The sequence below is a fragment of the Protopterus annectens genome, chromosome 2.part0 (genome assembly GCF_019279795.1).
Source record: "Protopterus annectens isolate FY-2018-M chromosome 2.part0, PAN1.0, whole genome shotgun sequence".
Lineage (NCBI taxonomy): Eukaryota > Metazoa > Chordata > Ceratodontiformes > Protopteridae > Protopterus > Protopterus annectens.
The window spans coordinates 1,714,293,751-1,714,437,929 of NC_056728.1; the positions used below are offsets into that span (position 1 = coordinate 1,714,293,751).

At 40.4% G+C, this 144,179-nt stretch overlaps 1 protein-coding gene across 1 annotated transcript; it reads left to right on the top strand.

Annotated features, from left to right (window-relative positions):
- The first annotated feature begins 62,782 nt into the window (after positions 1 to 62,782).
- Positions 62,783 to 63,703, top strand: LOC122792875 (olfactory receptor class A-like protein 4). The gene has a single exon (XM_044060433.1). The coding sequence runs from the start codon at positions 62,783 to 62,785 to the stop codon at positions 63,701 to 63,703; it is 921 nt and encodes a 306-aa protein (XP_043916368.1).
- Positions 63,704 to 144,179: the final 80,476 nt, after the last annotated feature.

Below are 144,179 nucleotides of genomic sequence, written 5' to 3' on the forward strand. Positions count from 1 at the left end.
AATAAAATATAAGTGCATTCAAAAAGTAATGTCATTAACACATACAAACTGCATAACCTATGAATAAGTTGAAAATGCACATGGTATAAAGTACTATCTTAATACTTTAAAATATAAGTGCTTGCAAAAATTATTATCATTAATACTTCAAAGTCACATAAAACAGGATTAATATGAAAATACTCATGTGTATCTTTTCCAAGTTATTGTTTTTTTTTTAAATGGTGGATACTTCACCATATTCTAATAAAAAGTTACATTTTCATATGGTTAACACTGTCCATATGTTACAATATTAAAATAAACTTTGAACAATTATATTTAAGCATAAGTGCTTACAAAAAACTATCACTAGTAAAACTTCAGAGTCACTTATGATTATCATGAAAATGCTCAAAGTATTCAAACTACCTTGAATACTATTACAATTATATATAAGCACTCACTATTATAATTTCTCGTTATTTATTACATTGTCATATTTGAAATGAAAGTCAGAATTCCTATTTGTGTATGGTTAACCCTTATCATATGCTGCTATCTTCAAACCATTGGTATTAACATCTTGAAAATGCACAAGTCATGATTAAAGTGAAGATATTTAAATTTATTAAGACATATATGTTTAATAACATATTTACGCGACTTGGCAATACCTCTCATGCCTGCAAAATTACCACTGATAAAAAAAAAAGAATTGCTTGCCCAGTACATAGTCCAACCCTTCCTTTCACTGCTGTTTCTTAGTAAAGCTTATAACCTGCATTTTAAAACCATACCAACAGCACTACCCTGTGCATGCCATCATGTAGGACTTTTCAGTCTATCCAAGCACGTTGTTTCTGAAATTGCATGCACAGAAAAATATTTCACTTGAATATCTTTGATCTCTCTCCCCAAGCATCATCTGTTTCAGAAGTAATGTCAATACCTTGCAGTTTAACACTTTCTGCTTTTGTATCACCTATAGCTGAGCTAGTCTTAAGAGCAGTTATTTTTAGGTTTCCAGTTGCATTATCTGTTAAAAGCCAGTGCCTGACCATTTCAAAACACCTTCAGAATAGTTGGGAATGACGATTTAAATTTCATTTTTGTTTCTATTCCTTTAGCTCTTATACAAATTGCAAATAATGTGTCAGTATAACACTGGCATAATAATGTTCTATAAATACTGGTCTCCTGGCCATTGATAACTTATTTTGCCCAGTTTACACAATTTCTATAAACCTACATTTTTTCATTACATGCCAAAAATATTCTGTCAGTATTGGTCTATGTTTTCATGCTTAACTTCTGAATCTGGCAATGGTGAGTGGTATCTCCAATTAATCTTCTGCTAATCCAGTCCACTCTGCTATCTTGATGTTCACAAATGCCATCAAATCCATCCTTTCCTCACCTTCCAGAAACCAGTCTTACATTTTGTTTTCTTGACTTGTTCTTCCATCCCAGTTAAGTACTGTTGACTCTGCCTCATCCTAGATTTTGCACATTTGAAGTTTAACAGGCTTAATGGCTGTCTATTGGTTGTGCAAGACCTGCTTTATCTAATGGAACCAATCTTAAACATTTCATTTGTACTTCAAACAATTCTGACACCTACCACAATGCAATCTGCATGACTGCCAAATTATTTGCAACTTTCACATCATTGTTTTGTTGATGTCTCTACTCACTGATTGTGGAGTTTTATTGTGACCCTATTCAAGCTCCTGACTAACTTCTCTTTGAAATTATTCAGATTTTGCTACACAGGCCATTTTTTCCATCACCATAGATGGCACCTTCACTCATCAGTGTACCAATCTGCAATGAATGATTTACTTTAGTCACTGTTTAGAAGTTTTAACTTTTAAATAAATGAAGAGATCTTGGAAGGTGACTGACTTCAGCAAGCACTGTCCATGTATCTGTTGAATGTGTCTTAGTGTCCTTATGCCATGTCAAACAGTTCATATTTTGTAAATATTCACTTTCTTCTCTTCAGTGTATGGTAAATATTTATCTTAGTTTACACTAATAATGTAAAGCTGTTGTTGTTGTTTATACTAATTGCATGAAGATGTTATAAAATATATGTGTGTTAATGTAATGTAATGTAAATAAAGTTTCTACTAACAATGGCATCAGCTAAAACAGTTCTTTCATGATTCAGCCTGTTCTCAGGCCTTCATCTGTCTCTGATATATAATTGTTTACAGACCAGATGAGTACAAACATAACCAAAATCACATCAGCACTGCAGTTTTGTTTTACAAAATTCAGACACTAAATACTAAAATGTAGTACATAGGCATATGCATCTATTTTCAGATGGAGCAATTCAGTTTAGTAATGAATACATGAATACAGTGCCACCGAGGAAGTATACATAAATACAGTGCTACTGAGAGAGTGTACATGAATACAGTACCACCAAGGGAGTGTACATGAATACAGTGGCACTGAGGGAGTGTACATGAGTACAGTGCCACTGAGAGAGTATATATGAATACAGTGCCACCAAGGGAGTGTACATGAATACAGTGGCACTGGGGGAGTGTACATGAATACAGTGCCACCAGGAGAGTGTACATGAATGCAGTGCCACCAACAGAGTGAATACAGTGCCACCGAGAGACTGTACATGAATACAGTGCCACTGAGAGAGTGTACATGAATACAGTGCCACCAAGGGAGTGTACATGAATATAGTGCCACAGAGGGAGTGTACATGAATACAGTGGCACTGAGTGAGTGTACATGAATACAGTGCCACTGAGAGAGTGTACATGAATGCAGTGCCACCAAAAGAGTGAATACAGTGCCACCGAGGGACTGTATGTGAATACAGTGCCACTGAGGGAGTGTACATGAATACACTGCCACCGAGGGAGTGTACATGAACACAGTGCCACCGAGGGAGTGGCAAGTACATCATTACTCTGTTCTGCAACAGTTTCTACCACACCTTGGCGCTTGGGGAGATTATTTTATATTTTTTGTATCGCAAAAATAAGACAGCAACCCAGTGTCTCTCCTCATTTGGCAATGATTTGGCATGCTTAATGGGTCAACACAAAACAATGTACTTCATTAGCAATAAAGAATTGTAATTTATCTTGCAACAGACCAGCCTTCATGTAGCATTTTCTTTGTAGGAAATATAAATTCTTTGTCAGTTTATGTGCAAATTCTTTCTTAATCTTGAATGATACAATTCATTGATAAAGTTTGTAAGCAAATGTAGTTGCCTGCCTTGAGAACACCTCCACACACAAACTTTTTTTAACACAAAATACTTGTTGATACTCAGATTGAAAATTCATTCATCCATACAGCTTGCAGCAGATATTCAGTCCATAATATTTCTCATGCCTGCACTAAATGCCTTTCTGTATTTATTCTTTTTGACACTACCTAATTTCTAGCTACTCATACACAACCATTTCTATCAAATGTTAACAGAAAATCCTACTTCCTTTCTAGAACTGCTTTATCTGCTCCTTGTGGTGTCACTATCATCACACCCCACATTTACTGGTATCAAATGTGACATCTACAGCTGGTGAACTGTACCACAGTTGATACTGTCAATCATCCCTGGTGACACCTACAGCTGGTGCAATGTACCATGGTCAGTACTGTCAATCATCCCTGGTGACACATACAGCTGGTGCAATATACCATGGTCGATAATGTCAATCATCCCTGGTGACACCTACAGCAGGTGTAATGTATTACAGTCGATGCTGTCAATCATCCCTGTCTCACTGTAGCTAATATGTTGTCAAATCCCATTCCCTCTAACAGAGCTCTGGTGGTTTCTAATCTGTTTTCATGCCACTGCATCCTGACCAAACAAAGTTATATTGTCACAATTCAAATGAATGTTGATAGCTCTAGAGCCTAAGTGTTACTAAAGAAGTGTAAATTGCAAATTGTTGAGCATGAAGACATACCCCAGGATTCAATAAAGTCCACGTAGGCTCTGTGTAGAACCTACACAGAATGTATCCATGTACACAGCCAGGATTCCCCCTCAGCAGTGCACCACACATATTAATTATGGTGTGCACCTAAGGGAAGTCACAGCAACATCAGTGTAAGACTGATGGCACAGCCACATACCTTTCAGCCTGTTAACCTTGACTGAAAGGTCTACAAGACAAATTGGATTTATTTATTTTTTTTTACATTTATGTGCTTGTTTACATGGTGTTGCATGTTGTTTAGCTATCCTTAGCTTTGCACACATGTACATCAGACATCCGCTAGAAGTCTAAAAATAGAAACCAGATGCATTCAATTTAAATATTTTTTTCATTTTCATATGTTTTTGTGCGATGCTCCACATTATTTAGCTATGTTTAGCACTGCACACTTATGCATTAGATATCTGCTAGACATCTAAAAATAGAAACCAGATGCATTCAGTTGTTATAGTTCTGGAGTGCTTAGCAATGCACAAACCCATGCAGTGAAGCTGCACTATGCTTACAGTCACCTTATCAGTATATCTGAAGATATACGAGTTCTCATTATTGCCCCAGTGGCTAGATAGGCTGAGTCATGACCTACAGTCTAATAGGTCCTGGGTTTGAGTCCTTGGCAGTAATATGTTTTACATATAGTGCTGTGAAACTGTGTCAGGTGACTGAAACACCAGTTGAGTTTAAATTAAATAATTGTTACATTTAGAAAAGCTGCTCAATGCTAAACATGGCCAACTTTCTTTTCCAGTTTGTGCATTGCTAAGCTTCACTTAAGCATGGGTTGTGCAAATTTGCACAATGCTAAGCGACGCGGCGGGTTTTTGAAAGTTACATTATGATGTGCAAGGGCAGAAATGCAGCCTATTTAAAGGCCAGTAAGCAGGAATTCCACATTATTCCTTGGAGCCTGACCTTAACTGTGGGAATGGCTGCTGTCGTGGGGGAAGGTGTGCACTTTAGGGCACAAAGGTGGGATGTGCAGGAGTCCAGGGTTTTCATTAGACTCCTGTTAGACCGCTACAGATCCTGACTGTTGCAGGGTGACTGCCATGTCTCAGAATGTAAGTCTGAGGCCTGGGATAGCTTGGCCAGGGACCTAAGCAGTACAACTTGTATCTCCTGGACTGGTGAGCAGTGTCATCACCCCTATGATTACCTGTATCATAGAAAGAGGGGAACCTTGGAAACTGGATCCAAGAGGCAAGGGATAGGCACATGCCACAGATATGTAAGTATGTTTTCCAGTAATTTATAAGTATACAAGCTGAAACTGTGCAAAACTGGTATGGTTATTGTTTCTTTCTCTTACCACAGCTGCAGAATAGAGTGCTTGCAATATCAAGTCCCATGCAAGCCATTTGGCTAGGATGAGGCAAGCCCGTGGTATGTAAGAAAATCAATACAGTAATAACTTAATGCATAACTTAATATTAAAATAAAGTAAATACAGATATTCCAGTCTTAACAGTCATGTATGAAATACCTGGGACATCATACATTTTTTATTAATGTGTCAGTGTATATCTGAACTGGTAAAGCAAATTAAAGCATGTGAGCATGCAATACTGTGTAGCATAACTTCCAACCATCAGTTAACGTTGTGGTCTTCCCAGATTAAGATTTCAATGTTGTGGTCTGCTCATTGTCTGAAATATACTGTAGACTGCAGTCAGTAACTGAGTAGAGTAAACATGTGAGTTAACAGAAGTCCTAGACAGCTATCCATGTGTGTAAATGCCAGATTTGAAACAACGTGAATCAATAAAGTGTAAAAGGAGATAGTGGTCTAATAATTAATTTTTTCAAATAAAATATTCAGTATTCCTGTAGTCACTGTTAAAATGTTCAGTATTCCTGTAGTTACTGCTTGTGGGTTCTAATCTGACGCCAGCCAACTGAGAAATGTACAGTAGTCAATAATGTCTCACCATGTCATAAATAAATGCTGTGCAATACCCAGATTCAGAGTCAATGTTGTGCTCTTCTTATTTTGTATGATATATGCTGTAGGTTGCAGTGAATAAATTAATAGGTTAAACATGTAAGTTAACAGAACTCCTACACAGCTATGCATGTGTGTAAATCAAGATTTGAAACATTAAGTCAATAAAGTGTAAAAGGAGATGTTGCTCTGATAATTTAATTTTTTCAAATAAATCCACTATTATACCCCCTCTTCCCACCCACTATCTTGCTTCCTCTCACCTCTGTACCTTGCAGTTGATCCATAATCTCCCCATAAGGTACTTACATCTCTAGGATTCTGTACATTCCACTACTATCATACTTTGAACACTAAACTATTGTATGTTTGATATGTCTGCCAATATCAAGGATGATTGTACTATTCAACTGTAAACCTGTAAATCTTGTAGAATAATGTGTTTTCCTATGAATATTTGCATGTTATATATAAAATGTTTTCTTCAAAACTGAAACATGTGCAGTATTGTAAAATAATCCCCCGGATTTACTATTCTTCCGTGCAAGACTAGCTTAGTCCTGCACGGAAGCAGCCATTTAGGAGCAGGACGGCAGTGTACCATGCATATTAATGAAGACTTGCTGCCTGAGCTCCTAATCTTACACGGAGTGTGTAAGAGACCAGGAGCTGTGTCTGAGAGCAGAGCTCTCAGAATATACACGCCCCTGCAATGAAGAACAGCAGAAAGCCCTAAAAGAATGAGAGAGACTGCTCATAGGTGTCCGCATACCCTCAGTAACACCCCCCCCCCACATGAACAGGAGCAATAGTAAACACAAACAATATAAAGATACCTTTTTGTTTTTATGAAACAGATTAAATTTAACAGTAGGTGCATGGGTTTGCCCATTGCTTAGCTATAGTTAATGCAGCTTAAATGGCAGAAGAGGATAAAAAGGAAGATATATGCAAATGAAGCAGTATAGCAATAATGTAGTGGGCAGAGCATTATCCTTACTAGCAGTCACTCCCGGTTTGAGTCCCACTGCAGTACATTCCATTTTCCATGTCAAATCATGTTATGACCAATAGTTTTGGTTGCATAACCTACTAAATAACATATATTTGTGAACTGGACTACTGCATTAAATGCAGATGTGAGGTGTCAGTGTCATAATGTTGCAAAGTCCACAGATATTCACATGTGCCCCATACAGTATATGTACACAGGAATCATGGATACAAATGTAAGGTAAAATGTGTAATGAATGATAATGCCATACAGCTTCCAAATCCCCCACCTTCCCAGGAACCATTAGACATTACTGTCTAAATTAGTGCAGTGGTAAGCGGGAGTAAGCACTAGTAAGCAAGTGTAAGCACTATTAAGCAGTAGTAAGTGGGAGTAAGTATATGTAAGCACCAGTAAGCGGGATTAAGCCCCTTTGCACGGGGGTAAGCAATGCGCACACAGGTTAAGCAATATGGAAGCTAATTCTCCGTAAGCATATTTCACCGAAGGTTAGCATAGCTTACCCTTGCACAAACCCATGCACACCCACTTAAAAGTGACTTAATCACTCTGTATCCGACAGCTTCTGTTCTGCCCAGCAACAACATGAACAGCTTTGCAGGTCTTGAACCCAGGACCCTATACACTATACTCACAGTAGTTAACCACAAAGCCATCACAGCAGTACATAAGATTGAGGTATCACAAAACAAATCCTCACTATAGTAAAATCAATCTGAACATGTGAAAGGAATCAGTATATAGTCATATGTTCTATAGCCTACTAAATAACATAAATATGTGAATTGGAGTACTGAAGTAAGCCCAGATGTAAGGTGTAAATGTAATACAGTGTTGCAGTCCCCTATTAAACACAAGGACCCCATACAGTGTACGTGCACATGAATCATGGATGCCAGACATATATATAACATGTAATGAATAATAAATCAATGCCAAAAAGCAAATATAATGCAAAGTAAATATTAAGCAATGCTAAGCATTACACAGGCCAGCTTAGTAGGTGTAAGCAATGTGTAGGCTGGCTAACTCAATTTGCCCAGTGGTATACCCCTTTAAACAATGCCAACCTTAGGTAAGCAGGTTTGCCCATAGCTTAGCCTTTTTAAAACCATCCAATCATGGCAAAGTGCGGGAAACCGACCCTACTTAAACCCAACAGGTGGGAATACATCTCATAACTGATTGTAGCTTCCCCTTGCAGGCACCATATCAGGAAGGGGAGAGGCAGTGCACTTTCAGGCACAGCGCTGGGGCATCCAGGAGTCCAGATTCATGGCAGGACTCCTTGTCAAAGACCATGATCAGAGACTGCTGCAGGGTCAGTACCAGGGTTCCCATTATAAAGCGGAAGCCTGGGACTGTCTCGCCTGTGACCTACTTCAAACTGGTGAGCAGGTCAGGCATCACTATGCCGACCTGAAGTGGCAAAAGGGGGATCTCTTGGATCAGTGGATCCAAGAGGCTAGGACAGCAGGGATGGTCCCAGCTGTGTATAAGTATCACTTCACTACCTGTTTAATAATTGTCAGCTCATATATATTATGGATAGGTATGGCTAAATACTCCTCTTATGTCCTTCACAGCGGCAAGTGAGCAGGCCGCGAACCAGGAGTCCCATGGATGTTGCCTGGAGAGGTTGTGACGCGAGGCAGGTTAGTAATACTCTTGCATGTACTATTATAGGAAATAAATCTAAAAGTATTAGTAAGTTAATTGCCAGTATAAAACCTGTATTGTTTAATGCAAGTACTGCATACACCAGAGAATATGGCAGGAAGATTCTCATATAGGTTGTATGTAAATAAAAGCATAATAGCCTGACAGTAAAGGTCTAACTGCTGGACTGCATGTGCTTACTCTGGTATCATATGGTAATGTAGATTTGCAATCACTTAATAGTATTGCTGTATTAAGCACTGTTACCTACACTGTGCAACATAAGTAAAATGTGTAGGAATGTCTATATGAATGGTGTAATCCTCAGAGGTCATTTAGTACAACTGAGAGACACATAGACAGAAAACAGTGAAAAGACAGACAACAAAATCTGAATAGCACATGCAACTGAGATGTGAACTGTTGTATTTTCAGCACACACAGTCAAGGTTCGAATCCTGGGAGTGGTAGTAGTCTGCATACAGAATCATACGCCATAACTGTACAGATATGTCCAGAATGTCCAGTAAAGTGGCCCATATCTGCTGCCTGTCATTCTGTCCCTCTGGTAAATCAATGGGATGATCCCAGACATATAGGCAGCAAACAAGAAATACAACTGATTGTCACACATCTGTAAGAACAAACCTGTCACTCTAGCAACTCCCCAAACTGTTATGAGAGTAATAAGCCAAGTATGTCCCATCCGCACCTCCATGTTGTCAAGCTGTGACCATAGTGTGTACAGTAACAGAGTGAGATGTATGTGCATAATAGTAATGTGGAATCTGGTACTTTGTGTGGCAACATTCAGGTAGTGCTAACAAACATTGCTCCCACAGGTCCATCAGATACAAACACTGTGCCCAGAAATAAAAGAATGATACCCTGTACTGGTACTGTTCACTTTGGTATTGTATGGCATTGTGAGTGTTGCAGTAGCTCTGAATAATAAGGTATCACTGCTCACTGTCACCCACACTGTGCTACATAATATAACTGTCTAGGAAATCATGTATAAGAGTGTTTTAAGTCACTAAAGGTTGAAGAGGGCAGTAGTCTACATATGTCCCGGTTCACCTGCATGTGGTTAAGACGTGGCCAGAGTCTGTGCAAAAAGAGATGGACAGGTATGTGCATAACATCAAACTGGAATCTGAGAATATGTGTAAAAGCAGTTAGTGTTAACAAACAATTCCTCCACAGGTATACGAGGTAAGAGGTGTATACTACAGGTAAAACCAGTCCATGTATATAGTTGTTGACAGCCATACCACTGTCCAAACTAAGGCAATAGGGTAGTGTAGTAATACTTGTAAGGTACAGATAACAGCACTGACTAGGAAAGAACTACAGGAATATACTAGTTTTTAATTGACATCTTTCTCTCCCCCCCACCATATCTCCAACATTACACTAAATATCCACCTCAACTGGTACGTGATGACTCCACTGTAATGTTGGGCCATATGTCCTATTGCTTGATAATTATTTAAATCTGTTTCTATGCATGTGCTCTGTTGAAATACTCCAACACTGGTGGCATGGTGCCATCAATGTACCTGCATGCTGCTATCACCACTGTGGTCCCATATATGCATGTGTTCCATTTGCTATGCAAGTGTTCCATATCTGGTGTCTGGGTTAACGGGAATATCTATGCATGCTGTTATACCTAATCCTGGAATGTGTTGAGTATTACTAACCCAAATATGTTGATAAACCATAAACACCATAGCACATTTGGGAAGGCCGGTCCCAGAGGACCCACCTGTCCCACCTCAGCTGGCTGTGCCACCGGACACCAGCACGTCTGGAGCCCAATCCAGGACCTCCTCATCCGTTGGTCCTGCACCACCTTCAGGTGGAACTGCCTCAGGGGATGGGGCTCACCTCCCCCGAGAGCGGGCATGGACAGGAATCTGTCACCCATCGCCAGGTCCTGGTCATGGTGTGTAGTGAACTCAATCAGCAGTTTGGAGATCTGGTACACCAGCTCGAGGGCCGTGTGTCACGACTAGAGGGTTGGCCTGCCTCTCCGACTCAGCCCCAACATAGCCACCTTTGGGGCTGTGAAGGTGCAGTGCTGACTGCCCATGGGTGGGGACCTCAATCCCACTGTTTCCACTAGGAGGCTCATGGGCTTCCGATTTCCCAGCACCCCTTCCCATCAAGGTGTTTACCCCCCACACGTGTCATATACCACCCCTGTATGCATCTTGTTTGTCTTGTCTGTTAATCTACCCAACCTACCTCCCCAAGTATACCTACTATCCCTCCCCAATATCCCACTCTCATCTGAAAAAAAAGGGGAATCTGTCCCCCCCCAAAAAAAATTGCCTCATACATAGCTGTCCATTTCGCACATGTGTCCATTGGACATATGTAATCTGGTCTGATTGGCAATGCAGATGTATAGTCCAGCAACCTCTATGTACACTCTGTACACAATCCCTAGGGGGTAAAGACCTCAGTTGACACAATGGGATGTATCTGTTACATAACAAGGCATAACTGACACAATCACACTGACAAACAGAACAGTCTGTATGGCAGGAAGCAGTAGGCCTGCATTAACCCAAGGTGAACTGTATGGTAATGCACATCCAGATACCTTAAGGCAGCTTACCCCTGATACCCCCACATGTTGTAACAGCCTAGGTTAGTTATGGTGCCTCCCCCCATAGACTGAATAATACAGGACCATATACCACTGTTACATACACTGGCCTCTGAAGTGCATAAGGGCACACATGTATTGTGTAGGTGAAGCCCACACATATATGGACCCAACCACACAATATGTGTAGGGGCCACAACAGCAGTGGACTGATGGCAGGAATGGCAGTATGACATTGGCAGGAATGGCAGCATGACATACTCACAGCCCACTGCATAACCCCTGACAGCATGTCATATGTACAAAGCCTGGTATGTAGGTGAAGGACAGTGGCTAGAACACAGGCCCATATGTAAAACACTGTTGTTATACACTAAGCATGTCGCTGGTGTTACAGGGTAGTTTGCAACATACCCTTAGTCAGGAATATGAAGTTAGAAACAGAAATGGATGTAGCCATGTACTGATAGCACTCAACACACACTGCCAGTGATATATCTGACACAAGACCTGTGTAGTGGACAGACAAAACATAATAGGCACACCTCTGGCCATCAAGTGGATAGGCTCACAGTTGAGAGCTTTGCAGACAGACTGCATTCCAAGTTAAACTAGTATGTACACGCAAACCCTGTAACACCGGTGCAATGCAATGCATACAACAACATTACTCACACTATGTCTGTAGTTCTGAAACCTCCTACAAACATGTAGCTGGCCTGAGTGTGCAGGTTCTCCTGTAAGAGGTATTACTACCTGCTGTCTGTAACACTGCTGCCCACACACAGGAAGGATGTTCACCATACAAGAAAGGTAAATGAACCACGCCCACATGATGTAGGGATTTATAGTAGTTGGTTGCCATTACAGTGGAAGTACTACACAGCATGCTGCATGCAGGTAGAAAGTGGAGGACACTGATTGATGCAGAGGCCATCACCTGATCATGTGCATCGCCTACAAAATTCATGCTGCAATCTATCCAAAACAGCTGAATTTATTTACTGGAGAGAGACCGAGAGAGAGAGAGAGAGAGAGAAAGAGAGAGAGAGTGCATGTAAGGCACAAACAAACAAACAAAAAAATAAACCATCAAGCAAACTATCCAGAAGAGACTTCATTCCCAGAACAGGTTTGTGAAGTATATATGCATGTAACTGGCCATAGTACTGGGTCCATAATAATGGGGTAGATGATGTAGAATGATTTATATGTGCCTTCAGGTGTTGTTATAATGATGTTCAGATGAACAACTGGTAAGAACAATAGAGTCTGTCCCTGTGGGTAGTGGGCCATACCTGCCAACCATGCAGAGCAGCATTGGGTGTTATAATGTAAGCCATCATAGTGTGTGCTGTGCAATAGGAAGTATGTATATTACTGTGGCCAATAGCTGGTGGTGGAAGTAATGCCATAATGATGGACACATGGGTCCACAGCCCACCTCTTGCAGGATACTCAGGTTAACCTGTATTGTAGCATGCAGGAATGCCATAGGTGTGAAATAGGGTTACCTGCAATCTGGCCCTACATATACCCCCCTAATGCCAGGCTGTGTCCATATGTGGTACCTGTCTGTGTTGTAGCAAGGCAGAACAATGCAGCTGTGCGGGAAGGTGTTTTGAGATTGTGGACCTGATGTCTGAATGGAACCCATATATAGGTATGCATATGTGAACATATATGCATATATATATATATATATATATATATATATATATATATATATATATATACATACACACACACACACACACACACACACACACACACACACACACACACACACACACAAAATATACAGATACCCATGTGTAGACATATATCTATATATATATATATATATATATATATATATAAACACGTATATACATCATATACATCTACACATATATAGATATATACCTATATGCACATGTCTACATATATACAAACACACACACAAACATATATGCATGCAAATACATGCCCCCTATATTACCACCACAGTGCTGCATGCTATGTGTGAGGAAACAGCACACATAGTAATACACATAGATATTTACAGCTGTCAGTGTGTGCAACATGGACAGGTATGTCACATGTGAACCTCTTGTTGGGACCACATTGCCCTTGTTTGTGAAGTATGGAATGAGAATATGAGGAAGTATGGCAGGTATAGTTGTGGAGGTGGTCAGGGTCAGTAGATATAGAGGACAGCCTACAGGGGTGGTATGTGACACATGTGGTGGGTAAACACCCCAGATGGTGTGTGTGGTCTGTGATGTGGATGCCCCATGGGCCCCAATATGGACACAATGAGAACAAGCCTCCCACCCACTGCTACTCACAACAGCAGTCCACGTCCCGAATGTGCCTGGTCTGGAGGTTGAGCAGGAGAAAAGTGTGGGCCCTGTGAATGTGTACTGGGTGCCTCAAGGTGATGTAGCACATCCCACGTGTGTCTGTGGAGCCCGTTATGGAACAGACCCTGGACCTGACCTCAGTGGACAAGAACATGTCTGTGTGTGCCCCCAGCGGGGGGACATCCCCTGAGTTTGTTCCACTGAAGCTATTGCTGGGCCAGTCCATGAGGAGGCTCCAGGGTAAGTCACATATGTGATGTGGCCTGGTAACATGGGCAGATGAGTTTGGAGAGGTGTTTCTGCTGGCCAATAGTACATATACATGCTATTGTGGCACTGTTATAGAACATATGTCGGTAGTAATAGTCTACACAATCCCGGAACATGTGCAAAAACATGCATAGATAACGCCAATAACACAGAATGTCAGATGTGCAGCAACCACATAGCAAGCATACCACAGGCATATATGGAGCCATAGTGACCCTGACAATGGCATGCAGGTGAATAGTCTGTAGCAGGCCAGCAGTGATAATGTCCACACAGGGAACATGGCTACAAACACATTGCACAAAGTGTTGTACAATACGATATCTGCTCCACTGATAGGTATGCTGTAGCCATACTTACTGAGTTGTGTGTACAGTTTGTTGTTGCTGATATGGAGGGGGGGTGACAGTGATGTGTATTATGAACTGTGGTAACCTTGCTGCATGACTTGTCCACACCTGTGTCCATCTTTTGTCTTTTAGGCAAGATGTCCCATGGATGGCTTCCAGCGTACTCTGCAGCAGAGAATGACATTGTGGTGAACCACCTCATACAGCACTATCCTGTCTTTTTTGGCCAGGTCGCCCATGATCAGCAGGAGTGGACTGCCCTGTGGAATGACCTAGTCCACAGGGCCAATGATGTCAGACTGCACAACTGCAGGTATGAGCAGGTCCGGCATCATTGTTCTGACCTGCTTCTCAATGCCCACCGGCGTGCTGCTGCAGTCCGGGATGATCACCGGACTGCAGCAGCACGCTGATAGGCATTGAGAAGCAGGTCAGAACAATGCCCATCGGCTTGCTGCTGCAGTCTGGGGGGATCACCTCACCATGGGGGTCCATGCCATCCATCACCCCCCCGACACGTGTGGAGGAGCTCCTAGCCAGACTTGTGGCACCTGCCTGTCCGCATAGCCACCAACCACTGTACACCTTTGTGGAGGTGGGTGCTACCCACACACCGGCTGAGGAGCATGCAGGTAAGGCCACAGGGCACATCAGTAGACCATTGTTGCATATACATCCGCATCTGTACAGGTAGATCATGCATCTCTGACATGTCATAGATATAGTTTGTTGCTGCATAGTAGTGATAAACAGATGTGCATATGTGGTAGTATTGTGGACATGTACTGTTGATGTATTGTAATGCTGCACCCACCCTGTAGCAATGCCATAAGTGTGGCCACTGACTTTGCATCTCTCACCCTCTTATGTAGGTTCCTCTGGTATACCACCAAGGCAGCAGCCTGTAGTTGGTGAGTATGGTTTATGTAGATGCTTGCCAATACACCGGGCATGTAATGGCTATGGTATATTCCATGCACACATCTAACACACCTACCCAGAATACATGCTATACATGTGCATGTATTGTTGCTGTTAAATGCATGGCATCACAGTGGTGACCATGATGGGGTATTGGAAGGGTATGTCAGACACCTGCAAGATAACTAACATTATGTCATTGTGGAATGTGTCCACAGGGAGTAACATAATGGTGGGAGACATGGCCTACAGTAGGGACATGTTTGGAACAACACCCATATACAGTGCAACACCAGTGTATATACCTGTAGGCCAATGGCAACTGTTGCAGAGTTACACTATGGCATAAGGTATTACTGTGGTCCACATTATCAGCTGGGACTAGGCTGTAACATGTGGTGTTCAGTGTATGGGACACTGCAAAGTGACACACGTGTAGGCCTTACTTCTCAAGCATCTGCAAAAAGGCTGAAGGTGGGGGGGTGTCAGCATGACACACCAGTGCACTGCAGCAGGGATCCTAAGGATGCTAAGAATGGCTGTATCTGCACATAGTCAGGTTCAGGAACTGTGGCAGACATAACCCTACCCCCACAGCAATAGAGACGGCAGTGTGTGAACACCAAGGGATGTGCACATGAGTAGACCTTGCAATCATGCAGATTAGGGGGACATGTGTAGGGCAGACTGAACATACACTGGCAAATGCAGATGGCCCACGCTAGTATACCCCTGCCAGGAGTAGTGACTGCTGTAGTACACATAACAATAGGTGCAACAAACCGTCATGATAAGGGTGTGCACACATATGCCCACATGGAGTGTATGCATTGTGGTTAGCATCCGCTCACCTAACACATTCCGTAGACACTGCAGGTGAAAGTACAGGACATATGTCACATATCGGGCTCATGTAATGTTAAGATATGCGGTAATGTGGTCCCATGGCAGATCAAGGATGGGTGCATCATATCAATAAGGGTGTGTACACCCCCATAGCCATGGTATGCTCTGATGATTGTCAGTGTAATAGTATTGGATTGGTCATACATAGTCCGCTGATGTTGAGAGCTGTAAATCAGACATCAGACATTCACAAATTACATCTGTCCACATATCATCCCAGGTATCTGTTGCTGAAAAACATAGGGGCTGTGAGCATTAAAGCTGACATAACTGACACAGTACTACACATTCAGCAATGGGTTGTACACCTGTGAGGTGTGGTGTACAGTACATGGCAGGATGCAGAACAGGTGCACAGTGATAATGTGTATATGGGTGCAGTGGTATCCAGGGGAAGGGGCATCACCTAGTGACAGCACATGCAGTACACACATGTATACTGTTGCTAGCACGGATTGAGTATAGCTGCACTGGATGCTGTTGTGTACCATATGTTATGCATGTTGACAGATGGGTAATAGGAGGATTGTGTGTACTATCATTGTGCAACCTCACCTGTATGTCTGTGTGTGCATCCTGGTGGGTAGTTAGTTTCTCTGTAGGGTCACTCTGGTGAAGTGGATGGAGGTTGATGCATGTAGGATGCGTGTGTGCATGTGTGTGTTTGTGTGGGTGGCCATGTATGCACATGTGTGATTGTGGGGTTGTTCATGCAGCAGTACCTCCCTTTGGGATTGTGCAGTACATGGACATGGACTGCCATATTACACACCAGGAATACTTGTCATGTATGCAATCATAGGACAGCTGATAGTATAATAAGTTCTGTAGCATGGACTAGGCATTGAGAAGGAAGGTAGACACCAACTATACCCTTAATATCGCATTCAGCAGAGAGGTGACTGACAACCCACGTATGCAGCACTACAGATGCATTGGGGAAGTACTAGTCAACACCAGGGAATGTATCCATATATTACAGTTGTCACATGATAAGCTGATTGAGCAGCATATCTGTAATGTACTGAGCAATACATACACATGACACTCCAGTGCGTGATATTATGGAGTGAACATAGTAGCCCACACATATAGGGGGCTATGCTCATGATGTCCGGACATACACAGTGTGAACAGTGAATAACAGCAGTGAGGCCATCTAAAACCACTACACACAGGTCAGGGAGGAAATGTAGAAACAGGTCTTGTATTGTGATCACTTGTCTAGGCATTTAGAGAACTGATATGTTCATGAGTGGTATCAATGTGTGTATGTTAACAAGTGTGATGCAGGATGGGGAACACATGGAAATATAAGTGGGACTGTCTGGAAGGTCATGGACAGGTAGGTATACGGTGGTGTGTGTGTGTGTCTCTGTGTGTGTGTGTGTGTGTGCGTGTGTGCGTGTGTGCGTGTGTGCGTGTGTGTGTGTATGTACTTTTATGCAATGCTTTACAGGTTTTAAAGTGAGTTTATTGTTTTCCCCCACAGGTGGCGAGGTGGGTCAGGATCCCTCCTGCATGCAATCTGATGTTGGTGTCCATACAGACACCGAAGATGATGACAGTACTGTTGAGGCACAGGTGGAGTTGTCAGGGGCCGAAACAGCACCATCATTTGACATCCCCCTTTTAGCCACCCCAATCCCGCACACAATTTCAGTGCCTATACATACCCCATCACCAGTGGCCATAGTGGAGGGACAGCTGGCATTTGGTGGCAGTGCACAGGAAAGTGTGGTAACCATGCCTATTGTGTCTGGTCACAGCAGGCATAGTCAGATGTCTGGCAGGGCACCACATAGGCAGATGTCCCAGGGTGCTCGTGGTAGGGCCGCTGGTCATCATACCTGTGGCAGATGCGACACACCTGGTACCAGCAGGTGCATGTTTCAGGCTGTCATGGCGGTGCAGGTATGTATGGAACGTTACACCAGACAGGGCCTGAGGCTGCAGAGGGATGCTCTCACATCTGCAAGTGACAACACCCGTGAACTGGCTAGTGCCATCCATGCATTAACTGAGTTCATGGATAGATGGTCTAGTGAGATGATGGCCCTCATCGACCGTGGTCTGTCTGTGCTTGAACATGTGGTGGGAGTGCGGTGATGGTCACATGGATGTAGGCCAGCAATGCCAACAGCTGGCAGTCAACATGGACATGCTATGACACCAAAGGGTTCCCATAGTGGCAGTACCAGCCCTGGCACTGTTGGGGGGAGCTGTCCACACCACACCACAGCAGGCCAAGAGCACATGGTCCTGGCCAGTCCCAGGAGGGACCTGGCTCCAGTGGACATTTGTCATCATCAGGTGAGAGTAGCACATCGAGGCCTGTACCTGGATGTGCCCATGGATCTCCTGGCAGGCACAGTTCACGTGTCCATGGCCAGAGGCAGTGAACTGCACACTCTGCCAGGTATGGTCTGCAGCTGTCCATAAACACCTATGTAGGGCAGTCACATGGCAGAACTGTGTACATGCATACCCACACACTTTATGAATACACCTAAGGCAACCCCATACCTACACACACCACATCACCACGCCCAGTTCACCTCATCACACCCCTCACCCACACACATGGAGTCAAATGTATGGCCCACCCCCGGCCTCTGGCAACCCAACAACACACCCTGTGTATATTATGATACCTGTGCCACATCCCTGTCATCCATACCATCGATGCAGGGACGGGCTAATATGGTTCTGATGCACACAGTGACTGTACTACAGTGTATCACAGTACTGCAGTGTAACATGTTGTAAGGAGTAAAGTGTAATGCATATATGTCAGGAAGTGTAGCCATCCAGCAATGATACATTATAGCTGTTAGTAACACTGGTTGATTGTGCTCTCTATAATGATATCCATTTGTGTTGTAGGTGTACATGTGTCAGCATGAGGATGGTCAGCATTCATATTCCACAGTGGGGTATGGCACTGTGGTGACACCATGGCTGTGACATATCTGGGGTACAGTTGAACACGTCACAGGTTTGTATAACAGTTCTAGCCTGTGCCACATGGACAGGTGACCCACCGGGATGTGTATAATCTGCAACCTGATGTAGACCCATCCACATACACGCACACTCTTACTTGGAAACACTGGGACTCGACCCCTATCTAGGTATGTAGTGATACTGAAGTGTGTGGCTTTCATTGCACACACCACACAGTGTTTAGGGTGAGGTTTGTTCCAGGTTACATGTTACATGCAGAACATCCTGAGACATGTACAGTATGCTAATGGGGGATGTAATGGGTGTATATGGACAATACATAGTGTGACATACCTTCATATACACATTAACAGACACATACCAGGCAGACACATGTCTGAGAGACCTGGGTCTGTCACTACTAACTAACTTGACAGTGTGTCCAGTGTGCTACAGGTATGCTGCACACAGCACATGCATAACTGGCCTGGATTGTGGTATCAGTTACCTGTATGGCTGATGGTGACAGTGGTGACCATAACGTGGAACATGGGACAGATACCCTGTGTACCTTGGTGTAATGACAGTGTACACAGCACCCACATCCCCCAGTGGATATTGTACTCCCTGGAACCCATGATGACACTCTGATATACCCACCATTCCACATTGGTCATGACTGTGATACAATCCATTGTATATCACAACAATGGTACTACAGGGATATGCATCTAATGCATATGCCACACGCATAGTACGGTGTTGCATTGTCATGCCTCAACTATGGGCAGCAACAATACTATCTGTACTACTGTGTGGCAATGGGTATTGTAATAGGAGTATGTGGCCACAGAATGCTGTACCCTACAGATATATGGACATGCACAAATACACACACTTGCCAGAACACAATGGGTATCTCATGCCTATCAACCCATTTGTTCAACACTGTTGTGCTGGTACTGCAAGGCTTGTGTAGCTGGTATGGAGAGGAGTTTATCAGGGTACATGTAATGTCCCATACAGCAGCATCCACAACTTACTATGGCAATGGGTGTTGTGGTGGTTGTGAAGGTCCTCATGGAATTCCCAAGTACAGGTGTGGTAACACACAGACACTGCTATACTCAGTCATGCGCATGTACACATGTCAGTACTGGGGTGCATTGCTGCAGGTGGTCATAGCTGTGTACCTAGCTATTGTCCAAGGAAATATGGGTTGTGTAGGGGTTGTGTGTACAGTGGTATCCTGCCACCTGCCATTTTGTAGCAGGCAGTCTATCGACAAACACTACTGTGGTGACCATCAGTGTGAGAGTGACATGTATCAGCCAATCTTCCAGGTGCCTCCTGCACATGGCACTGAGGTGATCAAATTGACATGTATGCAACATGTATTACAACACATGGTTAGGGTCTGTGATGGAGACCTGTACCCAAGCATGTTATGTTGACTGTGGTAGTGTAGTGGAGGTACCAGTGGCATGTGGTGCATACAGGGTGTTATCTCCTATATGTGCCTGTTCTTACACAGCTAGGCAGACATGTCAGTGTCAATCAAGCTTAGGTTGCCTGTACATATCCCAGCTGGATATCTGCCATCTGCACATCTGTACAGGGACTGACAGTCAGCTTGCCAAGTAGCTATGCAGTAGGATGAATGTGTTGACAGATAGACATTTGACAACAATATGTATGCTATCACTACATATCAGAAGCCCTCACTAACATGTGCTGTACAGACGGTAGTCTACAGTTACATTCCACATGTCATATCATTACCCAGTACGGGTTATGTACTGTGACACAGCTCACACACCAGGGATACAACACGGAGGCCTGAGAGTCCAGCTATGCCTGCGGGTGTGTCTGTTGTCAGTCCTATATTTAGCACTCTACTCTTGCCTGGGTAAGCACTGCCAACAGTAGTACCGCCATGATACACTACATGCCAGTGTGACAGCACGTACCCTGGGCTACTACCCCTGTATGTAACATATTCACATGGATAACAGTGCTGTACAGGCTTCATATACGTCTGTGTCCCACACATGACACTCACGCCCCTTGCTACTGTAATGGCAGCACATAGGCACATGTATTGTACATGGCATTACATGCACTTGTTACAGATGTCATTACTCTATGTTATCAGACTGGGTGGTGTCAACTAGTTGCCAGTGCTAACTCCCGCAAATGTGCTTAAAGCTGCTCAAAACTGCCTTATCCACTCTGTATCCAACAGCCCTTGTTCTGCCCAGCAACAAAATGAACAGCCCTTGCAGGTCTTGAACCCAGAACCCTGTACACTATACTCATAACACTTAACCACTACACCATGACCTCTGTGAAGGCAACTGTTGTTTTTACAATATATCTGTCAATACACATATTGATTAGTATTGAACAATTGCCTTTAGTTCCACAATTGTGTAGTACTTGTCATTAATATGACTGTTGCATCACATATGTAGTTTTACCATAACGTACACATAACAGATACATACGGTGAGATACATCTGGGAGGGTATACACAACTGTGAGGTTTACACATGACAGGAATATGGGTATATACATATAATAGGTTGATATATGTCTATATGTACAAACACATGTATATTTATGCATATGTCTGTATACACATCTGTATAGTGCAACATATATATGACCATGTGTACATCTCTTCGTATGTATGTATATATATATATATATATATATATATATATATATATATATATATATATATATATATATATATATATATATATATATATATATATATATATATATAGCTAAATATGTATGCACATCATATATGTGCAGATATGCCTATGTATGTAGATATATATGTAGATATCTATAACTATACGTGCATACATATCTATTCTGATATACCTATTACTGACAATATATATGTAGATATTCATAAGCATATGTGCATATGTATCTCTATCTGTATATGTGTAGACATATATTGCTGTGTATGTGTATATATCTGAGTGTCTATATATATATATATATATATATATATATATATATATATATATATATATATGTACATATCCATCTATGTATGTCGATATGTATATGTGTATATATCTATATAGATATATGGATAATTGTATATACATATATATTCACCATATGTCCTGAACATGGAGTGGAGCCCTACCTCAACCCCAATAGTCCCAACCTCTAAGTGCAAGGGGATGTTAGGTATGTATAGCAGGTATATATGTAGACTATTGCCACTGTGATAGGGGTTGTCTTCCCAAACATGTTGTGTGTGGGAGGTCACATCTGCTTTTAACATGTGTGCCATTGGCTACTGACAGACATCCTAAGGACATCATAGTACAGTACCACTGCTAGCACAGTAATAATCCTGTGGACTACAGCAGAGATATGGCCAATAAATGTGGATAGTCTGACACACTCTGGCCAGTCCAGAGGTATACACAAAATCCCTTAGTGCAAGACATGTGGACCAAGCCTGACAATGTGGATGTTAGCCATGTAGATGGATATATCACGTAAATACTAGTATACATTTGCCTCCATAGGTTATGCATTCACACACCCCTGTCTGTCCTGACACATAACCACTGGTACAGAGGTACCATGGCCACATACTACCCACTAGTTAGTGACATACATCTGTACAGCATCCCACTGCTTTGTCTGACATGCATGACTGTTATAGTGGTCTGGAAGCAGTACATCTGGCAAGTATCTGGACATAACATCACACTGGGTAAGTACAATAAGCTGCTAGGCATGTAACAAAGCAATGTGCAGGCTATAGGCAGACTGCCACAACACTGGCCTACATTTCTTATGGGGGAATACACATGTACCTCCATATATAGTAGGCTCTACAGGCATGTCACAGCACAGAGTAACAGACACCTGACTCACAGAATCCCCAATCCATCTGTGATGCTGTTTGCCAAACACCAGATCTAGGTACTGCTCACAGTGAATGAAAAGGCCCAACACCAGCATGATGTTCCTAGATATTGGAGTGTGTTTCCATGCAATTGGCAATGGGAATGTTACCACAGGTGTTCCACATGCAATCAGCTAGAGGGGGCTGCAATTCATGCAGAGGCCATTAGCTGATCATGAGCATTACTTACAAAACACATGCTGCTGCCTAAGCAAAGCAGGTGTGGTTCTCCACATCCACCCTAGAGGGAGTGAGAGAGGCAGGCAGATGCAAAGATAAGTCAGGGAGAGGGTGGGAGAGTAAAACCGAAGCATGTTTATGTCACACACCTACCAGTACAGGGTACCAAACCCCTAACTGACTATGTATGGCTACCACATGTCTATGCAGTTATTGGATGTGCCACTTAGCTTACATGTTGAGGAGCTCTCCAAATGTATATGCGATGGTGAGTGACATCTGCAACAGTGATATGGTAGTGATACAGTAGGTGTAGTACACGTGCCTGTCCGCATGGACAGGTGTCAGCGTCAACACAGCCACACTCTCTCAGGGACTCACACACATTGACACACTTGGCAGGGTCAGGAATACACTTCCTCACTAGTTAGTTTGCCACAATACAGTACTGTGCAGGTATCACATGCACCACAGGGGTTATCCGAAGGTTATATGGCAAAGGGTATGTGAAGGTGTCTGACATCAGACAGCATGCTTCAGTATGCCAATGAGGTTTGTAGTAAGTGTAAATGTGGTCAAAAGCATCATAAACCACACACACAGACACAGGGTGCCAGTACTGACATGCATGCGTGTATTGCTTCATGGGTGTGTAGTGGTTGACTGTGCCAGAAGGCTATACAAGGCTAGCTGAAGGGTATACCTTGGCATCAGGGTACATGACAATGGTCTGCAGTGTGGCTCAGGGGTGTAGTGTCTGGATTGGCCCACACAGGTGGGTATTGTATTTACCATCCTGTCACCTGAGTAACAATTGTGTGTTGCCATTGCTGTTCGATACTTGCCATGTATGTGTTCTTTAGTCCATGACATGGATGCTGTCTGGGATGTGCACACATCCCACATGCATGTACAGTGACATGTGGAACTGTACCTGTGTTGTCTGGCCCATGTTGTGTACACAGATTGTTATAATCAGATGTGCCTGTCCTGGCCTCTTGTGCTGGGAACAGGTAATGGACAGCAGGTTGACCTTGCACCTACACTGATAGAATGACAGGTATTCCATGGTGTCAGTGGCATCTGTCCATACAGTGCATGTGTATAAGGCATGGTATATCCTTTGTGGGTCACATTTGATGGCACCACAGGTGTTGCAGGCATCCAGTGGGGAGCATAGTGAAGTCACACTGTCTGCATTGTACACGCATATGTTATTTATGGACAGGGTGCCATGCCCTCTGTCATCCACTGCAATCACACCATGGTTATCTGCGGGCAATATCCAGGGTACTACCAACATAACAGTTGTTGCCTAGGCAAGTGTGTTTGTGTATGAGACATGGGTTGAGAGTGTTCTCTGTATAATACAAGGGTTGCTAACATTGTTCACCAGACCTTGATGTCACATGTAGGGGTATGGATCACCACCCCAGCTTCTCGGCTATTTCACATCTGTTATCCTTGTAAGGTGGGCATTGTGACATATAATAGGGCCACCATATAAGAAATTAACAAAATCCACTCCACAATGAGCCCAGTTGTTACACACTCACCTCCACACGGGATACAAATGACAAACACAGACACCTGTCATGTCTAGGATTATAACTCCTACCTAACTAGTTTATTACACTACAGCACTATGCAGTTATAGGATGCACCATGGAGATTACTGGAGTATTTCTTTCCCAAAGGTGTATTTCACAGTGAATGACATCAGCAGGCTTGCCAAAGTAGGGCATTTGAATTGTAGTGAATGTGACTAGCCTAAAAAGCATTGCTTCCTGCACAGGCATATAAGCACACACACACAAACATCCACACTTGCCATGTGTGGGAATAGAACCTCTACCAAAGTACTATATCACACTACAGCATTACGCTGTTACAGGACATGCCACAGAGATTACTGGAGTGTACCTTGCCCAAAGGTGTATTTCACAGTGAATGACATCAGCAGCCTTGCCATAATAGGACATTTGAATTGTAGTGAGTGTGACTAGCATAAAAGACATAGCTCCCTACACAGACACAGAAACACACACACAAACATCCACATTTGCCATGTGTGGGAATAGAACCCCTACCAAAGTACTATATCACACTACAGCATTATGCTGTTATAGGATGCACCACAGAGATTATTGGGCTACATTTTTCCCAAAGGTATATTTCACAGTGAATGACATCAGCAGCCTTGTCAAAGTAGGGCATTTGAATTGTAGTGAGTGTGACTAGCCTAAAATGCATTGCTCCCTACACAGACAGAGACACACACTTGCCATATCTGGGATTAGAACTCCTACCTAACTAGTTTATCACACTGCAGCATTACGCAGTTATAGGACGCACCATGGAGATTACTGGGTTATACCTTTCCCAAAGGTATATTTCACAGTGAATGACATCAACAGCCTTGCCAAAGTAGGGCATTTGAATTGTAGTGAGTGTGACTAGCTTAAAAAGCATTGCTCTCTACACAGACAGAGACACACACACAGTTGCCATGTCTGGGATTAGAACTCCTACCTAACTAGTTTATCACACTACAGCATTACACAGTTATAGGACACGCCATGGAGATTACTGGACTACACTTTTCCCAAAGGTGTATTTCACAGTGAATGACATCAGCAACCTTGCTAAAGTGGGGCATTTGGATTGTAGTGAGTGTGACTAGCCTAAATAGCATTGCTCTCTACACAGACAGAGACACACACACAAGGTTGTCATATCTGGGATTAGAACTACTACCTAACTAGTTTATTACACTACAGTATTACCCAGTTATAGGACGCGCCACAGAGATTACTGGACTACACTTTTCCCAAAGGTGTATTTCACAGTGATTGACATCAGCAGCCTTGCTAAAGTGGGGCATTTGGATTGTAGTCAGTGTGACTAGCCTAAAAAGCATTGCTCCCTATATAGACAGAGACACACAGCTGCCATGTCTGGGATTAGAACTCCTACCTAACTAGTTTATCACACTACAGCATTATACAGTTATAGGATGCTCCACAGAGATTACTAGGCTACTCCATTCCCAAAGGTATATTTCAAAGTGGATGACATCAGCAAGCTTGTCATAGTAGGGCTATGGGGAGGGCAGTGTGTGTGTGCATGGACCATAACCCATTCATTTAAAGGTTGACACACCACATGCAGGCACTTGCAGGGTTATATTTCGCAGGTACGTGTATACAGCTGCTAGATAATTACTGCATTGTTCAGTCATGTTGCACAGTTAGCACTTGCACTACATTGTCTGTAATGCTGACATATACCAGTGGCTAATTTCTACAGTGAGTGATATTTACACATCATGTGGTTGTAGCCATTTGGCTGTGTGCTGGGTGGGACAGGCCTCATGATGGATGGCTCTTTGTCACAGTCACTCTCTTCCACACATCTATGTATGTCTACTTTTAGCATATTATACTGTGTTGTCCTTGGATGTATGTCTGTATTCCTATCCAATGTGTGTGCAAATCATGACTGGTGCATACTGTGGAGTATATGCACTAACATCTACAACTGTCAGATATGGGCTTCATTTGTTTAAGTGTGTGAGCATGCCCAGTATGACCTTTCTGTGTGTTGTCTGACATTGCCTTCATTTCTCTAAGTCTGTGAGCATGCCCAGTATGCCCTTCTGTATTGAATGTGTAGATCCATTCCAGGTAGTTTGTACTCCAGTGCAGACCTTTGTGTTGTACACCTACAGGTAGCAAACTGTTTCTGCAGGGTATCCATAGATCATTTGGCAATATGGGGTCAAACTGTAAAAAGGGGTCGTGTGTACTGTAGGTGATTGTGTCTGTGCTGCATTTGCTATATGGTACTGGTGTTAGCAGAGATATTCAGACATGTGTACTGTTATACACTGTGATGTTTTATGTCCTCAAGTACTGTCAGGTGGTCATTCTTGCTCACAGTGATGTCCTGGGGAACAAGGGTGAATGCAGCTGTGTCCGATATTGTGGGCAAACGCCTACATATTCATGGAAAGTTATACCATTCTGGAGGGGGAGGTGCAGACATTTACTGCTGGGTCTGTGTATCCTGTTCAGCACCTCGGTACAGTGCTGGCAGAGGATCCCATACTTGTACATCCATCGACATGACAGTATGGACTTATCCTGCTGTGACAATACCTCACAGCTGTACAGATTCACACAGGTTACCCAGACGCAGAGGCCATATGTCGGGACATTACCCCTATTGTGGTGTACGGGCAGATTTGTAGCCACCCATTTATGTGTTTGCAGCCGGGGATAGTGTGTGCACATGGCTGTATGTCAGACCTTACACATTCTATGCTGCCCATGCTCCCACCCCCCTCTATTATTCTATCCTCTTCCATACATTATGCATACATTCTCTGATACTTTCCCTAAGGTTATCACCTCATCACAGCTGTGTTTTGGTGTTGGTTCACAGTTCATGCAGTGGGACATGGTGGACATGTTACTGTGGTTTGTCCACATGGCCTTGCATATGGCTTATGTGGAGTGTGTTATGTTGTTATTTGGGTGTCCATGACATAACATGCATTGGCAGTATGTGTGAGACACAGACCTTTGACAGAGGCCTGTAGGCCATTTGCTGGTGATTCAGGCCAGCTGTGGCAGGCCCTTGAATTCTGTCAGTCCTACAGTCCCAGACCGCCATACAGTATATTCCCCTGTGACAGGGTAGGTGTGCTAGGTGTTCATGGCAATACTTTCTATCAGTATTGATCAGGTGGTGTGGATGCTGGCAGGGTGCTACCTACAGCTAGGGACACACCTGCATGGGATACCTGCACTCCATGCTGCATTCTTTCGCTATTGCCATATACAGGTGGGGATCATATTGTACCCATTCCCAACAGCAGGGATGCGACCAGAGAGGTACCTGTGGGTGGTGTTTGGGTGATCTGGGTGCATGTGTGCTATGGAAACTACTCACATCCGATGCACAGATATGCATGGGGCATTCCAATTATGCTGGCATGTGTAGGTACATCAGCTGTTTCCCAATACATCAGTCATATGACCTTTGTGATCTGCAAGTGTTCAGGCAGATGACAGTGGTATTCCCTGCCTGTATGTACAATTCCAAGCGTGTGTCCATTTCACAGTTACACATTATATACTGTATGTCTGGGGTACTTTCCCCTGTGTACTGCTTGTATGTCTAGCCCAACAGCCATGCCATGTCAATCTTTCAGACGGTGACACATATTAACACCATACATTTACATTGGCTTACCATTAGCATGTGTTATGCTGGTGGGAATTGTCTTTGGCACCGCAGTTGTGCAGACTTGGCCCTGTCATCAGCAGTAGTGGGCAATGGCCACCAGGTCATACCTCAACATGCATACATACTGACCACTCTCTCACAATATGAAACACAAACCAACCTAACACACACATACCTGCATATTGTGCAAATGCTACAATCTGTCCTGCTACCTTGGCCACCTCTGGGCATCTGTGCTCCACTGGTATTATACCTACACATACATGTTACTACATTTCTACATAGGATTGGGGGGGCACACCTGACTGTTACTACATGTCTACATAGGACATGGGGGGTACACCTGACTGTTTCTACATTGCTACACAGGATTGGGGGGTGGCACACCTGACTGTTACTACATTTCTAAATAGGATTGGGGGGGCACACCTGACTGTTACTGCATGTCTAAGTAGGGTTGGGGGGCACACCTGACTGTTCCTACATGTCTACATAGGATGGGGGGCACACCTGACTGTTACTACTGTCTAAATAGGATATGGGGGGGCACACCTGATGGTTTCTACATTGCTACACAGGATTGGGGGGGTACACCTGACTATTACTACCTGTCTACATAGGATGGGGGTGCACACCTGACTGTTACTACATTTCTACATAGGCTTTGGGGCACACCTGACTATTACTACATGTCTTCATAGGTTATGGGGGGCACACCTGACTGTTTCTACATTGCTACACAAGATTGGGGGGCATACCTGACAGTTGTACACATTTGCTATGACTGTATTGGTATATCAGGTACTCCATTTCATTTTGTTTTCTGACCTATCATGCTGACTAGAGGCATGTCAGTGTACTACAGGTCTTAGGTTTGATTGACCTACATATTAGTTTCTGACTTCCTGCCCATCCCACTGCCTGACCTGATGTAGTCTGTCTGTGTAGGCCTGGGGGGGGGTTACCCATAGGTATCATTCAGTGGCCTTAGCACAGCCTTTGTTTGTGTTTGTCTACACCTGTCCTGCTGGCTGTGACTGTTGTTGGGTATGTGAACCTCCCTGACTGGCATGTGTGTGTCATATGGACACACATGTGGCCCAGCACATTTCCTGCAGTGGGTTTTGTCACCATGTCTAGTACTGGCTAATATGGTGACACCCGTATTTGTTACACATCTCATGCTGCCACTATAGATGTCGACTGTCTGTTGGCATCCCATTCAGCCACCTGATTTCCTTGCATGCTCACAAACATACAGGTAACAACACATACTACTACATTCTGCAATTGGTAAGTTGAGTGACTTACCTTGAGGGTGTGCCAGCATTGAGGGTGGTGCTGAAGGGCTGCCTATGTTGCATGCACATAGTACACTCCCTACACATGGTTGAGCACAGGTAGTGTCATGTTTGGCATCCCTTTTACTGTATGTGCGAGTCAGAGAGAGGTGTCATTCCCTGGGTTCCTCCTGTGTCAGTGTGTATGTGCTATGCATTGCTTGTTTGCCAAGGCCAGGGCATACTGGGCATGCCTCCTTCTGCCTACTGTGGCAGGCTCAGGTTGTTCCTCCTCTGAGTCACTCTGTGCCTGTGCAGGCCTTGGCAATGGTGGGGGGCTGTGTGGCCCTGCCCTGTGCTGTTCCTGCTGCAGCTGTTTGATCATATTGTGTAGCATGGCACATATGATGAAAATTTGAGTACATTTAGCTGGTGAGTACTGCAAGGCTCCACCGGATGTGTCCAGGCACTGGAACTGTGACTTGAGCATTCCAAACAAATGCTGTATTATAATTCTGGTCTGTGCATGTGCCTCATTATGGATTTCTTGTTTGGGTGTATGTGCATTTCTGATGGGTGTTATCAGCCACGGCTCCAGTGCGTAACCAGTATCCCCCACTAGGTGACTGTAAGGGATGTCCCCATTGAAAAAATCTCTGGTACAGCAGCATCAGATGCCAGATGTGGGAATCGTGATAGCTTCCAGGGCAGCCAGCACACACACATTCATTAGTATGCCCTGGGCATCACACACGACCTGGCAGTTGATGGAGGGGAAGCCCTTGCAGTTGATGTAGACCCTACCCCACTCACTGGGTGGTGCTTTGATGTGTATGTGCATGCAGTCTATAGCACCCACTACCTCAGGGTATTCTGCTATTTGGTGGAATAGATGCATATTGCTGGCCAACGCCTCACGAGTGTTGGGGAAATATACATGCTCACCAGCATGTGCTGACATGGCATCCAGGAACTAGTGGAGTACCCTGGATGCTGATGCATGTGAGTTCCTCATGATATCCCCAGTTGGCCTTTGGAAGGTACCTGTAGTTAGTATTCTTAGGCCTACACATACCTTGGTATCCAGTGGGATGGGCTCCCCTTGGTTCTGTGTGTGAGGAGTGGCCAGCACAGCTTAACAATTTGCTGTAGGAGGTCCCTGTCCACTCTATAGCGCTCCACTATCTACAGCTTATGTAGCCCCTGGTATGTTACCCTGGGTCTGTACACTTTTCCCTGTATCCTCACTGTGGGTTGATCAACAACATTCACATCCTCACCACCCTCAGCCTCTTCCACATGTTGTTGTATGATGGCTATTGCAGCCCCTATCATTTTTGTTTATTTTGTTTGTTAAAAGTTCCCCACTTTTACACACTGGTGGTGTAGAGTATGTGGGAAAAAGCAGAGGGGAAGATGTTTGTATAGTTTATAGTAGTGTTCTGGGCTGGGCTGGTCTGCTGCCTGTGTAATTGGCTGATTCTGATACATTTCACCTGCCAGCTATGCTAGTTCTCCTAGATTACCTTCCTACTGCTCTTTTCTCTTCCTATTGCCTTCCATGCAAACACAGCGCTCAAATGTGCACAAAGCTGTTATTTTCTGGTTTACTTTTTTTTTTCCTTTAAAACCCGGTGCGTGGCATGCACACCCACTTAGGCAATGTAAAGAGTACTAGGCAGCCTCAGACACACACCCTTGCTTAGCTCTGCCACAGGGCTCCAATCTGCTTACAGTATGCCTGACACACCCCCTATGATGTCAGTTAACTCCTTAGGCTTGCACCAAGCTATTCCTGCTCTTACACTGTTGGGTGCTGACTAGCATGCAGGGGAAATCTGGGATTTGGTATCATTCCCCTCATTTGCATAGGATTGCCTGCTGATGCATAGTTACATGTCCCACACTGAGCCTCCCCCCTTAGCAACCACTATTCACTAGCCATTTTGTCTTCTGCCTGTCATTGAGTATAATGGAAAAAATAGTGATTTTGGTTAGAATGCTTTCTTTAGTTTTTTTTTCTTATTTTTCACCCGATCCCATTTGAGCGGCGCTGCCCACGGTTAAACACCCGAGATTGGCTAAAAAAAATATAAGTTGATTTGTTTATTTTTGCAGTTGTGTTCTATGCCAATGGACTTATACTTGGCCATTGGCATGCTTTCTACATAATATCCACCCTTTATTTGGAGTTGTCATGGCTCCGTTTTGTAGTTTGCAGAAATGTACTCAGTTACTGGCGGAGTACATTTCTGCAGATTACACTAGTCCTGCATGGCCAGCTTCCAGCTTAATGGATCTCAAATTCACCTCATTTGCATGGATTTCTCCTGCAAATGGGGTAATCTGCATACAGGGGCTGAGTCCGTGCAGGACTAGTGCAGGAGCACTCGTGCACATCCCTACAGCTTATTCCTGGACCACACGGCAGACATATTGCTTGCTGGGCTTGCTGAATCCGGGGGAAATGTGTTTTTTTTTCTTTTTTCTTTTTTCCTATGAAAATTTGCTTGCTATGTATAAACTTTTCCTATGAAAAGTTGCTTGTTATGTATACATTTCTTACTTGTTTGCTATTTACCTGTGGAGCTTTTCTCCCCGGGCATCCACTGAAAATGGACATGTATCCAGTCAGAATCTGCCGGTTAACAAATGTAAAATAATAAAATAAAATAAATAAATAAATAAATAAATGTTCAGTATTCCTGTAGTCACTGCTTGTGGGTTCTAATCCGACGCCAACCAACTTAGATATGTGCAGTAGGCAATACTGTTTTAGTACGTCAGAAATAAATGCTGTGTCATACCCAGATTAAGAGTCAATGTTGTGTTCTGCTCATTCTGTTTTATATATGCTGTAGGTTGCAGTCAATAAATGAAATGGGTAAATGTGTAGTGTAGTCATTGCTTGTGGGTTCTAATCCCATACCAGCCAACTGAGAAATGTCCAGTGGTCAAGTGTAATCAGTGTACACGAACATACCTCTCAACTGGCACAATTTTTGCTGAATGTACTGAATATTGCCCCATATGTCTGGTCCTCTGATTTGCAGATATATGACAACACTCAAAATGGAATTTAATGGCAAATCTGTTATCAGAACACCTTACTACTATTGTATGAGCACACTATGTAAGAATGTTCCTTGTCATTGTGCCTTTGTACCACCATTATGTATGGCTTGGCCCATAATGTCCCATGCAAAGAGGTTGACGGGTATGTATGTGGAACATCATGTATACAATATAAGCAGTCAGTGTTCTCACAAGTGAAATCTAACATATCTATACGTATGTAGTTGTAGTCTGTGTAGTTATATTATCTGTGAAGTTACTAATGTTCTTTTTTCTCTCATCCCACCCCTTCTCTTATTTTATTTATTAAATATATTTATTATTATCATTTGATATTATCATGTTGTTATTACCTCTTATGTTGGCCTTATGTATAATTTAATATTGCTTTGCTGTTAAAAAACATAATTTGCATTATTTATTGTTATGTTCCTCATTATATTATTTTTATTTTGTTTCCATTACTCATTATTGTTTTCTCTTATGTCACTAATTACATTTGTTTGGGTTATGTTTAATTTTCCTTTATGTTTATATTTCATTTACCACAGAGCGACAAGGTAGACTGGCTCCTGGTGATCCACCTACCTTGGCTCCCCCAGCCGAGGCATTGGGGCCCAGCATATCTGGGCTGCAGACTGGTGGTACCCCCTCTGCTGTTCCTGCACTACCTGCACTATTGGGTAGTTTCAACCCCACAGTCTGAGGATGGTCCCCCTCTGGGAGTGGAGGTAGAGGGATGCTTTTGTCACCCAAGACCAACTGCCAGGCATGGTGTGCAGGTTTGTGCACCAAACTGTTGGTGCATGCCTATGCCTTTGCTGTTCATCCTGGTGGGGCAATCTCATCCCAGGCACTGGTGTTGACCACTGCCTCCACAAGAGCAGTGAAGGTGCAGTGTTGACAGTCCCATGGGTGAGGGCTTGAGTCACACTGCTACCGTGTCTGACATCCATGGGACTGGGATTCCACAACACCCCCCCAACCAAGGTGTTCATCCCCCTCTTGTGTCCCACACCTACCCTGTCTGCTGTCTTGTCTGTCTGCAAAAGCTTCCTCACCTTCCCAACTTACCTTTCCCACACATACATATGTCCCTTCCCCAACATTCCACTCTTTCCTTAGAAAAAAACAAGGGCACTTGCTGCAAAAAAAAAAAAATCGTCACATACATAGCTCTCCATTTTGCACGTGTTCCCTGGACACACTTAATTTAGTCAAATAGCTTGACAACAGACTTATGTTGTCGTCACCCCTCTCTCTGGGGGTGACAGTCCAAATTCAGCTAAAAAACTTTTAAAGAGCACAGTTGTTGCCATTGAAGAAATGGATAGCTATGGTTCTTTCCTAAAATCTTCCTGCACATACCTACCTGCCTTTCAATATGTTCCCTCCCTACTTGCACCCCTTTTCACCACTGTCCTATCTCCCAATTTTTCTTTTCTTTAAAAAATTTTTGCATGATGCTGCACTATGCACAGCTTTGCTAAGCTATGCTAAATGGCGGTATATTGATATATGTATTTGAAAGAATAATAATCACATTCAAAAGTACATCTGCGCCCTACTAAGAACACAGTACCATTACACCTAAAGAACAGTGCATCAACCCGGCAAGCCACACACCCAGTTAATTAGTACAGGTATTTTAAGCAAAACATAGTAATTGTAATTTTCTCATCATTAAGCGTGTTTAAGTGATACTGTGCATCGCTCCACATCATGCAAATCTGCTAAAATATTAATAGAAAAATAGGAGTTTAACTGGGATTCTAGTAGAGAAATACATCACTATAAAGCCATACACATAATAATAGATGTAAGTGAAGTATACAACAGCAGGTAAGTGTGTAAATATATCTACAACATGTAAAAATACACCTGCTATAACAGTGACTCAAAAGCTCAATCTGTTTCATGCATTGAAAATATTAATTTTTGGTCCACATGGTCCTGGGTTCAAATACAGCTGTGTCTAGTTTTTAAAATACATGTATGTGTACATTACCATTATAAATTCTGATATTTATGACTGTCTCATCACCTATTTATCCAGTCAAAGCAGTACAGATGGAATGTCTGCTTCTAAATAATGAAAGTCAAAGGTCTACAGGTAGGACCCACATTAACTATTCATATTACAACACTAGGAAGTGTATAGAATGTAAGGTCATGCATTAGTATGTATTCCAAGAGAATTTTGAAGTATGTTATTCAAATGAGGCCTAGTAATATCAGACTGCATCCCACAATGATTTGCTAGTGATATTACAGACAGCTGCACAAGTAACATACATATATGGAGGTCGTGCTAGAAAAATGGGTTGCCAGCACACACATTCCAGATGACTACCATGACATAACACATGGCTTGGCAGTTATCTGACTGGTTGACATAATGGTTAATGTAACCTCTACCTTGTTCTAGGACACACCAAGCATGTGGGGTTTTACTCTGTTAATGATACCTTTGGCTAACATAATTACCTTAAACACGTACCTTAGTTTCTAGTGGGATGGGTTCCCTCAGTCTGGTTCTGGATGCACATCAAGGTTGCCAGAAGTCCCACAGTTCTGGTTAAGTGTTGTCCTGCACATTCTGCAGCCTCTCTTACTATAACTATTGCCTGCAGCAGCTTCAGTCTGTAGCACACATATCTGTATGTAAAAAGTAGCTGCTACAAACATTCTCTCTGTGCTGATGTAGTATCTTTACCCCAGTAATTTCCACTCCAACATATGAGAAATGGGATGAAATCTACATTGGGGCCTTGTATCTTGTTGAGTAGTTGCATGGGATTGGCTGATTATACTGCAAATCAGCTGTGTAGGCTGTATGTAGCATTTCTGACCCACAGATTGGTTCAGCGGCAATCACCTGTTAATGAGAACCATCATAAAAAGGCAAACTTCTAGCTAGGGGAACCATTGTGTATAAGAGTTAGTTTGCATGGTTAACCCATTGATACAGTACTTATATAGCTGTATCTTTCAACAGAGGAGTACTGTACTCCATCAGGTATGAAACCATTTTGTTTCCAACATGATGCATATGTTTGAATATATTTAGGGAGAATGGGGATTACATCAGCATGCTTTTCTTAGAACCGTACTGATGAAATGCCATAGATCTCCAGCTCTGTTACATCTACAGAGGATATAGAGTATAGCAAGGGTATAATGCTGTCTGATAAATAGGTACACAGGTCTACTAGATACTTCATTTGATAGCAGTTGTAATAGCACACTGCTATTTGCTTGGCACTGTTGTTTTTACATATTATACAGGGGGGGGTCCTGCTATGGGGCACACTACATTGGATTCCTGTGCTTGGTGTGTGATCATACGTGAGTATCTGTCATGGCAAAAACAGGAGTAGGTCACTATTCCTACTATCTAGTTGCATCCACACCCTTTGTATGTTTGGCACACTGTTGACTATGAAATGTGTAATCAAGCAGTGAATACTGATAACCTTCCTTTTTTGCTGCATCGCTACATACTGTACTCCCATGTATGTGATCCTCACGTGTTCTCATTTATTTGTATTGCAGGACATATCATGCATGCACAATGCAGAACACTATTTACTTAGGCAGAAAACGACCTGACCATTGAGGCTTTGAGCCAACACTACCAAGTCCTGCTGTCCAGAGGGAAGGCAAATAGGCAAAAGCATGTAGACTTGTGGGAAGATCTGGTGCATAACATTAATGCTGTGGGTCACCAGAATCAAACATCCTAGCAGGTGTGACACTGTGCCATGGATGATACATGCTGCATGCAGACATGCAGCTGATGTGGCCAGGGATCATCAAGTCACTGGTGGTGGAACTGCATCAGAACAATCTCTCTCAGCCACAGAAGATTTCCTGGAAAACCTTGCAACACAGGACAGCTGCCAGGCATCCACAAGCCAATATGTTGTGGACGTGGCTGCCACCCAGTCCTCTCAAGAAGAGAGTCCAGGTATGCTTAGTTAGATCATCATTGGAATACTGTTGTATTCAGTGTTTCAAAGTGTATATAGTTTTATGTGGATGTCAGGAGTTTTATTGTGGGGGGAAGGAGGTTAGCTGCAGTTTTAAGCTCATGCAGAGATTGTGACCCATGTCTGTTAACATAGCGGCTAGTGTAAATTTGAGATATTTGGACATATTACCCCTGTTATACTGCAACATGCGATGCTATTGCCATTACCTCTCCCTCAAATATTTTTCAGGACCATCTGGAAAGAGAAGAGGCTGTGCTCCTGTTGCTGGTAAGCACAAACCTGTTTTGTCAGAGATGTAGCTATAGTTCAAAGTATTTGCTAAAGTGTCATCCCAGGTCTGCTGGCTAGATTGGTGTACTGCTATGCAACACCAAACTATGTGTGCTTCAACACAAACGATACCACCAAAGCCAAAAAAGTATTTTATTTCTCTAACGCCTCGGCTACAAATAGCCTTCAAGGAGTAAAATACACAAAATGAACCACACTTTAAATAATACCAGCAGCTTCAATCAATAAACAATTAAACAATAAATTAAAACTGAAATTTTCAATTAAAACTTTTTTCAAAGCATTTTTAAAGCATCAGTGTCCCATTTCATATAACACTTTTCCAACAACATTCAGTATTTAATCCTTTTGGTACCAATGTACCATATTTTAAAATAAATATTGTTTCCTTTTTTAAAAGGTTATATCTATGTGTTTCCCTATCATTATTATGTAAACAAATCTGTTCTAAAATAGTAGATTCAAGTCCTTCAGGGTTTCCATCATGGCAATTTCTAAAATGCTGGGCCAAGGGACTTTCCATCCTACCTATCCTAATGTCCTCAAGTGTTCTAACAATCTAACTTTAAACATTCTTTTAGTTTGTCCAATATAGAACATATTACACGTACATCTAATGGCATATATTACCCCTTCTGTTCTACAATTATAAGTCCCATTCACAATGAAAGAGATATTATTAATGGTCTGAAAGGTATTTCTTATATATTTCTTATATAAGGACATCCCATACATTTGTTGCAGGGTCTCATCCCTTTATTCAAAATCTGCACCGACAAATTAATGTCTGGTCTATGAAATTTAGTATGTACCACCATATCTCTTATATTTCTACCTCTCTTATAAGAAAATATTATTTTTTTATTAGTCAGTCTACTTAATTCATCAAAACTTTTCAAAAATTCCCAATAATGGAGCATAACTTGTTTAATATTCTCACTCAACATGTTATATCCTAAATCGTTTGGATTGGTGTACTGTCTGCATGATTGCCAAATGGACAGATATTTTCTGAATGTACACAGTTTAGAGTCATACCTCTGCCTTGTAGGTGTGACCATAGTGATTGACTTGACAGTATTATCAGGACATTACAGATTGCCATAACTATCAACTATGCAGAGTTTTGCAGAATGTCAACAGTGTATATAATTTATGTTTTGCTCATGAAATTCTTGTTTACTGAAGAATTATTTCCAAATAATTACAGATTAGGTTTAGAAAATAATGTCCTGATGTACTACTATGTGAGGTTGGGGATTATACAAGTCTGTAGTAATGACAGCTATGTATACACCTTATCATATATTGCACCATATTACTGCAGAGCATAGAAGTGCAGGTATTATTGTACTGCTTTTTCCTTTTTATCACAGGTGTCCGGGGAGGTTGGTCTTTGTCCCCTTTACGACCTGATGTCAGTGTCTCTCCAGACTCTGATGATGATGGTGGTGGGAAAACTGAGGCACAGCTGGGGTTGCAAAGGCTGAATCCGACACAGAGGTTGAATCCCTCTTCCATCCTCATTATCGCCATACACAGCCAGCATGCCTACACATACCCATTCCCCTGAGGCCACAGATATTGGACAGTCAGAGGATGAGGACATTGAACAGGGAAGTGTGGCTATTGTGGTTTCAGTGACTGTTAACACTGGCCTAAGAGGCCTAGGAGGCCTTCTGCCCTCCACCACCTGTCACAGGTGTCTCAGAATGTGTCAATTGGCATATGTTTAGGGCCATCATGGAAGCACAGGCACATTCAGAAAGGAGCTACCAATGAATGACCAGAGTTATGGATTTAGCACAGTCTGATATCTGTGACTGCCTCCGCCATGTTGCTGATACCCTAGAATGGTTGACTGACACAGCGGAAAGAAGTAGGTCTGAGAGAGATCGTACACTATCTGTCTTGGAACACATGTTCTCTGGGCTCATGGTCCTGGGCTTTCCTGTGGAGGACACATTTCCGGCAGACATCAGTCACCCTCAGGTAGCAGCACAGCATTTGACCTTGGGCATGGAGGTGCCACTGCAACTCCTGGCAGAGCCAGTTCTCATGTTTTGGGGCAGAGACAATGAACTGTTAGCTCTACCATGCATGGCTCACAGCTGTCCAGCATACAGACATGTAGGGCTAGCACTAAGCTTGGCTGGGTTCATGCAGACAGTTTCACACGACTGTCACACTGAGGGCACCAACAGACACACACACAGCATTTCCATGATCCATCTTGCCAGCTTCCCTTAGGTCTCCAACACCACCGCACAACACCCTGTGCAAGTGATGATAACTGTTCCACATCGCTATCATCTTTCTCATGGATGCAGGGAAATAAAGCTATGTGTCTGATCCACAGGCTGACTATCTACATTAATATGAATTAGTTTCATCCATTGTTGCTGTAAACGTGCTACTTGTACTGGTCATTTACACGTATTGTACTTTGCCATTTAGAATGTGTATAGCATTATTTGTGTACATTACAATGGATGCTATTATAAGGCCTGTGGAGTCACACAATGAAATGTGTCTCATGGAAATGTTTAAGTTTCACTTTCAGGATTGTGTTGGAGACACTGATGGGTACACATCTACAATCAACCCATCAACGTCAGAGCACAAGACTGAATATCAGCACGGGAGAGAAATGTCATCAGAAAGGTAATACAGTATAGTTTCATGGGTTCACAGATTCATAGGTGTTTACTAGGCTAACAAACACAAAGGCTTCTTTAAGTCCAGCAATTTCCTAAATCACTGACAAGGTCTGATACCCTTGATAAGTGTAAGCAGGGTTTTGGGAGATGAAACACTTAACAAGCAGGGGCCTGGGAGATGAACCATTTACAGTTTCCCTGTGTTGATTACAGATATAGACCCCAAACCAGGGATGCTTGTCCTGCTCCCCATCTAATTGTGTGACTTGCACTTGATTTACATTAGGCAGAACTCTGCTTCACATGGTTGGGGAGCCTGTTCCACATAGGGTGTAGTCTCTGGGATACATACCTGTCTCTCCAGCATGTCCTATTTATACCACAGGCAAGGTGTAAGTCTGTAGAGCAGGTAATTCTGATGCTAGTTGTTTAGTGGATATGCAGATGGTCCACAGTGGGGTCTGGCAATGCCCTGTATCCTGTATAGTAGGCGTACATCTCCACTCCAAAAGCTGTAGGACATAGAGTACAGGGATAGGGCCTTGACACGGTCTGCATAGGACATTTTATGTATGCTCAGTATTGGTTTAGTCAGAAACCTGTGTGGATGTTCCAGTTGTTGCATATACCTGGCTAGTTACATACAGAAGGTGGCATTGCACTCAATGATAGGTCTGATGAATGCAGAATGCACTGGAACAATGACTTCCTTGGACTTACATGCCATACCTTTGTTAATAAGTTGTGCAATATAGAATGATTTCCCCAATACTGTACACACATGATAGTCAAAGACTAGATCACAATCTATGTGAGTTCCAAAGCCCCTGACTACTGGGTCAACTGTTAGAGGTGTGCTGTCAATATGATAGTTACCAGGGGTGGATGATTTCCCAAAGCATAGTATTGTGCATTTCTTGGCATTTAGTGTTACTGCATGCCTTTGATGCCAGTTGTATGTCTGTGCCAGCCCCTCCTGGAGAACATTTGTGTCAGTGTGGAATTCAATGTCAATTCCTAATTTGCAATCATCAGCAAATTTAATCAACCAGACATCACTGACAGTGGCGTTGACTTCAGACAAGTAAATGCCTAAGATGAGCACTCCGAGGAATGATTTCTGAGGGAGTCAACTTGTGACTGGCCTGTTTGTAGAGGTAGACACCCCCATGCTAACTACCTGGGTCCTGTCTGAGCCACTTGGCTATCCACCAGCTGACATACTAGTTTGTACCTAACCTCTTGAGTTTGTCAACAATGCCTGATGGGGGTATAGTGTCACATGCCTTGTCAGGCCATGGTAGGCAGTGTGAAACATTTTTCCCTCATCCATTGCTGTGGTTACCTTCTCAAATAGGTCCACCAGGTTGGGTAGGCATGATCTGCCCTTAACAAAACCAAACTGTGCTTGGTCCAGTGTCTGGAAGTGTACTACATCTCAATAGATCATTTCCATGATAATTCTTTCCATGGCTTTACATATCAGGCTAGTGAGACGTCTGGGTCTGTACTCCTCAGGGTCTGTAGATGGCCACCTTTGTGCATAGGGATGAGTGCTGCTGTTTTCCATTCCACAAAGCACAAAGCCTGTTTGGTGGCTACAGTGAAATAGTAATTCCAGAGGCCATGATAGATCATGTTTCATGCTATTTAGAAAGCATGCTGGGATATTGTCTGGGCTCACTGATGCATTGTACTTGTTCTTAGAGAGAGCACTAAGGACCTGTTCCCTTGTGATAGTGGGTCTATAATATGTACTCGAAAACTGAATTCGCTGAACTGCATCTACATTGGAAATGCAGTTCAGCAAATTGATAATAGTGAAATCATGGTACAGTGAGGATCGGAAAATTTGCCCTTTCCTCACTGTAGTGTGATCTTGGAGTTAGTATATATAATTAGCGGGGGAGGGCTTGTGGGGGGACACAGCCCCCCACAAGAGCAAATTCACTAAACTGCATTGTCCTGTTTGACCAGCCCTGATGTATCTTTAGTTTTGATGTACATATAGACACCTCCATCGTTAGCCCTTGACTGTGAATTAGGTGATCTAAATGTGTGGAAGGCATATTAACCTTGCACTGTTGGTGTGCTCTTTGGTCGTTTAAGTCACATGTCAATGACTGCACAGACATCTTCTGAGAGCTTAAATAAGTATCTCTAAGTATAATCTAGGGCGGTAAGTCCCAGGTTATATACTCCCACATGGATTGAGTCATATCATAGGAAGGTACTAGGCTAATGGCCCTAGGGCCTTTACAAGCCTAGCCAAGTTCTACCCTTATTTCCACAATCAGCAACACTTGCTCCAGTTGAAGAGGAACACAGGTGGAACCCCCAGTGTGAATTTATGGTTACACATCCAATCATCCACACTGGGTTTGAAGAGGGCCAATGAGGTGCTCTGCTTGACATGAAGTGGAAGTCCATTTCAAAGATATGCTAACCTCTTGGAGACAAATCTGACCCTCCAGCATGCTCTAATACTGTCACATACCAGGTTAAGGTCTTTAGGGTGAATAACCTGTGTACCATTTGATTTGCGGATATGCAGCATTTCAAATAAAGCAGGGTCAAAGATTGCCTCATATACAAGGCATAGATCGCCTATGAGCAGTCTTTATGAAACAGACTGAAGTGACAGTAATCTTAGATGATCCACATAGGACAGATACTGAAGATCTTGAATTATCCTTGTGAGGAACCTTTGTGGTCTCTCCAATTGCTGCAGGTGCTTGGAAAGGTGCGTACCAAAAGGGGAACTGTATTCCATTATTGGCCTGATGAGGAGAGAGTACAGAGAGGTTATAACTCCTTTCATTTTCTGAATGCAATGGCCTTATTTATGAGATGTGCAATATAGAATGCCCTGCTTACCACTGTGGAGACATGCTGATCAAAGGTAAGGTTACTGCCAAACTCTATGCCCAAGTCTCGCACACGTGAGTGCATACTTAGTGTTTTGTTATTGATATGGTAGCTAGCAGCAACATCACATGTACAGACAGGGATGATAATACATTTTTTGGCATTGAGCTTAAGGCCATGAGTTTGGTATTAATCAATGAAGAGATTATTTGGAGATTCTATGACTGCTCCCAGTTTGCAGGCATCAGCAAACTTTGTCAGCCAAAGATCCTTTAGTTTTAGCTTGCACTTTGGAGAACTAGGTTCCAAACAGTAGAGTTGCCAGGACAGATCCCTGGGGAACACCATTGGTTACAGGTATGTGCCCCATGTTGTCGGTAATTCTTGTTGGAGATCTTGATAGACTCCAGTAGATCCAAATAGGCAGAGTGGGTGTCCTGAGTCACAGATGGAGTCCTGTAGCTGGCAATGACTTGAATAGGTGTCCTACCAACAATTAATTTCATCTGAAGTATCTCCAGGGAATCCTAATGTTTAACCAATCTGGCATTGTATTTATATGTAATGAATATCAATACACCACCTCCTGAAGTTTTCACACCTTCAGTTTGTGGTCTAAACATGTGGAAGGAGGTGTAACCAGATATGGTTGGGGTGCTGTCTACAGCTGTGAACTAGGTCCCCTTGACTGCTCAAGTGTGTAAGTCTTCCAAGGTGAGGACTGCTTCCAGTGAGTTTTGTTTCACGTTAAGACACCTATCATTTAGCAGCATAACATTGAGGTTGTTTTTATATGGGATTTTCACATCTGGACTTTTGTCCTTCAGACATTGCCTAAATTGGGATTGGCAAGAGCCTTGGCCAGTAGCCAAAACCCAAGGGTGACAGATGAAGACCATTTCTTGCAAAGCAGCAAGGTCTGTTGGTCACGTCATTACAGTCAGACAGATACTGTAGCTCCTTAGAATGACAGCAGAAACTAAGGTAATTATTGAGGTCAATCATTTTCTGTTTGTATTGAGGCATCATCCTAGGTGAAGATAAAATGTTGCTTAAGGCTAGGGACATACCTGCCTGAGGCACATAGTCCGAGAGTTCAGTCAAATCTGTCTTCATATAGTCAACAGAGGTACGGCTCAAATCATTCACACCAAATTGTAATATGTCAGAGTCACAACAGTACCTGTTCTTAGGATATGTGAGTGCATGTGTGATATGGCAGATCCTGGCACCTGAGAGACAGCTGACTGTGACCTTCTTATCCAGTCTGGTGAAAGGGACATCTGTGTATCTCACACTGGAATTGCCTATATGTTGCTTTTAATGTCTTGCCATAAGGGCTTGACAGGTGAGTCACTGGTGCGAGAACTATTATGTGTGTTGTGTTCTGCACTGGACATATTATGTGTAGCATGCTTATGTTTGTGTTTGGGAGGTATCTGGTGTTTATATTTCTGGTGATGACTTCCGCATATGTAGATATGTGTGGTGTGGGTTTGGGTGAGGTGGGAGGTGAAGTGTGCAGGGTGACAACCTGCTCTTTGTCATATGTACTGACTAGTGTGGAAGACAGCATGTATTCCTGGGTGATGATATAGTTGCAACTCTGATATGTTGAATTTGTGTTACTTGTGGTCCAATGACATAAGTGTGTGCATAATGTGGCGGATCCTAGCCCCTGATAAGCAACCAAGTGCCTTTCTCCTTACTCAGCTTGGTGAGAGGGACATCAGTGTGTCTCACAATGGAGTCTACAATGACTAGAATATTGGATTGTGTGTTGTCATCCATAAGATGTAGCTCTATGTGTTGACATGTGTGTTGTTTTTACAGAGTGCATTTGGGGCTGCTGAGGGTATCTGTTATCAGCACTTTATCTATGAGGTCTTTGTGATTTATGACGCTTACATTTCACTGCCTCAGCATATGTCTGCTTTGAATTTTGTGTGATGGGTGTGGCAAGCATACTACTGACTACCTTATTGTCATTAGGAGTACTGTCATGTGAGAGCTTCGCCTACAGTGACATTGTGTAAATAGATCTCTCACATACCATATCAGTTTGTTTGCGAATGAACTGGTTGTCATTAAACATGAGGCGATTTCTGCATTGACTCAGGATGCCCATATCCACCAAGGTGGTAATGGGTACAGTGGAAAAGGTCATATCCATGGTAACAGACCCTTTTTTATTGATTAAACAGTTGCATTGAAAATATCAGTCAATGTCACGAGTATCTGTTTTGCAACTATGGGGACAGTACTTGTCACTGCAGGCTACTTGTCCTGTGTGCTACTCGATATTGTAGTAAGTTCCATCCTGCTTCCCAGGAGAAATGTCACTCAAGTTGTCTGAGTCTGTATAGAGCAATGCCAAACAATGGAGGGGAAACTGATACATACACCCTGACAATTTAAGGATGGAGTATTTAGGCAGTTATTCTCTAGTTAGACACAAATCAAACATTGCTTACTGAAAACAAAAAATTACATTGTTAAGAATACTGAAAAGAGGGGAGCTGCATGAATGGCTAATGCCTGGCTACAACTGCTGGTTTCACCATGGCCGCACTCTGCTGGGATACAATGTTGCTTTTCTTTTTGTCTCACAAGAAGCAAACTGTTACTACCACACCCAAGTTAAGAAGCTGGCCACAGCCTGTTTGTTGATCCACACACTTGTCCCAAATGTTGCAAAGGCCTGTAGGCTTGTTGTAGCCTTTTCCAGGTAGATGCCTTGAGTAGCAAACAGACCAATCAATTCTGTTTTGCATGTATTATGCCTTGGGTTCTGAGGTTTTTTGGATTTGACTCGGGTAGTGATGTGATGATGAAAAGGAGCATAGCTGCTGCATCACAATATAATATTAAATGTCAGGTGACAGATGTCCAAGACTGCTCAAGCAAGGTCAACAGTGGCAGTGATCCAAGTTAGGTAACAGTTTCACAGCAATTCATGCAGCCTGCCCTTCAACAGCATAATGGAGATGATCTGCATGACATGGATGTGAGGTCTACTGAAGACAAGTGGCCACCTCTGGGAGATGTTCCTGTCTATCCAGCATGTCCTACGTATGTCATACTGTACATTTAGATTCCCAGAACACCAAACTGTAGTCCCACATTATTTTACACAACATCCATTTGCTGTCTGGTTGTTTGACAGGCATTGTAGCCTTGCATGGCCAAAGTACTTACTGCAGAGCTGAGCAGGTTTTTTGTGCATGCACAAACATCCACATCTTCACTGCAAAGAGTGCCTACAGAGACTGTGTTTGAGTCTGTGAACCCCAAGGGTGTGGCAGCATGACCATTACTGTGTTGGAGTTGTAGATTGTCACATTTGTAAGTTAGCTATTGCGACCCTGCCTAATAACAGGGTTATGGCTCAAGAAAGTGCCATATGCCTGACAAAGCAGCATACTCAATCTGCCATGTTATCCCACACTGTCAGATAATGTTTTATCTTAGAATGACATCATGAAGGTAATACTATCTGATGTTTAAGCATCTGTCAGACCACTGCCTAACCTTGACCTGTTATGATGTTTACACAAGCAATAATCTATTGCTAATGGTATTAGCAATGTCTTGAAGAGATGTGGATAGCGTCACCAACACTCTACTCCTAGTCCACACAACACAACATGTGGGAGATGCAAGTCTATTAAGAACCTTGAATCCATGCTCTCTCATACACCAGTTACTACATATGACAATCAGTGGTTTGTCAGCATGCACACCTCACCTCCTACTCCACCCAAACCCACTTCACACATACCTCCATATGTAGAGGTCTTGCCAGAAACATAACTAAACACCAGAGACCTCCAAAACTCAAACACAAATGCTACACATAATACTTCATTTGCAGAACACATTACACATAATGGATCATGCAACAGTGTCTCCCTGGTTAAACACCTAAGGAAATACACAAAATCAAACATATTAGTCATAGGTTATTCCATCATGAAACACACTGATATCCCTCTCACCAGACTGAAGAAGAAAAAGGTCATGGTTGGCTGTCTGTCAGGTGCCACAATATGCCATATTACACATGCACTCAAGTCTCTCAACAGCAGGTACTGTTATGAGTTCGTCATAGTCCATGTTGGTGTGACTGACTTGAGACATACCTTTCTGGACTATATGGCAAGACACATGACTGAACTCTCAGACTATGTGCCTCAGGCAGGTATGTTCCTAGCCTTAGTCAGAATTTTACCTTCATCTAGAATGATGCCTCAATACAAACAGAAAATGATTGACCTCCATAATTAGTTTAGTGTCTGGTGTCATTCTAAGGGAGTACAGTATATGTCAGAGATAACATGATTGACAGACCTCAATCCTTTGCTAGAGATGGTCTTAATCTTTCACTCCTGGGATTTTAGCTACTGTCCAAGGCTCTTGCCACCCCCCATAGTGCCCTTTTTAGATGGTGTCTCAAGGACAAAATTCCCAATGTAAAAAAAACACATCCAAAAACAAACTCAAGGTTATGCAGCTAAACAGCAGGATTCCCATAATGAAACTGCACTCAGTGGAAGCTGTCTTCATCTTGGAAGACACAGACATTAGTGAAGTCACAGAGACCTGGATCAAGGATGTGGAGGCACCCCAGCCATACTAGAGTACACCTCCTTCCACATGTTCACACTTGACACTGACGGCGTGAAAAATAAAGGGGATGGTGTATCACGATTCTTTAAAGATAAATACACATTGATTGGTTAAGCAGTATGGCTCCCTGAAACACTTCAGGTGCAATTAACTGTTTGTAGGGCACCTACTCAAGTGATTGCCAGCAACAGGACCCCCTCCATGAATCAGGACATTACCTGTGCTTGTTTGTATGTACTTGATTCTATCAAGATACATCAGAAAACTATTGTTTTGTGCGACTTAACTACTCATTCATTGACTGGGTAGATTACATCATTTTCATGCTCACTTGCCCAAAGGTTCCTCGACTTCATTAACTGAAATGGCCTGGACCAGCTGGTTAACACCCCCATAAGGGGAGCCAACATCCTGGATATTATTGCTTAACAATATGGGGGACCACTGTAGCATCACTACTGTGAGGTCCTCCCTGGTAAGATCTGACCAGAAAGTGGTCTCATTGAAAGCAACTGTAGCACCTGTCCCCACCTAGCAGCAACTACACAAAAAGATTCTACAAAGTAGATTATAATCTCTTACGAGATGGTATAAATAGCTTCACTGCACCTCATCCCTCATATGGAACTGGCAACTATGGCGAGCTCTACATCAATGCTTTTTACAAACTCCTGTATAACTACATTGACTTTGCTGTACCTGATAGGACCAAAACAATCTCCTCAAGGAAGGGCAAACCTGCCTGGTGGACAGCTGCCATTAACAAGCTTTACAATAAGAGGAAGAAATTGCTGTCTAAGACTAAGAGGGAGGGAGCCCTCCTAAATTGGAAACACTCCCTCCTCAGCTTAAACAAGACAATAGGAAGTCTTGTGAAGACATCCAAAGCAAATTATGAGTCAAAATTAGTTTCCTCAACAAAGGACAACTGCAACATAACCTAAAAGGAAAGGCCCATATTTATGCCACACTGTTAGTTAATACTACTACATATACCGAGCCTGTGGACATAACTAATCTGTTGGCCAACAGGTTCTTTGACAACTTCACTCTCCTAACCCTACCACATGTACCATGTGACATCCATACCACCTTTCTCCTACCTTGTATCTCTAAAGAGCAAGTCATAAACACCCTTTGTAAGGCCAAAAACACAGCATCTATGGGACCTGTTATCCCAGGCTGCTTCCTACATGGGCTCCAACATAAATTAGCTGAGGCGCTAGAAAGAGTTTTTTATTAATGCTTTGCATTGGTGTGTGGATCCTAGTCTCATATTTTAGTCATTATTATCTGCTGTTTGCCTTTTGCCTGCTTTATTTTGTGGTTGCTGATAAATTAGTCACAACACTGGGGACTCTTTTCAGTGATAGTGGAAGCACTGGCTTCATGCCAGCTGAATGGAAAACAGCCACCATTGTTCCCTTGCACAAAGGTGGTGCATCCAGTGACCCTGGGAACTTTAGACCTATTAGCCTGACTAGCCTTATCTGCAAGGCCATGGAGCAAATCATCATGGACCTTATCATCAAAGACATAGGTAATCACCAAAAACTTCACCGTACTCCGTATGGATTTGTCAAAGGGAGATCATGCCTGTTAAACCTGGTGGTCTTCTTTCAGACAATCAGAAAGGCCCTGGATGTGATGAAATCTGAGCATACAGACTACCTGGATTTACCCAAGGCATCTGACAGTATTCCACACTCAGGCATCATAGACATCAACCATTTTATCATTAGATGGGTTGCTAACTGGCTTGCTGATAGAACTCCTATTGTCAAAATAGGGGAATCCTCCTCCAACAGCAGACCTATAACCAGTGATGTTCCACAGAGGTCAGTCCTGGGACCTGTACTATTTGGAATCTATTTCTCCAAAGTACAAGCAAAAACTGAAGGTCTGTGGCTGACAAAGCTTGCTGATGACTGCAAACTGGAAGTGGTCATAGAATCTTCAAATGATGTCACCATCTTCCAAGAGGGTCTGACTCAAACAAATGATTGGTGTGAAAGTCATGTCCCTAAACTCAGTTAAAAAAAACTGTATTATCATTCCTTTCAGTGAAAGCGATGTCCCTGCTAACTACCACATCAATAGCAACACCTTACATATGCACTCAATGGTGAGAGACCTGGGCACACAAGTTCACAGCTACTTTACCTTTGACCACCATGCATCCACAGTGGTAAGAAGGGCATTCTATCTTGCTCATGCCATAGGTAAGGACATTGTTTCCAGAAAGAAAAGTAGTTATAAACTCCCTGTTCTCTTCCCTCATCTGGTCAATGATTGAGTACAATTGCCCTTTTGGTATGTACCTTTCCAAGCAGCTGCAACAATTGGAGAGAACACAAAGGCCCCTCCCATGGAAAAAGCAGGGTCTCTAACATCTGTCCTATGTGGATCATCTGAAATGGCTGTCATTTTATTTTATTTCATACAGGCTACTCAAAGGTGATGTGTGCCTTGCACATGAGGCAATCTCTGACCCTGCTTTACTGGGAATGTTGCATATCCATAAGTTAAATGGTACACAGGTTACTCACTCTAAAGACCTTAACCTGGTATGTGACATTAATAAAACCTGCTGGAGGGACAGACTTTTCTCCTAGAGTTTAACACATCTTTGGAAGTGACTTCCACTTCATGTCAAACAGAACACCTCATTGGCCCTCTTCCAGTGCAATCTGAATGATTGCATGGGTGACCATCAATTTATCCCAGGGATTCAACCTGTGTCCCTCTTGGATAGGGGCAATAGGTGTTGATCATGGAAATAATGGTAAGAACTTGGCTAGGTTTATAAGGACACTAAGGCCATTAGCCTAGTAACTTTGTATGATCCTATCCCATAGGTTGACGTAAAATGTTCTGACTAACATCCACACACAACAAGTTGGCTGCAGTAACAATAGTACTACAACCTATCTACGTTTATAGAACACTGCATAGTGCACTCAAACCAGGTTGGCTGCAGTTAGACTGGAATGCCTGCCTATCTAAGTTTAGAGACTACAGAACACACAACATATTGCACATGCCACTGCTCAAGTCTGATATTAATGTGACTTTAGGTGATCTTATGGTAGATGACATCAGCAGGCCTTGTGGAGAACAAGAGTTTGGAGGCCTGCAGCACCTGTAAGGCCCAAAATAGCAGAACACCATGTCAGTATGGGATTCAGAATTATGCTATAAGGAGATGCGCACACACACACACACACACACACACACACACACACACACACACACACATATGCACACAGTGGGCTGGAATGAGATTAAAACCCCTACCTATCTAGTCTTACACACTACAGAGCACAGTACGTAACACATGCACCATGGCTGACGTTTGCTTTGTAAATGACTGCAGGTAAAGTAATCCTAGAGAACATAAACTATCCCTGTGTTGAATAGCTTGGGAAACCTGCAGAGTCACATTGCTTTTTACTGTCATCTGCAGCTAGCAGCCTAACAGTCAGAAAAATGTTTTGTAGCCTAGCTATGACAACAGTACCTGTATTGGGCATATGTGTCTGTTTGCATTTGGATGGGCAAATCTGTTGTAAAACTAAATTCCCCTGTCAATGAGTGTGCACACAACATAATACATTACAGAACTTATTCAGTTGTTGATGTATGTGTGGTGAAATCCAGCAGACACAGGGGGCTGTAGTAAATGTGAGTGTTGCTGCTGCTGTAGATACAAACATGTGGCTTCACAATATATGTACATATTCATACACTATGCCATACATTTTCATGGTTTCCACATGCTGTCTTAGGGAGATGTGGTATGACTCACTTGTTGTGTCTTTCGGCTTTTCCCGGTTAGGGGTCGCCACAGCAGAACTCCGGTCCGCTAATGATTGGTAGTTGATATTTACGTGCCGAGTTACCAGCCCTGACACACAACCTTCAACGAAGGTACGCCCATTCACGCATGTCTCCACGCAGAAGACGCTCTAGCTGAGAATCGAACCGGACAGTGTCTTACTGTGATGGCGACAATGCTACTGCAGCACCACCACCACGGGTTACGTGGTATGACTCACTACTGTCCAGATATTTGTAGCAAGTACACAGATTTGACTGATAGTTATGCGTGTTTCACCTAACTTGTGGTTTGCTATCAAATGTGGTATCATTTACATGTGGCGTAAGAGAAGACTGATAGAACTCTGAACTTCAGATGTCCCAACAGTCCTCCAATTGCAACACGTTATTCTATGCACTTCCACATTTTTGTAAATGCATTATCTAATGTTGAACCCTTCCTTTTGGTCTTTTGTCCAACATTATATGAGTTGTAGTGCAGCTTTACCCTCCATGATCTGGGTACGTAGGGCAATATAATCTACACACACACACACACACACATATATATATATATATATATATATATATATATATATATATATATATATATATATACATACATTTTTTAAATAAATTGTGAGAGGAGCAACAGATTTGCACTCTGCTTAACTAAGTGTATGGGCATGCGCAGTGGCATTTTTTTGGCTTGTTTGTGCATTGCGTGCAAATGGAAGGTGCATTGCTTACATCAGAGACTTATTGTTCCATAAACTGACTCCAGCTGATGCCTAGATGTACTCCAGGCCGGGATTATTTGTGTTACACTGTGTGACCTCTGAACCTTAATATGTGAAATAGGTTAATACTAGTATAACGCACACAGAGCCACATTCTGTAAAAAAATACTCATTACTACTTCACATGCCAAATATCTGGATATCTCAGGATTAGACCCCTGAACAATCTCATGCAAGCTACCTGCCTTAGTCCTTTGAGCTATAGAAGTTGCTTGACAGAAAGGGGATTATTCATCACACCATCACCTGCATAAATATGTATTTTGCTATTCTGTTAACTAACACATAAAATGTAAGTTCAAATTGTACCTTACTGTCCTGATACTGTGTGGCATACTAACTGTGTGAAATGCTCATATAGTATAGATGGTTTACTGTTATGGCATTTGCAAGGGGACACCACTGCTGTTTTGAGGGGTGGGAGAACAAAAGCCCATGTTCTGCTGGGACACACACTATTCTGACTATCATTTAACCTCACTTTCTAACATGTCCCTTGAATGATGTACCAGTAATCTGTTGCAATAGGACTGCATGAATATTCCATGCATGAGGCCTAACAATTACAAATGCTGACATGATAGTGGAATGGGTGTCTGTAGTCTGCTGTGGATGTAATTTCTGTCCAAATAGCCCAGTATAGTTGCTTGCATAAGTTACCAGGTCCATTTGGCTGGTATCAATTTTAATATATGTATGTGAGTAGGAGTAACGTGTTAGCCCCTAGGTCTCTAGGTTGTCAGTGAATGTGCTATGCATTGTCTTTTAGCCAAAGCCAGAGTGTACTGAGCATGCCTGTCATTCTAAGGGGATCCAGTGTTTGTCTGCTTGGGATGACATAGTCAACAGACTACCATGCTTTGCCGCAGATGGCCCGCATCTGTCACCCCTGGGATTCCGGATACTGGCTAAGGCTCTTGCCGCCCCTATAGTGCCTTTTTTAGGCAAGGTGCAAATAACAAATTCACCACCTTAACAGGAACAGGCAAGAAAAAACTGAGGGTAATGCTACTCAATGCTAGAAGTCTAAATCTCAAAATTCACTCACTCAAGGCGATCCCTAAAATGGAGAACATTGATATCTGTGCAGTGACTGAGACCTGGTTCAAGGCTCCAGAGAGCACCCCTGCACTACCAGGCTATAACTCATACCACACTTTTCAGCCATGTAACCTGGATCGAAACACCAAAGGCGGAGGTGTGTCAATATTCATTAAGGATATCCACACCTCCAGGCTAGTTGCTCAGCATAATGCATCCGAGGATATCCAAGTGCAACTAACTTTGGGCAAAACTGCAATCCAAATTGTAGCTTGCTACAGATCCCCCACTATGCCCCAGGATTCCCACTCCTCTTTTCTTGATTTATTGGAAAATATTAGGGTTCTACCAAACACCCTAATAATGAGTGACTTCAACTACCTCACCATTAACTGGGAGATCTACTCGTGTAAAAATTCCTTAGCTCAATTCTTTCTGGAATTCATAAACTCCAATGCCCTGGATCAACTTATCCACACCCCCACCAAGGGCAGCAATATCCTAGACCTACTCATTACCAACATGAGTGACCGGTGTTCCACACTTGAAGTCAACTCCTCGTTGGTCCAATCCGACCATAAGCTAATCACCCTTGATATCCACATCCCACCCCCACCCCCCCATTAGGGAAACCACGGTAAAAAATTTCTCCAAAGCCAACTTCATGCTTCTTAAGACAGAAGTGGTGAACTTCATGACACCCATGCAGATGGACAATACAGTTACAACTGCTGAATCCTACACAAATGCACTCTATAAGAACTTACATGAGTGCATGGATCATGCTATTCCAAACAGAACCGAGATGCTATCCTCCAAAAAGAGGAAGCCAATCTGGTGGTCCCTTGCCATAAACAAACTGTACAACAGAAGGAAGAAACTGTTGCAAAAGAGAGTAAAATCCCATGAGTGGAGGAGCTCCCTGGTCAGCCTCAGTAAGAAGCTGAGATCCCTTATAAGATCCTCCAAAGCTAGATACAAAAACAAAATTGCCACTAATTCTAAGGACAACCACAAAACATTCTATAGCTATGTCAAGAATCTCGATGGCAACACCCAGATCTGCTCTGAGTTACAGCATAACGGCATGAAAATTATAGAACCAACTGATATTGTCAAAATCCTGGCAGATAGGTTCAGTGCTAACTTTACCCCCCCTCACCCCCTAAAGGGCCCATATCTATACAGGAAGAATGCAGAGTCCCTGTGATCATAACTATGCAGGTAAAAGCTGCACTCTCTAAAGCCAAAAACACAGCATCCATGGGACTGGACAACATCCCAGGCTGCGTTTTACATGAACTTCAGAATGAACTGGCTCCCCACTTAAGCACCTTGTTCAATAATAGCCTCGCATCATGCTTTGTAACCACTGAATGGCACACAGCAACAGTTATCCAACTCCACAAAGGGGGAGCCACCACTGATCCTGGGAACTATTGACCTATTAGGCTGATGAGCCTGGTCTGCAAGGCCATGGAATGTATCATCATGGAACTCATAAACAAAGACATTGGTAACCTCCAAACTCTGGATCCCACCCAGTTTGGGTTTGTGAAAGGCATATCATGCCTCCTGAACCTGATTGACTTCTTTGAGGCAGTCACCAAAGCCATAGATGAGGGTAAGGTGGTTTACACAGCCTATCTTGACCTCGCCAACGCTTTCAACACCATCCCCCATTCCAGAATTATAGCTAAACTTACTAAACTAGGTATAAATTCCTATGTCACAAGATGGGTTGCCAACTGGCTCACTGACAGACCCCACACTGTAAATGTTGCAGGCTTCAAATCTGACCTCAAACCGGTGACAAGTGGAGTACCACAGGGTTTAGTCCTGGGACCTGTCCTATTTGGTATCTACTTCTCTGAAGTACAGGCTAACACAGAAGGCCTCTTGCTAATGAAGTTCACAGATGACTGCAAACTAGGAGCCATAGTCAAGTCCCCAAATGATGTGGACATCCTACAGAAAGACCTCGCTGAGACAGATGTCTGGTGTCAGAGCCATTTCCTCAAGCTCAATGCCAAAAAGTGCAGTGTCATCCCCTTTGGTAAAAACTCTGTAGCCATGAACTACCACATAGGCAGCAATCTACTTAACACAGAATGTGTGATAAGAGACTTTGGGACCCAGGTGGACAGTAGTCTCTCCTTTGATAGTCACATCACCACAGTAGTCAGGAAGCCCTTCTGTGTGGCACACCTCATCATAAAAGGGTTCTCATCCAGGAAAAAAGAGGTCATTGTTCCCCTCTACTCGACACTCATTAGACCCATTATAGAATACAACACCCCTTTTAGAATGTACATCACAAGACATCTGCAGCAGCTGGAAAGGCCACAGAAGTACCTCACAAAGTGGATTACTGGCCTCAAACAAATGCCCTACACTGACTGCCTCAAAAAACTCCAGCTTTATTCCGTAGCATATCGCCTACTCCGAGGTGATCTCTGCCTAACATATAAAGCTATGTCAAACCCAGAGCTGTTGGGCAAACTACACCTAAAGAAATCCCAATCCCTCTGAGCTACACGCTCTAGAGACCTAAACCTTGTCACCACAACAAACAGGACATGCTGAAAGGATAGATTCCTGTCCCAGAGACTTTCCATACTCTGGAACAGGATACCCATCTATGTCAAGCAAAGTTCTTCATTAGCACTCTTCAAGAAAAATCTTGATGAGTGGATGGGAAATAGGAAATACACCCCGGGGATCACTTCTGTGTCTCTGCTCGACAGTGGCACAGGAAAATAACTTTCTTGGGTGGCGTAAGCCAGGGAACCTTGTTGGCTAGGCTTACATAGGCCCTTGGGCCAATAGCCTAGTACCTACCTATGAACCTATGAACCTATAGCTACAAGGGCATAACAATCCACTATACTACTGTGTAGGTTATGGACTTACCTTGCAAATGCAGCAGTTCACACAACTGTAGTTCAGGGCTGCCTCTGTCTGATGTAAGCAGTACACAGCCAATACATGGATAGGTGCAGGATGCGTGATTTGGCTGGTATAAATTTTAATATATGTATGTGAGTAGGAGTAACGTGTTAGCCCCTAGGTCCCTAGGTTGTCAGTGAATGTGCTATGCATTGTCTTTTAGCCAAAGCCAGAGTGTACTGAGCATGCCTATGTCTGCTACAGGGACATCAGCAGTAGGTTCCTCATCTGAGTCCTCTTGTCACCGTGGCTGTGGTGACATAGGCACTGGTTGGGGCTGTGTATCACTTCCCTTTGCTGATGCTGCTGCAGCTGTTTCTGCAGAATCAGACTGTGTAGCATAGCAGATACTGTGAATATCTGTGCACATGTGGCTGGAGTATACTGCAAGCCTCCCCAAGATATATCAAGGCACAGGAACTGTGACTTCAGCAGCTCAAACGCATGCTGTATGATGTTCGTAGTTTGTGCATGTGCCTCATTATAGCATTCTTCCGTGGGTGTGTGAGCATTTCCTTTGGGCATCATCATCCAGGGTTCCAGGGCATTGCCAGCATTCCCCAGTAAATGGCCCTTTGGGATGCCTTCCCTAGCAAACATCCAGTACAGCTTTGATGTGTGCCAGATATGGCAGTTATGATAACTGCCAGAGTTGCAAGCACACACATTCTTGATAATCCCTTGGGTATTGCACACGACTTGGCAGTTGATGGAGTGGTATCTCTTGTGGTTAACATAGATTCTACCCTGCTCGACAGGTGGTGCCTTGATGTGCACATGAGTGCAATCTATGGCACCCAGTACTTCAGGGTAGTGTGCTACATTGTAAAAGTGTTGCATATTGCTGACCCTCACCTCAGGAGAAAGGGGAAAAGATATGTGCTCAATGGCAGGTGGGAGCATAGCATCCAGAAATTGGTGAAGTATCCTGGATGCAGATGCCTGTGATACCCCCATCATGTCCCCAGTTGGTCTTTGAAAAGTACCTGTAGCTAGTATCTTAAGGGTTACACATACCTTAGTTTCCACTGGGATGGGTTCCCCTCTGTTAGCTCTGGCAGAGTTGAGGGTGGCAGAGCTCACTACTCTCTTGTAATATGTCACTGTCCACCCTGTAGTGCTCTACAATCTCCAGCTCATGAAGCTCCTGGTAGTTTACCCTGGGCCTGAATACTCTTCTCCTTTTCGGCCAACGCCTATTGTCATCACCAGCAGCAGCACTGACGTCAGCATTTAGCACATACAGATGTAGAATAGCTGCAGCAGCCTCTAGCATTATCTCAGTTAAAATTTCCAACTCTCTACTCCAATGGTTCAGAGTGCTGAGGGAAAATCAGAGTGTAGGGTGTATGCATACTTTATACAGTTATGGTGTAGGTCCACCATGTGGGATTGGCTAATTATCATGCAGTTCACCTGCTTATGATATAATTGACATGATTTAAAAGCCTTACTTTATTGCATGACGCTGTGCATAGCGCCGCATCGCTCAGCATAGCTTTATTAATTGAATATATCTGGTTTTCATTCATGGCAGACTATGTCATAAGTGTCATGTGGGTGTTCTGCTCATGTGAACATGCTAATCTGTGCCCAAACTGTTTGCAGCAAGTGGCACACTGAGCAAACACGCACACTTAACATGAAAAATCCAGTGGGAATGTAAACATCGTGTAGGAGTCTACATGATGTGGATATGTAGACACGCTTACTCCCATTAGTGATTCAGCAAATGCATGCCATTTACCCCTCATTTGCATAAATATTTGTGCAGACAACCTGGAAACTACATGGTTCATAGCCATGTAAGCTGAGTAACAACATGAATCCACCATTGTACAAACCTGACGGAAGGCACTACAGTGCATTTGTGTAAAGTATAATATGTGTTATTTTTGCAATTTTTTTTTTCTGTTAAGCATGTTTGAGCACTGCTGTGCACAGGGCAAACATACAGAAATTAATAAAAAAATTATTAATTTCACATATTCCCTGCCTTTTTCAGACATCTACAATGTATGTTTTGCACATTTAATCCTGTGATCTAATCTTTTCAGGGGAGTTATGTCCATATTTGTGGACTTTTACATCATCCTTTTTCCGTGTAGACTCCTGTACAAGGAAAATTTCCATGTAGATTATTAACATGGCCACAGAGTGTACACAGATGTCTTCCAGCTTGTTGAATCACTCCACTTTGCTAATTTGAATTAAATTCACCTGCTTAAGCCTAAATTTGCATTGCACTGAAGTTTGGGGGCTGCTAAGTGGGATTTACTGAATCTAAAATGGTTTGCTCTCATGTGCGCATCGCGCTGCGATTTGTACTAAAAAAATAAATAGTGTAAGCTTTACTGAATTTTCCCTATAGTTAACAGTGGTAGCATTAATTAGATTCCAGGTCGTAAACCAGATATTCTAATCAAAATAAACACAGCAAATATTCATTGTACACAGCAAATATTCATTGTTATAATGTTTTGCAAATGACTTATAATACCTTAGTAACCACTCAAGATATATATGTGTGTGTGTGTGTGTATATATATATATATATATATATATATATATATATATATATATATATATATATACATATATATATATATATATATGTATATACACTGTTAGCAGCACTTTGTTCATCCAGCTGTGAGCTTTCATATGAAGCTAAAAGTTCTGCTTGTATTTTTGGTTGCTGAGATATTTAGAGAAATATGAAATTTCGAACAATATAAATAAACAGTATATAAACATTTATTATTTCTTCAGCTACACTAGTCAGAGGTCAAAAATCAATGCAACTGTCTTGCCCATAATGTAAGCTTTAAGTTGAAATCTTTCAGTAGCTACTGTGGTGGTGGTGCTGCTGTAGCATTGTCGCCTCACAGTAAGACGTTGTCCTGTTCAATTCTCAGCTAAAGCGTCTTCTGTGTGGAGACATGCGTGAATGGGCGTACCTTCATTGAAGGTTGTGCGTCAGGGCTAGCAACTCGGTATGTAAAAATCTACTGCCAATCATTAGCTGACCGGAGTTACGCTGTGGCGACCCCTAACCGGGAAAAAGCCGAAAGATACAACAACTATTAAGTATAAACAGGCAACATTAGATGTGTAGAGGTATCAGTGGGATGATCCTGGAGAAACACTTAGTAATGGAAGGGCTGATAGCATTTTAGCAGTAATCCATAAAGAATGACTGTTAAAATGATATTTGCAGCCATACAGATGATTGCTCTAGAATAAAGTGTAATGTGGAGCATTAGGTACTTCGAGTCCCTCTCCGTGCACAGTAAGTCTATCACTGGATGACTAAACAGATAGATCTGATACTCATTTTGCTGATGTGTTATACAATCAGACTGGTGAACACACCAGGCTATGGCAGCACTGATCATAGTGGGACATTTACATATAGGTGTCAGAAGACAGTAATAGAATAATGACTCATACTGCTCCGTGACAATTAGGTATGACATTCTTTTTTAATTCATTTCCATGCTTGTGGTTCAATAGCGGTCCTGATGTCAGTAGCTAGGCATGGGAAACAGAGTGAGGACATGCAAAATGAACATGACACCATTATTGTACTGACATGTCAGCTCCAGTACTGATATGCCAATACATTTTATTCTTTAAGAAACAATATTTAATATGACCAAACAAAACTTTTGTTTACAATGCAGTTTCACATGTCCTTATTTCATGTATACCAGGAAAAAATAGTTGTGTAGTTGGAGAGATGGGATATGGGTTAAGAAGACAGACTCATGATGTGCATGTATGTCGTATGCTAAACTGAACATTTAGCTTACAGAAACAGATGGGATAATGTCAATTTGCTCCCAGTGTTTGTGCACCGTTTGCAGTCTGTGCCATTAATCTGTGCTTCTAGCCATCTGTGTTTAGTCTGTGTCCTGAGCACGATTTAGTCTTTTTAAGCTAGACTGAGTAGTTTAGAGTTTGTCTTTGCCTTGATGGGTGTAAGCATGTTGCAAATGGATGTGTATTACAGGACTTCTGAAATAAGGATGCTATGCAGGAGATGCATTAATCTGCCATCACACAAGACTCTCCTGCCAATGTAAGGATCCACTTGAGTTTTACATTCCATTCTTTGCTCCTGCTGGCTGCCCTTAAAGCTAGGAGAATGCAGCTTTTGGTCTCTCTGTGATATGCCAATTTCATATCAACATAAGATGTGCAACAGTGCAAATCATGCTTGCAGTGGTATAGATTACCAGCAATAATATAATGTAGCCATTTTTCTCATGTTTGTAAGAAACACAAAGATTTTTGATTTTCTCTTGGCTTTTGTTCACTTGCTTCATATCATCAAAAAGTGTGTAAATCATGATAACAGTGGGATATAAATAATAGAATTTATTCATTTTGTCATGTTTTCAAGAAACATAGAGTCTATGATATTCTCCTGGCTTTTGTTGATTTGATTGATACAGCGGCATACTGACTTTATGACCCTCTATTTCATCTTTTGTCTTAGTTCTTCAAATTGTCAGGTTATCTTGGGCCGCTCTGCCTCATCCATAAAATGTGTCAAGCCTTGTTTTTCTAAATTCAATATGCTTTTCATCTGGTTCTCATTCCTTGGGAGCAGTGCAGGACAATGTGCTCAAAACTCACTGCACTTTTACTCACATTCACTGTCTCGATTCCTGGGGACCACTTGTATCACCCAAGACTGTTGATTTTTATGTACTCAAATGAAGCTTCCTTCTCCTCCCTGATGACCTCATTTCTTTTTCTCTCCTCAGAACTGGGATAATCAAGTGCTCTCTGTCCTCTGATTAGCTTGTTCTTACATACAGTGCTAAGATGGTCTGTTAATGACTCAACAGCTTAACCCACCATAGTGTCACATGGAGCACTGGCTCTGCCATTGTTTATTGTTTATATTACCATAGTCCGACATGGAGCACTGGCTCTGCCATTATTTATTGTTTATATTACCATAGTCTGATATGGAGCCGTGGGTCTGCCACTGTTTATTGTTTATATTACCATAGTCTGACATGGAGCACTGGCTCTGCCACTGTTTATTGTTTATATTACCATAGTCCGACATGGAGCACTGGCTCTGCCATCGTTTATTGCTTACATTACCATAGTATGACATAAAGCACTGGCTCTACCATTATTTATTGTTTATATTACCATAGTCTGACATGGAGCCCTGGCTCTGCCATTGTTTATTGTTTACATTACCATAGTCTGACATGGAACACTGGCTCCACCATTGTTTATTCTTTACATTATCATAGTATGACATGGAACACTGCCTCTGCCATTGTTTATTGTTTACATTACTATAATCTGACGTGAAGCATTGGCTTTGCCATTGTTTATTGTTTACATTATTATAATCTGACATGGAGCACCTACTCTGCAATTGTTTATTGTTTGCATTTCCATAGTCTGATATAGAGCGCTGGCTTGGCCATTGTTTATTGTTTACTTCATTCACACCTACAGCACTGATTGTGCTATTTACTGCTTCACTCCTGGTGCACTAGGTGTGTGGGCTGCCTTGTCTCATTCAAGCCTTCAGCACCTGAAAGACAAACTGCAGTTTGTGCTTTGGTTACAGTGTAACTTAATTTCAAATGTTGGTGTGGAGGTATGATTGCATACTTTGTAGTATATATTCCTCTTTAGTTAGAGGTTCAGTTCTCATAGGTTCCAGATGTATGACAGGTTGCTGATATTTAATAACATATATGCACCTTTAGGCACCTGCTCACAAGTTAATTACTAACCATATCAATTGCAATACTGACTTTGCTGTATTTAGTGTTGTATTTAAGCAGTTTAAATGTGAAAAATTACTTTAACTGAACATATAAGGCAAGAGGTTGCTTTACATATTTATCAATACTACCTTCCTATGTAGTGCTATTTTGTCAGTTGGTCTACCAGTACATTGTGCGACTCTTTCTCCTGCTTTGGATGCTTGCACTTCATTTAGGCATAGATGCTGCCATGCCTTCATTTTCAGAACATTCTGCACAGTTTATCTTATTTTTAGTGCTGTGAGTATGTGATCATCATCGAAAGGAGTAAGAGAATGTTTCCTGTACTCTGGCCAAATTTTTTTGAGTCAATATGAATACCACCTTGGGTCACCCCTGAAAACAGGCTAATGGCCTAGTGGGACTAACCTGGTCAACAAAGCAAAAATATACAAATCATCACTCACATTTCTCACTGCAGATGACAACGAAAATAATACTTCAGAGGAGATATCAAACAGCTATTCAAAAACAGCGCGTAAACTAGGAAAGCATTAGGAAAGGTTGTACTACAAACTCGTTAAATTTGTTATTAGTACATCTTGTTGTCTGTTATATTGATATTGGAACTGTGCCTGTCATCATATGTACTTCGCCTGCACTTACGGTATTGGTATGCGCTTAGTATGACGTATGATAATATTGTCTGTTAAGTATGATATAAAGTACTATTCTTTGGTCATGATCTATGTGCATTATGTCATTTTATATATATATATATATATATATATATATATATATATATATATATATGTGACATTAAATAAAATACAATTGATTTAACCCACATATTATTGAAATTATATAACATCAGTTATTTTTCTATGAACAAATGCAGCAATTTAAACCAGACACACAGAAATTCCCTATGGACAGTACCACCATATTTTATGTTCTGTTGTTAATAGTTTTGATCTGCAGAATGTTACTGCTTCCCTCGGTGAGAGGCCTGAGGTCCATGATGAACCAAGTATTGGTTGTGTACCATAAGCAGACCCACAGTAGTTTTCCAAGTCTATTATCTATTCCTCTCACATGAAGCACTTTAAATCTTTGTCAATAACAAAACAAAATATTAATTAGTAATAATTATAATAGTTTTAACATTCACATAAAGCAGTCCACTATGCATAACATAAAGTAAGTTATTGTAATGCACCCTTACATGTTCATTGATGCTGACAAAACTACATTTTCTCTCCCTTAGTGATGTGATCCCAGAAGATACCCAAGTAATGGACACTGCTACTGCACATGTTATTTTGTACGGCATCTTGGTGTTTTCTGGCATTTCTGGAAACATTGTAGTTCTTATGATGATTATTTCCTCAGCCATGGAGAACCACTATATCCCACCTTCAGATGTCATCCTTATGAACCTCTGTGCGATAAGTCTTCTTCTTTCATTTTTTCGAAACATCTGGCTGTTCATAGAAGACCTAGGCTTCTCCATCCGACTTTCTTACAATGGCTGCAAAGCCTTTATGTTGATTTGGGTGTGGTTAAGAACTGTTAATGTATGGGCCACCTTCTGTATGAGCTTTTTTCACTTTCTTAATATCAGGAGTCAGCATTTCAAGACAGCTCAAAAAAGAAAGAAAATTAATAATGTTGGACTTAGTATAACCATAATCTGGGCCTTTAATCTACTGTACGCCATTCCTGCCTATGTATACTCCAGCCATAATAGTGATAATGACACTGAGGTTCTGATGGTCATGAGTTCCAGCACCAGACCATTGCTGGGTTGTGTTTGGGATTTTCCCACACAAAAATCAGGTATTGCCTATGCCATGGCCACTCTTGTGATACATGAAATCACCCCCATCTTTCTGATGGGGGTCATTAACTTTAACAACATTGCCATCCTGAACCACCACATCAGAGCTGTACGAACTGAGAACATGGTTTCACAGTTTGCCGCTGAACGGAGGGCAACAAAGGTCATACTGGTCCTGGTGATGCTATTTGTGTTATGCTGGGGGTCAAATGTGTTTGCTGTCAACTACTACAACTACAACAGAGGACATTCTGCAATGCCAGCTTTAATTTTAGCAAACTTTGCTGCTTCTATTTTTATTGGTTTTAGTCCCCTAATCCTTGTAATGGGGCATACCAAGTTACGTAACAGACTTAAGAAAATGTTCTCTTTTTAGTTAGGGTGAATGCTGTTTGTTATGTATTAATTAATGTTTCATAGTTCCATACCCAAGGACACATTCATTCATTCATTAATTCGTTCATTCATTCATTCATTCATTCAGGTAATGCTGAACATTGCTGCAGACTGTGGAATAACAGAAAGGGTTGTATTAAACAAAACAGATAAATATACCCTGAATAAAACAGATTTTATCTTTCATTAAGAAAATATTTATAAGGTAAAAATCTCCAAGAGTTCACACTCCCTCAATTCCTGAAACTTCAACTACATAAGAGGATGTAAATGGTTAACGGAGGGACATCACATGTCGTAAACAGCTAATGCAGGGACATCAGAAGATTCAAATAGCTAATGCAGGAGCATTACAGGATGTAAATAGTAATTTTATTTAGGGTAAAGGTTAGCTGTTGAACAAGGTTCATGTTTCTAACTTCACTAATTATTTTGTTAGCCCTTCTGATTTTACTGATCCTGGCTAATCCCTCTGACTTCATTGTTCCTGTTGGGGACTCCTCAAACCCTAAAACTAGGTCTGCATGGATGCAATCAACTTGATGTAGACATACACAGAGAAGTTAGTGTTGTTAAATTAGCATAATCAGCCCATTAAGTCTTAGTTGGTTTAATGCCCGGGGTATCAACAGAAAAGTGTATGGCATAATGCTTATGGTGTGTACCTCATATACGAGAGGTACAGGGTTTGATTTACACCAAAGGAAATTGGCTAGGCTTAAAATGGTCCACAAGGGCAGTTAGTTTAGTACTTACCTAAAAACCTATATGTGATCTCATAGAGCCATGCATATGTGTTGTCTAAAGTTGCCTATGAAAAGGAATGGGGAAACAAAATGGCAACTGTTTAATGGGAACATAGATGGAATGAATGAACTCACTGGTATAGTTATGTGATAATCAGGCCCCCTGTTACAAGTATAAGACCTGAAATTATGTGTCTTCAATTCCAGAAAAATAGAAATGGTGATTGCAACAGAAAAAAAAACAATAGACAAAAGTACAGGTACACCATTAATGCATTTTTGCAGAGTAGAAGGTTGACCCCCTGCACATTTTCTAACATGAAGGGCTGTGTCCCTACCTATACCTCTGTTAATTAGCATTTATTTATTACCTGTGTTTATCGAGAAGTCCAGCTAGGCTGCACTATCCCCTTTTCAGCAGAGGCCGGGGGAAAAAGCTTCAACAAGATTATACAGTAGCATAGAAATAATAAATAAAGATTGTATATATATATTTTTACTTTGGAGAAACAGGAATATGCAGCCCCCTTTTGCACTTGTTCTGCTGTTTTGAGGATTTTACCTTATGGTTCTCAGAATTTAAAATGGGCACCTGTTAACTCATCACAGGAGTAGGTCACATGGGATATAGAACAGTATCTCAGTGGACTATGTTTACGTTTATAAACACTACACATTGTCTGCTCAGTTCTCTAGGACCTAAGGAAAAACAAAGCATCATGGAGCTCTGCCAACCATCCTGCTCTGTTGCCACCACCTTGCCCTGGTAACATTATTTTCATTTATTTATTATTTATTTATTTCACATTTGTTAACTGGATTAGTCCAACTGAGTTTGCAAACAAACCCATTTTCAGTGGAGACCCGAGGGGAAAAGCCCCAGGAAACATAAGTAAAGATATAGCGACAATATACAAATATTAAATAACAATCACAATACAAAATAATTGTAAAAAAGAAAAAGTTATTAACTATTTGCATTGCATTGGTAGTAAGCAACCCATTTTTAGTGGAGACCCAAGGAGAAAAAGCCCCAACAAACATAAACAAAAATAAACATACAGGACAAAAACTATTAAAAATAACAATGCAAATATGAAATTAATTATAAAGAGTAAAACAAAAGAAAAAAATGTGGACATTAAGGGTTGCACTGATAGCAGTGGTCTAAAAATTTACTACATATGAGAGCAAAAATGAAAAGTTAATCATTGTTCAAAAGAAGGAAAATGTACAGACATTGATAGGAAGTGGGGGGGGGATAAATAGTGTGGAGAATGGGAGGGGGAGAGAAAGGAGTGGTCTGTAGTAGGGCTATAGTAGTAGAGCTGAGGGTTTAGGAGGTTAGTTTAAGCAGAAGTTATAACAGAGAAAAAGTTAGGAGATGCAACAGGTTATACAGTAGGACAGACTAAGACTACATGTGGTCAAGGCAACAGCCTGTTGATGTTGTGATTCTACCAGGGTGGCTTTTTTGAAGTTAGTTCTGTAATTATTCATAGTAGGTACAGTTGCCTCTATGCAATTATTAACATATTTGCATACAGTTTCTATGAACAGTTATGTGTAGAGAGCTGTATTTTCAGGTTTTTTGGGGGGGATGGGCTTGACATTTTGCTAGATTATTATATAATAGTAGGAAGTTAGCCTTAAAGTAGTTCATGAACATTCCAGGGTTAGCTGGGGTTCTGGGTTTTATTTTACTTCAGAGGAGACTGTTTTGTGGTCTGACCTCACCATAGAGTACATTACACTAGAGGGTGTGCAGCACTCTCCCATATTAGTGAAGACCAGATCCAGTATGTTTGCACCCCTGGTCAGCGAATTGACAATCTGGTCCAGGAAGTACATGTTTACAAAATCCAGGTATCCCTGTGCCTACTACACATTTGGTCTCATATACGATTCCCAGTTAATAGTTGGGTAATTAAAGTTGCCTAGAGTAGGGCATTGGGTTACAGTACTACAATCAAAATACAAAAAACCTTAATAGACCACTTAGGCCCTCTGAACACCCCCACCTCTGTCTGAGGCATATTTACCTGTATCAGCCTGTGATGCTCCTCCAAAAATAGTCAAATATATGTTTACTTTGAAACTTTACTCCATTTTTCTCAGTTACCTTAACTGGATCTATGCAATAATAATCTTTCAGAAGCAAATCTATTTCATGCAGCAGTGGTGAGGCAGCTGATTTCCATCAATTAGAAATTGCCTTCTTTGCTAATTAGAGTCCCCTATCTGCTAGCAACCTGGGTAAGGAAAGCCTAATAAAACAGGAATAACTAGGTTTTATCACGCCATAACTCTTTTAAGAAGTTGCAACTGTGTATTATAAAACTTCATTTGTTTTGCACTCCCTGTAAATATGCTGCTGTTGGGATTTAAGGTATGGTGGAAGACTGTTAAGCAGCTAATAATAACCTTCCAGTTCAAGAAACTGGAAAAACACAGAAAAAGGTAAATGTGCGTTTTAAGTTAAATTGTTGCTTTTTTGTAATAGTGCATATGAGCGCAAAAACAGAGAACAAAGCAAAAACAGTAAAGAGAAAAAAACTAATGTAAAAGAAAATACAAAAGGAGCAGCCCCCAGAGGGCTGTGTGACATCACAGACTATTGAATCAGGCTTGCAAACAGTGACAGAGGAAATGGCTAGAATGTTATTGGAGGACATAAAATGTATACTGAGGTCTTTAAAAATAAGTGGGACTTTAGAAGAGTATTTCAGTACAAATAACCAAAAAAGACAGAGGAGTTTGAGCAAACACTGAGATGAGATCACTCAGATCCAGAAATTGGAGTTAGAAATGAAAGAGAAGGTAGCCAAATAAAAAGAAAATCTACAAGAGGAATTAGAATTGAAGCTTGTAGAACTAGAGGACCTCTCCAAAAGGGAGAATTTGAGATTTATAGCTGCACCAGAGAAAACCCTTAACCTGGATTGTATAAGTAAAAAGACAAATATCCCTGCTCAAGAAGTAATGACTAAAAAGTACAAAGAGTATATATCCCTATCTTTTTGTTGAAAAAAATGCCTAGATCAATTCTAATAAAATTCCAGGTTTACTAACAAAAGGAACAAGTACTGCCTATGCTAAGGTATAAGGAACCAATGTTGAAAATCGGCAATGGCAGGATCTTTGTAGATGATGACTACTCAGTGATAATGATAAACAATGCAATGAACACATACCAGCAATTAGAAGGTACAAAATGTTAACCATAAAGTGCAAGTAGTTGTTATAGCCAGCTACACTCTGGATAGTTTTCCTGTAGGACACATTGGTGGCAGAACTGGTTTGGCAGCGCTACAAAAAGTACAGGATGAGAGGGAAAGCAATGTGGCCACAATCGTGATGGTTCCAAGTCAGCTATCACTAATCAAGAAGCTTCTGGATCCAAATATGAGAGACCTTCATTCAAGCTTTCCCCTATTTATTAAAGTAATATGGGATTGAAAGACATGGCAAGGATAATAAAAAGGACAGAATTAAAAGACGGGATGAACTGGCTAAGAGGTTTAGATAGATGAATGCTTGGATTCCTTGATGGAGGGTGGGCTGGTAAGAACTTAAAAGAGAGACAGAGAAGACATTTTTAAATATAAATAGAGGGAGCTAAGGACTGAGAATGTTGCAAGGTAAGTACGACCCAGAAGGAATGCAACACATATCTATACATAGTTATAGATGTTTTGGTTGAAGTTATTCATTTGAAGTTAAAAGAGAGAGAGAGAGAGAGAGAGAGACAGAGGAAAAGGTTTTGTTTATTACAAAAAATGCAACGGCAGAATAAAGAAAAGCATGCAGACTCATAAATACATTAGGGAAAGCACAAACGAGACTAAAAACAAACAAGAAATTGAAGATGTAGGTAAGACACATTAAGGACAGCAAATTAGAGTAGAAGGAAAAATGAAGAGAAGACATGGTTAGACTGTCGGTTTTGACATGGAATGTCAATGGCTTAAGACAGCAGGATAAAAGGCAAAATGTGTTCATATATATTACTAAGAGTTTGGCACAATTTTTTATGTTACATGAGACACATTTAAATGAGAATGAACAGGGATCTGATAGAGATGAGTAGAAGATAAGGCTATAGTGCACAGCTGAGAAGAGAAAGGAAAAGTGAAATAGTGACACTGATAAAATGGAGAGAGGGTGACATTAAATTAAGACAAGATGTAGCAGATGCCCAGGGAAGGCATGTGATGTTGAGAAGGTACTTTTTTTTAAAGAGTCTGGCACTGGCAAGTGTATATTCCTTTCAAGAACAAGATGTTAAAAAGAAAATCTACAAGAGGAATTAGAACTTTTAGTGGAAATAGTAGCCCAGTAACAAGAAATAGTTTATTTATTTATTTGACATTTGTTTAATGGGAGAGTCCGACTGGGATAATATCCCATTTTCAGAAGAGTCCAGGGAAAAAGGCTCCACATTTACTCAATATCACTAAAAAAGTTATTACAAAGCCTAATATAGAAGAATGAACTATTAACTGAGTAAAAATTCAGCTTCAGTTCATAGAGTGTGAAGCTGTGCATAGATAGTGCTAATATTTGGACAGCTATGACAAGCTGCAAAACAGCACTGTCAACAGATAAGGTATTCACTAATTAAAGTTCATAAAGATGAAATTAAACATTGAGTACCCTCTTTGGTACAGAGATAACTAGATAATACAGCCTAATCAAAAATATATTTGTTCTTTGTGAAATAAATTATACACTCTGAACTTAGTCAAAGTTATGTTGTTGGTGGTGGAAGGAGGGCGGGACTAATATTAATAATGGGAGGAGCCTTGAATTTAATAACTGAAAAGTAGATGTAACAGGGGTACTAAACAGCTATAGAACAGTTAGGGAAAACAAATACCTAGAAAACGTCTTGAAGGTATTTGACATTAGGGATGTGATAAAGAAAAAAAGATGGAGGAGAGACTTTATTTTTTTTATTTTTTTTGTAATAGTAAAAAGTTGGGCAAGGCCGATGACTGTGAAACACAACCAATACCTTTATTAGACAATTCTTTTATAGTCATAAGACTGGACAGGGGAGAAGAAGGGGACAGTGCACAAATCTGGCAAATCTATGTATATCTAAAGAATAGAAAGCAGTTCAGTGAATGTGTAGCGATGGTGTTACAATTACTGATGTAAGTAGAGGACAGTGAAGGGACAGAGGAACGGGACAATACGAAAGTTATGTTTGCATGTTTAGCATATACCCAAGCAAAGAATGCGACCAAATCAAAAGGAAATATATATTAAGGTTAAATAAAGTTAAGTGTACGACAGAAAGCTAGGCAGAATGACAGAGCAGGACCAAGAGCAACTGAAGAAAGCCTAAGAAGAAATAGAAGATCACTTGGAAAATGTAAATATAGGAAAACCACATCTGTATAGATGTATTTTGATAATAACCCAAAAATATAAAACTGCTAGTGCAGAGGTTGATGCACCAGAAGATAGAGAGACTTCTAGTAATGTTGGGAATCCTGAAAAAGAGAAGACTAGAGACAGAACCAAATAGGATAGTGGGGAGTGAGAAGTTTTAATGAGGAGCTATACAGAGGGGAGTGTAGGATGGCAGTAAATGAAGTCTAGATGGATGTTTTTCTAGCAGAAATAGACATCCCAATAACAAATATTTGCTGCAGAAACTAAAGGAGGAAATTAGGATGACTATAAATCAACAGGCTAATGCAAAGATGCCTGGTGGATAAATACTAGTAGAAATCTTGAAAACTGGGTAACAGAATGATAATAAGCATTTGACACACACTATTTTATGAAATAATGGAAATAGAACCATACCAGAGTCTTGGAAGAAGGCAGTACAGTAGCAATCATATTGAAAGAAAATAAAGGCCCTGCTGATCTGGACTGCTATATGCCAACAGCAGTGTTAAGCCATCATTATGAGGATTTTATGATGAGTCTATATTATATCATCAAACGCTTAAAAAAAAGCGAACGATGAATAATCGACCCCATGTAAGTGAAAGACTACAATCTCGAAAGCTCAGAACAGCAATTTTTTTCCAAGGGGAAAAAAATTGCTGTTCCAAAAAAAAAAAAAAAAAAAAAAAATTGAAAGAATACATAAAGTGGGGAGCTTTGCCCCCCACAGCCCCCTACTTAAATATACCAACTCGAAGATCGCACTACAGTGCCAAAAACGGCAAAATAATGGAAGCGGCCAAGCAAATTCTTTCCCTGGGAAAGAATTCGCTTAAAAGCCGCTTCGCTATTTTGCCTTTTCGTTGTTTTAAGTTCGACCAAGACGCATTCGATAGAATGCGTCTTCAGTCATCTAATAGGAACCCAAAATGACTATACTGACAAAAAGATTAGCAAAGTATTTACCTAAAATAGATCTAGATCAATGTGGGTTTGTATAAAGAAAGCAAATATTTGATGAAATAAATAAAACATTAATGACAGAAAAATTAACAGAAAAAAAGATACTTTGATATTAATAAGATTGGATACTGAAAAGCCTTCAACATGGTCAGATGAGAGTTTTTAGGTAAAGCACTGCTGGTTTTTGGCTTTCCAGGTCCATGAGTAAGATTTATCACACAAATATATAATGAGGTAGAGGCATATGTGAATATGGCGGGCATATTATCAGATAAAGCTGATTTAACCAGAGACAGTAGGCAGGGTTGTACCCTCTGCCTGAGTTTGCATTGTATATTAAACCTTTAGCAATAAAGTAAAAGGATTCTGTATATGGGGGTATGGATGGTACAGGCATCTGGAAACAATAGCATTATTTGTAGATGATATATATATATATATATATATATATATATATATATATATATATATATATATATATATATATATATATATATTACTGAGCCTCTGAGGGAGGTCCATAAAGTATTTGATATCCTGAAACAATATAGAGAGATAGTAGGTTATAAAGTCAGTTAGAATAAAACTGAGACAGCAGTCCTCAGCTATGCAGCAACATGTGAACTTCTTCAAATTTACCCTTTTCTGTGGGGTCACCAAAAAGTGAAATACTTGGGAGTAGGACTACAAAGGGATGTGGATCAAGCAACAAGGGAAATGTGGCCATCAAACAAGGACCGAAACAATAAAGGTGGAGGAGTGCCCATATTCACCAAGGATATTCACACCACCAGGCTAGTTGCCCAATACAATGTGTCTGAAATTCTCCAGGTGTGACTAACACTAGGTAAGACTGCAATCCAAATTGTAGCTTGCTACAGATTCCCCCACCATGCCCCAAGATTCTTGCTACACTGTTCTAAACATACTGGAAAATATTAAGATACAACCAAACACCCTAATACTGGGTGATTTCAACTACCCTGCCATTCACTGGGAAAACCACTCATGTACCAACACCTTTGCCCAACGGTTTTTGGAATTCATAAATTCCAATGCCCTGGATCAACTAATCCATAGTCCCACCAGGGGCTCCTGTATCCTAGTCCAAACCAAAATAAACTCCGCACATAAAGCAGGTGCAAACAGCTAAAAAGCAAACACAAAGTCAAAAAATGAGGCCAGCACCAAAAGTGATAACTCGGTTTATTCCAAATAATGACAAATCAAACCGGTTTCAGCAGTTTTGCCTTCATCAGTGATTGCCATCTAAGTTGACAAACAGTCCATATATACATCCAGCACTTCATGTCAATCAAGCATTTAAAGGTGCAGCAATAACAAAAGCTGAAAAAAACCCTAATAATCCAAACATTATATATTATTTATTCTATATTATTCCCTCTAGAGGTGGTCATTAAGACCTGGGAGAAAAGAGCCCCTAACCTTACTATCCAACTTTTTTCTTTATCATTCAAAATACTGTGCCACCCTAACTTATTCAATCTGTCACCCCATATTTTGTCAATAATACAGAAATGAAATATTGCTGATTTATGATCACATACATGTTTATAGAGTGCATTAGTCATTTGTTTGTTACTGATGTCACTTAAATGTTCAGACATTCTTATTCTAAATGGCCTAGAAGTTTGCCCAATATAGAAGGATGGACAAGAACAGGTGGCCAAATAGACCACCCAGTCCATTCCACTGTTGGCAAAATGCTTAATCCTATAAACCATCTTGGTGTTTTTACTAGAAAACTCCTTAGATTTTGGCATGTACTTACAAAAGGAGCAATATCCACAGGAAAATGATCCAACTAACTTGTCCCCTGTGATAGTTAATTGTTCCATAGAGTAACTTTCATCCCTGGATTTATAATGGTTAAGATAGGACTCCAGCGTGTGTCCCCCCCCCTACGATATGAGAACTTACATCTATCCGTAAGGAGACTAGATAGTTCTTGATTTGCCATGCAAATGTTCCAATTTTTATTAACTGCATTTCTAATGGCATGGATGTTTCTACCATAGGTAACTAATGAATGACTAATGCACTCTATAGACATGTATGTGATCATAAATCAGCAACATTTCATTTCTGTATTATTGACAACATATGGGGTGACAGATTGAATAAGTTAGGGTGGCACAATATTAAGGATAATAAAGAAAAAAAGTTGGATAGTAAGGCTAGGGGCTCTTTTCTCCCAGGTCTTAATGACCACCTCTAGAGGGAATAATATAGAATAAATAATATATAATGTTTGGATTATTATGGTTTTTTTCAGCTTTTGTTATTGCTGCACCTTTAAATGCTTGATTGACATGAAGAGCTGGGTGTATATATGGACTGTTTGTCAACTTAGATGGCAATCACTGATGAAGGCAAAACTGCCAAAACCAGTCTGATTTGTCATTATTTGGAATAAACCAAGTTATCACTTTTGGTGCTGGCCTCCTTTTTTGACTTTGTGTTTGCTTTTTGGCTGTTTGCACCTGCCTTACGTGCAGAGTTCGTTTTGGTTTGGCTTAAGTTGGTTCACTTCACTGAAGGCCTCTGAGTGATTGGTTGTATACTGCAGTTGTGCACGCTATATTTTTTATTTTTCATTTCCAGTACTTCATTCTTGTTTATTTCCGCTAGTTACTCAAGTATTGTATCACCCTATTTGTGTTTACAAGCTACTGTGACTCGCGGGCAGAATGATTTCACCTATATCCTTCGGATTAATATTTTGGTGAGTGCTTTGACTACTGAAGGATTGGTGTTAGCAAGGTCTGGTGGGGCGTTTGAAAACATCGTATGTTTGAAACATCAGACCAAACTGGACTGAGATTGCAGGTTTATAAACAATATTCACTTTTGAAACCCAGGTTTTTGTTAGCCTGAACAGTTTTATGGGGTTGCGACAATAGGATCAAAGGATTGTTGTGGCTTATGGATTAGTTGGAGATTTGTCATGCTTCACATGCAAGCTTTTGGACCAGAACTTGCTATATTTTCCTGTATTGCAGTTGCAATAACAGGATCGAAGGATAGTTGTGTGCATATGGACTAATTTGGACTTTGGGACAGTTCTAACAGGTACTAATGGTGAACTGTTTATGTATCAGTGGCTTGTGATGTTTCATATGTGAGACTTTAGTTACAACTTGCTATGTTTGGTTGCGACAACAGGATCGAAGGGTCGTTGTGGCATATGGATCATTTGGGCTTTTGGGACATTTCGTAGAGGTATTAATGGTGAACTGTTTTTTGTACAATCCACTGTTCTGCGACAATAGGATCAAAGGATCTTTGTGGCATATGGATTAGTCGGAGATTTATTATGCTTCACATGCAAGTTTTTGGACCAAACCTTGCTATATTTTCCTGCATTTCAGTTGCGACAACAGGATCAAAGGGTAGTTGTATGCATATGGATTAATTTGAACTTCAGGACAGTTCTAACAGGTATTAATGGCAAACTGTTTATGTATCAGAGGTTTGTGATGTTTCATATTCGAGACTTTGGTTACAACTTGTTATGTCTGGTTGCGACAACAGGATCAAAAGATCATTGTGGCATATGAATCATTTGGGCCTTTGGGACAATTCATAGAGATATTAATGGTGAATTGTTTTTTTGTACAGTCTATGTTTCTGTGAGTCAAGAGACATTTTCTGGGATTGATTTATTCACATATTTGTGGAGCTTAACACTGGTGCATTGTGCAGAGGACTGGACATTTTGGACACTACTTATAATTGTCTAAATTCTAGACACTGTAGTTTGAATTGAAATTATGTCTTTTTCTTTTCACAGCATTCAATGCATAATGTTCTTTTTTGACATTCGTTTTCATTGAATAGAAGTGACAATGTGGATATTTATTTAGATATTCTAAACTAATCGGATTATGGTCTCCAATCATTACGGAGTTTATATGTCACAGGGGGACAGTATTTGAAACTGTATATATTGTGTTTTGGGGGCAAGTAAGGGTTTAGATGCATACTTTTTACCCTTTCAGGCAGTACTGTATGTCCTTAACCATTTTGACATATTGTATTCTTCTTGTGCTGTGTACTAATCATTATATTATTCTAATGTTTCTGAAAATTGTCTTTACAAATACTCCTAACAGGGAGAAAGTTATATAACCTTAGGAATGATTATTTGGGTGGTAGTCCTTATAAAATTGTGTTATATACTCTGGTAGTTCAACATACTTGACACATAACAGTGACTGATTGGGATAGATTTTTCCACCCTTTGAGTATTTCAGTTACCAAATTAGTAACTAGATTTCCTAGTTTGAGTCATAATTTTGATTTACCCTTTAGCTTGGGCCTACATATATAGAAGTTTTTTCCCCCTTGGACTATTAAATTGATTTTGGATAGCTTTTTAGTTACATTGAGATACATTCATTATGGATCTGATTACCATAATGCAAGGCTTATCTGCAGACAAAAATGGCCTTCAAGTGTTTGGTCTTCATGACAACAATGATAGTATCAATATGGGGGATATCAGGGACCCAAACGATTTATGTAAGAATATCTTTATAAAATTGACTAAAAGTATGATTAATCTACATAGTTCAGTCTAGCATCTCAAACTATTTAAGGCCTATGAGGCTACAAATATAACTCCAAGGGGCCTAAGAATCCAGTCGCAACCATATGTTAGCAATCCAGGTGACAAGTTATATGAGGAATGGGCACAAGCACAGTAAGATGCAACCATGTCATTTGTTAAAATACTGTCCTCCTTCTAGGAACGGTCAATTCAGACTAACATCACAGAAACCCAACACATTTGTAAGGAAATTAGGGCATATGAGGGTCAGACAATATATCAAGAATGTCTCCACAAACTATCCAAAGATTTATTAGTGATGGAGAAAAATTCAAGGAGCAAAAACTACATAAGTTCCAAAGGGATTTGATGGATTATGAACAAGGCAAACCCTTTGGCACCAAGAAGAATGTTACCTTTTCCTGATGGGGATTATAGGGTGGCTAGACCTAGGAGGAAGAGACCCAGATCTATTTTAAAGAAATCCAAAACTGACTATAGCAGCACCTCAGGGGAGGAATCCTCTGTTACTGAAACTGAGCATGGGCTCACTCAGGGGTCCCCAGCCCATAAAAAAAAACAGAAAAATGTAGACCACCCTTTAGATCTAGGACACACAGGGGCGAGAGAAAACATCGCAAATGTGGAAAATTTGGAAACATTGCTAAAAATGATAATTCCCAAATAGTGGAATATTCCAATGTACTCAACATCTCCATTGTAACATTATCTGAAACTGCTATTAAACTACTTAACAAGGGATTAACAAATGTTCTTGGTTTTTATGTCCATGAAGATAGTGTTGTGAAAGATGTTTTGTCATTTTGTCGGCTGTTGAATTTAAAACTATATTTTGATCAACAGGGTGACTCTCACATATCTACTGATTTTCATTTCAGAAAATCGTCTTTCAGCCTCCCATGGACAAATATGTCTCAGTATTTCAACAATCAATTCTCAAAGATCGACATTTTCATAGTGATGAATCTCGGATGCTGGGCCACAATTTGTCTGGGGCAGAACAACAAGCTCTTAGGGAACTTAGAAACAACCATAATATAGTCATTATTCTTGCTGACAAAAGAGGAGCAGTTGTAGTCATGGACATGGACTATTATCTATTTGAAGCCCATAGACAACTTAAGAATGCCATACATTATATGCCAATGCCTCTAGATCCTACCCGCCGCTTTAAAAAGGAAATTGATTCCTTCTTGGAGTTGGCTGTTGAGGAAGGTATCATTAGTACTTCAGTCTTACATCATCTGACAGTTGAAGATCCTCAGAGACAAATACTTCACCTAAGATTCATAAGAACTTGCAGAAACCACCTGGAAGACCAATAGTATCTGGCATGGGCTCGCTTACGGAACCCTTATCAGGATTCCTTACTAAATATTTACAGCCCCTTCTGACTATGGTCAGATCAAGGATTAAAGACACCACGGAATTCCTCAGGCTCTTAAGTGACACACAACTAGAATCAGATTGGATAATGTGTACACTGGATGTCACGGCCTTATATACTAACATTCCACATTGGGCTGGGCTTGAGGCTCGGAGTATTGGCTTAATAAAGCAAATCTTTATCCACCAGGCTTTAATACATTGTTAATCTGTATGGCAGAGCATGTCCTTATGAAAAACATTTTTTATTTTCAAAAGGAATGTTATTGGCAGGTCATAGGTACTGCTATTGGGGCATCCTTTGCCCCCATTTATACAGACCTTTTTATAGGATACTTGGAGGAATCCGTTATATATGATGACTCACATAAAATATTTCTGGGTGAGATGGACATCTGGCGGTGGTACCTGGATGACTGTTGGTTGGTTTGGCGGGCAGACACAGAATATCTTTTATAATTTGTTCAATACCTCAATAAAAACAAGTGGGGGATTGAATTTACTCTTAATATGCATCACAAAGAAATTAATTTTCTTGATGTTAAAATTGGCAGGAATGAGGATAATACCTTGTCGACCCAGGTTTTCCACAAGTATCCGGAATATAATAGTCTTTTACAGGCCACTAGTCTACACCCTGATCATATTATAAGGAATATTCCAAGTCCCAATTCCTTTGTATCAAAAGGATATGCTCCTCCCAGGATGACTATGAACATCATAAGAATGATTTGATACATAGATTTAAAGCTAGGGGGTACAAACCAGGACACATTTTTTCAGCTAGTAACTGGGCCACTGGACAGGATAGGTTAGAGCTATTGCAATATCAGAAAAAAAAAAAACATACCTCAGGGGATAGTATTAGATTTGTTACTACCTATGGTAGAAACATTCATGAAATTAGAAGTACAGTTAATAAAAATTGGAACATTCTCCTTGCAAATCAGGAACTATCTAGTCTCGTTACGGACAGATGTAAGTTCTCATATCGAAGGGGAAGCAGACTGGGGTCCTATCTTAACCATTATAAATCCAGGGGTGAAAATTACTCTATGGAACAACTAACTATCACAGGGGACAAGTTAGTTGGATCATTTTCCTGTGGACATTGCTCCTTTTGTAAGTACATGCCAAAATCTAAGGAGTTTTCTAGTAAAAACACCAAGATGATTTATAGGATTAAGCATTTTGCCAACTGTGGAATGGACTGGGTGATCTATTTGGCCACTTGTTCCTGTTCATCCTTCTATGTTGAGCAAACGTCTAGGCCAATTAGAATAAGAATGTCTGAACATTTAAGTGACATCAGAAACAAACGAATGACTAATGCACTCTATAGACATGTATGTGATCATAAATCAGCAATATTTCATTTCTGTATTATTGACAAACTATGGGGTGATAGACTGAATAAGTTAGGATGGCACAGTATTTTGAATGATAAAGAAAAAAGTTGGATAGTAAGGCTAGGGGCTCTTTCCTCCTCAGGTCTTAATGACCACCTCTAGAGGGAATAATATAGAATAAATAATATATAATGTTTGGATTATTAGGGATGTTTTCAGCTTTTGTTATTGTTGCACCTTTAAATGCTTGATTGACATGAAGTGCTGTGTGTATATATGGACTGTTTGTCAACTTAGATGGCAATCACTGATGAAGGCAAAGCAGCTGAAACCAGTTTGATTTGTCATTATTTGGAATAAACCGAGTTATCACTTTTGGTGCTGGCCTCCATTTTTGGCTCCAGTATCCTAGACCTAATCATTACCAACATGGGAAATCGATGCTCCACACCTATGGCCACCCCCTCGTTGGTCAGGTCTGACCATAAGCTAATCACCCTTGACATCCACACCCCTCCCCCTGCCCCCCAGTAAGGAAACCTCCGTAAAAAACTTCTCCAAAGCCAACTTCATGCTACTCAAGTCAGACGTTACAAACTTCATGACACCCAAGCAGATGGGAACTGAAAGTTTGACTGCTGAATCTTACACTAAGGCACTGTACAAGCACATCCACTCGTGCATGAATTGTGCCATCCCAAACAGAACCAACATGCTCTCCTCGAAAAAAAGGAAGCCAATCTGGTGGTCCCCTGCCATAAACAAACTTTACAAAAAAAGGAAGAAACTGTTGCAGGAATGAGGAAAATCCCATAGGTTTATAGGTTGGTACTAGGCTATCAGCCCTTGGGCCTATACAAGCCTAGCCATAACAATTCCCTGGCTATTTCTTCCCACATTATTTACTTTCCTGGACCCCTGTCTAGCAGGGTGACTGACGTGATCCCTGGGGTGAATTTCCTTTCTCCCATCCAATTGTCAAGGTTCCTCTTGAAGAGGTCCAAAGTGGCACTCTGCTTGACATGTATGGGCAATCTATTCCAGATTCTGGGGAGTTGCTGGGTCAGGAACCTATCCCTCCAGCATGTTTTGTTTATTGTGATGACAAGGTTTAGATCCCTGGAGCGTGTAGCTCTGAAGGATTGGGATTTCTTTAAGTGTAGCATGTCCAACAGCTCTGGGTTTGACATGGTCTTGTATGTTAAGCAGAGATTGCCTCTGAGTAGACAATATGCAACAGAGTATAGCTGGAGTTTTTTAAGGCGGTCAGTGTAGGGCATCTGCTTTAGGCCTGTGATTCTTTTAGTGAGGTATTTCTGAGGCCTTTCCAGTTGTTGCAGATGTCTTGAGAGGTACATACCAAATGGGGCGTTGTATTCTATAATGGGTCTAATGAGGGATGAGTACAGTGGGACAATGACCTCCTTTTTTCTGGATGAAAAGCCCTTCGTGATGAGGTGTGCCACATAGAAGGATTTCCTGACTGTTGTGGCAATGTGGTTATCGAAGGTGAGAACACTGTCCACCTGTGTCCCTAAGTCTCTTATCACACTTTCTGTGTTTAGTGTACTGCCACCTATATGGTAATTCATGGATACATGTTTTTCCCAAAGGGGATAACAATACATTTCTTGGCATTGAGCTTGAGCCCATGGCTCTGGCACCAAGCATCTGTTTCTGTAAGGCCCTTTTGTAGAGTATCCACATCATTTGGGGATTCAATAATGGCTCCCAGTTTGCAGTCATCTGCAAACTTTGTTAGCCAGAGTCCCTTAGTGTTGACCTGTACTTCAGAGAAGTAGATGCCAAACAAGAGTGGCCCCAGGACTGAACCCTGAGGTACTCCACTTGTCACTTGTCTGGAGCTGGATTTGGAGTCGGCTACTTTTACAGTGTGGGTTCTATCAGTAAGCCATTTAGCAACCCATTGGGTGACATAGGGATTAATGCCCAACTTAGTAAGTTTATCTATGATTCCAGAGTGGGGGATGGTATCAAAGGCCTTGGCAAGGTCTAGATAGGCTGTGTGGACCACCTTACCCTTGTCCATGGCTCTGGAGACTGATTCAAAGAAGTCAATCAGGTTCAGGAGACAAGATCGGCCCTTCACAAACCCAAACTGGGTGGGGTCCAGTGTTTGAAGGTTGCCAATGTCTTTGTTTATAAGTTCCATGATAATACGCTCCATGGCCTTGCAGATAAGGTTTGTCAGACTGATGGGACGGTAGTTTCCGGGATCCAAGGTGGATCACCCCTTGTGGATTGGGATAACTGTAGCTCTGCGCCACTCAGTGGGCATGAAACCTGAGGTGAGGCTATGATTAAACATGACACTTAGGTGAGGTGCCAGTTCATATTGTAGTTCATGTAGTACACAGCCCGGGATGTCATCTGGTCCCATGGATGCTGTATTCTTGGCTTTAGAGAGTGCGTTTTGTACCTGTGTGGCCGTTATTACTGGAATTTGGCAATCTTCCGGTATTGAGATGGGCCATTTAGGGGGTGAGAGGGGGTGAAGTTGGCACTGAATTGATCTGCCAGGATATTGGCAATATCCTTTGGATCAGTATATTTAATGCCATTCTGTTTTAACTCAGAGCAGATCTGAGCATTGCCATTTAGATTCTTGACATAGTTATAGAATGCTTTGTGGTTGTCTTTGGAATCTTTGGCAATTTTATTTTCGTAACTAGCTTTGGAGGATTTTATGAGGCATCTCAGTTTCTTACTGAGGGTAGTAAGGGAGTTTTTTGCATCCTGGGATTTTCCTCTTTTCTGCAAAAGTTTCTTCCTTTTGTTGCAAAGTTTGTTTATGGCAGGGGACCACCAGATTGGCTTCCTTTTTTTGGATGAGAGCATTTTGGTTCTATTTGGGATGGCACGATTCATGCATGAGTGGATGTGCTCGTACAGTGCCTTATTGTAGGATTCAGCAGTTGAACTTTCAGTTCCTGTCTGCATGGGTGTTATGAAGTTTGTCACTTCTGACTTGAGTAGCATGAAGTTGGCTTTGGAGAAGTTGTTTATGGTGGTTTCTTTACTGGGGGGTGGGGGTGGGATGTGGATGTTAAGGGTGATTAGCTTATGGTCAGACCTGACTAACGAGGGGGTGACCATAGGTATGGAGCATTGATTTCCCATGTTGGTAATGACCAGGTCTAGGATATTGGAGCCCTTGGTGGGACTATGGATTAGTTGATCCAGGGCATTGGAATTTATGAATTCCAAGAACCGCTGCGCAAAGGTGTTGGGACATGAGTAGTTTTCCCAGTTAATGGCAGGGTAGTTAAAATCACCCAGTATTAGGGTGTTTGGTTCTATCTTAATATTTTCCAGTATGTTTAGAAAGGTGTAGTGAGAATCTTGGGGTATGGTGGGGATCTGTAGCAAGCTGCAATTTGGATTGCAGTCTTACCTAGTGTTAGTTGCACTTGGAGAATTTCAGACACATTGTGTTGGCCAACTAGCCTGGTGGTGTGAATATCCTTGGTGAATATTGACACTCCTCCACCTTTAGTGTTTCGGTCCTGGTTTGGTGGCGAAAAGTGTGGTAAGAGTTGTAGCCTGGTATTGCAGGGGTGCTCTCTGGAGCCTTGAACCAGGTCTCAGTTACTGCACAGATATCGATGTTCTCCATTTTTAGGAGTGCCTCGAGAGAGTGCATTTTGAGGTTTAGACTTCTAGCATTGAGTAGCATTACCTTCAGATTTTGCATGCTTGTACCTGTTACAGTGGTGGTTTTGTCCTTTGAAGTTTGCCTAAAAAGGCACTATAGGGGTGGCAAGAGCCTTAGCCAGTAACCTGAATCCCAGGGGTGACAGGTGCAGACCATCTCTGGCAAAGCATTGTGGTCTGTCAATCATGTCATCCCAGGCAGACAGATACTGGATCCCCTTTGAATGACACCATAAGCTTAGCCAATTGTTGAAGTCAATCATTTTATCCTTATATTGTGGCATCATTCTGGGTGAAGGCAGGATGCTACTCAGGGCTAGGGTCATACCTGCCTGGGCCACATGATCCGAGAGCTCTTCCATGTCTCTTTTCATGTAGTCCAGGGAGGTGCGTCTCAAGTCATTCACTCCAACATGGACAATGACAGAGTCATATTTGTACTTGTTGTGGAGTGACTTGAGTGCATGCATTATGTGGCGGATCCTGACACCCGACAGGCAGCTGACTGTAATTTTCTTCTTATTCAACCTGGTGAGAGGGACATCAGTGTGCCGGACTATAGAGTCACCTATGACTAAAGTGTTAGGTACATTGTCTTGCCTTAGGGGCTGTTGCTGGGTAGCACACTGGTGTTGTGAACTATGTGACACATTGGTTGTGATTGGTGTTTGTTTGCGTTTCAGCTTCAGGGGTCTTTGCTGCTTGGGCAGGTTACAGTTAAGGGCCTCTGCATATGTGGATTTAGTGTTGCTATATATGGGTGTTGGTGGTGCGGGTTTAGAAGGGCTATGTGTTGCTTGAGATGTAGTGTGGGTGTTAACCTTCTCCTCTTGACTGTTTAGCACAATCTTGGGTGGAGAGAGCTTTGCTTCCATTTTGGCTATGTAAGTGCATCTCTCACAGGTTGTAGTGTTGGGTGGTAGGAGGAGAGGGTTGTCTGTGTACATGAGGCAATTGTTGCATTGCCCCAGTATGCCCAGATTCACCAGGTGGACAGGAGAAATCACCGGAAGCTGACCCTTGGACATGCTTGGTTTGAGGCTTTTTTTTTTTTCTTTGTAAAGTATAGGAGCTGTTTTCTTAGCAAGGTACTTTGCAATTATAGGCTGTTTAGTGCCTACTATTAATTTCTCCTTGTTAACAAGGAGAGTTCAGTGTTTGTATGAGTTTAAGGCTTCCTAGTGCTTTCCAGCAGGTATTAGAGAAAGTGCTAGTCACAGGGATGCTTAAAGGTAATATTGAAAAGAATGCACTCTGCAGTGTGCACTAGAGAAGTTAAATGTGAAAGTAGGTAACTTGAGTTTTATCTGTTTAAAAAGTTAAGGTTTAGTGGCGAGTTACTATTTTTAAAACAGCAAGATGGATTGAAAGGGGTGGTACTTTTGTATTTTGGTACTATGAGATACTGTGGGATGGCTAATAAATTTAAATAATTGAAGGGGTGGGATTTCAAAAATGATGATTTTGTGATTACTCACATAAGCCAGTGAAAGTAGAGAGAAATGAGATATATGGTCAGATTAACATAAGAGGCGGGCAACTAGAAAGACAGTGGTATTTAACAAGACAACTTAAATGGGTGGGAAAATTTCTGCCTGACTCAGAACAGAGAGAGCTGTGGTCTCTTTTGAAGTTTTAATATGCTGTTAAAACAGAATGCAAGCAAAACACAAAGTAAAGAAAACAAACTACAGTATTCAAAATATAGAAAGGCAATACAGTAATACAAAAAATAACAGCAAACTAGCCTTTCCTTCACAGCAAAGTGTAGCAGAGTCTGGATGAGCCTTTCTGGTAAAGGCAAAACACTCCCTTACCAGCCTCAGTAAGAAGCTGAGATCCCGCATAAAATCCTCAAAAGCTAGTTACGAAAATAAAATTGCCAATGATTCCAAAGACAACCACAAGGCATTCTATAATTATGTCAAGAATCTAAATGGCAATGCTCAGATCTGCTCTGAGCTACAACAGAATGGCATTAAATATACTGATCCCAAGAATATTGACAATATCCTGGCAGACTGATACAGTGCTAACTTCACCCGCCTCTCACCCCCTAAAGGGCCCATCTCATAGGTTCATAGGTTCATAGGTTCATACTAGGCTATCTGCCCTAGGGCATTTATAAGCCTAGCCAGAGTGTGTGTGGCTTTCACCACCCCTTAGGATGAGAATACTATACCCATTAGTTTGCTGTGCCTCTGTCCAGCAGTGATACAGAGATGATTCCCGGGGTAAACCTACGATCTCCCATCCACTCGTCAAGATTTCTCTTGAACAGAGTCAGTGAGGGGCTCTGCCTCACATGGACTGGGATTCTGTTCCATAGTGTAGGGAGTCTCTGGGTGATGAATCTGTCCCTCCAGCACATCCTATTTATATCTGTGTTGAGGTTTAAGTCTCTTGCTCTCGTGGCTCTGGTGGATTTGGATTTTTTGAGGTGGAGCATGTCCATTAATTCCGGGTTGGACATGGCCTTGTATGTCAGGCACAGATCACCTCTGAGCAGGCGGTATGCGACTGAATAGAGCTGGAGTTTCTTCAGTCGGGCATCGTATGACATATGTTTGAGCCCTTTATCCTTTTGGTGAGGAACATTTGGGGTCTTTCCAACTGCTGCAGGTGTCGGGTAAGGTACATTCGAATGGGGCATTGTACTCAATCATTGGTCTGATAAGTGAAGAGTACAGGGGTACAATGACCTCTCCTGATCTGGATGTGAATCCCTTCATGATCAGGTGGGCAATGTAGAAGGTCTTCCTAACCACTTTGGCAATGTGAGTGTCAAAAGAGAGGTTACTGTCAACTTGGGTCCCCAGGTCCCTGATAACTTCTTCCGTGTTTAATGGATTACCACCTATGTGGTAATTAGGGGTTACCTTGTTTTTCCCAAAGGGTATGACTATACATTTTTGGCATTTAGCTTAAGGCCATGGCTCTGGCACCAGTTATCCATTTCTATGAGACCTTTCTGGAGGATGTCTGTGTCTGATGGAGTGTCAATTATGGTGCCCAGTTTGCAGTCATCTGCAAATTTTGTCAGCCACAATCCCCTATGTTTGCCTGCACTTCAGAAAAATAAATGCCGAACAAGAGGGGCCCAGGACTGAGCCCTGTGGGACACCGCTCGTGACCGGCTTAGAGTCTGACATGGCACCAGCAACTCTAACCCTGTGTGTTCTGTCCTTGAGCCAGTTTGCAACCCATCTTGTGACATATGGGTTTACATCTAAGCTGGTGAGCTTTTCTATGATGCCCGAGTGGGGTATTGTGTCGAATGCTTTTGCTAGGTCAAGGTAGGCTGTGTGAACTGCCTTACCCTCATCAATGGCCTTAGTGACTGTTTGAAAAAGTCGACCAAGTTCAAGAGGCAGGATCTGCCCTTGACAAAGCCAAATTGGGTAGGATCCAGTGTCTGTAGGTCCCCAATGTCTTTATTTATGAGTTCCATTATGATCCTCTCCATAGCTTTGCAGACAAGGCTCGTCAAGCTTATGGGGCAGTAATTTCCAGGGTCCGTAGAAGCACCGCCTTTGTGGAGTGGGACCACAGTTGCCGTACACCATTCTTTGGGTACGTATCCTGTAGTAAGGCTAAGATTAAACAGCAGCCTTATGTGTGGGTTTAGTTCCTCATTGAGTTCGTGTAGCACACAGCCGGGGACACCGTCCGGTCCCATTGATGCTGTGTTTTTTGCTTTAGAGAGAGCAGCTCCCACCTGGGCATCTGAGATGTTTGGGAGGCTAGACTCTGGTGGGATAGATATTTCTCCTTTTGGGGGGGAGGGAGGGGAGAAATTTGCACTGAACCTGTCTGGCAGTATGTTGGCAATGTCTGTGGGTTCAGTGATTTTTTATCATTTTGGACTAATTCTGAGCATATCTGGGAGTTTCCACCCAGGTTTCTAACATAGCTAAAGAAGGCTTTATGATTGTCTTTTGTGTCATTAGCAATTTTTCTCTCAAAGTTGGCCTTGGATGATTTTATGAGTGATCGTAGTTTTTTGCTAGTATTGATCAGAGATGCCTTCCCATTTAGGGATTTTGCTCTGTCATGTAGTAGCTTTCTCCTCTTGTTGTAGAGTTTGTTTATGGCTGGAGTCCACCAGACCGGGCGCCTGCCTTTGGTGGAAAAGGTCTTGATTTTATTAGGGATTGCTTGATCCATACATTCCTGGAGGTGCTCGTAGAAGGCATTTGTAAAGGTTTCAGCAGTGTGGGTTGTGGTTTGCACTGGCTCGGGGGCCTTGAAGGGTACCACTCCAGTTTGCTTTTGAGAAGTTCTTCACTGTGGTCTTTTTTGCTGGGGGTGGGGGCGGGATGTGGATCTCCAGTGAGATTAATTTATGGTCTGATCTCACCAATGAGGGATATACTTCCGGTGTGGAGCATTTTGTCCCCATGTTTGTGATGATCAGGTCTAGTATATTTTCTCCTCTTGTGGGAATGGTGACTAGTTGTTCCATAGCATTTGAGTTTATGAACTCAAGGAACCTTTGGGCTAGGGTGTTGGGGCTTGAGTAATGTTCCCAGTCTATGTTTGGGTAGTTGAAGTCACCCAATATGATGGTGTTTGGAGAGACATTTATACTCTCCAGTGTCTTCAGGAAGGCTGTGTGGGTTTCCTGAGTTTGAGAAGGTGGTCTGTAGCATGTTACAAACTGTAGGGCAGTTTTACCTATGGTTAATTGCACCTGGATGGTCTCCAATGCTTCGTGCGTTGCCACTAACCTGGAGGTGTGGGTATCCTTTATGAATATGGATACTCCCCCTCCTTTTGTAGTTTGGTCCGGATTTTGGGGCCGGAACGCATGATATGAGGTATAACCTGATAGTGCTGGGGTGCTCTCAGGAGCCTTGAACCAGGTTTCAGTCACAGCACAAACATCGATGTTCTCCATACTGAGGAGGGCTTGAGGGCGTGCATCTTGAGGTTTAGACTTCTGGCATTGAGCAGTATTACCCTTAGTTTTTCTCCATTTTTGTTTTCTAGGGCGGTAGGTTTATCATTTGAGCCTTGCCTAAAAAGGCACTATGGGGGTGGCAAGAGCCTTTGCCAATATCCGGAAGCCCAGGGGTGACAGGTGCAAGCCATCCCTTGCAAAGCAGCGTGGATTGTCAAGCATGTCATCCCAGGCAGACAGACATTGGATCCCCTTAGAATGACACCAGTAATTAAGCCAATTATTAAAGCTGATAATTTTGTCTCTGTATTGTGGCATCATTCTTGGTGAGGGTAGGATACTGCTCAGGGTCAGGGTCATACCGGCCTGGGATACATAATCTGAGAGCTCCTCTATGTCTCTTTTCATGTAGTCCAGGGAGGTACGTCTCAGGTCGTTCACACCGGCATGGACAATGACTGAGTCATACTTGTACTTGCTGTGGAGTGACCTGAGTGCTTGTGTTATGTGGCGGATTCTAGCGCCTGACAGGCAGCTAACTGTGATCTTTTCCTTGTTCAGTCTGGTGAGTGGGACGTCAGTGTGTCTGACTATGGAGTCACCTATAACAAGTGTGTCTGGCATTGTGTTTGGCCTTAAGGGCTGTGACTGTTTAGCACACTGACTTTGAGAACTATGTGTTTCATGTCTTATGTCTTGAGGTGGCAGTTGCTTGGGTGTCTGCTTTGGAGGCCTCTGTAGTTTTGGTAGATTTTTGATCAGTGCCTCCGAGTATGTCTTTGTGTGTTTATGTGTTTGTTTTGCAGTTGTGATAGTTCTATGTGAAACTGGGTTTGTGGTGTGCGTGGTTTCCTTCTCCTCCTGTCTGGTCTTGCCAGTCCTGAGTTGAGAGAGCTCAGCCTCCAGTTTGGCTATATAGTTGCATCTCTCACATGTATTTGTGTTTTGTGGGAGAAAGAGTGGGTTGTCTGTGTACATGAGGCAATTGTAACATTGCCTCAAGATGCCCAGATTCACCAGCTGAACAGGAGAGGACGCTAGCAACTGACCCTTGACATGCTAGAAAAGTGAAAAAGTTTGCTGTGTAACTGAGTCAGAAGGGACCTATAGGGAAATGGGTACTCAAGGGGATTCTAGGCTAATGTAGTACTTTGTTTAGTATACAAGTACTTTACCTATATAAAAATGCTTTAGGAGCAAGTGCTGAGCTATTGAGATAGAGAATAGACTGTTTAGATTGCAAGTAGAGAAGTTCTAAGGGAAAAATTGAAGAGCAGACTTTACGGAGCCAGAAATAGTTTAACCTTGTTTAACCGGCGCTGCCCGATGGTGCTCTATGGGCAACTCCGCTCTAAATCACGCCAAAGCGCGCTAAAGCGGGCTTTATAGCAGGGGGTTGAAAAGACTTAGGAATTGACCCAAAATGGCCAATAGACTACAAGTTTCTGGCTGGAACCACTGCTCTAGGGACAAATAGGCTGCTCAGTGCTCCCCACTCCCACTGGTGAACAAAGAAGCTTCCCTTTATCCAAATAAGGATATGGAATAGCACAGGAACCAAGCCAAAGCCCAGAGATCAGCAAACTCTGAAGACTGGACTATTCTAGTTCAGTAAGGTGGGAAAACAAGATTTTTTTTTTTTTTTTTTTTTTGCAGAAAATAGAGGAAAAACAGACAGTAAATGCTATAAATGCTTTTAAACGGCTAGAGCACTTGAGTGTGTTAGCCTACAGGTAAAATTAAGCAACAAATAACTTTTTTAAAGTGCAAAACAGTTAATCAACACAAAAACAGTTTAAATAGAATGCAGAGCTGTATAAACAGGCGAAAATGCAATCGCTAAGCAGTAAATAATCAAAAAGCCAGAAAAAAATACTTAAATCAGGAAAAAGTCACTCTTTTGCTCTCTGATGCTTGTAGAACTCTGCAGGACACCACGAGGAGCTGTGCTGAGTTGAATACAAGCGAAAAAGCGCGGTAAAGCGGGCTTTATTACAGGGGGCTGAAAAGAGCTAGGAATTGACCCAAAATGGCCAATAGACTACAAGTTTCTGGCTGGAACCACTCCTCTAGGGACAAACAGGCCGCTCAGTGATCCCCACTCCCACTGGTGAACAAAGACGCTTCCTTTTATCCAAATAAGGATATGGAATAGCACAGGAACCAAGACAAAGCCCAGAGGTCAGCAAACTCTGAAGACTGGACTATTCTAGTTCAGTAAGGCGGGAAAACAAGATTTTTTTTTTGTTTTTTTCTTTTTTGCAGAAAACAGAAGAAAAACAGACAGTAAATGCTATAAATGCTTTTAAACGGCTAGCGCACTTGAGTGTGTTAGCCTACAAGTAAAATTAAGCAACAAATAACTTTTTTAAAAGTGCAAAACAGTTAATCAACACAAAAAACAGTTTAAATAGAATGCAGAGCTGTATAAACAGGCGAAAAAGCAGTCGTTAAGCAGTAAATAATCAAAAAGCCAGAAAAAAATACTTAAATCAGGAAAAAGTCACTCTTTTGCTCTCTGCTGCTTGTAGAACTCTGCAGTACACCACGAGGAGCTGTGCTGAGTTGAATACAAGCGAAAAAGCGCGCTAAAGCGGGCTTTATTACAGGGGGCTGAAAAGAGCTAGGAATTGACCCAAAATGGCCAATAGACTACAAGTTTCTGGCTGGAAACCACTCCTCTAGGGACAAATAGGCCGCTCAGTGCTCCCCACTCCCACTGGTGAACAAAGATGCTTCCTTTTATCCAAATAATGATATGGAATAGCACAGGAACCAAGACAAAGCCCAGAGATCAGCAAACTCTGAAGACTGGACTATTCTAGTTCAGTAAGGTGGGAAAACAAGATTTTTTTTTTTTTTTTTTTTCTTTTTTGCAGAAAACAGAGGAAAAACAGACAGTAAATGCTATAAATGCTTTTAAGCGGCTAGCGCACTTGAGTGTGTTAGCCTACAGGTAAAATTAAGCAACAACTAACTTTTTAAAAGTGCAAAACAGTTAATCAACACAAAAACAGTTTAAATAGAATGCAGAGCTGTATAAACAGGCTAAAATGCAGTCGCTAAGCAGTAAATAATCAAAGCCAGAAAAAATACTTAAATCAGTTATAGCAAATACAGTTATAACAAATGCTCTGAAATATACTGTATATTTCCAAAATGTTTGAGAAGGACAGTCAGAACACAAGAAGGTTCAGGCGAAAGAGAAAAAAAAAAGTTTTGTTTTACTTTTTGAAAGGGAAAAAGGAGGAACAGAAGGCCTTATCAAATGTTCTCTCTGTATTAAGCAGAATGAGCTAATGACACTAGACTGGGAGGTGTGTCACAGTAGGGCGGCAACTGCAAAGCCACCAAGTATAACAGCAAGACACCAACAGGGAGGGAGGGTGGGACAAAATAGCCTACAAGACAGCAAGCACTACAGAGACAAATTAAAGTTTTTAAACAGATAAGGATTTGTGAAGATACTGAACAGACAAAGTGCTTTATATATATTAAATTGTAAAAACAGTAATCTGTAAAAATAATCAAAAAAAAATCAAGATGATACTTATATTTTGTAGCTCAGTTGCAGTCACAACTTCTCTAGTCTGCACTGTGTGCAAAAGACAGAAACTTTTTTTTTTTTTTTTTACAAGAACACAAAAGAACCAGCCCCCACTAGCCAAGAGATAATTACACAGAGGAGATGTTTCAGTTTACACAATAGCCTACCAGACAGCAAGGACTAGAGACAAATGAAAGTTTTTAAACATATAAGAAATTGTGAAGATACTGAATAGACAAAGTGCTTTATATATATTAAATTGTAAAAACAGTAATCTGTAAAAATAATCAAAAAAATCAAGATGATACTTATATTTTGTAGCTCAGTTGCAGTCACAACTTCTCTAGTCTGCACTGTGTGCAAAAAGATTGCCAAATTCCGGTAATAATGGCAACACCGGTAAAAAACACACTCTCCAAAGCTAAGAATACAGCATATATGGGATGAGACAACATCCCGGGCTGTGTACTACATGAACTACAAAATGAACTGGCACCTCACCTAACTGTCATGTTTAATCATAGCCTCACCTCAGGCTTTGTGCCCACTGAGTGGCGCACAGCTACAGTTATCCCACTCCACAAGGGGGGATCCACCTTGGATCCTGGGAACTACCACCCCATCAGTCTGATGAGCTTGATCTGCAAGGCCTTGGAATGTATTATCATGGAACTTATAAACAAAGACATTGGCAACCTTCAAACACTGGACCCCACCCAGTTTGGGTTCATGAAGGGCCAATGTTGTCTCCTGAACCTGATCGACTTCTTCAAATCAGTCTCCAGAATTGTGGATGAGGGTAAGGTGGTCCACACAGCCTATCTGGACCCCTCCAAGGCCTTCCCCACTCTGGAATCATAGATAAACTTACTAAGCTGGGCATTAATCCCTACGTCATTCGATGGGTTGCCAACTGGCTTACTTACAGAACCCACACTGTAAAAGTAGCCGACTCCAAATCCAGCTCCAGACAAGTGACAAGTGGAGTACCTCAGGATTCAGTCTTGGGCAGACTCTTGTTTGGCATCTACTTCTCTGAAGTACAGGCAAATACTAAGGGAGTCTGGTTAACAAAGTTTGCAAACTGGGAGCCATTATTGGATCCCCAAATGATGTGGATATTCTACAAAAGGGCCTTACAGAAACAAATGCTTGGTACCAGAGTCATGGGCTCAAGCTCAATGCCAAGAAATGTATAGTTATCCCCTTTGGGAAAAAACATGCACCCATGAATTACCACATAGGTGGCAGTACACTAAACATTGAAAGTGTGATAAACGACTTAGGGACACAGGTGGACAGTGGTCTCACCTTTAATAACCACATTGCCACAACAGTCAGAAAATCCTTCTATGTGGCACACCTCATCACTAAGGGCTTTTCATACAGAAAAAAGGAGGTCATTGTCCCACTGTACATATCCCTCATTAGACTCATTTTAGAATACAGAGCCTCGTTTGGTATGTACCTCTCAAGACATCTGCAACAACTGGAAAGGCCGCAGAAATACCTCACTAAAAGAATCACAGGCCTAAAGCAGATGCCCTATGCTGACCTAAAAAAACTCCAGCTATACTCTGTCACATATTGTCTACTCAGAGGCGATCTCTGCTTAACATCCAAGGCCATGTCAAACCTAGAGCTGTTGGGCATGCTACACTTAAAGAAATCCCTATCCCTCAGAGCCACACTCTCCAAGGATCTAAACCCTGTAATTACAATGAACAAAACATGCTGGAGGGATAGGCTCCTGACCCAGAGACTCCCCAGACTCTGGAATAGACTGCCCATACATGTCAAGCGGAGCACCTCCTTGGCCCTCTTCAAAAGGAACCTTAACGATTGAATGGGAGATAGGAAATTCACCCTTGGGATCACGTCAGTCGCCCTGCTAGACAGGGGTCCAGGGAAGTAAATATTGTGGGAAGAAATAGCCAGGGAATTGTTATGGCTAGGCTTGTATAGGCCCAAGGGCTGATAGCTTAGTACCAGCCTATGAACCTATGAAGAAACTAAAACTGAAATAATTAATAAAAATAGAGAATGAGAGATTATGTTTATGGACATACATTGTAAAATGCAGGCACTAAAAGTATTACTGGTTGCCCATAATACTATATGTAAGCCAAGAGAATTTTATACAGCTGGAAAGTAAGTATTAGAAGTGAATGAATAAAGAAATAAGAGACCTTTTGTAGGAGAATAAAAACCCCAGGGCACAGAGGGAAAGACTAAATTTATCAGAAAGTCAAGGTGGATAAGGAGCACTAAATGGAAACAAACAGTGCTGTGGCAAGGGGGTATAGAGGAGGACAAGAGTCAGGTACATTTTTGAATACTAATAGAGAAAAAGGAAAGAAAAAAGATACAGAATATTTTATTTAAGACTCTGCAATAATTATGGTAAAATGACAATAGATGCTAGAACAGATAAAGGACTTAACACCAATAGATGTAGGGGGTGAGTAAAAATGGAGATTGGGGATGAAACAGTGGTGAAAATATGGGAAATAAAGAAATAACTTGGGTATTGAGAACAGATCAGGCAAGGAAGCGATATGATGGAATGGAAGAAAGTTAAGAAAGAATTTGGACTGAGCATCAAGGAAAGGTTTATGTACAAAGTTTTATTATGAGAATGTAGGCAACACAAAGATGGTTAAGAGGGAGGAAATACCAGAAGCAACTGAGCTACAAATTGAATCCAAGGCGACAGTGACTTCAAATAAAAAGATGATAGAGTATATAAAACACTGATAACGCTGGCAGATAACTATAAGGGACAAACTGAAAAGTTAAGGCAGGGTTGGAATGAAACTCTGGGAAAACAAATAACGTCAGCTCAATCAAGGGAGGTGTGTCTGGCCCCTTGGTATGCAACTAAATTGAGGATATTTAGGATTTTTGCTTGGAAATACCTTCACAAATATCTCTAAACACCTTGCTAGCTCCAAAGAATGTTCCCACTAATAGACGAAAAATGTTGGTGTTAAAGTACAGAAAGAAAGAGAGTTGAGAACATGATTTTTAGACATACACTGCACTTTTAGAGTTGAGAAGAGATTTGCAAGATATGGCAAGTGTGGGGATCAAAATACAACTGCTAAAGGAATTAATGCTACTGATCTGGTCCAGAAATAGTCAAGGATTACTTAGATGGATAATGATAGTAGCTAAGAAAACTATTACTAGAATGTAGAAAAAGAAAAAAAGTTATAGTATACAGAAGTAGTGAAAGTTTTTTTTTGCGTTATTAAAAAAGGAGGAAACACTATGGAGATGAACAATGGGTAAAATGCAGTTGAAATGTGGGAATTATGGAATAGATGTAAACTAAACTAAATAGAAAAACACTGTGAAGCAATTGTAAATCACTGTAATTACTAGGCCGAGATGAACCAGATTGCTTTTCTGATATGTATATCAATTATGGCAGTGGTACCAGATAAAGTACAGATAGTAGGGGGGGATCAGGCACCCCACCTTGCTATTCCACAAGGAGGAAACATAGCTGATAGTGTAGTATTAGCCACTGTAAATGACCCATCATAACATTTGAATAAAAAGGTGATCAAATTCTGATGGAAAGCCAAATGAGAGGAAAATATTAGCCAAAACAGTCTCAATTCACTCTATGAAAATATTTCTCTGCTTACCATCAAAAACTCACATCCAGTAATCCATTGCTTACCAGAAAAAAAACACATTGATCTAAATTTATTAATCTAAGAATAATGGGGGCATGCAGAGATACTAACAAACTCATAACAATTTTCTAATCTTGATTTAAGTTAGAAATTGGTTGATAGGATAGGAGTTACCTCTTTGTAAGACACAGGAAGTACCTGCATCCTTAACACCTCATTCATGACTTTAAGAACCCAGTCATAGATTTGCACTCCCCCTGGTGTTAAAACTCAGAGGAAATAGCATGCATCCCTGGATTATTCCCAGATGGCAAGATACTCTTTAACCTCTCAGTCTCTTCTTCTTTACCAGATCAAGCACATGTTTTTCTCTTCTGGATCTTTTTCTGATTGAGCTGAAATATTCCTTGATGGTTGCCTCTTTCTCTCTAGACATACCTCCCTCTTGTATAGTTTATTATAATTTGCTGTAAAGACCTACAATATAACAGGTAGATATCTGACAAGTTACTATCTTGCAGGTCCCACATTCCCCATAAATACCAGACCACTAAGTGTTTAGTGAACTATCACAAAATCTCTCCCATAAAAACATATTCCTGAATCACAGCCCTTCATAAAAACAACTTTAGAATTGTAACTTTCCTTATTTGCCATTTCCTCCTATAGATCCATAATTAATTTTCACTTGTAAGCCATGCAGATTTGCTATTCACTTCTGTGTAGGATCTAATTGAAATTTCCTACACACTGCTGTATTATTTTGTTAATTTGCAGTATAGCCATATGCAAAGTGCTTTTAAACATCTTCCATCATTCCAGCAAGCTCTTTTCCTTGGTTATAAGCACCTCATTTAACTGGTTTAACTGGTCATTAGAACAAGCAGGAAAGTAGTTAGAGTAACAGCAGTGAACATGGAAATGCCACTGTCTCTACAGCATGTAACTGTCTGTATTCAGTGCCAATATAATTAGAACATAGTCCAAAATAATTATAGAGAATTTACAGTCCTCTTTTAATATATGCATATGCTTCAGAGTAACTGTAACTCTACCATTTCTAGAATATGAAGTGAATCTATGAAAGTCAAAAGGAAATACCTGACCTTGCACTCTAGCTATACAAGTTATATCCTTAAAACCAACCAAACTAAATTATGTGGCAAAATATCTCCCAAACCTAAGAATTCTAACTCCTCTGAGGCCCTACCAGATAACATTCAGATCGATAATTAAATTACATTCACCAGCTAGCAACATAATTCCTTCCTTAAATCTTATCCCTTTTGTCAAGTGCAACCTACATTCAGCAACACAAAAGACCAGGGTCTGTACACACTTTTATGAAATGAGACAGCACACCTATTTTTCACTGTTATGCATCTCGTTAAGGAGTCAGCAACATGTGAAGTAATCTGTAGGGGACAATCTCTACTCAATAATTTTGCTTTTTCTCATTGTTTCACTCTTTATAAGAAAAAGAAAATATTATTTATTACCGAGCATCAGCAAAGTCAAGTGGTGCTGCTCAACTAAATGTGTTTTTCTTAAACATACTTGTTGAAGACATGCTTGTATTTGCATATACCCTGTCTCTTTATACAAGACTTACATTCCACAATAATATCTTCAAAGACATTCAAAAAAGTAGTAACAACATTGCTAGGACTAGAATGCATTTACCCAGAAGAATCCCAATAAAGGGAAACCATCAAAATATCCCTGTCAATTATCCAAAAGTCAATAAAACAAAAAGAACCAAGTACATTGATGAAAAGATGGAAACTGATTATATAAATGTAAAAATACTTTTAATAAAATACAGGTGTGTGTAAGTACTTTGAAATGTCACAAAAGTCACTAAAAATGGACAGAAGACTTCACAATAACAATTGATCATGTAATCAAAAGATGTGAGCAAACATTTTCTTTAACTTTTTAAGATAGCAAACAAAATTAACTACATTATTTAATACTTTGTTGTTGCAGGCATTTAACTTAAGCTGACATTTATATTCTAAAGAGTCTAAAACATCATGTTTACTACCACCTCAAGCATCTTCAAATGCATAATTAAGTACATGAAACAAATTTTTTTTAAAACCAGTGCATTCTTTTGCATGTTTATATAATGTTTACATAATGCATTGAAAACATTACCACATTTAATGGCATGCTGGTGTTCATACATTTTGTCCTTTAATCTGCAACTGGTTTTGCCAACATAAAATGATGCACCAAAAGTACAGATAGCAGTGTAAATCACAAAATTTGAATGACATGGAAAATATAAAGATGTACCATAAGTAATGCTGTTTGGACAACTTTTTGGTTATAAGTAGTGTTGGTGTTTACACAATAAACATTGTAGCCTGCATTAATAAACCTGCATATGTTACATTTACTGCAGTCTTATGTTCCCCATTTAAGTACCATTGATTTTGTAGTGGGAGCATTCATTTCTAAAATATTTTTTGCAATTAAACCCCCTCTTGTAAGCAAATTGAGGCTCATTCTTAACACTTCTAAATAATTTCTTCCTAAATTCTACTTTTGATTACTTTAAGTCTTTCTCTCTTTTTATCCGCCTCTCTTTCTTGCTCTTCTAACACTCCAATTTTCAGTTTATCAACAATCAGGTTCTTGTAACTATTCCTACTCAGGGTTTATCCTGTCGCTACTGTATTGGATTTTTTGAAACTTGTATATGACTATTTTGTCCTTGTTTATTTCATTTTATGTAAATGTTTCTTGTCAATATTACTATTGCAATTTTTAGTCTTTGTATTAATTACTGTTTTTTTTTTGTAATTGGAGCTTTTTTCCTCTGGTTGCCACTGAAAATGGGCCTTAGGCTCAGTTGGACCAACCAAGTTAACAAATGACAATAAATAAGTAAATCAATAATTACTGCTGGACAAAATTTTCCACCAGCCTTTAACCACTCTTTTTATGTTATCACTATCCACTCCACAAGTGATGCACATTGCAGTGTTCTAATTTCTTTTCTTTAATGGGTTCCTAAGTTTTACTGGTGTTGTTTGTTCCTTATAATAACTTTTCAGAGTATCCCTTGACTAATAACTTGTCAAATGACATTTTAAACCATTCTGAGGTGTTGTCATTTTCTGTAGATCCATTATCCACTCAATTAACATAAAAGCCAGTTTTTCATCAGTTGCAAATAAATTCTCCATAATCTTCTTTATGGAAGATGGTAGCTCTTCCTCTGCTTCATGAGTCATGAGAGAAACAGAACCATCCAGTACTTCATTAATTCAATCATCAGGCAATGCAGTTCACCTAGCATATGCTCAGTTTAGGTCTACAACACCAGAAGGTGTCTTTTTCTTTTTTGTCACAGTTCTCAATATTAAGAAAACTAAAGCTGCTTCTAGAGGTATGTGCACATTTTTTTTTACAAAAGAAGTACATTATTGACTGGAAGTCCTCTTTATGCAAGTTGGTTGGGTAGAGCCCAAGAACTCTTGATATCAGATGCTCTCCATAACTGGAAGTCCCCACAAATACTTGAATTTCTTTGCAAAACACAGTTGTCTTTCCTCTAATTAAGGTCAACTCCAGAGGTGATTATTATTTCAAAACAAAAGATATGGGAGGATGCAGACCCCTACACATGAGGTGTGGTGATTAGTGAAAACATAAAACATGGCTTTCTGGATAAAAAAAATCCATTAGTGATCTAACTGCACATTTTTGTATGCAGGGCCAACATGTCTGCTATTCTTGGGAGACTCAATTACTTTTATTTATTATGGAGGTTCTGTAAGTGCAATCACCTCCTTGAGGGGACTTTGCTCTCTATGGAAGATTTCAGTGTATGAATATACTACTGGTTTGGCAACACTACTTAACTTGGGGTTTGTTTTGTAATGCTTTGACTGCTACGTTATCCCTTAATTCACTTTTATTTTTGTGATTTAATTGAATCTAAGTTATTTCCTCTGTAACTTTTTGGTCTGTACTTGAAACAGGATACACATCCATCTAGAGGACTCAATGAGAGCAAAAACAAATAAATGTACACATTGAATTATTCTTTTCTGATGCTGTAAATACATAAATAGAAACAATACTTTAATGTCTAAATTTGTAAATCAGACTGTTGATGTGTAATGATACAAACTGTGCAAACACTGAAAACTAAAACAGAACAGATCAGAAGAATATATAAAAGCACATAAACTGCAATAAATTAAAGGTAATTAATAAAAAAAATGGCAATTCATCACTTAACATGACTTGGAACATTTATTTTATTTTTTATTTAACATTTGTTAACCGAGAAAGTCCGACTTGGAACAAAGCCAATTTTCAGTGGAGGCCCGGGAAGAAACACTGCATAGGTTCATAGGTAGGTACTAGGCTATTGGCCCTAGGGCCTATACAAGCCTAGCCAAAAAGGTACCCTGGCTTTCGCCACCCAAGAAAATTATTTTCCTGTGACCCTGTCAAGCAGAACCACAGAAGTGATCCCCAGGGTGAATTTTCTATTACCCATCCAGTCATCAAGATTTTTCTTGAAGAGTGCTAATGAGGAGCTCTGTTTGACATAGATCGGTAGTCTGTTCCAGAGTATGGGAAGTCTCTGGGACAGGAATTTATCCCTCCAGCATGTTCTGTTTATTGTGGTGACAAGGTTTAGGTCCCTAGAGCGTGTAGCTCGGAGGGATTGGGATTTCTTTAAGTGGAGCATGTCCAATAGTTCTGGGTTTGACATAGCTTTGCATGTTAGGCAGAGATTGCATCTGAGTAGGTGATATGTGATGGAGTAAAGCTGGAGTTTTTGAGTCGGTCTGTGTAAAGCATCTGTTTGAGGCCAGTAATCCTCTTTGTGAGGTATTTTTGTGGCCTTTCCAGTTGTTGTAGATGTCTTGTGAGGTACATACCAAAAGGGGCATTGTACTCTATAATGGGTACAATGAGTGATGAGTAGAGGGGAACAATGACCTCTTTTTTACTGGATGAGAAACCTTTTTTGATGAGGTGTGCCACATAGAAGGATTTCCTGACCACTGTGGCAATGTGATTATCAAAGGAGAGACTACTGTCCACCTGTGTCCCAAGGTCTCTTTTCACACTTTCGGTGTTAAGTAAACTACCGCCTATGTGGTAGTTCATGGGTACAGAGTTTTTACCAAAGGGGATGACAATGCACTTTTTGGCATTGAGCTTGAGACCATGACTTTGACACCAGGCATCTGTCTCAGTGAGGCCCTTTTGTAGGATATCCACATCATTAAGAGTTTCAGTTATGGCTCCTAGTTTGTAGTCATCTGTGAATTTAGTTAGCCAAAGACCTGCTGTGTTAGCCTGTACTTCAGAGAAGTAGATACCAAACAGGAGAGGACCCAGGACTGAACCCTGTGGTACTCCACTTGTCACTGGTCTGAAGTCTGATTTAGAGTCTGCTACTTTCACAGTGTGGGTTTTGTCATTAAGCCAGTTGGCAACCCATCTTGTGACATAGGGATTTATACCTAGTTTAGTGAGTTTGTCTATAATTCCAGTGTGGAGGATGGTGTTGAACGCCTTGGCGAGATCTAGATAGGCTGTGTGAACCATGTTACCCTCATCTATGGCTTTGGTGACTACTTCAAAGAAGTCTATCAAGTTTAGGAGACATGATCTGCCTTTTACAAACCCGAACTGTGTGGGGTCCAGAGTTTGCAGATCTCCAATGTCTTTGTTTATGAGTTCCATGATGATATGTTCCATGGCCTTGCAGACCAGGCTCATCAGGCTAATGGGGCAGTAGTTCCTGGGGTCTGTGGTGGCCCCCCCTTTGTGGAGTGGGATAACCATTGAGGTGTTCCATTCAATGGGCACAAAGCCTGAGGTGAGGCTATGATTGAACATGGTACTTAGGTGGGGTGCCAGTTCATTCTGTAGTTCATGTAGAAGGCAGCCTGGGATGTTGTCAGGTCCCATGGATGCTGTGTTCTTGGCTTTGGAGAGTGATTACAGGAACTTTGCATTCTTACGGTATAAAGATGGGCCCTTTAGGGGGTGAGAGCGGGTTAAGGTTAACACTGAACCTATCTGCCAGGATGTTGGCAATATCAGTTGGTTCTGTATATTTAGTGTCATTGTGCTGTAACTCAGAGCAGATTTGAGTGTTGCCATTGAGACTCTTGACATAGCTATAGAATGCTAAGGCTGAGATACAGACAGAGAACAACCCATCATAAGTTTGATAATCAGGAGATACTTGAGAGATTTGGAGTGGACAGGGACATTGTAAGGGTCTTAGTGCTAATGCTAAGCTATAGAATCCAGACGCATGTCTTTGTAACATGAATTTTAATTAGTCATATTGTACATATTGTATATGTGAAATGACAGTATGCATGCATACCTGACTTAATTTGTGCAGGGCTTGCTTAAACTTACTAGTTAGTGCAGGCAATTAAGGTGATGAGCTGTTATTGAGCTGTTTCTTTTTCAGGGTTTGATTCCTTTTTTCCCTTTTTGCCTACTATGTGACACTGAGCAAGTCACTTAAACAGACAGTGAAACTGGGGAATTTGGCTGGGGCACTTGATGTTTTCCGGGAGCACATGCCTAGTAACTAGTTATTAACATTTACAGTGGTGTTCATAGTCGTTATGCAAACACATAAAGTCAATGCATACTGTTTGTGTGTTTGTGCAGAGACCATTTATGCAAACACACAATGGCCACAAATAAACTTAAGTAAATGAACAAATAATGAGATGCTAATAAAGTCTTTCTCCCACTTGTTTGTGATTCATAGCCATATCCTTTCCAGGCTGTGCTCAGACTCCTTATAAAAGGCGAAATCTGCCATTTCTATCTACCTTGCAATTAGTGAAGCTGCTGTCCCTCGCTGCTAGCATTGCTCTTCCCAGTGCGAGCTGCTTGTTTAGGCTGAGCCACAACCGCAGGTGCCCACAGGAGCTCACCGACCAAGAAGGCTGAGATATAGACAGAGAACAACCCATCATAAGTTTGATAATCAGGAGATACTTGAGAGATTTGGAGTGGACAGGGACATTGTAAGGGTCTTAGTGAGCATGTATGGCCCCCAAAGGGGTCCTGCAGGAATGTGTGGCCTCTCTAGCCCTGTGAATTTTAAGATATGTATAGTCCTCACTATACTTGCCACAGGGACCTTACAGAAACAGACTGGGGACACACTGGGTATCTCACAGGCTTTTGCCTTAAGGATGCATCAACAGGTCATGGATGCATTCTTGGCACATTTGGATAAGTGCATTTATTTTTTAGTGTCACATCAGAATCGAGCCCGAACTATGCATGCTTTTTATGGGTGACATATTTCCCTGAAGTGTCTGGTGTGATAGATTGCACCCATGTTGCAATTAGGGCCCCATCTGGTCCATGGGAGGAATGATACAGTAATAGAAAAGGCTACCATTCCATCAACTGCCAGGTAGTGTGTGATGCATAGGGGTGCATCACTAATGTGTCTGCCAGCATCCTGGCAGTGCAAATGATTCCCATATTTGGCCCACTAGCTCACTTTACAGCCTCTTCCTACATGGTAGGATGCCCTGTAGTTATCTTGTTGGTAAGTGGAAGAATATATACTTTTTTATCATTTAAGTAGTTATTCATGGTAAAATGTTTTGTTTAATACTAAACAACTTTTTCTTTATTTTGTCTTCCCCCACTCTCACTTTTATATTTTGTTTTCATGTGATGCTGGGTATCCACTGGAGCCATGGTTCATGACATGAATGAGAAATGAGGTGGAGATGAGAAAGATAATTTTAATAAAGCCCTGTAACAGACTTATATTGTCATTAAGAGAGTGTTTGGTATGTTGAAAAGTAGATTCACATGCCAGGGCAAGTTTAAAGGTACCCTTCTGCATGACCCAGCTACTGCATGCAGGATGTTTATTGCATGTTGCATTTTGCACAACATGATCACGTGTCAGTCAAGTGGTGAAGTGACCCATGATGTCATTTCAGCTCCCAGATCCATTTCTAATATGACTAATGATGACCAGCTGACAGCAATAGTAAGCACAGCCAGATCTAGCACTACGATCCCCAGGCATCTACCTTGGGACCTGTGCTAGTTAAGAACTCCATACCACCAATGTTAAAACCCTTTCTGTGGTGGTTGCTACATCGGTTACTGATGTACAGTCATGATTTACTAAGTTTCATGTACTGTGCATCAGCAGTTGACTAAAAAAAAAACTAAAACAAAAAAACACAATGTTTCTCTGCCAGATATGCCAAGTCAAGTTAACTGTTCCTGATTCCTCTGAATGTATTGTAATTGTCTTGTTGGCTGCCCATGTGAACTCATGGTGTTACTGAGTTTGACCTTTGCATTCCATATATGCATTTTGGCATTGGCAGGCAGTATTATACTCCATTATTTACTTATTTTTTTTAATTGCATTGCTTTAAAATCTTTCTCGTTTTGCAGAGGTATTCTTTGTTCTGCTAAACCTCTACCAAAGGTTTTGAACTTCCCATTCCCCCCCCCCCCCCAGAACAAATCAAAACTGACAAACCTTTTTACATGGAAAATCCATTAGGAGGGTAGTTTATGCATTTCCATCAGAGATGGATTGTTTCAGTTTGTTAAATTAAATAGTAAAATCCGATTCATGTGGAGTTTAGAGACACATGTGGACCTGGACTGTAGCAGGCCACTGTTTGCTTTTACATAAAATTAGTAAGTTGGTCGGGGTACTTGAGCTATGTGCCTTAGAGCTCTTGTTTTGTTGGCTTGAGATAGCCACTTTACCACATACATATTATCAGACGTTTGTCAGTAATGGTGGTGTATAATTGGAGCATCTCTCTCACCTGACTCTAATTTTGCCTCTTATTTTTTCATGTCTCTTATAAAATATTCATTTTTATTTTCTGTTTTGTAAATCACTGAAGATTACAGTCAGTAATGCAGGACATTACTATTTTATTCTTCTTATTGCTCAGAAACTGCATGCTATTGCAACATTTTTCTTTCTGTTAATTTTTAAGTGACTTAAATGCATTATATTATATTTTTACATAATTTCTGCACTCCTTCCTACCTTTTCACTCATATAAGCTAAACTGGTGAGTTTTTGTATGTGCATGTTTGTGTGTGTGTCTATCTGTCTGTCTATGTGCACCACTGTATCTGACTGGCAACTATGTGCTACTGCTTATGGCTTCAGATAAGTAGTCTTGACACATAAGGATCAAATGTTCGATAATTTTGATTCACCAATAATTTTAGTTCAGCTGTTTAAAAGAGCACTTTAATAATCATAGAAGCAGAGTTGTTTCATTTACTGCTCATGTTTTCTGTTTTTTATTTTTATTTTTTTCACTTCTGGGCCACTCATGAGGAGTTCCATATCGGGCTGTTTGTTAGCAGAAAACATTTTTATTTGCATAATCCAGTTCTAAAGGTCAAAGTTAGCTCACTAACTAATATTTATTGTTTGCAGGACACAAATTAGTAGTGTATTTATGCTTGCAAAAGATGTTTTCCTCTTTTTTCCCTCATCAGCTGCCCCTGTTCCTCTCCTCATTCATTGGGTCTACTGGACCTACCTTAGCCTCCCAAGGCTCAGTTCAGCCCTAGTCCAGGACTACTGAGGAAATCACTGATAGTGTAGCATCATGCTGTCTGTCAGGAAATGTGACCTAACAACTGTGCTTCACAGCAGCCTTGTCAGCTTCCTGATTACTGCACCCAGGAGGTGCATACTCAACTTTCAAGCATGCACAACCTCCTGACTGTAACTCAAATTTCATGTAGCACAGAATTGGCCAGGCCTGTATGCTGCATATTAGGCTGAGCTTTTAGGCTGCCTCCCTCCCCCCAGAATGGGTGAGCTGACATTGGTCTTCCTCCTTACCTCCACCTGTGGCTCCCTCCAGCACCCATACTCAGACCGCTCAACTGTTCCTATTTTGTAGGGACACCCGAAATGTTTCTCAAAGTTTTGCTCCATTCCTCCTACAATTGTAAATAATTTTAAGAATTTCTAAGATAATAGTGCCAACATTTAAAATATATCCCTAATTCGAGGCCTTTTGCTTTGTTATTTTTTTACTTTGCTCCAAATTCTGTTGGTAAAAGTTGAGGGGTCTGCCCATACTGCTAATCCAACACAGGTCATCTGGGGCACAGAAAGGGCTTTACCCTTCAGTACCATGGGGACACTTGGGTTTGCTTTTTAATAATTATTAATAAGGTCTGCTCATCTCAGGCTCAAAGCAAACTAATTAAACTGCCATCTCTACCCTTCTGGCTCCAGCCCTCAGCAGCATTCACTTGTGCAGGTACCTCAGTCAGCCATGATCTGCTTTTACTGAGTTTCATTACATTTTCAAAACTTAAAATATTGCTTCAAAACTGACAAATAAAGAATATTTTTTTTTATGGATGTAGCACATTTAACCATTCCATCCTCATTTATTTTTATTTTATTTTTATTTTTATTTTATTTTACATTTCATTCAAATCTGTTAGTCAACCCAGATTATTAAATCTGTAAACTATTAACAAGCTGTTACCTGTACTCAAGGTGCAAGGCTTGAATCTTTCACCTCCTTTTGCCTACTGTCTGACTCTGAGCAAGCCTGTCAACCAAAGAGTGCTCCTGTGTTATCCCTGAAAGTGATATTTGTGTCCGGTGGGCTTACATGGTTAAAGATGTCCAAAATGAAAAAATAAAATTTGTTACAACATAGCTCTACATGTCAGCGCATTCTTAATTTTCTTTTTTTTTTTTGTACTTTGGGTTCTATATCACAAACAAATATTTGCAGTATCATAGTACAAGCTCTCAAGTTATACATAAATAAATGAACTTAAACAGTAAGCCTCTTTGTCTGATAAACAAACCATAGTTACTCCTTGCATTTACGAAGATGTTTTGGGGAGGGCCAATTCTCACTATCTGCATTATGGACTTTTGAGTCTGGTTTGGTTCAGTGTTAACCTTGTACATTTTCTTGTTATGGACTTTCCCTACTGCCATGATATGGCACTCTATATTTTTGTTTTTCTTTGATCAGTAGAAGTTGTAAATAATATGTTACATACACGATCTGAAACATACCTTGCACTTGAATGGAAAATGTGTCACATGCTTTCTTGTATTATGCAATACTTCCTCAATTTTAACTATTACATATTTGTTCTCTCTGAAAGTACTGCACATCAGATTATGTCATTCTGCCAAACACAGCAAGTTGTGTCCTCAGAAACAGCAATCCTCAGTTGTGCAGTGCTGATGGTGAAGTGGCAGCAGTGCTAGTGTAGAAGGCAGGGGTACTCGCGTAGTCTTTTTATTTTTTAAGGAGTGTTTCTCTCAGTAGTGTGTAATATTTGTTTCATGTTCTGGGTAATTTCCAGCTGTAACATTGCTGAATTCAAAGTCATCATAATGGATAAATCAGTAATGGTGTAAATCAGTGCAATTTGAATGCTATGACACAACTTTCTTTTCAGAAATTTCATTTAGTTGGAAATACCACCATTATTGATATGAAATGCATGCAAATGCAGTTTCTTAATACTGGGTTGCATTCTGCACTTAAACATGTACATCTCTGTGTAGAAGTCAGTTTGTAAGTACCTGAAATGTCTAGCCTTAATTACAGTAGGTCAAGGTTAAATGTGTCATAAATCTTTGATAATAGGGTAGGTACATGTGCACGTCAGCTTAAGGAGGAGCTGTTATGTGAGCCTGATGGTGACTTACTGTGATGCTCTGACCTACTTAATGTAGGTAATTGTACACACACTGATTTCAGTGCTGTGGGACTGGAACTTCAAATGAGAGGTTCTGCTACATGTAGATGAAAGCTTACATGGCCTGCATGAATTCTGTTGTGTTTGCTGCCCTCTACAACTGTCTTCTTGAGAAACACTTATAGTGTGATGTGACATGCCATCATGTGTCTTCCCCTTCCAATACTTGACTCCTATTTGAGTCTGGTAAGTCCTCACTAGTGTGTAAATAGTATAATATATAATTCTAATATATATAATAATGCTTGGTGTGCCACCATACTACAGATCAATGTGTTCATGGCATTGTCCCTACTGTTTGCAGTTTTCATGTTGTACTGGAAATCCTCATGCACATCCTAGAGGACTCTGACCATTTCTAGCTGATTCTCTGTGGCAGTGGCTTAACAATGTCACGGTACATTTGCTGCTAGGCAGACAATGCTTCACTTGCTTCCTGGGATAACTGTGATATATTCCAGCACCCAGCACCCCTTTGTCAAGGTGTTACCGTGGACACTGTTACCTCTGAATTTCTGCCATCATCCAAAGGTGTGACTGTGGTTTTGGAACCACTAGTACTGAGGTTCATGGGTTTTCTCCTTGTACAACCTGGAGTGTAATGTCACCATGTACTTGAATTTCTTATTCGGTATCACTTCCTTCAGAATTACTAACATGTTATAGGGTGTGAGATCCTGCCATTAAACTTGGTGACTGTGTGCCATTTTCCTCAGGCTGCCTCATAAATATAACTATGTCATCAACATCATCATTATCATCATCATCTTCAACAGCCATTCTGCTGCTGATATCATCTAAATTTATCTGTATAGTGGATCTGCTTGTTTCTGCTGCTGACCCTCTAAAATTTTAGAGAGGGTAATACACAAGCAACTAATGCAATACCGCCTAGAAAATAAACTACTAGCAACACAACAACATGGCTTTAGACCCTTCCACAGCACCACCACCATGCTTACAGCATTTACCAACATCATCAACAATCACAGAAATAATGGACTCTTTGTATCCGCCACATTCCTAGACTTATCCAAAGCATTTGATATGGTTAACCATGCAAAACTCCTTCACTCACTATCCACTCTAAACCTTACCATCCCTGCCATCTCCTGGTTTAAAAACTACCTAGAGGGAAGGCAACAAGCTGTAATGTGGCAAAACCAACTCTCTCCCTCCCTACCAGTCTCCCTAGGGGTACCCCAAGGCTCCATCCTGGGACCACTGCTTTTTACCCTCTTCACCAATCAGCTCCCAACCAATATTCCTAAAGCCTCAATAGTAAAATATGCAGATGATACCACCATAATATGCGCAGCCAAAACAATTGACCTCCTTCATTCCCTAACACAAGAATGCTTTTCCCTAGCAGAAACTTGAATCACCAAACAAAGCCTCATTCTGAACCCAGGTAAAACAAAACTACTACTCTTTAGCTCCCACAGAACCACACTTCCCTCCAATAGTTTCATCATCTCCTCTAATAACAATACTACTATCAAACCACCAATCATACCAAGCTGCCAGGGGTTGAAATAGATAATCACTTTAGATTTGACTTACATATTTCCGTAACCATAAAAAAAGTACATAAAAAACTTGGTCTACTCTATCGTAATAAAAAATTTCTCACCGACTGCTCCAAAATTACAATAGCCAGAACTCACCTATTATCCACCTTACTGTATGCCTCCCCCATGCTTACAAATCTCCGGAAATCTGACCTAAACAAACTTGACAGTTGTTATAATAAGATAGCCAAATTTGCTACAACCACTGCGACTGCCTAAAAAAACTCAACTGGCTAGAACTACCACTGCTACTTCAACTCAATCAACTATCATTAGCCCACAAAATAATACATTACTCTGATAACACAAAATCTTCTTCAACCCTATACTACTACCAGGACCTTAAGATCTAGCACACAAAACCAACTCAAAGTAATCAAATATAACAATGAGGCTGGTAAGTCTGTCTAAAGCCACTACATATCAAAAACCTGGAACTCCCTTCCTGTCCATATAACTGACAGCAAATCCTCGACCCAGTTCAAGAAACTAGTCAAAACTTACTTCATGAATAATAACCGGCTATACTCCTGCATCCCCCCTGGCTAATATCTCATTTCTGAAATTTCATCTTACTTAATTAAGACTGTCAAACTAACCAATTCCGAACTCTGTACCCACTTAAAACTGTTAAACAATTGCACATCCTGACTCTCTAGTGGTTATTGTAAACTATCCCAGGAATGTTGTGCTTTCCACTGTCTCCTAAAGTTAATACCATATAGTACCAGGAGTAAGTATCCTAACTTTTAAGACAATTTCTATATCATATTGATGTCCTTCACATCTATATCCAGAAACAATTGTTCTCATAGATCTTTTCTTCTTCTCTCTCTCTTTCCTTTGAAAGTAAATTATTCCAGAAATGTGCTTTGTAATATCGTCAAAAGTTAATATTATATAGTAACAAATGAATGTATCCTATCTTCTAAGAAATATTGTATGTCAAAGTCTTGTCCTTACATTTTTGTCTATAATAAATTGTTCTCTTGGAGCTTTTCTTCCCGGGCCTCCACTGAAAATGGACTTGTAACCTGTTGGACTCTCCCGGCAACAAATGTAAAATAAATAAATAAAGTATTAATTGAATACATTGCTACTCAAACACTGGAGTACACTACTGCATCCTGAGTAATGAGGTGTGGTGGATAGTTACAATGCATACTCTGCTCAATGTCATTACGTGCAGAAGTGGAGAGTCCCCTGTTAATAAGTAATTGCCATGTGTTACATGCAATCCTTCCATATGAACAGAAATTTCTCTATGTAAATGTGCTATAGTGGTCCAATCACCTTCCTGAGCAGATGGTTGTTGATGTGGATTCATGAGCAATAGCAAAAGTCCACACCATCTCAGATTATGTCAGTGCCATTGTCATCTGTTTCATACTCATCACCCCAAATGGAAAGGAGGTATTCTTCAACAGATGCTAACAGAATAAGTGTTTGAGCCCCCCCTCCCACCACCACCAGTGCTATGGGAAATTGCATATTGCCTTGCCTTTGTTCTTGCAGATCATTGGCCCTCTTCTTGCACTATGTTAATGTGCGGTTCCTTCCTCCATCATCATTTATATCCGTAACCACTTGGCTCCAAGTCTTTGAGTCCCCTTGTACAAAAAAGGTGTTTGCCATATGTTTTAAGAGATGCCATGAAATGCAATTCTTTTCATGGCTAAAGTTGTCCTTTCTGGATCCTTGCTTTTCTATAAAACAATATACCAAAGTCATATACTGAAACTTTAGATCCACTCTTCAGCAAAAGAATGCAGCAATGAAAGCATGCTCGTATTCATCACCAATAAATCAAAGATCTGAATATTAAGATATGTATGATGACACAACATCCATATTCATATATGCATAGTGCAAGCCCAAATTCAGCCAGTTAAACTTGTGTTGTATTGACCTCTACAGCTACATCAACAGATGCATAACAGTAATGTAAACACTTAACAATGCACTGCCATCTTATGACATTGCTCAGTACTGCAAGCATTTAACAATACACTGCCATTTTAAAACATAGCTACCAGACCTGTATCCCTCCCCTTCCACTTTATTATATTTACACTGCCATTTTGTATTCATGAGTGACAGTCAGAAATCCCAGAGTAAAGCATTATGGATTATGACAACACAAGACTTTGGAGAAAATTCAGTACATCAGACTTCAGTCATTTCAAAGTTTGTATGTATATCTTGTCACACACGGCTTTAGGCACCAGCAAACACTGCGGTCGCTGGGGGCCCCCTGTTCCTGGGGGGCCCCCAACCACAGCAAGTTATCTTATCTTAATATTTTGTAACATGTCTGTTGAACCAATAAAGACTAGTACAGCAATTCTATATACTTAATAGACCAAAGGAGTGGCAATAATAATTTCCCTTCAAAACTGAAAGATATATCTGGTTACAGTAACATTGTGTTTTATCAAGTAACAGGCTTTACAATTCCATTAGATGTTTTACCATTGACATAGTGCCCCAGGGTTAGTAGTCATTCTTCACTAAAACTAACAAAATAGCCAGTTTTAGGTACCTGCAATACCTGTGGCTGCAAGGGCCCCGCTTAATCATACCTGACTGTGTGGGGGGCCCCACAAAAGCTGCTGTTGGTTGTGGAAAAATGAGGGGAAAATGTACTAATTTCCTGATTATGCTCTTTAGCCTGAATAGGGCTGTAATATGACCCTGTTAGATTAAAGCTCATAATGAACATATACAAGGTAAGCAGTAGAGAGATCAGCAGCCCAGAGTGACTGATCTAAATGTGGGATGTTTTTTTCTTTCAGGGAGTTTTATAAATAGTATCAGAAAATCAAATACTGTAACTCTCAAACTTTTTTGCTGAAGAATTTTCTGCAATGCCAATAATAAAATCAGAATAAAGGCTCAAAATTAGGAACATGTTTTAAATATTCTAATTCAATTAAAAAGTTAATAGAATAACACTTTTTGCATCAACATGCATTTTTGGATAATAAGCATAACACTCTGGATTTATTGACTGTCTGTAATCCTGAGTGATTTGCTAACAATGCAAACTTTTTGTAAAGGACAGAGCAAAATTATGAGGCAAAATCAGGAAAGGCCATTGAAATCAGGGAAAGTGACAGGTATATATTACTCCACAATGAGGTAAATAGAAATGATTAAACCCAGCTGCTATTTGGTAATGTTAAACAGCAGTCACTGATCTGGTGTGGCAGTACCACTGCTGCACACTGTATTGCTATTTGCTTGCTGGAATAAGTACAAATCTAGTATTGCTATGGCATGTGTGTGTGTGTGTGTGTGTGTGTGTGTGTGTGTGTGTGTGTGTGTGTGTGTGTGTGTGTGTGTGTGTGTGTGTGTGTGTGTATCACAGATTTTTTATCTATGCACACATCCAATAATGCCAAAACACATGCATTATTCTTCTGGATAGCGATAAAAATGCAGCTAACAAGTAATTACATTTTAAAATTAAGGCATAAAATATATCACAGAACATTCAGATACTTACATCTAGAAGTCTAGTGGCCCCCACTTCCCAGACTGTACAAATGGATATAGCGAGGCTGCCTTAATTATCCTTGACTCGGTGGGGCTCCACTAAAGCTGTTGCTGGTTGTAGAAAAATAAGAAAAATGTATTAATATCCTGATTACGGTCTTTTGCCTGAACAGGGCTGAGATATAACCCTGTTAGGATAAAGCCAATAATGGCCTCTGCTGTCAACTGCATCCATTCTAAAACCAACCCAACTGCGATGTGTGTACAGAAAGTTGCTGTAGGTTATGTGTGTGGGGGGAGGGGTTGTGTGGTTATTGCTTCTTTAATTTTCATCACAGTCAAACCTTAGAGGTGTGCACAGAAGGTCATTATAACTTGTGTTTGGGCTGGGGACAGTGTGGTCATTTTTTTACTTGTCTTAAAGACCTCAGAGGTGTACAATGAAGGTTACTACAGCTTGTGTAGGGGCAGTGTACTGTCTAGCAGCAAAGTAGAATACATTACTGTAATTGTTATTTTCCCCTTTCCTCACAGTCATACATTAGGCACATATAAAAGCTGCTGCCTTAGGGGGTTACAGGGGAGGACTGAGGAGGCATGCTATTTATATCTATGTCAGCACTCATATGAAATACATAACTGTGGCAATTTGACACACTGCTTTCATCACAGTCTACCACCAGAGGGATGCATAGGCAGTGATTGTCTTTTTTGGGGCATCGGGGAGGCAGACAATATTCCCAGATAGGACCTGAGGCTATATATCCTCACAATTGTCTTGGTAGTTTATTGTGAGGTATATTTTGTCAGCCTTGAACATTAAGCCTTGACACAACATACTTCCCTGAAAGAAAAAACAATAAGACTGATTTTTGTTTAGGATTAAAAGGTTGGGAAACTGCTCTAAAATTCATCCCAGATCGTCTTTAACCCCTATGACTTCTGGAGCACCAGCTTAATTCAGTTATTTCCTAAATTATTACTGTGCTGTCTTGATCAGGAAAGTTGTGTTGAAAGGATGTAAGGAAAACTAAAGCTGAACAGCAGCGCTGAATATCTTTCCTTAATCATAATTTCTGTTCAAGCAATCATTGGAAATAAAATGATGTGCAAAAAGAAAACAAAAATTTAAAATGGACATCAGAGCATTCAGAAAGTTATGGCTTCTTGAAAAAGTTGAAGAGTAACACAAAATGTGAGGAAAAGGGAAAACAAGTAATGTGCATGGTGAGGGGAGCCCAAGATGGGGAAAACAGAGGGAAGCACTGGAGGATACGTGTGTGTGTGTGTGTGGGGGGGGGGCTGTAACATTAGGCAGTGCCTAGGGCACCATTTCACATAAGCCCAGCCCTGTTCACAGAGTTGTTTTAATGTATCATTGTTCCAACTAAATGCAAGTAACTGTGAATGTCCCTTTATAAGATTGGCCAACATAGTGTGGTATACAAGCCTGCTTTAATGTAAGAGCATTGAAGCTACAGGTCAGTCTGTGTGCACTAATCCTAAAAATCTGCAGTATGAAATAAAAGGTTGCTTAGGAAGGGTGGCGGTGACAGGGTGATACTTAGACTGAAAGTGCCTAGGGGGCCCCCAACTTGACATTTGCTGGGGGCCCCCAAAATGCTAACACCAGCCCTGTATCTTGTTTAGCATAATCTAATAAGTGCCATAAAAGAAAATTCAAAAATATCTTTCACATTGCCATTATTAATACATTTCTAGTGCTGTTGTCGTAATACCCATTTATAATTGACACTCGTGTTATCAATATTAACACTAATCATCTGCCTTTGACTGTCAGACCAAGGTAAGACACAGTTGTACTAATAACACATACTATCCAACAGTAATAAGAAGTGCTTTACAAAAGCTTCTAACATTTTTGCAATTGTTTTCTTACATAATTAAGTCTGCAGTTTCCTAAACTATTCCCCACCTATCTCAAATTATCACAACTTGATATGGTGGTCTTAAAGCTATCAGTGTAAATTCAAACTCATTTAAACACTTTGTATGTAAATTAGGCTTAGTTACATTTATCTCTATGAATCTTAGTAATACTAGCTCAACAAATCCACATAACTAGGCTTCAAGTGGCTGTGAATGACCTGTTCACAGTGGCGTTCAGCCAGTCTGTCCTTGTGAATTCATGAACAACCCTAACAGGTTCATAGGTGTATACCACTGGGACCTTTATAAGCCTAGCCATGCAACCCAAAAGTATCCCATGATTTATTGTGCCTTAGAGATTATTTTAAGGGGTGTATGTTAAGGCATGAGTTAATGGTTGCCTCTGTCCATTGTAGAAATAGAAGTCAGACCAGGGGTGAATTTCTGATTTCCCATGCACTGATCCAGGGTGAGCTTGAATAGGATTAAGCAAGGGTTCTTCTGCTTCATATGGATGGGAAGCTTATTCCAGAGAATGGGGATTCTCTGAGATATGTACCTGCTCATCCATTATGTCCTGTTTAATTCACAGGCAAAGTTGAAATCCTTAGATCTAATAGTTCTGGTGCTGTTCATTTTGCAGATATGCAAAAGGTCCATCAGAGTGGGACCAGGGGTGTCTTTTATGGCAAGCATATATCGCATCTCAGCAGTCTGTAGGAAACATAGTATAGAGATAGGGCTTTTAGGAGATCTGCATAGGATATTGTGCTTACACCCTGTATTCTTTTTGTGTGGAACCTCTTTGGATGTTCTAGTTGCTGCATGTGCCTGGTCAGGTACATACTGAAGGAAGTGTTATACTCAATGATGGATCTGATGAGGGCTGAGTACATTGGCACAATGACTTCCATAGACCATGAGGCTGTGCCCTTACTTATAAGTTGAGTGACACAGAATGATTTTCTTACAACCTTGTACACATATTGTTCAAAAGTCAAGTTGCTATCTACATGAGTCCCCAAATCCCTAACTACTGTGTCCAGATTTAGGCTTTTTTTAATCAATCAAGTAGTTTCTCTGAGTGGCTGACTTCCAAAAAGGTACTATTATGCATTTCTTGGCATTGAGTTTTAAGCTGTGGCTTTTGCACTAGTCATTTGTCTGTGTTAGACCTTCCTGTAAGATATTAGTAACTTGGGGGGTGTTCTACAATTGCTCCTATCTTCCAATCATCTGCAAACTGAAAAAGCAAGAGGCTCTTGGCAGACCTTGACTTGTGAAAATAGATGCAAAGAGGGGTGGACCCAGCACAGAGCCCTGTGGGCTCCACTGGTGACTGGCCTCATTCTGAAGGGGGTCTTTCCAATTCTAACTCCTCAGTCCTGGCTATCCAGCAAATTACATGGGTTTATTATTAATTTCATGAGTTTGTTTACAATGTCTGAGTGGAGTACTGTATCAGATGCCTTAGCTAGGTTAAGGTAGGCAGTGTGCACCGTTTTACAGCCATCCATTGCTGTGGTGACCTTCTCAAAGAAGTCTGCCAGGTTCAGTAGGCATGACCTGCCTTTGCCAAAACCAAACTAATTATTTTTGTGGCTTTACAAATGAGACTAGTCAAAGTAATGGGTTTGTAGATCCCTGGAACCATTGATGATCCACCATTGTGTAGAGGGACAACTGTTACATCTTCCATTCTCACTACACAAAGCCTATCCAGAGGCTATGGTTGAACAGTAATACCAGTGGCTCTGATAAGGCATATTTCAGTTGATTTAGGAGGCATTGTGGGATATTATTGGGGCCCATCAAAGCTGTATTCTTGGCCTTAAAGAGTGCATGTAAGACCTGCTCCCTACTGATACTGGAGGGATTATGTTATATGGCATTTCCTGGGAGACTAGGGGGATAGAGTTGTAGCTGAATTTGTCAGAAGACTTGCTATATCTCCTAGTTTTGTGAATGTGGCTCCATTTACCAACAGTTTGACACACTGTTCACTGTTGTATGCTGCCTTTAAGGTTTCAGACATATTTAAAGAAGGCCTTATAGATGTCCTTGGCTTGGGACACTATCTTTACCTCAGAAATTGCTTTATTAGACTTAATTAGTCTTCTTAGTTGTTTATTCAGTTTGATGAGAGAGTTTTTATCTTTTTTGTGTTACACTTCATAATTTTAGCTATGACTTCTTTTTTGTTTTGTTGTACAACTTGTTTAATTTTGGAATCTACTAGGGTGGTTTGTTTTTTGAGTTAGTTTTGAGCTTACGTCTGGTAGGTACAGCAACCTCTAAGCAATCATTAACATTGTTGTATAGAGCTTCTGTGATTAATTCTGCCAAGGATGCTGTGTTATCTGGTTTTGTAGGTGTTTGAAAGTTTGACAATATCACTTAGAAAAGGTATTTTGCCTTTGAGTACTTTCTAATTGTTACAGGGTTTGCTGGGGATACAGAATTGATTCTTATTTCGAAGGAGACTGCTTTGTGGTCTGACCTTAGCAGAGAGGACATGATATGGGGGGGGGGGGGGGCATGCAACATTCTATGATTTGTTCCACTTGTAGGCATATGGCTCAGGGTGTTTGTGTTTAAAAGTCTAGGAATCTCTGCACCTGTAAATCTGGGGTCATGTCAGACTCCCAATTTATAGAGGTATAAGTAAAGCCCCTATGAATATGGTATTTGGTTGAATGGTGATTCCAGTAGGTCTAACATTGAACTCTGGGTTTCCTGGGACATAGACGATGATTTGTAGCTTGCTAGGATACAGTATGGGACTTTGTCTATGGTAACCTGGACGTGGAGGAACTCCTGTGCATCATCCTGTTTAACTAACCTAAAGATATTCTTCTTACTGATGTAGATCAAGACACCTCCACCTTTATTCTCTGTATGAGCAGTTTCTGGTATAAATGTGTGGAAGGCATTGAAGCCTTGCATTGCCAGGGTACTCTCTGCAGCTTTAAATGATGTCCCTGTAACTGCACAGGTGCCTGCATTGTCCAAGATGAGGAGAACTTGGAGGTAGTGAAGCTTCTTGTTTAGACTCCTGGCACTGAGCAGTAACCCCTTTAGATTTCCTTGGGTAGATTTTGCTATGTTGGAAGGTTTGTTAATTTGGCATTGCCTAAAAAAGGCTCTTTTGGGGAAAACAATGTTTAGCCAATATTCAAAAGCCAAGAGATGACATGTGCAGACCATCCTTGGAAAACATCATGGATTGTTAACCATGTTTTTCCATGTTGACAGATATTGTATCCCTCTAGAATGACATCAAAACTTAAGCTAATTATTAAAGTCAATCAAGTTCTGTTTGTATTGTGGCATCATCATTGGTGAAGGCAGAATGCTGCTCAATGCAAGGCACATACCAGCTTTTGACATATAGTCTGAGAGCTCCATGATGCCTATCTTCATATAGTCAGGGAGGTAAGTCTCAGGTCATTTATACCCACATGAACTATAACTGAGTCATGCTGGTACCTGTGATGTAATGATTTGTGTGCATGCATAACTTGGTGGATCCTGGCCCCTGATAGACAACTGAAAATTATTTTCTCTTTGTGCAGCCCGCAGAGTGGGGCATCAGTGTGTCATACAATGATGTCCCTTATGACTGCTACAGATGAGTTTACTAATTAGACAGATTTGGGTTCCAAGCCCTTCAGAGCTTTCCTACCACCGAAGACTACACTCCTTTGAGGCTTTGGAGGCTGGATGGTCAGCTTGTGCTGTTCCTTTGCTGGGCAGGTAAGTTCCGTTCTGGAAAAAAAAAATAATTTAAAAAAAATATATTTATTTAATAACACTTTCCTCTTCAGGAAAGTTATTTTAAAGCTATGAGTTTGTGTTTTAATGGACTGTTATGAGACTGTATTGTACTTTTAAACAGGAGCACTCTTTTTTTCTTGTCACTTAAAAAGTTAAGTATTTAAAAAAACATTTTTTCTGCTGAGAAACTATATATTGTTTTTTGCTATGTTTTTTCTGTGAAAAGAGTGACTTTCAAAGACTTTAAAACTTACCAGCTTTTGCTGCTTATTTCCTTGTTAAAGAGGCACCATTTTTTGACTTGACCATGGAGCAAACTGTTGGTCCCACAGTCAGTCCTTCTTTCGGTCACAAAAAGAAAAAGTTAAGGAAACAGCCTTTGTCACCACAGCAGGCTAGCAGTTTGCCTCAGCTGCAGGTGGGCGATCCTACTGTAGCCAATAGTTGTACCTCACACCACTCATTTTTTACCCCTGATCCCTCTGGTATAGCACCTACAGCCACTATGGGCATGTGGTTAGCCATGTCCTCTGAGGCTGTTGGGGTCCCCTCTTGTTGGTTCTGGGAAAGGGAACAGAGAAGGCTTCCCTGTTTTGTCAGAATATTGTGCCAATCCTTGGGAAAGCTGCTGGTGCTATTAATAGTACTGTTGGCCTCATTTTCCCAAAAACTAAACATATATGTATTCACCCTCAACTTTCCTTGGACAGGAGTAATTTACTGGGTCTGGGATTAATTCAGGCTATTGACCCTTCATATAAAATAGTTTCTGGTAAAAGAAGGTACCTCTTTTCCTGAAGAGATTCAAGATTCTGAATCTGGACAGGAAGATGAAGGGAGAGAAACAAGGTTTTCTCCTCAGATTTCTGGTTCAGACTCACAGGAGAGCTCAGTTTCTGATTCCCCATGTGGAGGGGGAGGATCTCTTTCTCTGAGACTATTTCCAGAATGTCCCAGTGTTTTCAATTGAACACTGAAGTTTCTCTGTCCCTCAGAAAATGTTATGAGCTGTTACAGAAGGAATTTCCAGACTTGTCACCTACTCCTCCAGTTCTGTCAGCACAGGAGGATGTGTATGTTACCGCTTACAGTTTTCCTGATGGTTAGCTAGCTGCCTCTGAAAAGGCAGCTAGACTGTATAAAGTTCCTCAGTCTTTTATACTTTTATACACTCTTTCCAAACCCGAGCCAGCAGCTATAGCTTTAGTTAATCCTACTCCTGCTAAACATTTAGTTAATTCCAATCCTATTCTTTCTGATCAGGATGGGAAGATTATTGATAAGAATGGAAAAAGTATATACTTCTGCAACTCTGATTTTCAGAATTTTGATCTGTCAGGCTCATAGGTTAAAGTTTCTTCTAAGTAATTATGAAAGTATGAGGAATGTTTTGTCTGCAGTTTCTTCTTGTGAGAAAAAAAATCTGCTTTAAATAATTTAGTTTCTTCTACGTACAAGTCACTTTTCATTGTTTACAGTGTGTGTATGATTTCTTGAATAATTCCTCAAGGGCTGTGGCCAATATTACTCTACTAAAGAAGTTCACCTGGCTGTATTCTCAAAACCTGCCAGATGATGTTAAAAATGAGATTTTAAATTCTTCTTTGGATAGAGATTTTTTTGCCCTTCTGCTGCAGAAGTAATTAAAAAGTGTTATGAGAGGGGTAAGTTGATATAGGGAATCTGTTAGATTTTTCAACCCTCCTTTTCCAAATTTTCTATTCTGTAACCCCTTTTAATTTTGACAAAAATAAACAGTCTCAACAAAATGTAGGCAAACAGACTTTTAAGAAGAAATGGAAAGGGGGGACCAAAAAGAATTCAGTAACCGCCCAAAACCAAAAACAGTCCATCAGGTCAGAATGACTATTTAAGGGACCTTGTCTAACACCATCCAACCATGGCAGCGTTTTTTTTCCCTTCAAGAAAGTCTGAATCTCTACTTTTCCCTTTGGCAACAGACAATTTCAGACAGAATGTTTCTGAAAATTATTCATCAAGGTTATAGATGGCAGTGGGAGGAAATTCTTCCTTTCCAGGGTGTAATGCCTCATCTACCAGACTAGATTATTTTATTTCCACCTGTCTTTTATTACATGCTGTCCCACAGAATGAAAAAAACAGTTTTCTCACCAGGTGGGAAATTTTTTTTTATTTAAGGACGTTTTTAGCACCAGTGAGATAAAATGCTTAGAGACCAGCTTTGGATCTTTCTCTCCTAAACCTGTTTGTGATAGTGCCCAAGTTCAAATTGCTGTCTCTTCACAACCTGTTACCTCGTCTTCCTCATTCAAGTTTCCTAGCAACACTAGATTTAAAGGATGATTATCATCACATCCCTATTCATCCAGACTTCAAGTGTTTCTTAAGGTTTTGTACATTCATCCCATTATCAGTTCTCTGCCTTAGCCTTTAGACTATCCACTGCACCAAGAGTGTTCACAAAGTGTCTAGCTCCAGTTATAGCTCATTGCAGACTACAGGGTATCCATATTTTTTCATGTTTAGATGTCTTGCTTATCTTTGTAGATTTGTTTTCTAAGTGTCAGAAATCTCTCACTTGGGTGAAAGATCTCTTACACAAGCTGGGTTTTCAAGAGAGCATTCAAAAGTTTTTTTTTTACTCCTTCACACAGGATTGTGTTCCTGCAGTGTTAGCTAAAGAACTGAGTTCAAAGAGCTTTTTTTCCACAGGAAAAAAATAGATCTATATCTAGATTTATTTCTAAGGTTCCCCACGTACACTTTGGCGACTGAGAGGGAATACCTCAGGAGTTTGGGTCACATGGCATCTATGATTCTCATAATACCCCTGACAACATCCTTTGTCCTTTCAAATCCCAGTGCTGCGGTTTGTCAGAAGAGAAGTCATTTGGTGGAGACAGCAAATATATTTAAGTCCAGGTCTTGCCTTCTCCTTCCCTGTTTCAAAGCAGTCAGTCACTATAGATAGCTCCGACATTGATTGGGGAGCAGTTTCAGGATAGATAAAAGTGCAGGGTGTGTGGAAATACCAAGACAGATGCAAGCACATAAATATAAAAAGATGCTTGCTCTGATTAATGCACTCAACTCTCTAAATCATCCTTGGTCTCCAGGACCTCTTCAAGTTGTTACAGACAATACCACAGTCATGTGGTACATCACCAAGCAAAGGGGAGCCAGATTGTACTCCCTTTCCAGACTATGTTGGCTTGGCATATCACTTCACAGCACAATCTCACTCTACAGGCATCCTACATTCTGTCATGCAAGATAGTGTGGTAGTCAGGCTGAGCAGGGCAAGGGTAGTTCCTCAAAAATGGAAAGTAGATCAGAGGTCTCCCAAGATGTGGTCCATCTGTAGGGTGTTCCTGAAGAAGACCTATTTGCCTCCTCTCCAAACAATCACCTGGCAAGATTCTGCTCCAGAACTCCATGAGAGAAGGCCTGGAAGACAGACAGCTTTTCTTTTCCTTGGACAGGAATGCTTCTGTATCTGATATCCATGGTACCTCTGAAGTTTCAGAAGAAATCCCCCAATATCATTGTAGAGACTCTCATCTGGCCTAGGCATTAGTGGTTTTCCCTTATTTTGGAAATGCCCAGGGGCATTTACCACAAGCTTCCTCACAGACTGGATCTACTCACACAAGATCAGGGATGTTTGAAGCCCCCCACCGCCAATCATGTTCAACTGACTACCTGGATGATGGGGTCCTCATTCCTTTTAGGCATCTGTTTACGGAGGATGTGCAGCAGGTACTAATGGGGCAAGGAAGCCTGCTACTAGAAAACCTATATAAACAAATGGAAAAGGTTTTCCATTTCCTGCAAAGAAAACAACCAGGGCCCATTCAGGGTTAGTTGTTCTCTGCTTTTTTAATATTTGTTTGAGTTACGATCCTATGGCCTTTCTTACTCCTCGATCAAGGTTAATTTATTAGCCATTTCAGCATGTCAGCCCATGGATCATTGTCTTTCAATGTATTGTCATGTTAAAATGTTTTTAAATGGGGTTTTGCATAAGAGACCACCAAGAAAAATCATAGCCTCTCCCTGGGGTCTTAACTTTTTGTTAGAGAAGCTAACACTTGCTCCATTTGAACCAGCTAACCAGGCTGACTTAAGGCTTAACATGGAAAACAGTTTTTCTGATTGCTGTGACCTCTGCAAATCGAGTATCTGGGTTGCAAGCTCTTACGGTAAGTCAACCCTATCTCATTTTTCACTGGGATAGGATTTCTTTGAGAAATAGTCCTTCTTTTATGCCTAAAGTGGTATCCATGTTTGCTTTTAGCCATACTGTCTATCTCCCCATTTTCTTTCCTGAACCTAAAAATGAGAGAAGGGATTCTCCACAACTTGCATGTTCACAGGCAGCTCAAGTATTATTTTGACAGAACTACATCTTTCACATCTTCTGAGCAATTATTCATTTCTTATCAAGGTAAGAAGAAGAGACAAACTGTGTCAAAAAAAGAAGTTATGTACTCACCATAATGTTCCATCTATGTTGTCCATTTTCATTTATCCTTGACATACGGGATCAGTTCTGAGCTTCAAAATCTGACTCAGCCATTACTACAGCTCGTGAAAGCCAAAAACTCTCAAGCTTAACCCTTACCTACAATGCTCCTCTCCTAGTTACCTCAGATCAGGTTTGCTGAAAGATAGACAGAATGAAAAAACCCAAAAGCTTTCATAGAGACCATATCTGGGACCATATAACAATAGCAATAAGTGATATGTGTCCATTATCCATGCCACCAAAAATGTCAAGGGCAGGATGAAGGAGGGAATGGAGTTGAGGATAAATGAAAATGGACAACACGGATGGAACGTTATGATAAGTACATAACTTCTTTATCTGATGTTGTCAATTTTCATTTTATCCTCAATATATGGGACAGAGTCCCTAGCTACCTTAGACCATGGGATGACTCAATGAAGGATATTCCTGAGGACCTTAGAACCAAATGACGCTCTTCCCCTGGAGATCAGATCCCATTTGTAATGGGTAATAAAGGTATGAGGAGAAGCCCAAGTTGCTGCTGTACAAATATCATCCAAAGAAGCTCTAGACTGAAAAACTGCTGAAGTCGCTGCAGCTATTGTAGAATGTGCCTTTAAAGGCCTAGGCCCTAGGCAAACTAATTTTCTTTTTGTTATAGATGAAAGAAATACATTCTTTGAGCCATCTGGCTAGTATCATTTTGCTCACTGGCTGGCAAGTGTTGTAGATGAAAATGACACCGATAGTCGGTCAGATTTTCTCAAATCCTTAGTTCTGTGTAGATAGAAACATACTTGTCTGTGAGCATCTACTAAATGTAAGCAGTATTCACCTTTGTTAGCAAAGCTGGGGGAAAAATGGTAAATGAATAGTCTGATTAATGTTGGTCTCTGAGACTACCTTAGGCAAAAAGGAAGGATTGGTTCTTAGTGAAACCCTATCTTTGTGGAAAATCAGGTAAGGAGGTCTACATGATAAGGGTTGTCTTTCTTAAATTCTTCTGGCAGACGTTATTGTCACTAAAAATATAGTTTTCTAAGATAAAAACTTCAGATCACATTCAGCTGAGGGTTCAAAGGGAGGTTGAACAATGGCTTGCAGCATTAAGTTGAGATGCCAAGGTGGGGTAAGATCTTTGTAAGGGGGTTTTAGCAAGAGTATTCCTTTTAAGAAGGCCTTGCAAAATGTATGAGAAGCCAAAGAAGATTATAAAACCATTAAGGAAATTAGAAATTGCAGCTAATTGAATTTTGATGGTAGACTGGGAAGCACCTGCTTTAAAAAGTGAAGCTAAAAATTTTTGGTCTTTACCTATGGGCACTGAGAAAGGATCAGTATTGTTATCACAAGTCCAAAAAGTAAACCTCTTCCATTTACTAGCATAGAGTTTATGGGTAGCTGACTTATGAGAGGCTAAGAGAATATGATGTACTGGGGAGCCTGGCTATTAATGGAAGTGAAGAAACCAAGCTGTTAGCTTGAAGTTTACAATGTTCAAATGGATTAATCCCTCTGGATGGGATAGAAGGTCTGGAGCCGGGTCCAGAATCCAAGGCTGTTGAATAAGATAAGGACAAAGAATTGGGGAACCATTTCTGTCGAGGCCAATAAAGTTCAATGAGGATTACTTTGTTCTTCAGCCTGATTGCTTTCTGTAAGAATTTTGGGATTAGAGGAATTGGAGGAAAAGCATACAGCAGTCCGGAGGGCCAACTGTGGAGAAGAGCATCTCTTGGTGACTCTTACTCCCCTGAAGGGGGATCACGGCAAAGCAGTTGCTGCAGTTGTTGTTTAGGGGAGAGGCAAATAGCACACAGCAAGGCTGGTCCCATTGATGGAAAATCCTTTCTATCACCTTTGGACTGAGAGACCACTCCTAAGGTAGAAGAATACACCTGCTAAGTTTGTCTGCTATCCCACTGGAACTCCCTGGAATGTGCTTTGCTATCAGAAAGTGGTTGGAAGAGATTGCCCACTGCCACACTCTGAGAGCTTCTTGACAAAGGGGATAGGATTTGGTTCCTCCCTATTTGTTGATGTACCAAACCACTGACGTAGTGTCCGTTTGAATTGCAATTGTTCCCGAAGGAAGTGCAGTCTGAAAGGCTTGCAAAACTAAAAGCTCTGCCCTTAGCTCCAGTACATTGCTATGCAAGTTGGCATCTGTGAGGGCCAAGTGCCTTGGACAGTCTTGCCCAGATAATGCCCCCCCCCACTCCATCTGGGAGGCATCTGTTGTCACTATGACTTTGGCTTGTGATGGGACAAAGGAGCAGCCAAGAAGAAAGCCTTTGGAGTGCATCACCAAGCTAAATCTTTTCTCCAAAGATTTGTGATCAAAATTAGATCCAGCATGGGTTGGTGTAATATTGACCATTGAGATGCTAGCAACCATTGTAGTATCTTCATGCGATGTCTTGCCAAGGGAACTAGAGTTATAGCTGCAGGCTGCAGCCATGGAGCCCAGTGCTTGAAGGACTAGAAGAGCAGTTACTTTTCTGTTCTTGATTACTTTCTGTACCTGAACTCTGATTTTCTGTACTCTCACAGGGGGAGGAGAAGCTATGGAAGTTTGAGTATTTAGAAGGGCTCCTATGACTCTAAATTCTGAGTTGGGCTCATTTTCAATTTTTCATAATTTACAGTTATTCCCAGATAAGAGCAAATGTGAAGTACATGGTCTCTTGCTTCTAACAACTGATGCCTTTTCGAAGCGGTAATGAGCCAATTGTCTAGATACGGAAACACTCAGAATCTCTATAGTCTCAAGTGAGCTGCTACTACTGCCATACATTTGGTGAACATCCTGGGGGGAGGTGAGACCAAAGGGCAGAACTCTGAACTGAAAATGACTGGCTCCCAGCTGTAAGCAGAGGAGGCTTCTGTATTTTATATGGTAATACACATCCTGAAGATCTATTGAGCACATCCAATCATTTTTTTCCAAAAATGGAAGAATGGACTGTACCATAACCATCTGGAATTTGGTTTGATGAACTGATTTGTTCAGTACACTTATATCCAAAATTGGTGTCTAGTCCCCTGACTTTTTTGGCACTAAAAAGAATCTTGAGTAAATTTTGGACTCTGTCTGGTCTGGTGGGACTTCTTGGGTAATTCTTCTTTCTAACAGTTTTTGGACTTCTAGAACTGCTTGTTCTCTCTGGGTGGAATATCAGGGATTTTCTTGCATACAAGAGGAGGAAGGGAAAAAGGAATTGTATAGCCTCTGGATATAATCCTTTGCACCCAAGCATCTGATGTTATTTGTAGCCAGGCATTTCAGTGCAGGGATAAGCATCCCCTGACTGCCAACAGAAGATGACAATCGGGCCTCCTTTCAGGAGCGCTGGTAAGATTTACCAGAGAAAGAATCCCTGAAACCCTGGTTTTGTGGGCCACCTCTGTCACATGGGCAGCGTCTTCCATTAAAGTTCCCTCCTCTGCCCCTGAGGGAATTCCCTCCACGTGTTCCTGAAAAGGCCCTTGGGACTTCTTGAACCATATTTTCTCACTGCTTCTATGATTTCTAAAGACTGTTCTTTGAGGCGTGGGAAAACATATGCTCACAGCAGAAAGGGTCTTTCCATCTCACACCTGGATAAAGTTTTTCTAACTTTTGGACCAAACAGGGAAGATCTGTGAAAGAGTGCATTGATGAATGAAGGCTTAAATGCCTCCACAAAGTCACATAGGCACATCCAGGTGTGTCTACTATTGGCAACACCTGAACCCGCAGCTCTGGTGATCCCTTTGGCTGCATGAGCAATGAGCCTATTGGATGAATTTGACACAGACTCCATGGTAGCCAACTGGGAAGGCACATTTTTTGGACGTCCTCAGAAATGATTCCTGCAAGGGTGTCTGATAACTCCTTGACAAGATCCCTCTGAAGTCTGGTAAAATGTGCCAAGAAATTCAAGGACCTTAAAGCAAAGGTCAGCAATGCATAGACCTGCTTCACAAATCTATCCATCGCCCAAGACACTCTGTTGGGTGAATGGATGGAGGAACTTTTTTCAGACAGTTCCTTCTTCATGGCTGTCTCCATGACCATGGAATCAACAGCTAACTCTTGGCCCAGAACTGTTACTCTTCAGGGGCAGACCAAATTTTAACAGGCTTCCTGGGGATAGGATCAAGTATTAGGGGCTATCACACCCGCTGAGAGATCAACTGAATGAGCTCCCCAGTGGGTGAACTCACCCTAGAGGTAGAGGGTCGAGAGGTTTAGAACAATGGCATCAACAGGCCAGTTATACAACCCACATGCACAAAGGAAGAAAGGCTTTGCAAACAGGAACATTCACTATAATAAGAAAGGCTTTTTGGAAAGGGTTGGATTCTAGAAGTATTCTAGAAGCAGCATCTTAGTTCTCTGTACATACTTTTACAACGCAGTATATGCTTGATTCCTTCTCTATATCTAGATTATGTTTTGCTAGGATAATTTTCCAGGGGGCCGCTAGGCTCTTCTTCTTCCGCCTCCCAAATTATTTGAGCTATGGTAATCTAGCCATATAGCTTAGGCTAATGGAGCAGTGATCAGTATGAAGAACATAGTACAGTAAACTTACCATAACAGTAGATGCTCAGATGATCACTGCTGCAGTAGCTGGGTCCCTCCCTCCAGCCCCTGTGTTTCTTGATGTGTTTTTTTGCCAGGGTGTGGACTTTTATTTTTCTGCTACTAGCATTGTCCTTTCAGGGCTCAGCCTTCCTCTCTCTGTTGGCATGAAAGCTCTGAAGGGCTTGGCAGCCAAACCTGTTTTTTTTAGTAAGCTCAGCTAGAGCTGACTAATGGTTTGGGTGCGTAAAATGTGTCCTGAAGCTCTGGAAGCTGGAAAGTTGTTATATATTATGCAGGATATAACCCATATAGCTTAGGCTACCTCAGTGATCAATACGAAGAACACCTACAAGACTAAGGCTTCAAAAAGGGTCCAAAATCCAAACAGCTAGCTTTTGCAAGCATTTCTGCTTATGGAGATAGAAATGCAGTATAGTATAAGCACAATCTTCCCACAGCTGCAAATGAAACTAAAAGATGAAGGTCCAGAACAAACTACAAAAATGCAAGCAGATAACATTTTTGGCTAAAACATGAAAAAAGTAGAAAAGTACAAAGGTCACTATAAGTGCAACTTAAAATATTTAAGCTGAATTGAAATAAAATATTTATTTTCTTTCTTTTTATTTTAATGAAAATATTGTTTCTCACAGTTCAGGGCTTTCTATACCTAAGTCTTGCATATAAGACCACTGGTGGGTTTACTTCTGTACTGGATATAGCAGGCTTGCTAAATGGGGATCCAATCAAATAAAGCCAGTATTGGAACTTTAGTCATATGACTTTGAACTACAGGTCAATGATCTCTGGCAGGATAGAATTTCAGAAACTTTAGCTTAATGTCTCAGTAAGGATGGGGCAGACACAAAGAACCAGGGAACAAAAGGGCAGTGAAATGCATCTTTTAGCAGGTACATGATAAGCACAGTATAAGATTTTAGTAGCCAAGCTGTAATATAAACAAACTGTAAAAGCACTGACTCACCAATCCTGGAGAAGAATATACAATACTTACACTACTGTAATTCTATCACTGTCTAGTACCAGACTATGCAGCAATTTACCAGTAACACTATTTATGAAAAAAATTGTGGAACTAAATGACTAAATAAAGCTCAAATTTGGAAGTAGTTCACAGTTCTGCCACAATTGCGAATAAAACTATAAAACTAAAGCCCCAGATAGGGTTTAAAATACAAACAGCTAACCTTTACAAGCAATTCTATTTATGGAGATAAAACTGCAGTATAATGCATAAACACAATGTTTTCCACAACAGCAAATGAAGCTACAAGACTAAGGTTCCTAAACAAACTTAAAACATTGCAAACAGATATTTTTTGGCTAAAACATGAAAAGAAAAGCAGAAAAGTGCAAAAAAGTATGACTACACAGGTCACTATATGTGCAACTTAAAATATTTAAGCAGAATTTAAATAAAACCTTTTTTTCTTTTCCTTTTGATAAAAGGCTTGTTTCTCACAGTTCAGGTTTTTCCGTACTTCCCAGAGTCTGGCATAAAAGCCTAGATTAAAAAAATGTTACATAATAACAAACATTTTCTTATGTTTTACTTATTTTGTAACTATAAATACAGAATTGATTCATACACAAAGATAATAAAAGAAGTAAATTGCTTTTGGTGCGCTATTGCAGCACAATCCATATTAGCCAGAAATTTTGAAGGTATTATCATTTTTTTATGTTACACCAGCATATCTTATTAGTACCAGTAGACTGCAGGTGTATAAATCTCCAAAAGTTATACCAACACACTGATTCTTCTCATATTTATAGAAATATTTCCCAGAATGTTTTTTACTTGAATAAAATTTTAATAAAGTCTGCACTGCTGTATTTAATTATGAGTGAATTTATCTTCTCCATTTCTTGTTTTCTGTCTACCCTCCTCTCTTTATCTTATTTTAATTGTGCATTCCTCTTTCACTCTTTATTTTCTTTCTCTTCCATTTCTGTTCATTTTTCTACAGGTCCAGAATCCTTAGGAACAGCCCACTGGTGTTCCTCTCAGGTCAGGGATTGTTTGCCCTCTGCCCATTCAGGGATCTCCTCAGAGTCAGGGTGGTGGCACCAGTCATGTATGCATCATGGCAAGTTTCACAGACTGTGGGCTTTGGGACTTGGTTGACAATGTCGTACAGCAGGTAGTGCAGAGATAGTTTCAGCCAATCCATGACACTCTTTGGCAGGTTCAAGATCCATTGCTCAAGTCAGCACCAACCACTGTGCCTTCACAGGCCCCCACCCCTCAACATCCGGGTCCTCTACTACAACACCATCAGGCAGTGAAAATGTTTGAGGTCCTGTGGATTGGGGTCCCCCTGAGCTGAATTCCTCTTCATCCCCCTTCTTTCTTAATACTGTTTCCTACACTCTAAAACTTACTTCCTACTCAAACTACCCTCCTATATAACAACATTTGAAAAATGGAGGGGGGGTCTATCCCTAACCAAAAACCTCATAGTCCTTTTCTCCCACCTCCTCCATCAAAACCTTCTTGATGTGTTCCTTCTGTATTTCCCTATTTGTTCTGTCTCTCATTTTTCAGTTTGACCTAGCTTTCCCTTTCCACTCTTTAAAGAAACTAGCAGGGTGTCCACATAAGGATACCTTTAAACCTTTTTATCTTTAGTTACTAATAATAGCTGTGCTGCATACTGCTTGCCTTAAATATTTCAAATATGCTTATGCATGCCTGCATTCATTCATAACTGCTTAAAACGTCTGTAATCAAACAAGCACTTACGTTTTCACATAGTACTTTGCATATACTTTAACTTCAGCAAATTGACACATTTGATGAATGTGGGCATTTTTTTGAAAGCCTTCACATTTACTTACTCAGTATGAATAACCTGCAATTAGAGTATTTGCATATAGGCAAACTGGTGCTCTTTGTGAATAACCGCTACGTAAGTGCAAACCTCAGGACTATGAATATCATCCCAAGCAACATGTGGACATTTGTGATTTCCTCTATAACATTAAGATAACAGTGCCGAGTTTCACAGAAAAGTGAAATTCTCTTTTTAGTGAGCAACTAAAAATATCAATACATTGGTAATCATCCACTGGAAAGTTAGCAGGTAAATGCCTGTAAAGCTATGAAGGAATTTTCAATACTTTCCTTAAATATGTGACATCAGAGATGATTACATTTTAAAGTAGCATGTGTGGGTTTTCTGACATTTTGTGTAACTGAACTTTTATAATCTGAATTTTCTGAATCTAGCCATTATTTTATCTTTAGCTAGGAAACATTTTCTACCAGTTATTTAATGAGAGAGTTACACTTTTCCCCTTCTTTTCTTTCTTCAGTATGGGCAAATGGACTTCTGATTCCTTTAAACATCCTACAGCAGCGTAGTATTATCTCTGCTTTTCCCATATATCTTGCTTTAGGGAGATGGTGCTGACTGTTTCATATTTTGACTGGGAGACTTATCAGCATTACAAAAGAACGTACATGTTTGTGCCAGTCATCAGAGGTATTTTTAGCAGAAGAGCTCAGATGATTCAATTCAGTTTAATCCTCTGAGAAACTGGAAATCGTTGCACCCTGATACATAGAATTGCATTTTTTTCTCTCATCTCAGTAAAGTAATGAAAGTAATTTATCAACATTTCTTCTATTCTCATTCTCTGTTCATTCTTGTATGGCTATGATTTGTTTCCATTTCTGTTTGTGTTTGTCATGGATGGGTTATCAAGTTACAGAATGACAGGGAGAATATAATGTACAGGAAGTGATACTGAATATAGCTTCCCTTCCTTTTGTGGCTTATTTCTCATATGTTTGTGGGTCAAGTCATCCTTCTAGTGTTTACTGTTCATGAACTCCAGTGTACATTTGAGTGGTTCACTGCTGAATGTGAAGCTATGAGAACAAAAAAACGACACTCAGCATCTACAGACATTGGTTCTAGCTTTCACTAGGAATGCAGTGGATACCTTCTCCAGGTGAAAGGAAAGCAGTTACCTTTAAGAGGGGAGCTTACGTACCTTGGAATCTAAGTTTATTTGTTTTGTTTTTCTTAGTAAGCTAGTTCACCTGGATAGAGATCACTTTCTGGTGGATGCTTGAGGAAAATGGTTTGCTTCCTTCTTAGGTTTATTCCACGATACATTCAATATCCATAACTAATTACAATACAGCGAGCCTCTGCTTATCTTTTTACTACAGTTGAGATCTATATTTTGTATAAAATAGTGGTTAAACAGACTGACTGACTGAGAATACAGGAGCTGTGTCAGTAAGATACACATATTTACAAGTAAGTAGAGTCACTCACTTTTCTTGTTTACCGTTTTGCAGGGTAATATTCTAAGGGAGGTAAATGACATACCTACGATTTTGTGTAACTGCACATGAAGACAACTGCAATGTGATTTGATAAGATTTTTGAAATTACTTTTGCTGGAATGTTTACAAATTGCAATATAAAATAATGAATAAAATCTGTAAACCAAAGACAAAAAAGAACTTGAGATAATATTCAATAACATGGGCAATGAAGTCTTCCAGTTCAGTGAAATTCTTCTTAACATTTTCTGAGACATTGAAAACTTTTACATTTTTTCAGGTTGCATTCAAGAAGTAAGAAAGAGAAATTTAATCAATGTAAATCCATATAATTGTAATAATACTGTACATGGTTAAACCAGCAGCAGTTCTGACTCCAGCATACCATCAAGAAAACATGGAAGTAAAATGGGGTAATCCAAGTTGTTATTTGTAAGCACAGAATATACCATTTAAGAAGTTCCAAAAGGGTGTGCCATCATCCCATATTCTCTCAGAATAACAGATGATTCTAGTTTGGTTAGTATACAAAAACATTATGGCATATCATAAACTTAGCATAGATCAACTTACTAAATCCAGTCTAACTAGACATTTGACTATCTGTCTAAGCTAAATATAAGTTCCTAATAGAAGAGTGATGAATGCTTCAATCAGTCAAGTATTATTTATAAAATCTATTTACATTAAAATTGGATGAGGTTGACTAATTATTTGAATAAAAGTTTGGAATAGCTGGGCTTTTTCAGCAACATTTCCTAGGTTCATGGGTAAGTACTAGGCTAGCTGCCCATGTGGGACATTTTAAGCATAGCCAGCATTCCTCAAAGGTGAGAATCAAGCCCTGTACCCTATGTCTATGAAGGAAAATGTCTACCAGTTGTTAATTCTGCACCCTAACCTCTATGCTGTTAGTTTGGGCTAGGCAAGTGTACATTTATATACAAGAAAATTAACTGTATTAACATGTTCACAGTCACAAAAAGTATAAATTACATATATTCCTTTGTATAACTATCATCAATCCAACATTACATAAATTGTTCAAGTTCTGTCTTCCCATAAAACTCACTCCTCCAAATGTTATTCTGCATGTATTTTTCCCCACAATTTCAATTTCTTCTATGTAATTTGCTCTTACCCTTTTTCTAAAGATCCCACACCTAGTTCTTTTATCTTTCTTACAATATTCAGTACTTCAAATACAGTTGGTTTAGACTTTGATTTCCATTTATACTGTTTTTTTGGCAGCCACCATAATTAAATAACAAGGCCTTACTCTGCCTAGGCAATTCAGTCCATGTATCCCAGCTCAAAAAATAATTTCCTTAGTTACACCCTTTTTCTCACCCAATATTCCTCACAGAGTACTCTATAGGGAATGTTTGAAGTATGCCACCTCATTACACTCACAAAACATGTTCCAGTTACCTCTTTCTTCCCCAACACACTTCTTACATTTGTCATCTACCGAGGAAAAATTATTTTGAGCCTTCTTTGGATATCAAAAATACCTATGCAAACACTTGAAAGCAAAAATCCTAAATCTTCTTAACTTTGCTGCATATTTGGAAGCCATGCATATGTCCTCCCATTGTTTTGTTGTGAATTGCTTATCCAGTATCTCTTCACAATCTCTTCTAACCTGTTATGATTGATTCATATAGCTATTGTGCAATATTTAGATGCCCTACTAATTATCTTCTTTTTAACAGTAACTTCTGTTCTAGATTCAACAAAAACTCTACCAGAGCAGGTCTGTCACTTAGGGTTCCCATATCCCTCTTTCTTTGCCTGTAGTCTGATATCAATACTTGATAGGAAAGGCAATATCTAGCCTGTAGTCCAAATGTCTTCTTGGCCTCTTTCAATTCCTTTACCTTCCCCGCTCTAGTTATTTGCTTCTAATACTCCCAATACCTTGATTCCTTTGCCAGTTTCCTCCAGTAAATTCCATTCCTGCCCTGCTTATCCTCTGTACCCCTGATTGCCATTGTCCCTATCGGCAAAATCTCCTTTCTGCATTCTCATGTTGCTTTAGTTCCTGGAATATTTTCTGAAACTCTATGAATATAATATTTGCCAGTTTAATTTCTTTAAGTCTTTTAGATTTCTAATACCATGATGAGAATGGGCCTCATTCCTAAGTCAGGGAGTAATTACAGTTCATGAATTTAATATTATTTCACTGTTTTATATCAGTCAAAAGTGCTCTTTGCAGCTCCCGCAATGTGCCCAGAAATGACTCCTTCTGCGATTCATACAGAGTTACATACATGTATTGGTACTATAGCTAAGTATGACTGTAGATTTTTTTTTATCTGACCCATTGCTCCTACTACTATTGGAACTGTCTGGGTATCTTTCTTCCATATTGCTCTAGTTTTTGCCTGCAAATCCTGATAGCTTGACTTTGTATAGCAATTTCAATGATCATCTTTTTTCATGGAGTACTATATTTGGTTTTCTCTCTTCTATTTTTGAGCTATTGGTAATTGGAAGTCCCATATGATGTACTTTAATGTATATAATTCAATATAATGCATTGTGGTTCATGTTTCCAATGTTTCACAGCTACTTTAGTGCCGATCTTTCATCAGTTCCCAAATATTTATATACTCCCTCCTACTCAAGTTCCTTTATATCCCATACCTGTCCGAGATTGATATTTTCTAGTAACGGCTACTTTCCTGCTTTAGACATTGCTTCTGTACATTTATCAAGACCAAATGACATTCTTTTAACATCTGATAAAGTTTTAACCACTTGCAGCTGTGCTTTCAACTCATCTGATGAACTGTACAGTAGATGAGAAATCATTAAGCAAGGTTGTTTTCTGGGAGCCAAATTGTAACCATGACCTAATTTATTAAGTAAGCAACTTAATCCCTGGGATAATAATTTGCCCTTTGTCATGATTTGACTACAAAGTAGTTTGCCCCTGTTTCATAGTAGTAATATTCTGAATGGATGTAGCTGTTCTTCTTAAGGATCTGCATCCAAAATCCCACTCTCTACTTATTACTTGAATTTCCCCCTGATTCATCATCATCTCTTTCCACTTTGAAGTATAACTTTCGACTTGTGTTTTTATATATATATATATATATATATATATATATATATATATATATATATGAGTCTTAAGTCTGTAGCTCTTAAATATCCCTTCAAATCAGGTAATCCTAAACCATCTTGTTTTATTGGAAGGATCAACTTATCCCTCCTGACCCTTGCCCTCTTCCCCTCCCAGATAAATCTTTCAACTCTTTGTTAATTATTGTCCACAACTTCTCCTATGGTTGATAAATAATATGCATGGCCTATATATAAACTAAGGGGACTAAACAAATTTTCACTGCTTGCATCTTGCAGGTTGTCTCCATAAACAAGATCTTCCAGTTTCTCAGTTTTGTATTATCTTTTATTAAATCTCTTTCCACATATCCTTAGTTGCCATAATAGAATCTTTTCAGTTATAAACTATGATTATAAAGTGTTTATGACAGCTAAAAGAATGGCAAAAGAGTTGCCAAAATTGATAGATATGAATCAATAATGGTTATGTGGAGGGGGCAAACATTTGAAAACATTAATAGAACAATGGTTTAGCTAGAAGGAAGCAGAATGTAAGAAAATACCACTGCTGGTAGTTCTTGATGCAGAGAAAGCATTCAATAGAGTAAGCTGGGATTTTATTAGTAGGGAAATGGAAGTATTTGCATTTTCTGATATAATAATAAAGTTAATCAGGAGGATATATGATGGCTCAGAGCAAAATTTAAAGTGAGAGAATTAATTGTGTCTGAACAGAGGAACCAGACAGGGTTGTCCTCTTTCCCATTTGTTATTTGCTTTATATTTAAAGTCATGTGCAAACAAAATAAGGTCCTAAAATGTGAGGATATAATTGGTATGATAATTAAAAAAATAGCTTTATTTGCAGGTAATATTATTTTGTACCTGATACATACTGAAAAGGACATCTCAGCGTTGTGGAACAGTTTGAGATGGTATCAAGTCTTTTTGGGATATAGAATTAATGAAGATAAAACAATGACTATATCTATAAATTATATACCTACACAAAATTGGTTCAGCAATACTCATATTTATGGGGACAGAATAAGATGAAATATTTAGTAGTATGGATTAAAAAGACTTATGCCATGAAAACTCAGAATATCTGAGAAGAGACTAAATGAAAGATAATACAAAAACTGAGAATCTTGTTTATGGCTATGGATAGTAAAATGTAAGCAGTTAAAATGTTTTAGGTGCTTTTGTTTTACATGCAGATTAGGCATAGGTTTGTCAAAAAGATGAAAACATGTGGCCAATAATTAATAAATAATTGAAGGAATTTGTAATTCAAAGTTGAAAGGGATGATGATGAAGCAGTAGGGAAATTCAAGAAAGGAGGAAAGAGTGGGATTTTTTATGCAGATCCCTAAGGAGAATAATAACAGCCATACACTATATTCATAAAGTAGCAGAAAGTGTTCTAAGAACTAAGCCAGTCAAACCATGACAACCGAGCCAACATGGGAATTAAGAAATGAGATGTTGCCAATAGACATTACTGAAAGCAGGGGTACAGAGAATATAGGCAAGAGGGAGCTGGAATTTCCTGGAGAAAACTGACAAGGTATTGGGAGCAAATAATAGAGATAGGAAGGTAATAGATTGGGTTGAGGACAAGAATACATTTGGACTGCAGGCTAGAGGCTGCCTTCCCTACCAGTGATTGATATCAGTGTATAGGCAAAGAGAGAGAGAGAGAATGATAGAGATAGGGAATCCTAAGTGACATACCTGGTCTAGTAGAGTTTTTGTTGACTTTAGAACAGAAGCAACTGTTAGAGAATGATTAGTATGGCATATAAATATTGCACGATAGCTATAAGAATCAGAGGAGGTTTGAAAAGATTGGGAAGAGAGACAAGCTAAACAATTTACAATGGAACAATGAGAGGACATATGTATGACTCCCAAATATGCAAGAATGTACAACAGGTCGAGTACCTTTTTGGAGGCATTTGCATAGGTATTTTTGTATCCCAAGCAGACTTCAAAAATGTTTTCCTTGTGTAGATGGTAAATGTTGGTGGTGTGGTGGGGAAGAAAAAAGGAACTGGGAACATATATTTTGGAAGTGTAATGAGTTGGCATCTTTTAAAAATTCCCTACAGAGAACTCTGTCAGAAGTATTGGGTGAGCAAATGGGTGTAACTTAGGAAGTGGTCTTTTTGAGCTGGGACAGAATATCTGAATTGTCTAGTCATAATAAGGACTTGTTAAGTCTAATTCTAGTGGCTGTCAAAAAAGCAATTATTAGAAAATGGAAATCAAAGTCTAAACCAACTGTATTTGAAGTATTGAATATTTTAACAGAAATAAAACAACTGGAAGATGACTCTTTAGAAAAGGGAAGAGGGAAGGAGCAAATTATATAGAAATAAACGGAAATTGTGAGAACAATATATACTGAATAATGTTCAAGAGGAAGAGAGTGGTTTAAGGGAAGGCAGGAGTTGAGCAATTTATGTAATGTTAGACTGATGATAGGTATAAAAAATAATATACGCTATATAATGCATGTATCATACATAATATGAGGCCGGATTCATAAAGATTACCACAAAATACACTTTGCGTATGCTTTCTGAATTCAGAAACAGCCCTACCACACTGCTTTTGTTGTCTGTTCACTTAGAAAGGTTATACTAAGTGTACACATAATGTACATTTTGTGATAATGTTTATGAATCCAATCTATGGTTTGTTTTCTTTTATATTAATGTATGTTTGCATATGTCTAAAGTGATAATTTAATCAAGGTGTTAAAAAGAAGGTCTTTATTAAAACTGCATATTAAATACAATACTTGTAGTCTTCATAAACATTTTAAGTATAAAAGAACATGTTCCATTGTTTTTGTTTAATATTTGCCAGATTTTTCAATTGTGAACTTAATAAATAATTTTATATTTCTTTAAGAATTTTCTGTCTTTTTCTTGAGTCTTGTGTTTATTAAAAGAAATTGAGTTAAGTTTTTAATTTATGTGCACTAATTTCTTAAAATAACATGTATAAAATTCCACCCCACCCAAAAAAAAAAATAAATAAAAATTCTATTGTATACAGCTAAAATACTGACTTATTAAGATTAAATACAATGCAAAATCTTATGATTCACTTAAACAAAATGATCAAGTCCTGCTGGTACTATAACTACAGACTGTATGAGTTAGTACAGATACATAAACTAAGCAGCAAGCTGGCAACACCAGTGGGTGACTCCTGAGCCAAAGCACTAATTCAACAACAACAGAAAATGTACAAAAAATCTCAGCTCATGAAGATCCAATAGACTTCAAATGACATTGTTATGAAATAATATACACATACAACTTGCATGAAAGCTTGTTTTTATATTATTTTATAAATAATGTTTTTGAAGTCCATTGGATTCTGGTGAGCCAAGATTTTTTTCTGCATTAGCATGCATCCCACTGTGAAACAAAGTTCAATTATTTAACATTTGTTGACTGGGAAATTATGACTAGGACAGAGCCTATTTTCAGCAGAGGCCCAGGGATAAGTGCTCCAAATGCATGTCTTTGGAATGTGGGACGAAGCCAGGCTACCCAGAGGAAACACATGTAAATGCAGGGAGGACATGCAGACTCCATACAGAAGGCACTCCAGCCGAGAATTGAACCAGAGAACCTCCTGCTGTGAGGCATCAGTGTTAACTGCTGCACCATTGCGCCACCAGTTAATCAATCATACATTAAGTAATGGTAAGTTTCACATTGCTATAACATTACTCATTGATGTATGAATTGCTGTAACACTACTATGCATATTTTAGCATTCAAAACTATGTTGCTGTTTGCTACCACTGGACTAAATAAATAAACATATTGTGTAGTTTTCCAATAAAATATACATAACTGAATTACTTCTTAGTAGTATGCACAACTGCTTTTCCAACTGTATATACTTATAAATAAATACCTCTGGATTCATGTCATAATAAAATGATATTTTCCTGTTAGCAATTATGTAATCATATAATATAATTCCCACTGTACAAAATACTGTTTGTCACTTTATAATAAAGAGGCTTATTATGAGATCATTGCTATAGCAAAGACATACAAGTAACCCTATTTAATGCACATTATAAAAAAATAACATTATTTTATGTTATTCAGTGCTATTGTGTTTTAGTTAGAAAGAGTGATATTAATAAAGATGTGCAAGCCCCAATACTTTTCATTTAGTTCTACTAAAAAATGACATTGAGGTATTGAGAAGCATTTAGCTTTTGCAGTAGGTGGAAGGGCATTATGGACATGATGGACAGGCTGGGGAGAATTTAGCGACACAGGCAGTGTGGCTGCTTTGGAAGAAATAGTGAAGTACTCATGGCATGCTAATCACTGCATAACTGAGTGCAAATTAGTTTGTACATGCAAGTGAAATACATCAGGTATGAAAATTATGAAATTAAATGTGACAGAGTGATTCAGAGATAAATAAATGCAGCACTATGAGTCAGGACTTTTATCTATACTAGACATCAGGATTCTTCAGTGTACAGGAACTTCATCTATGCTTACATGCTGGGAATAGCGGCAGCTATTAGCTGAGCAAGTGTTAGTTACTGTTGTTGAAGACAGTGCCCATGGCATTGTACACTGCCACTCTCTGCAGTGCAGTGCAATATGGTCTGCTAGGGCTAATAAACCTTCACTTCCATGAGCAGGACATTGTTAACTACTACTGTGGATATGGAGACCATACAGAAGTTACTGTGACTATGACACCATTTCAGAAGTTACTGTGGATATGGACAGCATACAGCAGTTACTGTGGATATGGACACCATACAGAAGTTACTGTGGATACGGACACCATACAGAGGTTTTGTGTATTTATTTGACATTTGTTGACCAAGATAGTCCAACTGAGCTAGAGCCCTTTTTTAGTGGAGAAAGGCTCCACAGAAGAACAAAGTTAAATACATAGCATTAATGAGACCAATACAGAGTGAGTAGTGTTTGGTACTCAAGAAGGTTACACAAGTGTATCAACAGAAATAAATGCACATAATCAAAAAAAGTAAAAACATTTGGATTCAAGTTACTGTGGATATGGAGACCATACAGAAGTTGGTAGACATGTGTCAAACATACATAGATTCAACGGGTGCAAGGGCTGCCCATCCCTGTAGACACAAAAGTTTATTTCCCATTAACTTTCAGCTCTCAACAGCGGACATGTGAAGAATTTCACAAGCATCAACCTCATGGAATCTACAGCAGTTCTTTGACATGATGCTGTAGCATGTAGAGGCATATATGTGGCTTCCATCAACAGCAGAGGAGAGAACTAGTGCCATGCAGGCATTGTACAACATTTCTCTGAGGTCTTGGATATCATTGACTGCACCTACATTGCCATCAATGCACCCCCTGCTTCACACAATGGCCAGTATATCAACCAAAAGGGCTACCCCTCCCTCAGCTGTCAGGTGATGTGCAATACTTAAGATATAATGCCTCTATGCACCATCTAGGCAGTTAACATGGTTTCCACTTTTGACCCATATGTGAAATGTATCAGTATTTCATATGATGTGACTTTCCACAAGGTCATCTAGTTGGTAGGTGTACAAATTTGCTGGTACATAGGCCAGGATATAAAATTACCATTCAAGCAGGTAGCAGGCCACATATAATGGTGTCTACTATTGTGTGCTTCATGTAATGATGGTTAAGAGTTGGAACTATGAAATTTAACCCCCCCCCATCCAAACCCCACAGATTATGGTGGAAATGGCATACGACATCACAAATTCAGAAATTTGGTGTGGTGGAGCCTGAAAATAGGCTGTTGGCAGCAAGCATAAGAAAGGATGATCCCAAATCTCTGGGATGATATGGCCTTGGTGACAGTAATGTGGTCTCTGGAACAGTGTACACCATCTGAATAAGGCAGGCCTGTAACCATCCCCCTCGCATTCAGACTGTTGCATGACCATGGCCTGTATGGCATGCAGAGATATGGTAGAGGGCAGCGGACACCTGCCTCTGAAAAACACCAGTGGATGCCATGCAGGCTACCAATGGCCTGAACAGCCATGTTTGCTCCAATTCCTTATATGACAGGTCACTCTGTAAGTGCTACAGTTCATCCCACATCCATGCAGTTGTTGCATGTCATCACATAGGTCATATACTGTCCCCATTGTGATGTGCACAGCAGCTGTTTGTACACTGATAACTGTCCTGCACATCCACTGACAGATGCCAAATGTGGCAGCCATGTCATGTCAAGACCCAGAGCCAGGGTGTCAACACCAAGTAGCATGCTTCTACCCTAAGGCATGTGCATCCACATCAGAAGCAGTGCTGATGATGGATGAAATCTGTGGCAGTGATTCCTGTGACATCAGAGACTCACACTTATATGTCCACCACCAAACACTGGTGAAGCTCAAACTCAGGCTTGTCCCTCCTCATTATCTCATATGTGGATGGCGTGTGCAAGTCTACAAACAACTGGGCCATCAGAGACATGGAGCTGACTGATGTCAGGATGAGCTCTCCTATGGGACAGTCAAATAGGACTCTGTAGCCCACAAAAATCCCCCATCCTTGTGTCCCCATCTTTTATGAGTCCTTCCCTATACCCTGTTTGTAGTCCAAATGTCCCCATCATCAGGTCTTCTCCTTCTGTATGTCTGCATCCCTCCATTACTGGCTCCACTTTATGCATCTATAGCACTGATGTCTGTCTATGTGTGCATTAAGTAACACTTTATGTGTCTGTAGCACTGTTGTCTATGTCTGCATTAAGTATCAGTTTGTCTGCCCCGTTACTTTCCCTACTCCCACTACCATTCCCATGCATAATCCTCATTATCTTTCCTACATACCCTTTCTCTTCATTTAGAGAAATGTCAGTTGCCCCCCCTCACTGGTCATTCCTCATGGCTACCCTTGTATGTGATCCTCTGCTTTCTATTTACCATTTTCTACTTTTCCTGTCACTCTGTCACTCTGTCACTCTGTCACTGACAGTGTGGTCCTTTCCTTACATTTTCCTGATAAAATTGCAGCTTGTAACATGGCAGCTCTAATTTACTTTGCAGTACTTTTCTAGTAATGCTGGTGTTATGCTGGTACTAATACATAGCTATACTGCCATGCGCTGTGTGATAGTGACAATAACTCCATGACCTTTTTTTGTCTGTGACTCGTTTTTTGGCTCCCTACAGCTGACCATCAAATTTATCCAGGCCCTGTCTTTTTCCATCTGGTCTACTGAACATACAAAATTGTAGTTTTGTTATGCATTGCAATTATTGTTGTCACTATTGTCCATGAAGTGTCAACTAGTATAGTGCTATTCCCAGACAGCTTACATCTACTATATTATATATAGTATCTGCTTGATGGTAGAAGTATTAAGAACACATAACTAAACTGCAATGCTTCTGTATGCACTACACTTGTTTATGAATCACACCGAGACACAATGCTTTGCTACATCAGCCATAAACTTATAAAAATGCATTTTACAAATAGTTTTTATAACTATTAGTAAATGATGTTATCAAACACCTGATGTTTTCCCCTGCTTGACTGACACTTCTGATATCCAATGGATAGTGTCAACCTATGGATATTCTTAATATACTTTTGACTTAACATACATTTTCTGTACCAAGATGGCAGAAGGTGGATCAACACCTCTCCATACGTGATCTCTTCTCTGTACCCATACTTTGTGTCAGAGGAGAAATAGTTGCTTGTCAGTTATGTACTCCCCTGAATGAATCACTAAGAAAGTACAGTCATAAGCAGATATACTGACTAGGATCAGTTGGAGACACTAATATCCCCCATAATGATGGCCAGTATTGACATAAGTGGTCCAAAGTTTAAAGGCACCAGCTATTTTTGCTGGTGTATTTTAAGTAAATGAGTACATATGGCCACATAAAATGCTGAGTAGGCAAAACTTTTAATTTTATTTTATTTATTTATTTACTATTTATTAACTGTGTAAGTGAGTTGGTCTATTAACCCTTTTCAGTCTCGATCAGAGTATAAAGTACAGACATAATGTATCATCTTAAAACTGCATACAGATGGAGGAAAATATAACTCATATATACTAGTGGATAGTATCTCAAAAATTGTAATATTTATACTATGCAGTTACAGACGAAATGCAAAATATCTAACCTATGTTTCTCTTATTGCACAATACTGTATTATAATATTTCTGCTATGCACAGATGTGCTCCAGTGTATTACAGGGTTACTTTTCTTCTTTACTTCCTGAAGGAACAGCCCACAGTCAGTAAGCTTTGCAATAATGATATTAATTCATAGGCAGTTCACTGGACAGGTAATTTAGGTAACTGGCTATCTGACTGAATGCATTCTATTAAGATTAGGAGTATTTGATCTACACAGAAAAACATCACCAGTGCTATTCTACAGGGATCTGTCCTGAGCTCCCTCTATTTTGGTATATACTTCTCTAACATGAAAGCTTATATTAATGGACTATGGCTAACCAAGTTTGCTGATGATTGCAAACTGGGATGGTTATCAAATCCCATTCAGATACTCATATATTCTCCAACAATGGATACACCAACCAAACATTCAGCTATGCTGAAAAAATCTCTCCTTCAATCTGCACATCTCTGTTGTGGCTGGAGAATCATTCTACCTTGCACAGCTTATCATTCATGGAATCTCCTCCAGGACCAAAGAAGATTACACTGCCTTACAATGCCATATACAAACACACGGAGAGACAGTTATACACAGACAGGTGTACTGCCCTCCTTCCTTTGTATACACCTCTTATGGTTTCCCAGTTATTTTTTATTCTTATGTATTTACTTTAATTCCCTTTACATTCACTCCTTCCCCCTCCCATTGAAACCACATGCATCTGCCCATTTATGTATTATGTACAACACTAATAAGACAGTGTGCAAACCCTCGTATTGTTAAATGTTGTTGAACCCCAGTACAACCCCATATTTTATCCTGTGATGTGTTTGCTGCTGAACAGTCACTATGGTCAATTATGTCTTCTGTTAGCATCACCACCGAAGTACGAGGCTGCCGTTCTGTACTGTGCAATATGATGCCACTTCTTCCCTCTTAAAAACAAAAACATGAAATTAAAAAATCTGTTCCTTGTAAAAAACACATAACTAATTTTCTTTAATGCTAAAAGACATTCAAACAATTACCATTAAACAACCAAACTGCAAATACTATTTACCATTTTCAGTTTCACAAGTTTGTCCACCATTGCCGACAGCTGCCTGAACTACTTGTACCAACACGGCAAATTCACATCTTCTTTATATGATGTTAATACAGCAGCAGGTATCTGACAGCTACACTCAAATTACGAAATACTGTTAAGTGACACTATTAATCTTTACTTGGTACCAGGCCATACGCACTGTACACAAAAGCCTGTGATCTAATTGCTCACAACTTACTATTTGACAGTTTAATTGAAACTGGCATTAGAGATGATGCAAAACCTTATTTTGTAGATTTTCTCACCAGTAGATCCTTCAAGGTGAAAGCAGGTACCACCACCTTTGAAACAGTTCCTCTTATGAAAGGAGTCCCCTAGGGTTTCACTTTACCCCTCTGCTCTTTTCCATATTTATCATCATCGTCAGATACCTCTAATTCTTTATGCAGATGACATGGTCATCTACAGATCAAACAAATCCCACTGTATTATACAAATGCAGCTCTAAGACCACCTCCAAACCCTCAACCAATGGCTAATAGTCCAGGAATGTATACTCCATCCCTCAAAAACAAAAGCAATGCTATTTGGAACCAATCAAAAAATAGCCAAAGCATCCAGCTTCCTTAATATTAAAGATGTTAACAATACCACCATAGAAACTACCACAGCTTTCAAATACCTTGGCAATTGGCTAGACCAATATTTTAACTTTCAACTACACAGTCAAAACACATAAAATGTGCTCAATATACTAATGTTCTGGGCAAACAAGTTATCACCTCTTCTGTCCAAACCAGCCAAAGCTGCTATGAGCAAATGAATTCTCTCATCTCTGTCTCTATTTCATCCTTTCTTACCTCATCTTGTCATCCCCTCACTTACTACCTTTCATTCACCTACCTCCTTCTTCTCTTTGCATCTTTCACACCTCTCTCCTTTTTACTCCTCTGCACTCTGCATGTCTCTTTCTCTCTCCATTTGTCTGTCTTTTCCCCATGGCATCCTTTGCTACAACTATTAAAGTCTTCATGCATCTCTATATAATGATATGCTGCTATATAACATAAGCTCAGTCATTATGGCTACATCATATCCAAGAAAGCTCTGCTAAACATAATTCCATTTTTCCATCAATATTTTGACTTTGTAAACTGATTCTTGAATTAAATGTTGTAGCATATTTTAGCATCAATCAATATTTATATGTTTGATGGCATATCCTTGTATCTGTAAATATGTTTTGTTCATTTCTTATGTGATCCTATTCAGCCGGGGTGTACCTGCAAATGGTCCAATGGTCCAAGTAGCCCTTTCCAGAAGAGGTTTGATATATTTTGGCAACTGCAACTCAGGTTCAGGCTTCCTGCTGTTACCTAGCTGTTTCCATGAAGTAACCACATTACCAGCCTCTGTCACTGGTGTGGTAATTGGCTGGGTCTCTCCCATGCTACTGTCCTTGAATGATTGCCTCTGTGATTATGTGAGGTATTGCCAGCTATGCCAGGAGAAGTAGGACAGTGGATGTGTAACATATGCCAGCATAGCTAGCTGGAGTTTTGTAAAGAATTTTATGTCATTTGCATATCAAACTGATTCGTACAGGTGCTTGTTTTGAAAATGTATTTGTAAAACCGCTGGTGTTAAAAATATACCAACAATGGGTCCTGCTGAACAGAAAAGAAATACACCTGAAAGTCAGACTGTATTGCAACTGTTGAAATGAATATATTGTAACAGAGGATACTGGAAGAGAAGAGGTTAATCTCAGTCCAGCAAACATTGAAAAATAGTTTGAAATTAAATTACCTGGCTAGAGAAAAAAATGTCTGTGAAAACCAGGACTGGGAATCCTACTATATCATCCTTAGGGGTAAAGTAATTGCTACCATGGAAGGGTGGAAGTATTTGAAATGGTATTATAGCTTCCAGATGCTATAACACATCTTAGCAAAGCTCTATGCATCTAATGTAATACATATGTGCAAGATTCTGGCTCAATTGCTAGTA

Excerpts from the sequence above, each read along its gene's own strand:
- LOC122792875 (XM_044060433.1), top strand. The coding sequence starts at position 62,783 with ATGGACACTGCTACTGCACATGTTATTTTGTACGGCATCTTGGTGTTT.